We start from the raw sequence: 144,179 nt of genomic DNA, 5'->3' as shown, positions 1-144,179 counted from the left end.
ATACCTCAGGTAAGCATTCATTCTATTTGTGTGTACATTATGAGAAACTAAAGAGGTCATTGAAGTTGTAAAAATGTTCATGCTTTACTTCCAGCGCATATTCTGTATTAAGTCTTAATTTAGGTGACAAATAAAATTTCTTTCTCTTTCAAAGCATATATGACCATGTGCATGTATACATGTATGTAAGCTTCCTTTTAAGGTTAGGATGCTTAAATAAGTCTTTCAAAATGCTCCTGGGCCAAGAGTGCTCATCCTCTTCTGTTCCAAAGTTGGGTTTGAGATGCCTAGGTCTCTCTCTACAAACATTTGCTTAAGGGATTATTGCAAAACACTGACAGAAATTCTGCAAGTTCCTCTTACTATCTTTTGCCATGACTGATTACTATTCATCATCTTTTGAAATCAGGTCATTTTTACTGTGAGGTAGATGAATTTAAACTAAGTATCAAGCAACATTTGACTAAATCAACTTTCTTCAAGGTCGCATAAGAACTCTTTAAAGGGACCAGGTTCTTCTACTCTTGTTTTCCCTAATATTTCACTTTTTTCCTCTCTGGTTTATCACTACCAAAACAAAAATAAGAATATGCTGCCTTGCAGGTGTCCCCATTTTAAACTAATTTTCTTGTCATCTTGCCTCCCTAGTGCTCTTTTATGTGTTTGGCATCTAATACACTGCTACTTCTAGAGAAAAAATAAAGGAGTCACTAATGAGAACTGAGGGTCTATGATATCTTTAGTTTAAAATGTGATTTAGCACATGAAATCAAGAGTAATGTTTTCAGATAGTCTAGTGAATTACTCCAGGATTTGGCTGTAATTAAGTTACTGAGCTCATCTAAAGCTAATCTGTTCTTCTTTCAACTATTTAGTAAAACTGCTAGGACTTTTGAAGGGAATGATAGTCTGGATAGGCTCTTCCTACTACAGTTTAGTCAGACTCTCCACACAATGTGCACCCATGTTTGTTAAGGTCTTTCTGAGCTTCTGACCAAGTCCTGTCTAGCTTTGTGCTGTGCCTTGAAACCCTACAGCGAAGAGGAGGATTTAGAGATATGGAATGGAATTCTGCCTCCAGGGGCCTTCTGACTTTGGTTTGGTACCTTGCCACAGGCTTGGGTTAAGTTTTCTCCACTGAAAGTGATGCACTTCCCGAACTTTTATTTGTAATTCTCTTTATTTGATTTTCACAGAGTATTCTCTGTACCCAAGAGCAATGCCTTGTTAAACTGGATGTGCCATGGCTTGGAGACACTGAGTGATTTATGTGGCATGACTGATATGAAGTGCACAGAAAGAAATTCAAAAGGATGGGAATGGTAGTTCCATCTTCATTAAATTAGATAACAAAAGAAACTGGATATATTTGAAAGATACTTCTGTGTTTTTCAACCCATTGTTTTAAAAGTAAATTTTTTATAGTGACAGTGTCTCATGTTGTTGGATGAACAATTTCAAAGACACCAGCTCAGCTCTGTCTGTAAGTAGTTTTCTAAAGCCCATTTCTCTGTTTCCTATGCCTCAATGGGGCAGTTCAAAACTCCTCTTCCACCTCCGCAGAAGCAATGCAAAAGAGTATGTGGAGTACTCCCTTCTTCCCACACTTACCTGTTCCTTGTCCCAAACCCAGACCATGTCAGTGTTTGTGCACTTGTTGATGAGGGCACATGAGAGATGTTTGATTGTTTTGATGAGACATGCTGTAATAAACTCTACACATACAAAAAACTTTCTCTAGCAGTAGGATGGGCATGGCTGTTCAGTCTGAAAATGATCTATTTGTTACCGTAGATTCACTGAAGTTAGACGAGATGCAAGAGATTACCTAGCTCGATCCCCCTGCTCGGAGAAGACCCAAAGAATTATTTACTGATTTTAATGCAGTCTGTGCCTCCTGATTCTGTTTTAATCCTTGTAGTGTGTTCCCAGGGAATGTAATAAAATGTGTGTTCACTTGGAAGTTCCAAGGGCTTTTATCTTAGAAGAATAAAAAATCTGTTTCTTTTATCTGTGTCATATTTATGACCTAGATATGAGATTATTGATAAGGTATGCACTAGACAATCATGGCATAGAAAATGGTAGTTCCATATGTAAAGTTCTTTGGAATTCATGTTCATCCAGAATGGGGACACGATGATTAGGAGCCTTTTCCTATGGAGCAATAGGAGGAAGAAAGAAATAAAAACGTGACAAAAGCTTCCTGAGACTCAAGACTGATCAGGTTTTAGAAATTATTTGAGGTAAAGTTCTTTATTTCAGAAAAGTTATGGTTCCTTTTGGATTCTACTTGTTCCAAACTCCAATACTTCTCTGTGAAAGGAATAATGAAATGTGAGTCCTGAGAGAGTGAGGGCATGGCTCTCTCCGAGCCAGTTCAAGCTGGGTTTAAGGTAGACCCAGACTAGCTTGTAGATTTGCAGCTGTTACGGAGGAACATAGATCTTAAAGGTGGTTTCTGTCTGTTCTTCCTGCTTTTTAGAGGCTTTTTACAGCTGTACAGTGCCATTTACAGTCTATATATGTGAATGTAGTGGGAACAGTGGCTTCAGTAAGATTACTTGGAGACACTGCTCTTTTGTAGTTCCTCCCTGTGACATGGGCCGGGTCCAGCTTCTAGAAGCTGACCTCAATTTCTTGAAGCATTGACAGTTACAGGTAATATTGTTTGAATTAATAGATTGAAGAGAGCTCTTTCTTTTGCTTGTGGATATACTGAAGCAGTTGTTTCTAGACATGACAAGTTTTTAAATTAGTATCCCAGATGATTGTAGTTTTTTTAATTCTGAATTTTTTTTGTATAACGATGAAAAAATAGGATACATATGATTTTGTCGGGGATTGTTGAAGAAGAAATGGATTTGCTGCTAAGGTAGAGTTTGTTTTGCTAATCTTTTCTGCATTCATGTAGAGCTGTATCATGATTTCTTCTGATCGCCTCTGCACCTGCAGAGTTTGGAACAGTGCATCTTGGAAAACAATTCACAGGGAATCTTCAGGCTGGATTTTGACCTCTGCATAAAGACAAATCTTCCTCAGCTGCACTGGTGATTGTCTTGAGCACATGTCCTGACCTGAGGCTTCTGAGCAATTTCACGAAAAGCAGAGATGTTTAGAAATGCATCGATTACACTGTTTGATTGCACATGCTGTCAGGCAGATTTTTGCAGATGTCAATATCAAAATGTTTTAGTAATATTTAGGAAATCATATCTTTAGACTTATTTGGAAAAGAACTCTACTTGGTCCCTTTAAAATGCCAGTCTCCTTTAAACATATCCTAATTGTGTCATAATACTTGATGCTACATTGCCGTGCATGAAGCTGTGTAACAATTGACAAGATTTTACTGCTGCCTTAGTAGAAGCTGAGATTTCATCTGCATAGTGTAAGTGTAGATATATCTTTCTATATATTTTATGTATATTATGTAGTTTTCACCTTTATAAGAACAGCAGCAGGTGTTTTCTGTCTAAAGTAATACGGAACAACTAAATGCCTAATGATGCCTTGATTTCTGGTTTTTAGGCCACTACTGCCAAAATGACGTGCTTGCGGATTTGGTGGTGTTTAGCTCTTCAGAAAATTAAGTCATTTTCATTTTAGGTCTGAAAATTAGACTGAAAACCCTGATTTCAACAGTTAAGCTCCAGAGTTTTCAAAATGCAAATCCCAAAGCTTCAGTCATTTCAAAAGTGATACATAATTGTACTTACTATGAACACTCATAAAACGTTTGCTTTATTGCAGGCTGGAGTAAATTTCACTGGGATAAAGCCAAGGCTCTGTTGCAGAAAATCATGATGTAGGATGCAATAAAACAAATGGAATATTTCTGGTAAACTGCCAAGCAGCTTTTCATGGGAGTTTGCTCTATAAGATCTTGTAAAATGTTTAACCCAGCCAAGTATGTAATTTTCATTGGAGCATGTTTTCACAAAGTTAATGTCAGATCAGAACTGTGCTCTTGTAATTCTCACTTACAGTTTAGGATAAATGCAAAGATGCTCTATGATTTAAAAGTCACTATTTGCTCTACTGTTATGCAAAATGTAACCTACACTACAGTGGCCTTCAGAACACTCCCATTTTTTATGGCTTTTTGAGGTGTATCGCATTACATAGATGCGGTTCTTTTATGAAAGAATGAATGACAATCCACTGGATAGCTGTACACTTAGCCAGTTTTAAAGCCTGAGAGCTGAATCATAGAAAGGTCTACATAACATGTGGCCAGCCATCATTTTTTGCTGCATCTACTCTTCAACCACCACCAGGTGCTCATTCTTACAGCTCTCACTTTGCTTAGATATCCATAGTCTCTGATTTCTTTGTTATAATTTCATTGGTCTTCTACTTTTTTAATAGGTAGCAGTGATTCCGAAAGGGATGTCAGTATTCAAGCCATGGTGATAAAATTGTATGCCAAAAAAGATTGGTTTTGCGATTATATGGTTGCACAAACAACACATAATTACTGCCTTTCCAATTTTCAATAATTATCTTCTGCCTTTAATTTCAATTCTTAACTGTTATCTCCCGTAAGTTTTCTGTAGGTTTTGTGCTTTTGTTCATTCTTCTGAACCTCCAACCAATTCCAAACTCCCCAATTCCAAGCAGACTTCCTAAATACAATTAGAAAATTGTTTATTTTGTCCCCCAAATCACATATAGGAATTAGCAAATATTACTCATTTTAATTAGTTTTGCGACACCATGTTATTTAAAAATTGGATTAGTGCATTAAGCCAAAGTTAACAAGAGAACAAGCTGTTCACATGTGCTGGTTTTGGTTGGGATACAGTTAATTTTTGTCACAGTAACAAGTGACAGTGACACAGTAACAAGGCCTTTTTTGTCTCTCACACCATCCCACTGTACGTGAGCTGGGATGCACAAGGAATTGTGAGGAGACACAGCCAGGAGAGCTGATCCCAGCTAACCAAAGGGATGTCCCAAAACCCATGGCCTCAAGCTCAGCCAATCACAGCTGGGGGAGAGCGAGGGAGGACATTTGGTGTGATAGTGATGGTCCATCCAAGTCACCTTCACTTGGGATGGGGCCCTGCTGTCCTGGAGGTGGCTGGACACCGGCCTGCCCCTGGGAACTGGTGAATGAATTCCATGCTTTTCTTTCTTGTGTGTGTAGCTTTTGTTTCCCCTATTAGACTGTCTTTATCTCAACCCACAAGTGTTCCAGCTTTTACCCTTCTGATTCTCTCACCCAAACCCACCAAGGGGACAGTGACTGAGTGGCTGTGTGTGGTGCTTAGTTAACAGCTGGGGTTAAGTTGCAACAACTGTTTGTTTTTCAGGTATTTCTGCTCGTGTGAACTTCCATTTCCACTTAAACTCTCTGCTTTGTAAAACCTGTCTGGTCCCTGTGCTGCCAGATCTTGCCAATGAAAATACAAAGCAAAATAAAAAAGTATTTCCTTATAGAATCTTTCAGATAAAATATTTATGTTGTTTTTTTAAAAATATATTTGTGGATGTTGATTTTACACACTGATCGATTTGTCTTTAGTTATCTTCCTTTATGTTTCAAGACACACCTTATTTATGACTACATGAAATGGGATGAACTGTCATCACTGGAGGTACTTAAGAATATCAAGTTCCAACAAGTCATGACATATTGCAATTTTAGTCCTCATGTATAATGTGGTACATGTAAATACAAGCACTAAGCAAGTACGTATATCAAGTCTCAGGAATGGAAATGTAGGTTCTGAGGAAGCACAGAATAAACTCCAATCTTCCCTTGCTTTTAAAAACATGTGATGTTTTAAAATTCCAGAGAGGTAGTTGCAAAATAAATGATCATAAATAGACCTTTTCCAATGATAGCAGAAACCAGAAGTGGAAATCTCCAGTTAAATAAATTATCAAATAACAGAATGATTATGACAGAAAGGATAAATTGAAGTTTGCATTTTCTATTCTGGTGGATGAACTTTAAGTAATTCCCAACCAGAACCTCTTTGTTCTGTCTTAAATGTTAGTATTGGCAGAAGTGATGTGGATACAACACCTGATATATTTGAGAGTTGCAAGTAACAAGAACAGAGTAGCATTGACCTCACCCTTGCAAGGATAAAAAAAATTTACTACTCACTCAAGTGTAAATAGACCAGTTCAAATCGCCTCGGTATCTGCAATTCACTTTGTGGCAAATGTGACTGCAATTTTTAAAAAGGATTCAAGAGACATTCTTGGAAGCTACACAAGAGTCTTTGTTGAGTCTGAGAAAATTTGAAAAAACTATGAATCATAGAATCATAGAATTTACTACTCATTCTATGATTCATTCTATGGGTCAATTTATTCTCAGGAATGTCATCACCCATTTTTCCTATGAATGGATGAACAAGTACTCTTGGGAAGCATCACACAGCCAGGGAGCTCCATTTGTAAAGTGAAGTCAGGCCCCATGGATCAGTTGCAGGTCTTTGAAAGAATTAAAGGTGCAAACCAGTTGTCGTACTGGTAACACTCTTGGCATTCAAAGTACTCAGCAAAGTCACCAATGTAAGAGTAGGAGTGACTGTACTCGTTTAAACACAAAAACCAAACCCAGAGGAGAAAGCATCCATAATGGTGCAAACAATTAGCAAAAACCCATGAACCTCCTTGCTAAGATCACTTGTGTCCATTACGACTGCAACTGCCCTGTAAGTGGGGGTGATCAATGGAGTGGCATTATTGAAGATATACACAGAAGTAAAAACAAAAGCAAACTGAAGAGCTGCTGAAGAATCTCATGCAGTAAAATGAATAATGAAGTGGCAGATGTATAGATAAACTTTAAATAATGCATATGGGAAAAAAATCCTAGTTCTTCCTACAACACAATCTGAGGAGATTTGGCACACAGTCCTATGAAAACCTAAGAGCAGCAACCAGGAAAGGGCAAAAAAGTGGAAGGAAAGAAATGGAAAGGAGCACAGTTCTGTACTACACCTCTGTAAAAATCATGTTGATTCCACTGAGTCCTGTGTGCTATTCTGGTCATCCCCTGTCAAAAGCTGCATAAATAATAATTTAAAGAAAAATTAAAAAAAAAAAAAAGGTTAGAAAAGAGCATTAATCATCATCACAGATGTAAAACTTTGGGGCTTTTAATATGTTTTTTAGGTTTTTTTATGTGGAACAATTAAATAGACTAGTAACCTTCAACCTGGAAAAGAAGCTAATGAAAAAGAAATAACAGACGTTTATGTTAAGATCAATAGAGTGTAGGAAGGGAATAACAGTATACTTTAAAAGAGGAGGATGGGCATCAAATTAAGCCATTAGTTAGCAAATAAAAAAAAAAAAGATACTACTATATGAAATCTAGAGAGAAAGAAAACACTCCTAGATTAGGAAAGCATAAGCCCCCCACAAAGCAAGGTTACCTAGAAGAGGTTCTGAGAAATGAATATTCTATGATATCTCTGATTTTATACTCTCTCTCCATACTTCCTGAACTTGCTTACCTTTGCAACCCTCATCTTATTAATCAAGCTGCTGGCTCTCCTGCCTGGCCATCCTTTCTGCCTGTTAGGAAAGGTAACTGCTGCTTCAAAATGGGATATTATAATAGCTAAACAAGGCCATTAAATTGTAAAAGGATGTACTCAGTCAACTTTCAGCTAATTTATAGCATGGTTATGCCCATCTCTGCAAGACCATTTATTTTACATCTTTTTCTGCTCTAAATCTCTTCTTTCCCACATTCAAATGTTGCAAAATTTTAAAGCCACTTTTTATGTAATCAGCATGCTCATCTGACTAAAGCTAAAACCTATTGCAGATAAATCTATTTCATTCAGAAAATGGAAATCCAGTTTCCATGTTGCTAGAGTCCATCTGTTAACTTCACAGCACCATAAAAAAATGGAAAGAATATTTAAATATATAGTTACTGTTTCTTCTTTTAATTCTTATAGCTAATGATCCTGCAAAAGGACTTCATGCAGACAGATGGCCAGAATTCACACAAATGACAGCTACATTTTTTAAAAATATATCTTCTGAAAAATGCAGAGAAAAATATTTTTTTGCATTTGTAGGGCTTTTTCTTTTTTTCCTGATGCTGTTAGCCAGGTATGTCTGAAGGTACTGAAGCACATAGGAAGAGATAGTTATTAAAACAATTATTCTGCCTGTGGTATGTATTTAGGATTTTCTCTTTAAGGAGAGTTTCACAATTGTAATAGTATTTTCTGCAGATTTTATATAGTTACTATCTCAAAAGAAATCAGTGCAGTGTTTATTTCTCTACTATGAAGCATCTAATCAATCATATTAGTTGTGATTCTGCAGAAAAGTCTGCAAAAGTTTACTACTTAAAACTAACTTGTAAAATTACAAGGCAAAGGAAGAAAACACAAAAAGAAAAAGTAGTCTCTGTATTTCCAAGCAGTTCAATTAATAAACTATATATCTGAAGTATAAGGTCATAGACTGGGAGTGGACACATGGATATATATGCCTCCATTGTTAGTGTCTTTTCATCCTGATTTTTGGAAGTGTTTTTAAATAAAAATACTATTAATGTTCCTTTACTGATTTTGCAGTAAGCCAATATTTATCCCATTTTCCATTACAGCCAACAGTAGTTTACTTGTTACTAATGTTATACATTTTATTTAGCTTCATCTCAAAGTGGCAGGAATTTCTTTTTTATCAATTGTTGTAGATACAACTTCATGTTTCTTCAGTCATGCAAAGAAAACTTGCCGAGCTACGTGTTCTAAGACTACAATGCATATTAAAGAGCCATTGGTTTCAGCTTAAATCCTGTTCTCACAACATTTCCCATTATTTATCTCACTCTGTACTAAAGATTTCCAAAGCTGAGAGCAAAAATGAGTTTTTTGTTTATATTTTAAAATATTTTCTCGAGAAAATTGCTGCTGTAGCTTAAAAAAACCGCTTGCGTGACCATTTTCATTCATTACACTCAGAAAAAAATCTGGGAGAATCTGCGTGAAAAAAATATGCATCTGTAAAGAAAATCTCTTTGCAGATGTATATTTTTAATACAGATATATGTATATGTGTATGTATATGTGTATGTATATGTACATGTACATGTGTATGTGAATGTGTATGTATATGTGTATGTGTATGTGTATGTATATGTATATGTATATGTATATGTATAGGTATATTTTTTGTATATATGTATACATATACAAAATATATATATATATATATACAAAATGTACATATTTTGTTTTACAAAGGTGATTAGAAGTGGGGGAAAAAATATTTAAAATGATGGAAACTTGTTTCAGAGTCTAAACCAGGAGATCAACATTCAAGTAGAGATTAGAATTCAAAGGGCTGTTTAAGCAATTTTTCTAGGCTGAATTGACAGCTTCAGCTGTTCCAAGAACGAATGCAGTGGCAATCCAGAGGAGCTTTCCGGAGCGCTGGTGTTTCAGCCACAGCAGGCAGAGAGGTGGTCAGGTACACCTCAGTGTGCCCCAGGGGGCAAGGCGTGATCCGTGCTCTGGTCATTGCGCGTTTCCAGAACCGCACAAAACCCACTCCACACAAGGACACCCTGCGCTTTGCTTCAAACGCAGAGGGAGAGGAAAACACTCGCGTCTCTTGTTTGGAACATCTGTGGTGAGTTTAATGAGGGTGATATTTTCCTGGGGCCGCGGTTGGCGGGCACGCCGGGCCGTGGGCCGCCCTGCCTGGGATAACAAGCGCAGCAGTTGTACCGCGGCTGTCTGCTCCTGGCGCTCGCCCGGCAAGAGCAGCTCTGCAGAAGGCAGCTTATGTAACGTGGCCCAGAGCTGACACCACCGACTGGATGCCAGATGGAAGCTGTAAAGCGTTTGCAGAACCAAAAGATGTTTTTCTTGTTAATACAGCTTGTCATGGCAAACTAAAGGTAGGGTGAATGCTGGTTACTGACAGGCAGAAGTATTTTGCTTAATTGTGGCATAAAGCCAATAGGTCTATTCTCTGAGCTGTCTCTAGTATCCCTTACAAAAGCAAGGAGAAGGAGGTGAAGGAGGAAAAACACACACTGTGTAGACACAGCATATTCCATCTGTTTAACATGTTTATTCCATCTGGTTTAGATATTCTTCCTGATTTATTATGACCTTAGTGAGGTGCCCTTTTTGTTCCATTGACTGCGGAGGGTTCAAGATAGCAAGTTAAAAAAAATGCACTGTTCTTTCTGAAGGCTAAAATTAGGTGGGCTGAATTCCACACACTCTCTAAAACTGAAGCTTTCAGTGAAACAAAGGATATAGTAACTGAAGTCCAGGATGTGTGATCCCTACTGATCTCAGACTCAGATTAATGAGTCAAAACTGAGTGCCTTTGAAATATTCTTAATATTACTCAGAGGTTTTGATTTTTTAAACCTCTTTTGCTTTTTTTTTTCTCAAAAAGAAGAAGAACTTTCTAACTTAAAGACTCTACATATAGTCCTTATACCCAGAATAGTTAAATATTCTTACATGCTGCCTATCAAATCATAGGCAATCTTCTTGAAGTCTCCTATCCAAATATAAGTATAGAAAAAACCCCCAAATTTCCCATATTAACAGAGACCACTTACCTTTTCCAAGATGAAAAGCAAATTTCCAGTTTTTATCTTCTAAAACAAAATGCAATGTCTTTTCCTCACAGTAAAGAGCTTTCACATCTCACCATTTTCAGTCACAGTCACAGTCTTTGGCTTATGCAACTGCTTTACTGCTGTCCTCTTTGAACTCTACCATTATCTTGTCTGCTGAGTGCATTAGCCATTACCCAGCTGATTATCTCTTTCTTGCTTTCACAGAAAGAGCATCCACAGAGAGAGCCTTCATGCCTTTGCAGAGCAGGCAGCAGCTGAATGCTCTCACCCTCTGCAGCAGGAGCAACCCACCATTGCTTGACTTCATACCTTCATGACATTTGCAAAGAAATACTGTCTGCTTACTTTTATGCCTGAAGTTTTCCCTTCAAGGCTGACCAGGCATCTGTTCAATGTATTGAGGGAAACAGTGGACAGATTTAGACAATTTATTTCTGGTACCACAGGTTACTGAACAGGGCATTCACAACACTGCAGTGTTTTCTGCAAGGTTATTACAGTTTTTCACTCTTGCAAATACCTCTCTTACATTCTGCTCTAGAACTGGTGATGTATTACCCATTAGTCTTTATACCTGGTACTAAATTCAGGGTGCTTAAGACTGCATCATTACTGTCCCAACTTCTACTGGAGTCATAGCTTCCACCTATGATAACAACGATAGGGGAACCTAGGTAACCGTGTGTAGTATAACAGAGAAAAATGGCTGCAAAGATGAGGCAGAGCTTCTATAGAAACATCTCCTTTCTGGAGCTTCTATAGAAACATCTCCTTTCTGTTGAAATATAAAAGTGCTTTCTTTGCCCAATACCATATATTTTATATAGTCACCTTCCCCATGCACTAGAAGATACAAACATGCCCCAAAACTGGGCATACTGTCCTGAACTCTTTTGCAAAGCTTAAGTCAAAGACCCTTATATATTTGTTGAAATAAATTTTCAAGCATCCCTCCTAGGCAAAATCCATTTTGATCTGCAGAATGCAGCCCACCATGAGTTTCAAAAGATTTGTTTTTTGGCATAAGAAAGTAAGCGCTTGTTTAGGTTAAAGAATTGGTTTGGACTACAATAATGTAACCACAGAAATGTTTGGATTTGAATGGTCCTTAAAGATCATCTGTTTCCAACTCCCCCACCATGGGAAGGGACACCTTTCACAAGACCAGGTTACTCAAAGCATCATCCAACATGGCCTTAAACACTTCCGGTAATGGGCCACCTACTGCTTCTCTGGACCTTCCCCAGTGCTTCACCACCCTCACAGTAAATATTTCTACCATCTTTCTACCATAAAACTGACCCTCTTTCAGTTCAAAGCCATTCCCCCTTGTCCTGCCACTACGTGCCCTTGTAAAAAGTCCCTGTGCAGATCTCTAGTAGCCCCCTCCAGGTACTGGAATGTGCCCTAAGGTCCTCTGGATCCTTCTCTTTTCCAAACTGAACAACCCCTACTCTCTCAGCCTGTCTCTGTAGAAAAGGTGCTCCAGACCTCTGATCTACTTTGTGGATCTCCAATGGACTCATTCCAACAGGTCCATGTACTTCCTGTGTGGGGATCTCAGGATAGCTCTCTCCAGGCAGGATCACACTCAAACAGAATAATCTCCCTCCCACTGCTGCCCCCTTCCTCGCATGCAGCCCAGGATGAGGCTGGCTTTCTGTGCTGCAAGTGCACATCGCCAGGTCATGTCAAGATCCTTGTCCAACAACCTTCCCGAGTACTTCTCCTCAGGATTGCTTTCTATTCATTCCCCACTGACACTGATTTTGTACTTGGGATTGCCCCAACAAGGTGTAGGACCTTGCCCTTCATTAAACTCTATGAGCATTGCACAGACCCACCAGCCTGGAGAGTCAAGGTCTCTCTGTGTGACATCCCTTCCCTCCAGGGTGTTGACTGCCCCCCACAGCTCAGTTTCAGTGGCAGACTTGCTCTTGATCCCACCATCCATGGGGCAAAAAAGGTGTTGAACAGGGCCAGTCTCAGCCCTGAACCCTGAGGATGCCACTGGCCACTGCTTGGACACTGAGCCATTGACCACAGCCCTTTGACTGTGACATCCAGCCAATTCCTCATCCACCTAGTGCTCCATCTGGCAAACCCACATCTCTCCAGTTTGGAGACAAGGATGTTGTGTGGAACAGTGGCAAACACCTTGCACAAGTCCAGATAAGCTCAGTCACTTTCATCCACCAACTTTGTAACACTGCCATAAGCAGCCCTCACATTGCCTTTAAACTATATAAGAGAGTGCATATACATTAATATTTGATTATTCTAATGATTCTTGTGCAGAATTAATTGTGTCTATTCAAATATTTTTTCTTTGTTTCCTTTTATTTTCTTCCTTTCTCTTATGAAATATGAAAATGCAACTGTATTGCTGTGGTATTATGTAGCCCTGACTCCTAAAGTATTCTAGAGAAAAAATATTTTCTTTCTAGATTTTAAGCAAGGACTTCAAAGAAATGCGTCATTCATGAGAATATCAACTCTGATAATCTGGTTTTCCATAAATTGCCAGACCCTTAAAAATGGAAAAACTACCAATGACAGGGAAAAAAATGTGTGGAAACGTAAAACCACAAGGTAACTCAGAATTAGATTCTCAGCTATAGATGTATCAGTTGTTGAAGGCAAACGCTGTAAAACATCTCCATGTTCCACACAGACCATATAAGGATTTCTTTTTTTATTCTTCTTCTAGCAGTTGTCCTGAAACAAAAATTAATTCTATTACATTTAAAAGACACAGCATTTCTTAGCCTTCTCATATTCACTTTATTAACCTTACTTCTTGTTTACTGTATCACGATTATTTGCCCTTTGAGATAAAAGTCAGAGCATGTAATAATACCTGACATAATTTTTCTTGTTCCCTTGAGAATGTTTCTGCTTTTCATTTGACAAGCCAAATGAAAATGCATTTTGTGTTTTTCAGAGAGTCTCTTTGTGTGCCCATGTGTAATCAAACACATTGATTGGTACTGATACCAGTTTAGTTTTAGAAGGTTTGCATGTCTAGGAAGTTTCATTTATCTCTTACCAAGAAACTAGTATTTCCATATAGAATTAAAAACCCGTTCAATCATTATATGAAATTAAGACAAAAATAGTTCATGCAGGTAGATGATCCCACTAAAGATCATAATTTGAAGTTGCAGATGAAGAAATTGAATACAAGTGCTTGCTTTGCACATCAATTCTGTTTATGTAGGAAATTGTGCACATATACAAATAGATGACCCAAATTAGCTGTTGGTTCACATGGGTGATGAGGCAAAAAAAGGCCATAAAACATAAATATGCAGCTGCAACCATGACCACATTCAAATCAGGTATACAGTTGCTTATGTATGATGTCCAATAATCAACGTTTACATCATTTTTACTGCTTGACACATATGCTTTAAAGTACTACCAGTATTGCATTATACTTTGACAACTGAAAAGAACTGATTCTGATATGAGGGCACTTCCACTTTTGTGTACATGACAATAAAAAAAACCTCCTAGATCAGTCAGAATACTCAGAATATTTAGAAATATGAAATTATATTTCTTTGTGCATTTTTATGTTCAGCAGAAATCTGTCAATACTGCATCTGAAACTGCCTCAGTCTTATAAAGTCTTAAAGATACCTTTTTGCTGGCACATTGAAATACAACAAATATACAGAATCAGGTACATATATTTTGAGGAAATGATGAAAATATTTCAGTTATCTGACAATCTGAGTAGAATTATTTATTCAGACTCAGGTATTATATTTGTACTCCATGAATGTGAATAGTTGAGTGTTTTCCTACCTGTTTTATTTGATACAGAGAAGCAATAATCTTTATCCAAAATCAAGCTCACTCAATGCATTCAAGCAATATGCTAAAATTCAGTCATAGTCTTCACAGGTGTTGATATAGAAAACTGTTATTTTCTATGGTGAAATATTGCTGATTTCCCTCATTTCCAATAATATGCAAAGCCTTCTGATCAGCAGGCAGAGTTTCAGGGAAGCATTCTTGGCTTCCATTAGCAATATTTTATCTAGCATTAGATCTGGCACTAGCAATATTCTATCATAAATCTTGCTTGTAGATTATTTAAGCATTACTTTATTAGTATTATCTGTAAATACATAAACTGACCCAATGGTTTTATTTGATTCCTTCTTCTGTCAGAGAGCAGAAGAGCAACAAATAAACACTCTACCTTTCAGTGACCACCTTCAGGTGATTCATTTGGCTCACTTTAGCTGTGTGTTTTATTTTTCAATGCTCAAGCTTGAAACAGATCTTGAGATTTCTAAATCTTTTTTTGTTATCTGTGTGTTGTCTGCAGAACAGTTGGGGGTGTGTGTGACAAAGTGTCAACTTTCAGATTGTCCTCCACAGTCAAGACAGAGTATTCCAGAATAATATCTGGGCTTTTTAATGGGAGCAAACCCCTCAGTTTCAGGGTTCAACTTGAGGATATCAAAAGCTGATGCTGATCTGTCACACCTATGTAAAATTTGCCATCCTTGTCTTCACACTGATATTTTCTTATGGTGAATTACATATATCTTCAGATACTTAAAGGAAAATTCTTGGTTTATTTTGATAACATATGTATAGGTTGATTTTTAATTTTACCTATTTAATTAACAAGAAAATACTTTATATGGATGTCATAAATAAATGGATGTTTCTGCAACCAGAGTGCACTCTGCTCAGTGGGTGGCAATTGCTGAGACTTTAAAGAATACATTGAAACCCTCTTTTGAGTGTAGAGGCAGGATTCCTTAAAATGCCCAGAAATGCCAACCTAAAGTTTCAAGTTTGTGTATTTTTCTTAAATACATTTCTAAAATAGTTTTGTTAAATGAATTATACTTTGTAGATTAAAGGGTGAATTTGATTTAATGATCACAGTTTGTTAAGCAGAAATAATGAGAAATGGATGTATTACTTGTTAGATCTGGCTTTTCTTGCATAACAGAGGATTCTTGGATGTTCTCTTCAGCCCATTTCCTATCAACTCAGGTTTTAATAAATAACTTCTTAATATTTATACATTTTATGTTCTATACTAGCACATATCCATGGCTTTGTGCAAATCAATCACTTTTTGTGGGATAGTGGTTTTATACTTTCTGATTTCACAAAGGAACACTTTGAAGGAATACTAAAAAGCTATTCATACTCAAGTTCTCAACATTATATTTTTTAAATCCTATTCATTTTTCCTACGGGTACCCTAGTAATCCTCTAAAATCTTCTTAAGCAGGACATTTATAGCAGCTGAATCAAAGTAATATTATATGCTTAGAAACACACGGGATAAGAATTCTGAGACCTTAAAAACCAACTAATGGATGCATAAACAAGAAGGAAAAAAATTCTAGTTTGTGCTCAAGGTTTTTGGGTAGAATTGCAGGCATTTTGTATAATTCCTAATTGTACCACAGACCCCCTGGGTAAGTAATTTCACCTCTTTTTGTCTTTGTTCCTGCTAATCACAAGAGTTGATAAGATATGCTTTCTTCCTATACTTGTTGTATTTAATAATGACCACCCTTGACTTTAGAAACACTGTCGCATTCACCTTGTATCATTCTGAGTGACCTGAACTGTAAATCATAATTCTGCCATTTATCTGACAGTTTCTAGAGGATATCTTATTATTTAAATTCCTATTCTAAATCCATTAGGCAACAAAACACATACCAGTCCTTTCGGGAAGATGGTATCAGCTTCAGGTTTTAGAAGCAGTTTTTGAACCAAATCAATGTAGGGGTTTCATAGCTCTCTATTTGGGGGAAAAAAGCTCCAGTGTGTGTCCATAAAATAAAATTAGTTATACTCACTAGGTTTCTATAGCAATAATGTGAATTACTAGCAAAATAAAGGAGAACCCTTCCCATAGAAAATAGGAAAGATAAATAACACAATATTTAATAAACTTTGTTCCTATGGGCTTGCAACAAGGATTTAATAACATCTAGAACTAAGATAATGAAGCAAAATCATTAAAATTTTAACTCATTTCCTCATGTTTGAGGTCTCATTTAGTAATATATATAAGGAGTTTATTGGTCAAATTAGAAACATACTGAGAAGAATAAGCTTCTTTATGTAGAAATCAGTGAAAATTGTCTTTAGAATGATCAGCTTGAAGTATTAATAAACATTTTAATCTGATTGTAAGCATATCTTTTAAATTTAAATAGTATTCCTAGTCTCCAATTCAATGGACTAGAATGGTGTAGAATTAAAAAAATACACTATATTTCTGGGTATGAAGTTTAGGAAATGCATTTTTCCTGTGTAGGTATTCTTTTCCTAAATAGCTGAGAAAGTTGGTGCATAACTAGAAAGTTGGTGCAGAATACCAATATTAAATTCTGGAGTGAGCCATGTAAATGGGATAATAATCCCAAATATTCCATGGAAATGTGTCCTATGAACAAAGAAAAAAAGAAGAAAAGACAGGATGAGGCTTCTGAATAGTTCTCTGAAGGATGCCTGGTTTTTTCTTCTTTCTCTTCCCTCTACAGCATAAAGAGATAAATACTCTAATTGTAATAATGCTTGAGTTGCAGCCATAAACAAAAGCACAGAGATCAGGAAAAAACAGAGATGAAATTGTTCAAGCTTTGCTAGAACTATGTTGTCCAAATTTCCTGGTATGACAGCTTCACTTTCATCCTTATTGGTGCTGCTGTTCTATATTGTGAACATTCTTGACTGAAAAAAATGAAAACACTCAAGAAAATGTGAACATTCTTGACTCAAAAAAATGAGTTTTCTCTTCAATAAACTTACTCCTAACAAAAGTGCACTTAGGGTGATCCTGATCTTAATTAATGAAATAGTGCCTATATTATAGCATAAAAAGATAAAGCTTCTAATACTCCAAAGGTTTTTTTGCACTTTAAATGTTAAAAGGAGAAAAAATTTTAATCATAAATCATGGTTAATCCATGGAAGTTGTTGTATAAAGCATCATTGAGCATGAATTCTCATGTTTGCTTTGAACATCTTCACAAAGGCCTTTTGACTAGTGAATATAAAGCATCTATTATTATTACACTTTTTTCTTTTAAGCTAAACTGTTCTTTTGCTAAGTATAGACAGGTGCTACGCAGCATAAATATTGGTAGTTATAACTCAAGTGCTTAAATAAATAAGACCCCAAACAGTAATCATTGTTAAGAGTGATGCTAAAAAACATTCTCCAGGGACAAACTGCAGCGTTAGCAGCCTCTCACCAGGTGCCCCACCCTGGCCAGTGCTGCAAACCACTGCATCTGAAGAGATGTCAGAGCAGGTGGGTGGGATAAACCATTTAAACAAGTAGATTAAATCGTGCTGGCTCCTGCTGCCTTGCTGCCCTCGCAGGTGCAGCGTGGAACACTTTGTCACCAACAGATCACAGCTCAGAAAAGCAGCAGGACAGAATCACAGGTTGTGGTAATTTCAGCTGGCGAAACACCTACTTTTAGGATTTCCTCAGTTTCCCTAATCAGAAAATAAAACCTCTTGAACTTCAGAAAATGTTTCTTAGAAAAATGAAGTGCAGGAAGATTGAGTTCAACCTGGGTTCAGCTCCTCCTCTAGCTGAGCTCTGCTCATTTCTCCTGTTTTCTAGAAGCTACTGTTTGATGAGCCCACCAACTGTATGGGAACAGGGAAGGGGGACCTGACTCCTGGAGACAGAAGAAGCACTGGACATTCTGTGGAAAAATACTGAAGATCTCAGGGATGGATTCAGACAAGCCAGTGGAACTATTCTCACCAAGTTCACTGAGACTGGATGGAGACAAACACCAACTCTCTTCAATACATCAGTGTAAATCAAGGCAGGAAAACCTTTTCACTGGCCCCTCTTATGGGTAATCATATGTGAGATCTATGCAATTTAGGTGACGTGAGTGTTAAAGTTTTTTATCAGAAAATAAAATGTGATAAGATGTAAGGAATGTTAAATATAAGCTGTTCACCAGAAACATGGTATTCTCCCTAGTGGAACAAAAGTTGCATATTGTTGCTATGATACCTCATCAGGAAAATTTATTTGAGCAGTAGAGATGATTTTTCTAATCACTTAAGACTTCCAAATCCTTTTAGAAATACTGCTTTATGTTTCCAAATAGGCACTGCAGTAATATTGTGCATTTGATAGATAAGCAAGGCCAATACATTCACTCTCGTGTCATGTTTTTCTCAAAAATGCTTGCCCCTGTTTGCCTATAGGAATACTATTATTGGTTAGACCATAATTCTGAGGGCATTTAATTTTTTTCTGTTTTGTAGTATGTTTGAAAGGATGTTATCTAAACATTGTTTTCTGCATAGAACATGATGAAAAGCATTGTGACTAATAATTATTAGGCTGCATTATTCCCAGCTACCCTTAATCACACGGTTAATAATTTTCATTAAATCCTTGTGTTAGAAATGTTTACAACATTGTAGTGAAAATCTTAATTGCCCTGAAGTGTATTAAGTTTCTTTTCTTTAAGAAATGTCTCTGAATATTTAGGACATCTCTTATTATGGTGTGAAATAGCTGAAAAGCAAAACAGAAAGTGGAAGTTACTTTTGTATTACCCTGCTATTGCACAGATCTTTCTGTTGCTTACAACTTGAAATTATTGTCTTAGCAACTTATATGCCCATCATACACCAAGAGTTCTTTCACCCAGTCCACACAACAAGTGCAGGAAGAGTTCAATCTCCTGCCCTCATATTACACAAATCCTTTAGCTTGTACTTTGCAGTGAATCACCAAATGTTCCAAGTTAATTTTAGAAAGGTGAGCTTGCATCAAGTCCATAAGTTGTTGCTGAAAATGCAAGATCAGTGTTTCCATACACAACTATGAATGAGTCCCAGCATATTTTATGGAGGTCGAAGCACTTGCACCATTAGTTTATGTCTGTGAAAAGCAAAGGTTCTGAAGCTGACTCCAAACAATGACAATAGGCATTTAGATGCTGAGGTGTGAATATAGACACCTGACTCAAAGCTCTCAATCACCCTCCAGATGCCCTTGATAAAGGAAAGCAGGGATCCACATTTCACTAAAAATATGATTATGCTCTGGTAGCTAGACCCCAGTCTCAAAGCTACTTTAGCAAACCTGCTTGCAAGCAACAAAACCATCAGTATTTCATTACATCCATGCTATTGGTTAGAAGTGTAGAGAAGATATGCTGCAAAAGTTTCTTAAAATAGAGCAGTTCAGAATAAATTAATTGGTACTGAGAGCTTAAGCGTTCTTTCAGTCAGTAAACAAAAGTAACTTCACAGTTGTAGCCGTTTTACTAAAGCCAGATCTAACTAATTCTGCTTTGAGTATAGGCAGTGCAGTTTTGGGGGTTTTTTTGGTCAGTCAGTCTGTATCAGGCAGCTCTGGATCTGCCCGTCAGGAGGGATCCATCCCATCAAAGCTTCACAATGGGTCACTGCAGCAGACCCTACCAGAGTTCCCTTCTCTGTGCTAAGTACAAACAGAGCAGTGCACAGCTCCTGCACTGCAGTCAGAAAAGAATATACATGTTCTGTTTCTCTCTATGTTGTGGAGAGAATAACTCCCTGACATCTACCACTGGTGTTCACTAGCCTTGCTTCTGAGATATTTCATAAACTCAGAGAACATCTATAAAGGATGACTGAATGGAAGAACAGATTTAACTTCAGATAATCTCTTTTTAAACATATATATAATTTCTTACTGGATTTTCATATCAGAACACTTCTGTCTGTACTCCTGGGAACTTTTACAGATACTTAGTGATATTGATGTTGAGCTTGATTATGAATAAATTCTGACTTAGACAAGGGTGCTTGTCCCTCTTTTGATGGGTGCCATGTTTTATGAGCACAGTGAACCACTGCTAAATATTCAGTAGATGTGCCCTACACTTCAAATGTTCACTATGCAATGGATAAATACTCCTATGCCAGGTGTCAGCCACAATTTTATATCCAGCCTCCAGGTACCACAGGGCTCTGACTGGGATTTCCTCCTGATGCAAAGGAAAATGTTAGGAGCACACCAGGGATTCTTATTGTAAGGATGTTTATATATTGCACTTCTGTGAAGGGGCAATAAAATATTTGCCTTCTGTCTGTTAGAAGTGGTGAACACCATGGCAAAACTCTGCCTGTGTTAAAGACTAAACCCTGAATGGCTGTTTCTGCTACTGCACAAACCCCCTGTTTCCTTTGTCACATTTTTCTGTTAGGGAACTCCATGACACAGACTTCAGTTGTGCCACCTGGAAAACCCTGTCTCAGTGGAGAAGTACTCCACTGCCCGTCTGAGAGTAGAACTGATTGCCATCTTGCTAAGAAGGGACTACTAGAATGTGGTAGAAAATGTGATCCCTGAGCTACAAAAAGCTGGAACTATTTTTTGATGGTTGGTCAATGAGATAAAAGGAAAGCTCTTTTGTTGTGTACATGGGAATGACAAAAGCTACTATACTATAGTATTATTACATCAAAATCTGTCTAAAATGACATTCTTATTGCTGTCTAACCACAAACAGTGCCTCTGTTTTCGTCTATTAACAGCCATGGAAGAAGAGCATGGACACATGTGTGGTTTATTTTTTGCCTTATCCAGATTTGGAAGATCAGCTGGTCTTTATGTCAGATGGTCTTCATGCATCCCCAGGAACTGTGGAAAAGACACTTCTCCTTATGAACACGTCTCTTTCTCTCTCTCACCACTGAATTCTGACAATTTCATAGGAATCTTTAGTGTTTTGCAGATGCTTGTCATGCACACTTCCAAAAGCCCACATTTTCACTTGGCCATCTTGCCCATGGTATAAATCTGGCTGCTTTTTGCTATTGAAAAACTCCCACAAATACCAAAATATCAAAAGCTGAGATTGTTATATTGTTGAATACAAAGCATGGTATTATCCTGCGGAAGCAATCATTAAAAAAAAAAACAACTTGGAATAAGAGACAAGTGATCCAATTCTGATTTTGTGACAATGCTGTTAAGTCTTGTTTGTAGAATTCAGATGGAACTCTCAAAAAAGGTAATGCTGGGTTTTTTTGAGTATGTCAGAAGAAATGGAGAACATCTGTAGTAGTTTTTTAAGTAATGAGGTTTCTGCTCTGTCGGCCAATGCAACATATCCTCTGAAGCCTCAGGAATCTTTGTACAAGATTCACCTCAGGATAGCCATTCTAGATGGCACATACTAAACCTGACCTTTCTCAGCTTTAACTTGAAGACCTGTCCAGAGATACTAAAGAAAAAGCTGGCCCAAATTTTCTTTGTATTCCTTTCTCTGAAGGTAATTTGGAATTAAAATCTATAATTCACACAGCCGACTGAAAAGTCTGTAAGTCAAGTCTCTTCCTGGACATCTGGTTGCAATCTGCTGTTATTCTTCAAGACAGAGACTTCTGGGCAGTTGAGAGAAAATGCTGAAACACAGTCCTTGTGGAATATGTGATAGTCAGCACCTCCACAGCTTGAGCCTTCCAGGTCATTGCACTGGATCAGTCTCTGAGATAGGGTCATTCCCTTCATCTGTCTGATCTCTCTGGAGCTATTGTTTCCCATTCCACTTTGAATATTGTGTGCTTAATGCCATTTTCCCAGGTGTGTGGTCTAGAATGCTTCTGGCAGCAGTATTCCAATTAAGGCTAAGGACATCTTAACACAATTAGAGAGAGCTAAGTCTCTAGGTGTCCTCCTCATTACCACAAGCACTACTTGCCTTTAAAAAACTCCTGCTGAGAACCTGAATCTCTGGCAGTCTTTTCTGCTGACCTTAGAGCTGTTTGTGGAGAGTGTGCTGGGACACTTAATCCCAGGGCATGTTCATTTTAAATTCAGCAGCAGCAGGAATTTCGTGGAGAGGTTTGCTAGAGTGGTAGTGTTCAGTGGACACATCTTCAAAGAACACCCAAGGGACTTTAACAAACAGGGCATGGCAAATTTTATGTTTGGAGCTGAACTAGTGCTTGAGATTATGTATTTAGCACAGTCCTAAACCTTCAATTTCCCATGTTCAGAATGTTATGCACCCAATAACTAATGCAGAAGATTCTTTTTTTTGTCACTTCCATTTCCTTCTACTCATTATTGTATGCCTATGCTATGGAAGAATCACATAATTTTGCCGTGGGATTTTGGCATTTGATTGCACAGAATTATATAATTGTAAACTTTCTGAAGTAGCAAAAAACTGTTTCAGCTCTGACTTCCTTATGAAGTCAAGGTATCTCAGCATTCAGAGTGCTGAAAAAATGCATTATTTAAACACTCAGGTCATATGTGGAGATGTTCACATTAACCATAAATATGTTTTATATTGTCAGTTCTTCTCAACATATAATGTGTAGTCTTTTATTTCCTTGTTATCTGCAAAGCTGTAGAAACTAATTTCCATTTAGGAAGGCACAATCAGGTCATGGAAATTGCTGGTCCTCTTAGTTGGACACTGGACTAGAAGGACCTGTCATCACCACACTATGCATAATTTAATTGTGCTTCAGATGGGCTGAACTTAGCTATGAATTCCAAGTACAGTTTAAGTATGCAGTGTTAAAACTAGCAAATTACATTCAGTAAAATACTCTGACTTCGTAGTGTCATGGTCAAAAAAGTCACCAAGAGTCTTTCAGTTCCACACTTTTGCTTTTCCATTGGGATTTTTACAGGGTATAGAAACCTCACTAACAATCCAAAAGTAAAACCAAATCAAGACAACAATAAAAAGCAATGAAACAGCCAAGCAAAACCCCCACAACAACAGCAACAACATAACCTCCAAGCCAACTAAACAAAAAACAATGCTCTAAATGGAAATACATTTGTTTGCTACAGAGTTCCAGAACATGGATGCTAATTGTTCATATGTCAGGATGTCTCCCTTTTGTTTCCCCTAGATAAAAGGAAAAAGGGAGCTATGACCTGCAATTTTGGATAGTCCTCATAGCCTGAAAGACTCTACGGATATGCAAAGGTTACTTATGCAACACTCTACTACTAACCATAAAGCGAAAAATCTTGACTTTTTCTTAGCAGTAATTTTTCCTTATACAATCAAACTGACAGTGCTACCCAAATAAAAATGCCCTCTTAACTACTAATCATATGCCTTCTCATAAGATCATAAAAATAGTGAAAGTTTTTCATCAGAATTATTTCTAACTAAAATGAAATTCAGGATAATCTATTTTTAGAGTTCTCTGTGGCTTTGACCTTATCTCTTCCTTCATGAACTTCAATATTTTATGCTGAGTGGATTCTAGGTTTCTGGTTGGCTTTGCTTGTCTGTGACATTTTAATGATTGTTTTCACTTTTTGATGTTCTTTTCAGTGTCTGTGTCCTGAGGATATTCTATTGGTTTATGGAATGCTTTTGACTGCAAGTCCTTGGGATAATGACAGCACTATGTGCTGGTTTTGGATGGGGTAGGGTTAGTTTTCTTCAATCCATCAGGTATGGCGCCGTGTTTTGGATTTGTGCCGAATACAGGGCTGATAACATAGAAATGTTTTTGCTATTTCTGAGCAGGACTGACACAGAGCGAAGACCCTTTCTGCTTTATCCTACTGCCAAGCTGGTGAGGAACCTGGGAGTACATGGGAGGCTGGGGAGAGACCCAAGCTGACCAAAGGGACATTCCAGACCCTCTGACATGCTGCTCAGTATTTCACCTGTGTGCAAGAAGGAGGAAGGAGGGGGCATTTTGGGTGATGGCATTTGTCCTCACAAGTCCCTGTGAGGCCTGAAGGCGCCCTGCTGCCCTGGAGATGCAAAACACCTGCCTGCCAATGGGAAATGGTGAATGAGCTCTTTGGGGTTTTTTGCTTGTGTGTGTGGTTTCTGCATTCCCTATGCAACTGAATTATTCTCCACCTGTGAGTTTTCCAGCTTTTACCCCTCCAGTTCTCTGCCCAGTCCATCCTGCTGGTGGGACATTAGGCGAGAATGGCTGTGTGTGGTGCTGGGTTGCTGACTGGGGTTAAACCACAACTCACAGCCACCGAGGATTCCTCATCTACACAAATGATTCTATTGGTCCCAGAGACTTACTTGGAACTGCAGAGGAAATGTGAAGCTCATCTGCAAGTGTAACATTCAGCACTTCATAACCAGAGCAGGTACCTGCCAATGACAGATAAGGATTTCCTTGAAATTCCATTTTTCTTATCAAAACCTTAATTTGTTTGAGCTGGAAAGTGAACATTTGAATGCATGAAAGATGAAGTCTAAACTTTGCTGAGTGAAAGGTTTCATCAATGTGTACTGACATAGAATCATCAAACCACAGAATTATAGAATGATAGAATGTTTGGGGTTGGAAGGGACCTTAAAGGTCATCTAGTTCCAACCTCCCTGCAAGAGACCAGGTTGCTCAGAGCACCATCCGAACTGGCCTTGAACACTTTCAGGGATAGGACATCCACAAGTTCTCTGGGAAACCTGTTCCAGTGTCTCACCGCCCTTACAGCAAAGAATTTCTTTCTAACATCTAATTTAATCTCTTCTTGTAGTTTAAAACCCTTCCCCCTTTTTCTACCACAATCTGCCCCACTAAAATGGTGTATTTCATAGATTTCAGAAATCTTTACCTGAGATTTCTGTTCAGAAACACCATCAAGACTATTTTTTCTCCTCCACAATTTAAAAAACATTATAAGCAAGGCTTTTTGCATTTTGTTTTGCTTTTTATGCTTTTTTTCTCAATGAGAAAGGTTTTTCCATTCCTTTTTGACATGAAATTTCTGTGTAAAAATCCTCCCAGTCCTCTTTATTTGCAAAAATAGCGGAATGTACAGCTTTAACCTAGAGGGAGGCAGACAATTAGAGGATATTGAGATTTCTAAGGATGCCTTCCCATTTTTATGTTCTATCATTGAATGTTAATAATGAAAAGTTTTGGATTGCAACATCATGTGCCTGAAAGCTGAGAGTGCCACAGATATGATCTTTAAATTTATTTTTATTAGTACTCACTGTACCGTGTCATGTGTACTTCCCCTTTCTGGATGTTGTATATGTTGTATAACCATGCAAATTATTTCACCAAAAATAATTTTCTACAGAGGAAATGGATACTCCTAAAGGCACAGTACCCTATTCCTGTCATTGGTCTGGAATTTAAACCCTGTTTTCTCTCATAAATGGATGTAAAAATCCAAGAAGATATAGTGTCTGTAAGAGTTAAGTATGTGTTCTGAAAATCAAATTGTTGAATTTTCTCTTTTTTTCAATAATATCTCTTTCTAGAGTTTTCCATCATAATGAATGAATGTTTTTTTCCTGCATTCAGTTATTTTTTTCCTACATTCTAATTGTATTTGGGGTTTGGGGATTTTTTTTTTGTTTTTTGTTTTTTTGGGTTTTTTGTTTGTTTTTTTGGGTTTTTTGTTTGTTTGTTTGTTTGTTTGTTTTGTTTTGTTTTGTTGGGTTTTTTTGGTTCAACACATTTTTTCCTTCAGTCGGACAAGTCCGTCTGGTCTGTGTCAAACCTATGTTTTACTTGGTAAGGTCTTCATCAGTTCCTTCCATTAAATGAAAATTTACAGGGGCAGTGTGTTGACAGCCTGTGTAACAACTCAGAGGCTTCCATTCACAAAATAAATTCTCTATGTGTTGAAGAACTCGTAAACTTTCTTTTCCAAAATTGTGTCTGTTACATGATCATATTAAAATAACTGTGCCATGATTAGGACTTTGACTGCTAATAATGATCATGATTATCACCATAAAGATTCTTTTTATTCATACTTAATCAGCTAACAATCCTGACATTTTGCTTTGTCACATGAAAGGTGAGGTTTTCAAGTGATTGAGATGACTAGATTCATTTATATGTTAGATATTTACAAGGAGTAATAAATATGCCAATAATTTCTTAGGGAAACTGAATTCTCTGTTATTGGAAGTTAAGATTAGGCACCTTTTGAAAGCACTTGAGACACAGCCACTCTTAGTCCCATACTTGGACAGGAGAAAAATGGTGTGAATATTGGTGTGATTAATAGACTTGATAAGGAGTCAGAGATCTGAAGACTGTCCGAAGTGGTGTCAGGAAGCAATTGTGATGGAGTTTAGCTTTAGCAGCTGCAGCACCAAACAAACTCAAGATACTCTTCTACTGTGGCCAGTGCAGAGCCCTTTGTATTCTCTAGATCATTCAACAAGAGAGAAATGGAGCAGCATTCTGAGCATGTGCTTTCTTACCTACGTTGAAACTTGGATTTTCATATGTTGCATGTCCTTTCTCCCTTAGTCTCCTTGTCATCAAGAAAAGAAAAAAAAAACAAAAACAAAACTAGAAACCCTTGTTTAGCATCTAATTCCAAACTGGGTATGTAATTCTGGAAAGCCTTTCAGCAAGAGGATCACTGCTCAGCCCAATCCCTTAACCCAGATGTAACCTCACCAAGTGTTTAACAGAGTTCTAAATTTTTGTCCCAAATTCTGCCAAGAGGAGCCTCACAAAAGGGAAGGCATTTCAGCCTTCAAACCCTAAACGTTTTGCCTTTATTTACCTCTGTAGGGATTTCTCAGTATTTGGGGATTTCTCAATATTTAACATTCTTATTGTCTAAAATCCCAGATTAGTCCTGTTCTTCATTAACTTTTTTCTGATTTATAGCATCCTCTTTTCCTAGGCACTTGGTAATTCAGAAGAATGGATTTAGATCATGATCCCCTATTTCTTTATTGTCATCAATACTGAAAAGTTAATTTCAAATGAAAGATGTATGCAACCTTACTGTAATATAGAAATACTTGACATTCGCTGTTGGAAGCTACACAGCTGTATTTCTCATAGTGGTAGATAAATTAGAAAACTTGCAAGACAAAAATTGACTTCCAAAACCAAAGAAACCACAGACTTTCATGTGTGTATCTAGATATGCTAACTCATGAGTCAGAAGTAAAGATTATGTTTGATTATATGGATTGTTCTTTATGTTTGATAAATAAACCGGGAGAGATTCTCATTTTATTATGCTGAATAGCTTTTTTGCAGAAACCTATGGTGCCTTTTGGGAAATAGGGTGCTCCTCAGCAAGGTAAAGTGCACAATGACTTTTACTATCATGTTCTGTGTTATCAGGGGACAGTAAGGTCATCATTCCTTGTGTAAAATTTCTACAAGTGCTTAGATTTTGTGGGTTGGTTTCTTGTTGCCATTTAACTTGTGCAATCAATTTGGGATTTTTTCCTTCTCCTGGAAATAAATACACCACCACACAAACTGGTGATGCCATAAAGAGCTGTGAATCAATATGTCCCAATCTTTTGAGTGTACTATAATTCTCAGGAAAATCTTAGATTGGTTCACATTTTATTCTACAATGTTCTCAATGTACAGTAACCATTTTTCTGTGCTATTTTACATTGTTTTTTCTAAAACTTTGTGTAGCAACGCTATTGCCTTTCAGAAAGCCAAGGGATAAGTGGATAGCAAAAGGATCTGCCTCATATGCAATCTGAAAAAGTAATCAGCAAGTAGTTAAAGTCCAGTGTGAAGAGTTGTAAATTGCAATTTGAGTTTTAGGGCATGTCTATAAGGGATAATCTAACAGTACAAAGTCATGGCCTATAAATGGAATTTTTTTATTTCTATCAACTTTTACATATGAAAAAAAGTTATTTAAACTAATTTTTCACTGTTGTTTTCAGATAGTTTCCATCCTCATTCTCATCTTAAGGTCTATGCACCTAGTTAAAAATACTCTTATACAACAACTCATTTAATGTAAGGGAGAAATGCTTTGCATGAGAATGCTAAGTTATTTTGACTATGTGCTTTAATATTAGCTTTTGCCTTTTTTATCCTGTCACTGAAAATTACTGAAAAATGCTTTTCAAGCAAAAATATTAGTAGTCCTTGAATAAGTGCTCTAAAGTTCATTTAGCATCCTTTATCACAAGTTGCAGAAATAATGGGATATTTAGACTTTTAACTAAGAGAAAAATGAAATTAGTATTTCAGCTGCTGTCCAAGAGAAGAACCTGGTATAACTAACTCAAACCCCCAGAATGATTCTGCTCTTCACTGAGGTTTTTCTATTAGGAAAAACCTTCCTGAATGACATTCTATACCTCAGCAAGGACAATTTTGTAAGCAGAAGCAGCAAAATGCACAAGAGAAATCACCAGGTACTGACAGTTTTCTCTGCAGGCCTGGAAAGAGTTACTTAGAGCACAGTGCTCCTATCAAGAAGAAGAGATCTCTGAAATATGGATAGAATTAGCAGGGGATTTTACCATTGTTACCACTTGGAGCTGCACCTGGAGCTGAAGTAACCAGGAAAACTGTGTGAAATATAAAACAGGTCACTGTAGTCAGGACCTTCTTAGGCTGACCTCCTTAGGTGCTTTTTTGAACACAACTCCAAGAAGCATGATAAATCCATGGTTGTGATGATCTAATCTTACTGCTGCAGAGGATTAACATTCAAAACAGTGAAGTCTCCATTTAAAGCCAGGTATAACCACCTAATAAAAGCCATAGTGGAAAAGCTGAGGGACCTTTTCCTTTAAGAAATAGTAGCTTATTCAATCCACAGAACTACCAGCTTCAGCATCCATTTTAGATGGAAGTACTTCCTGTTGAGTAAAATCATGATCATACTCTTTCTCCAATGATGATGGTGGGAAGGATCCCATCATGCAGATAGGGGAAATCCTAATTTTTTACTAACCCTGAAAGAACAATAAGTTGAAAGTCAGCCAGAGAACAAAATAGATTGTTATTTTCTTCTAGTAAACATTCAGAAAAGTGTTGTGTTACTCCAAAGGGGAAAGGTGTCTACAACAGATCATGTTCTTTTGCAGCTCTGCTGTGATCAGCAGGGAAAATAAAATCATGCAAAAAAGGTGTCACTCCCATCTACAGTACTGGGTAGAAAAAAGCTGCTATTAAGAATAGCGCTTTTTTCCCCCCATATTCCAGGAAGTGGCATAATTCAACTATGTTTTATTAACATATAGACATTATATTAGAGAATATTTAAGGACAGAAATTTCATAATAAGCATTGATAGATTAAAATTGAGCAAAATAAAATTAGTATTTTATACACTCCTTTTAACAAAGCCTAGTGACCACATAGAAAGGAAACTGTACTAATAGAATTTTCAAAAAAATACTACTTCAGTGGTATAGACTGGATAGGAAATCTGAGCCAAATTAAATCTGTGGACCATTTCCTAGAAATTATGGAGCCACAAGATTCTGCCTTAATTGCACAGAGTTAGTTAGTGTTAGGTTGGCAACTGTGTTCCAAGAAAGCAGTGATATTTTAAACTAAGTAGACTTTCAAGATGACAGAAACAGTTAAGAAAGCATTGTAAATTACATAGATGATTGTCAACAAGGAGAAAGAAATTTCTTTCCAATGTCAAAACCAATATTTCCTAATTTAAATCTAAAAAATAACCCGAAGTGATTTTCTGGGAAATATACAGTCTTAACAAATTTACCAAGAAAGCATTCCAGTCATTGTGCTAGCTTGAGCTAATATGATGATGGTTTATTCTCATAAATACAATATACAGCATCATAAGACTGTGGAGATACATCTTCCAAATCTGAGAAGTGCATGTCACAGCCACACCAAACAATAATTATAAAACACAGATATACTGAAAACAATAAAATTATGCAAAAAATTATAGTCTTCAATGGTCATTTAAATTAACGATATCCAAAAGTTCACAAATTCAAAGTAACACATTGATACTAATGTTCACTTGTAATAAATATATTATAGTATTGTAATGTATTGAATTCTTGTCTATCACTTACCACGGATCATGACAAAATTACATGTGGCACTAGTCTATGAAATAAGTAACGGAGTTCAATACATTTACTATTCAGTAACTACAATCACTAACATCAGGAATAATTATGTCCTGAAATTATTTTAATCCCCTTCTGTGTATGTTAGTACATATAAGTACACTTCTCTATTTGAGTTAAATTATCTAGTAAAATTACTGGCAATATTCACTTTTTGATTATCATGCTCATCTTTGAAAACCTTATGCAAAATCCTTTGAAACAGCTTCTATAAAATTTGGAGCAGACATGAGTATTGTAAATGTGCAAATGATGGCAAAAAGGGTAAATGCAACCAGACATAATCTGTCTATGACAGCAGCTGCAAACTTCCATTCACTGCAGATCTCTTCACCCTCATCTTGTTTCCTGAACCGCATCGCTATGAACTGGACTTCCTCCAGGATCTTCACCATCACTGGAAGAGTGTCCATTAAAGCTTTCTTTTGCACAAGCTCAATATCTTCTGCTAAGGGGCAGGTCATCTTCCCACCTTTGCTGCCCAGGTCGTTCTGCTGTGGGCAGCACGGGCTCTCCATGGCGTGGTAGCTGTAGATGGTGTTGCCATTGCTGGACTGGTGCCCGGGAAGGACGCTCACTTCCATGCTGTTCACGCTCAGCTGCTGCTTGGAATAGCTGTACTTGCAAGAGAGGGGCTTTATGTTTTCCCCAGGTTTTTTCATTCGTAAAAACCAAGCACACCAATTCAGCAGGACGACACGGACCTGAAAGAGAGTTACCGTGGCAGAAATACAGGAGACTCTACATCATTTAAAAAGTTTTTGTGACTATTACAGTTAGTCTGCACAGTTTCTTAGAAATACTGATGGATTTCTGTGTTCTCCAGCTATCTGCTTTCAAAATGGGTATTTGAGGGTCTAGCCTTCTACTAAGGATAGCCCTTTTTTGGATCTGTCTTGAACATAGGGATTTTCAATGCCCACTTAGCTTATAAAGCAAAAGAGATGTAAAAATCTTACTTTACAAAATGGTCCTTGGAGACTCATCTTTATTAAACACTTTGAGATGTCTGCAATTGAGCAGACAGCCCAAAATTGGCTGCGTGGTTTTCAAACATTTCTCAGATGGTAAGGAAAGAGATACAGTTAAATATTTTTGGGTGTCAATGTTTAGATTTTGCTGAAAAAAATCACTGTATGACAGATTCTAGAACATTTCCCATCCCCATTGCTATTGTTTACATCTAAATAAAAGACCTTGGTTGGGTTTTCATGGATTTTTTGAAAGCTATTTTATATTTCTTTGAGGAGTTCAACTACAGCAGGCTTTTTTTTTCAAAAGAGTAAATCTATTATATTTAGCGGTTCAAAACCTAAGTGCCGCTATTAACTGCTGTCATTTTCCTGTGTGCTGGTGCATCACGAGATGCTCTAACGTGCACATGGCAGATTGTGCCTCATATGCTTCTTGTCAAGGTCATTAAGTGAGCTAACTCCAGAGAGTGCTTCCAGAAATTTTTTCCAGTGAACTGACCTTCAGATGTTTGGTCTGAGCCTGCGCCTGCTAGAATTCCTACTGGTAACATATAAGGCAGGAAAAAGGCTGTGGATTCAGTAATGTCTTGTGTGAAGAGCAGCAAACTAAATTAGCAAAATCTTGTAATTATAAGATCCTCCAGGTGTTATGCACTCAAAAAGGCCATTTACAATGCACTTGAGAGGAACTCTCCATGCATACAGGCCTCTTTGATGACTTTATTATCCTGGTTGCAAGCCAAACAATGTGACATCAAGAAGGAAACAGATGTGGCCTCTGGTTTTCCCTTTGAGCCTTGACTCCCAAGGACTCCATGTGTAATCCTGCTTACTTTGGTCATGTTTGACTTGGGACCACACTTTGACTGCAAAAATGTTTCAGATGCAGGAAAAATTGACTCCTGTGTTTGCACAATACAGATACAGGAATGGGAAAATTACAGCTAGCACTTGGAGGTACTGCTGTAATGACAAGCATAATTTCAGAAAGGAGGAAGCCTAAGTAATCACAGATAGGAATAATAATAATAATAGCCAAAACCAATGACCAGTAAAAGGCAGTTACACAATTTTTTAATTCTGCAATGTGAGCTCTTTTATGTCACAGTCCTGTACCATTTTCTGTGAGCCACTTTGCTTCTCTCCCTCTAGTCAATGTTTTGTTCTTCATCATTGTCATGTTTTGTCTGGAATAGACTTAATTTTTTACCTAGTAGCTGGTACAGCATGGTGTTTTAGATTCAGTATGAGAATAATGTTGATAAAATACTGATGTTTTGGTTGTTGGAAAGTAGTGCTTACCCTGAATCAAGGACTTTTCAATTTCCGGTACTCTACCAGTGAGCACGTGCACACAATGCCATGAGGAAGCATAGCCAGGACAGCTGACCTTAACTAGCCAGAGGGATCTTCCAAAAGGATATAAAGTGTGGGCAGTTGGTTGGAGGCTGTCAATTGCTTCTCAAAAACAGGCTGTGCATCAGTCAGCAGGTGGTGAGCAATTGTATAGTGCATCACCTGTTTCTCTTGCATTTTATTACTCTCTCTCATCATTGCAGTTATTATTTTTTATTATTGTTACTCATTATTATAATTAATATTATTCATATTATTCTATTGTATTCTGTTTCAATTATTAAACTGTTCTTCTCTCAACCCACAAAGTGTTGGAGTTTTATTCTCACCATCACAAGGGAAGGGAGCTGGGATGTGAGCAACTGGCTTTCTGGTACTTAAATGCCAGCTAGATTTAAACTATGAAAGTCCTGCAAGACTGTTTTCCATTATTCATATTATTTTGCTTTAAATATTTCATTATTTTCTCTATAGTCACCACAAACAAATAGTTACCCATAGTGTTGCAGCCTGAAAAACAGATTCTGCCTTTAATGGAACTTAATTATAATTAAGTGCTCAGACTGCTCATGGACACAAAATGGGACAACATGGAACAAAATAAAGGTCTTAATTTCTAGCAATGTGTCAACAGTGTCAGTTGCAAAGGGGAGAGAGAAGTTAATTCTATAGGAGTGTGAAATCCAAAACACTTAGACATACTTTCTTATTAGAAAATGTTAATACATCTGCCTTAACTCTGAAAGGATATATGAGGTGAAAAAGCACTTTTATATTGGAATGCTGCTTTTTCCTTCAAGACAGAGTTTTTCTTCCTTAGGGAAATTACTTTTATAACTACAGTCAAACCCATTTCCCATAGAAAAATAAATACCCAGAAGACAGTAACACAGCTTTTAATTAGCTTGGATTTCAAATGCCCTATTTCCTTGAAAACACAGACACTCAGGCATCAATCTGTTCTTGTCATAACAATTAATTCAAGAGACAGCTGCAGCATACAGGTTTTTGGATTACAGCTGAGTATGAAAATATGAATCTACACCTTCATCTGCATTGTCATATATAGAGTTTTATGAAGGAAGTACACAGGTACAGCTGTCTTTAGAGGTCAACAACCCCTCTGTGAGCCTCTCCTATCTACAATACAGCTATACTACTTACTTCCATCAGAGCCACCAGCCTGGCCTAGCCCAGAGCAGACAGTCTCCAGTTAAAGCTCTCTTGATAAGGGACATCTGCACCTAGGAGAACTGTGCATGTCCGAGTTTGAACCATATCAACAGAGAAGCCTAAAACACAACAAACCTGCTTTAAGCACAACAAAGAGACAGAGTTTTCTTGCCTTTTCCCACAAAACCCCTTCTTCCCTCAGTGCTTGGTCTCTCTATATCTCTTTACCATGAAACAGTCTTGGCTGTCATTAGAGAAAGGTCAGCTGAGCTGTAGTCCATACCTGATGTTATCCACTCCCAAACAGCTCCTTAGCTGGCCTTCTTTAGTGTTTTTTTTCCATGCTATCTCAGCAGACATTATCAAAAGTGTCCATCGGCCAGCAGCTCTCATTTCTCAACTGAGTAGCCAACAAATGCCCTGACTGAACACCCTGGATTTAAATTCCTCTCTTGGAAAAAGCTGGTTTGCAAGTCATCAAAGATTAATAGAAAGGAAGACACAATTCCAAGCAATGGTATAAGGAAAGTGAACACCTACAGAGAGGATAAACACTAACAGGCCCTCTCCTCCCTCTTCTATTGCAAAGTGCAAGCACAGACCCCTTGAGAGACAGGCAGGGAAAAAAACTGCTCAACTGTAAATGGTTTAGAAAGCAGCTGTGTTTAGGAAATGCATCCATTCAAATCTTCTGGGTCTGCAGAAGCTCCCACACATGCCAAATTGTCCAATGCCTCTCCCTGCAACTGACTCCAGCAGACAAATCCATTTAAGCAGGAGGTGAGAACAATCCTGCAACAATATCCAATTAATCAGGGCTAGAGCTTGCAATAAGCTGATGCCTGGCTCTGACATGAAGAGAACATTGTGGGAATAAGTAAATGGTAAGGGCAGCAGCTGGTACTGGAAATGCAGAAAAATGTAATGCAAAAAATTTTCGTCTTTCTTAAGCTACTTCTTCACTTCAGTTTTTTTTTTTTTACTGAGAAAAAGTCAGTCTCGGTGTCTGTAAGAAACACCTGACATAGGTGGACAGGCAAAACTGAAAAAAAAAAAAAAAAAAAAGAAAAACCCCAAAACAGCAACAAAAAGAATAGAGACTAACACAAATTCTAACAACTGAGCCTTGGCTATGGCTTGTAGAGTATAAGTGCTTACTTTTATGGGGTCAGCCTCTTCCCTACACACTTGGCATTCACATTTTTCCTCCTGAGATCCCTCAGCCCTGTAAACTTGTCTGGTCTACGCCTTTTAGAGTCTATCATCTGCACTTCCCAGTTATGCTTTCCTCAGCTTCCTGATGGCATGTTGTGTAATGTATGTCAGTTCAGCTGTCAGGCCACTGAACAAGGTTTCTCCTGAAGGACAATTTGTGTTTCCAGACAAGAAAACATGAGACTGGTAGAGAGCAAGAGCTGACTTGCAGGGCCTGGGAGGTGGACTAACATGAGGCATTGTGTCTGGGCTCCTCAAAAAGCAATAAAATGGGTTCTGTTACACCGCTGCAGAATCTGTCCATGACGATATCTGAAAAATGTTTCCCATATTTGTGCCCTCAGGTTTTGCCTACAAGATGGCTCATTCCAGCTGGTGCATTCAGAATGCACATTCTCTGCTGCCTTGAAAGTAAGAGGTTTTTTAATCATACAGCACTTTGGGAAATAATTGGGAAATGTCAGGATAATTGTGTAGCATGAAAAATGTGGTGAACAAGATATTCAGAGGATGTTGTACAACCAGTCTCCTACAAACAGGGTGGTAGATAGTTGACTGTGACTATCTGCTTCTGCTTTTGTCCTTTTTCATTCTCTGAACACAAGCATATCTTGGCTATTTTAAAATCTTTTAAATAGATGGAACATAATTTCCTTTTAACTTGAAAATCTAAGGGAAACATTCCATTTGAAAGCCAGCTGGCATTGGTGCCAGACCTCTCTGGGCTGACAAAGTCTGCTGCTGCAGAGAAAAGAGGGTTCACATGCTAATGCACTGGGAATAGATCAGATGGCAGCAGACAAACTGCCCAGTAGAGACTAGTGCTTGTTTAGCACATTCTGTCAGTTGGGTGGTGAATGAGATTACTTTGCAATGACTCAACCACTCCATCATAATGTTGAAAACAAAGGCCAAATAGGAGGAACTATTTTTAATGGAGAATAGGAGAAACTGGTTTTAGTGGAAAAGCACATTTAGTATACTTGATCTTTCCCTTCAATTGCAAACAAAAGCATCAACTATGTTGTTTGTAACTGACTCTTCAAATTAATGGAAAACTACTTCTGCCTCTCACCTATAACAAGTTAACAAGTTCACTGTAGCTTTTAGACAATTTTCTTTTCTTTCAGTAGTAACCTCCTGAATGTTTCTCACGAAAGCTGCTTACCCATTTGGGCATCTTTCCTGCTTGGGGGTCATGATGGTGAAACTGCAGAACCAGCACTGTTACCACCACAGACAGACCAACGATGACCATGATGCTAGCGAAATACTGAGCTGCAAGCAAAAGGAGGACTTGGTTACAGGGGGGGAAATACAAGGAGCACATAATATTATTCCTTGGCTATGCCTCAAGAGCTACATTTGAGAAGCACTGCATCACATCTGAACACCCTCTTCTCTGGTTTGCTGCACTGGAGCATTTGAGCTGTGTATCTGCTCAACTCCCTTCTCTCCTGTGAGGGAAGGCCCTGAACACACGGAAGGTGAAAACTGTTTGGGTTTTGTCCCTGAAAAGGAGTCTAGGGCCTCACAGTAAGAAGACCTTTGAGCCTGCTGCCAGGACAGTGAGAAGTTGAGCTGACAACATCCACTGAACACCAGCATTCCCAGTCCTAGGCCTTCCATGGTACCAGTAGAGGTGCTGGAGGGAGATGCTGTCCTCTTGGTGCCTCTGCATCCCTCCAAAAAGTGTCACCAGTTCCCCACCTTTGCAGCACTACTGCTCCCAGGTGACTAGGCATATTTCTCATTACTCTTCTTAGTACTCAAGACCACTTCTTCCAGTTCCTATGAAAGTACAATAAAACCTCCTTGAATGTTAAATTTTAATCTGCCGTGCAGGAAAGAAACCAAGATCTTGAAAGCCAAACTGAGGCTTAAAGCCACATCTCCTAAGTGGCAGTACAGTTTCCTCATGCCAGAAGTGAGGTTGATGCGCTGGAGTGTAAAGCAGAATTGCCCAAGGGGTAATGACATTTGAGGGCTTCAGTGGCAAAATACCAGGGAGCATTACTGTTGGCTGACATAATGGTGCAATGTGGGAGAGCACATCACACTGCCCCAGACTGCAGGCTCTTGCACCCCCCAACCCTCCCTCCTGCAGCCTGAAGGAAAAGTAAAGAAATCAATCAAAGCTCCAAAGCAAGTTTTGTTCTGCCTGTGTTTCTTAATACCAAATCCTACTGCTTTGGAAGCAAAAAGCTTGTCTACAATAATGAGGTTCTAAGGCCTTCCTGAAAACAACGCTGGAATTGCTTCAAGAGGTATGGCTTTTCATGACAAAATGAATTACATATCTAGATTAGAAGAATAGTCCCAAGGGTGAGATGAATTTAAAGGTCTCTATTGCACTTATTCATAGAGAGGAGAGTCAACAAGCAGGCAGAAGCAGAGCAAACCAGGTTTCATGGAAGTTGTTACATGTCCCATGTTAGAGAAACACAGCAGTGTTGATATTGTTGGTTTAATTACTACCATGAGTGAGTAAATAACTTCCTTAAACTCTACGTATTTTGATGCCACCAGACTTCAAAGGCCCGAAATAGTCCATTTAAAATGGCTTTAGCTAAGATTTTTCACATATCCTTGGAAAATTAGTCACCTGGTTAAACTTGGAAACAACCTGATAATATCTGACTCAAGATCCTAGCCAATGATTAGCAAAGGCATTGATGCTCCCAAGTGTTTTTGTGCTGTAAAGCCAGGAACAGATGTCAGGAAACTGCTGTATAGAACAGCTGTTAAATAGAAAACAGTTCTCTCCAGAACAGCCTGGGAACCAGAAGGGAGCCAGGGACCCATAAAGAAAGATATTTTATAGTTTTGCCTGGTGGTAGGCAAGGAAGAAGCTGGAGATGTGTCATCTGCATTTTGAGGGGAGCAGTGGGGTGCTCCCATTCAAGGTACACTGAAGTCTTCAGTTGGAAAGTAAGGATGGAGGACCTAGTGCATGGTACTTGAGCCCTATGTGTTAGTGTGAGGCAATCAAATGTGTACAAGACATCTCTAAAATCTGGCAGGTAGATCTATGCCCATCAGGTAGGTGCAGGTGCTGTATTCAGAGAGAAAGTCACAAAGTCCTGGAAATGCCCAGCACAGCTCTAAGGCTGGATTTTGGCAGTCCTAAAGAGACAACAGTGAAAGTGGAGGAAAAATATAGCAATAACTGGCACAGCTGCTGGTCTTTCACATCTCTAGCTGGAGATATGATTAGTTCTACCTTCTCCTGTCACACAAAAGGATGCACAGCCTCCTTTTGTGTGACAGGAGAAGGTAGAACTAATAGCCATTGATCACAAAGGAATTGCTAGATCACATGCCCATGCATCCCCTGGACTGAAAACCCTGACTGTCCTTACAATCTAGAACCAGGCATGGATGGCCAAGACCCTGGGTCCAGACTCATTGACCACTCCCCTGTAAGGGAAGGGAAGGAAAGCCCTCAGAACTCCATGGGTATGCCCACTAGGAAAAAAAAAAAAAAGGTATGGTTCTGAAATTATATCCTTTCTTACTCAGCATTTTCTGATTTTTCTTCCAGGGTTTAATCCTCCATCCTCTCTTTCCTGGCAGCAGAAAAACATAGTCTTACTGCATCAGGAGAACTGATGAAGAAGACTCCTGTGCTGTCCTCCATACACCTCCTTAAAAGCATGGCCTAATCTTCCAGTCTGCTCATTTCTGTTCCTGACAGAACAGAAAGTCTTTTGCCCTTGCACCAGCAAGGTAAAACCCATCACTTGGTGACAGCTACAAGGGCTGCTGTCCCTGTTCACCTGTGAGGAGCCAATTCAGTTTTGTTATGCCTTAACAATGGTTGTCAGAGGCACGCAGGGCAAGGGTTGCACGTGTGCCACATCCAGGAGGCAGCTAGGAGAAGATGGAGGAAAGCCTTGTCTCTGGGCAGACTTTGCCTGGCCACCAGTTCATGTCCCACATGGGACAGGCAGTCCCATGAGCAGGGGAACACTGAAAACACTGTACCCCAGTGTCCAGTGTCCAGTCAGATGGCAAAAGGTCTCTGCCGATGGACTGCTCTGGGACATCAGACTGGGACAATGGTCTCCTGTCAGCAGGCAGACTTTGGGAGGTGCTGGGGGCATAAAAGGTATCAGCATTATAAGCCCTGGGGTCTCTTTAGGGCCTGTTCTATCCTTTGCCTTTTGTCCTTTTGGGAACTTCTTGAGTCTTAAGCTTTTGCCCTGGCCCCAGCTGACCTTTGGGCTCTCCTGCCCTCACTGGCTCTTGCTCACCCGTGCGTCTGCCCTGCCTTCCTGTGTCCCTGAGCAGTGCCCTGCCTGCTTCATCTCTGCATCCCGGCCTGAGCCACCTGCGTCCAACCCTGCTCGCCTCCGAGTCTGCCCACCACCGTGATCCTCGCCGTGACCCTGTCCAGGGTCCTGCCCTCCGGCCTGATCCCTCTCCCCTCGTGTCTGGCCACAGCAAGATCTGCCCACAGGCAGGCAGTGTGCACAGCCTTGGGGCAGCGAGGGCGCTCCCCAACTTCTGGAGGTAGTGCCCTCTTTTTCCCTCTGTCTCCTCTCTCTCTCCCTCTCTCCCAGTTTTCTTCCTCTTGCTCCATCTTCCCTAGCTCTCTTTAGTAGAGTAAATCCTTTTTATTTTGTCTTTTCATTACCAGTAAATGGTTCTCAGATATAACATTTGCCTCGTTTGGCTTAATTTCGTTCCAGACCATCCATTATTAAAAGAACTCCTTGCAGTTCCCCACAGAGGAACTCAACATAACCTCTGGCACCCTCTCTGATTATGACTATGACTCAGCCTTCTCCAGCAACCCTGTGAGCAGAGAAGCCTTTCTGCTTAAAGGATCAAGCTACAATGCTCATGGATAACACTTCCGTTAGAGCCACAAGGCTTCAGTCTTCACTCATTCTACCCTAGCCCCACACTGCCCTGAATTAGCAAACTCTCTTTCTGGGTCTCCACTGATGTGGCTGAGCACAGAAATAGGATGTGGTCCGGTGAGGTGGGGCATGGTGGGGTACAAGAGACCAATGAGATTTGGTCTCCCAAGCAACAGCCTTGGCCTAGCCACCAGACCTTTCTAGCAGTATTTTAGGAACCATCCTAAATCCTTTTTATTCATTTAGGCCTTTGAAGCTGTTGCCCCCACAAAGTCCTGTGCCCATGTGTCTGTTGGCGGAGGCAAAAGTAAATTTGGTTTTACAAAGAAGCTCAGCCCCTTTTACTTAAACTGCAAGAGGAAAATGCTTAACAATTCCCACTAAACATCCCTCTGTGTCCTACTTGTAACTCCTAGTTATTAGATTAGCTTAGAATCTTTACCAATTCCCTTCACTGTGGGAAGTGTCAGGAACAGCAACCCCAGATCAGGGTGCATGTGAAAGACCCAGGATCTGGTTGCTGATAATTCACCTGATAATTGGAAGTGACTGCTCTGGGTAACTGCCACAAGCCAGAAAAATGCACCAGACAACCTGTTAGACAATGCATTCTTCAAAGCCATGTTCTTCCTGTGCTCAGGCTCTATCATTCACAGCCTAAATGGTGAACAAGACATCTGAAAAATAGGAGGACTCCAAAAGATGCTACCCACAACCACTGCATGCCTCACCATCGGCAACCTCGCCCTAATTGGAACACCATTCCTAGCAGGGTTCTACTCAAAAGACCAAATCATTGAAAGCCTAAACACATCCTACCTAAACACCTGAGCCCTACTTCTAACCCTTCTAGCCACATCATTCACCGCAGTGTACACGATCTGCATGACCATATTAGTACAGACCAGCTTCATTTGAATTCCACCCTGTGTTAGGAGCCCCTCAACAGGCCTCAGGGAAACTGAGGTCTGTACCAGTCACTTCTAAATGCTCTTCATAGGTTTTAAAACCAGTAGGATGCTTTCTTCAGCAGAGGTGAGTGAACAGAACAGCTGGTTTGGATGCTTGATTGATCTTCAAGAAGTATGAAATATTTGCTGTTGTATAAATGATATTCTTCCTTTTCTTTGCCAGAGGAATTATGTAACAATTTGGACAGCAGTTTTAAATCTAGGAGTTGTCATCATCTGTCCCAGGACAATCAGAAGATGATCAGGTGCTGTTATAATAACAAATATGGATCTAATAAAACCACAGATAGTCAGAAGATCTTCTAAAAAGTCAGTGAGAACAGCTATTTGTTCTTTGCAGGCAGCTATTTGTTCTTTGATGTCACCTACATCAAAAATATAGCAATAATTTGCAATTCATAATTTGAAGAGCATTCAGAACCATTTTTTGATGTTTTTTGTCATTATCTGATGTTAGAGAAGCACTTTAGCATTATTTTAGAGATGTTTTGGAAGACATACTGCTAAAGTGGAACTTGATTAACTTCAAGGACTGATTAGGGTAAACAAAACAGAATGCCTAAGATGAATGTTTTGTCTTGATTTTGTCATGGAACAGTGGTATCGTATCATATATCATATCATATCATATCAATTATATCATATCATGCCAGCAGTTATCATCTGACCCAGATTTGTTAACATAGTCAATCACAAGCAAGAGAGTGTATCTGCACTGTGACCAGTCACAGTCTTCTTGTTCCTGTGAAATACTAGCGGAAGGAGGAAAGTGTTGTGCTCAAATATTCACATTGATCAAGTTGTATGTTGGATGCCTCCCACTGGTGCTCCTGTTTCTATTCTATTTTTTCAGAAAACATCAGGTTTTGCACGTGAAATGAATAACTGGGTTAGAGCCATTCTAAGCCTGGTAATTTCAGTCATTCAGGCTGAACGCTTTGTGTTTCTTGTGAGCTCAGAATGAGATATTCACTGCTCCTACTTCTGAAATGGCCCAGGTGAGAGAACTAAAGCCTGTGTAGGTTAATGAAAACCTCAGACACTGGCAGAGGGGCTTCCAACCATCCTTCTTCTTTTCTCCTATGGTAGGGATGAGGCCTGGTGCTCGGCAGATACTGTGACAGTCCAAAAATGGTAATGGCAGAGTTACTGAGAGACCAAGAAATCAAAGATAGAGGAGAAAGCCTCTTTATGAATTACTGTTGTACACAGACAGCAAAGAAATACATAAGTGGACATACAATTAGGGTACTTGTGTTCTGAAACTCTTCTCCTTCCACATGCTTTTGAAGAATAGACATGGGAGTTTGAAAAGTAAAACTGTTCTCTAATTTCATTTGACTGTATTCTTCTGTAAAGAAAAAAACATCCAAGACTCTTGGCTTTGGAAAAGCATCACTGATCATGGAGATTAAACTCCAAGAGCTGCCATGAATGAGAATTTCTGTTTCATGAAAGAGATTGAATAGGGGCCTGATTCTGACAAGGTACCAGGCAGGACCATGAAAGGACAGGGGGGGAAAGGCACTCCAAAAACTCAAATAGGGACAGAATAAAGTGAGATGGCATCAGCTGAGAACATACTGTAAGATGACAAAAAATATAATACTGATTAATCTAATTTTCTCTCTAGAGAGAACAGCTAATGCCTTATGTTCCTAACTTAAAACAATCTGTAACTCCTGAAGGTGAGAAAGCACCACATTGCTTCCCTGCCCTAGTAATTTCCAGTCTCATTTGCTCTATGACTAAATGCAAGAAATCACCCCAAGCATCTGCTGCAAAGGTACTTAACTACAGTGCAAAGTGTTCATGCTTACTGAAATGGCGTAGGCATGGTAAGGAACAGCAAGGATGGGACACAGCTGGAAAGATATCATTATAATGGAGCTCTAAGCAGCAAGTAAATTGTGATTTTTTAAAAAGCAGAGGAGCTTAGCAAAATAAGACAGAGAAATTTGATTTTGCTAACTGAAGATGGAGATAACTTTATTGTGCTTTATTTGATACATCTAGCCAAAATGTCAAGCATCACATGAATATTAATCATAGGAAGTGCCAGTTCCTCGTATTTATGAACCTTTCAAACACTGTCTACATACCAGCTTCCTGGTGTTCCGACTTTCTGCTATAAACTCATTTTAAAGAAAAATACAGTGGTGTTATTTTGGAGAGAGCTGGTAGAAAATAAGGATTTGCAGCACTTTGCAATTTGTTTTGCATGGAAGACAATCAGATATTATTAACTACTTCTCCTGTGCAAGGGGAAGCCTCAAATTACAAGGTCTAAAAAGTGTTTACCGAAGAAACAAATCATCTGACCAGCCTGATACATCTGAATATCTCAGTTCAAGATTTGGCTGTTGGGTAGAAGCATGCTTTATCTGCTTTGACAAAGTACTTTGAAAATGATACTTCCTCAGAGCATGGGTTAGGATGGACAGAGAGCTGCTAAGTCAGAGCTTATTGCAGCTTTAGTCAAAAGCTGGAAGAGTCCAGCCGTGGGTGCTGCTGGCTGCTTTTTGTGTGACTGTACCTTCTGTGCTACCTGGGGCCTGAACTCGAAGCCTGCAGAGCTTCAACTCCATACAAGTGCAAAGAGCTGGGTGGAGTTTTCAAAGCAGGCATTTTAGGTTTGTCTCTGCACGGTGCCACCCTGTCCTCACAGTGGTGGGACTGCAGCACAGGAAAACAGAGGTGAATTGCAGGAATGGGGGGGAAGTGCAGACAGTGCCATGCGGCCCCAAAAGTTTTGCCCCTCTGGAGGTGATATTGCAGGCAGGAGAAAAGAATACTCAGGAAGGTGTACTGGTTAGGCTCCTCACAGGCTTGGCCTAAATTTTCCAGAGCAATGGCTTTTGACCATGTCTGACAACATGGGCTGTGGATTGATCAGTCTTTCTGAAAAACTGGCTGATTTTGGTAGAATTAAGTGTTACATTAGGAGATTAATTCTTTTAAGTCCATGAGCCCAAACTAGCAACTTATCCTGAAGCATTATTGAAGTGTTTCCTACAACAGTGCATGATAAATTTGATTCTGGTTACTGCTTTATTTGGTACCACTGGATGTGGGACCACATTACCACCAACTGTGTAATCTCAAGGAGACTCCAGCCAAAGGATAGCAATGAAATGTAAGAGTTGCAGTTTGGAATCTGTATTGACTTCGAGGAATTTGTTCCTTAGTAACTTCTTAATGCATGATTTCCTAATCTTAATTATAAGGTTGCTTTTGGATAGAAAACACTGTTTTATGAAACAGAACAGGGATATGAAGACTTTAAAGGAATTCAGACGTACATCTATTGCCTAAGGAAAGAACTCATCCTTTCCAGAGAAGTGGCCATATAACCATTACCAAAACCAGATCCTTGTCCACTATTATTTAGCTAGATTAATAGAATCATATAGGTTTGAAAATACCTCTAAAATAATTTGTTTCAACCATTCACTTAACATGGATCACAATATCTTTATTTTAAAAAATGGTCCTTACAGTGTGGAGCTAAATACCTCCAATGTAGTTTTGAGATTAATTACCTAGTCCTTTGACTTCAAGAGGCAGAGCCTGATCTTGTACAAAGGCTCTAATTAAAATAACAGTACTTGTTGATAGCAGTATTTGTTCAATTTTGATTTAGTTGCTGAAGCAGGAAATCAACACAGTCAGATATGGTTACATCTTCCTATGTAATGCACTGGATAAGTGCAATAATAGGGACTGGAAGGTGCATGAAATCCTCACAAAATTACTGGCATTTATAGTTCAGAACAAATCTGCATAATTACATATGTTTTTAAAAAGAGAAAAAAACCAATTGTCTTATACCTGAGCTGTATCATACAGGCTTTATGATTTTACCTAGTTATTAGCACAGTCAGACCAGTAATTTAGTTGTGTATCACATCTGGAGTTCTCTGCATTTCTGTACAAACTTTCCTCAAGTAATGAACTCCAGTTTTCTACTTATATGGACTCTTGGTAAAAGTAACTTTAAAGAGAAAATTAAAAGTAAGTAAAATCATGGCTGCAGCAAGACACACTTCCCGCAAGGCATGATTAAGCTACAGTAGAAAGGGTAAGTTTAGGACACAGTTGCTGCTGTATAGCCATGGTCTGAAAGGCTTTCAGGAGCTATACTCTAGAGGTTTTAAGTGCCAGGAGGGACTTCCAGTATTCTGTAGAGAAAGAATCTTTGTTCATAAAGTTGACATGTGCTGGATTCTAGCCAAACTGTTGTGTTTGTAGATATCATGGGCCTTCGACTCTTTTTATTGAAATGGTTGAGCTAATTGCTGAGCTATGGGTGACTAATGTTTTAAACAGAATCAGAGACATCATTCCCTGGTTTGGCCTTCTCCTTCCACTGGCATCTCTGTGGAAGGGCAGGATTCAAGTTTTGAAATATTTTGGTGCCCTTCTTTGCATAGATGTGTGTTGCTGAAAACTGGGCTTTGAAAGTAAATATTTTCCCCAAAAGGGAGGGTGTGCTAGAGAAGGATGGGAGTGAGAATGCTGCTGGGCAAGGAGGTACTGATGTGAATGCCCCAAGAAAGCAGAGTGAGAGCAGGAGGCAGCCTGTCCAACTGGAACATATGAAAGCTCTACCCTGCAGCAGGAGCAGTAGGGTTCTGGTGCTCTAAGGTGCTGAGCTGCCAGCTACTGATTTCTAGGTCAAGTCTTGTCACTTGCTCCTTACAGAAAAAGAAGTTGACCTGTTTTAGTATGTATTAACATGATAGTTGGTAGGCTGCTGAGAAATGGGAATCTCTCATCTGGGGAAATTGGATATGTGGACTAAGAGAGTCTCTGCTTTGGGTAGTTTTATAAACAGACAGAAAATGCAGAACACATACCAAGGAAGGGGTGACCCATTTTGCAAAATGGGTCACAAAAAAGCAGCTGTCTTGTCCCACTTGCATCCTTCTGATTATTTAATCTGATAGGTGCTTTGTTTGTTTAATTTGAAGTTCCCCTCAACTAAGAGGAACTAACTTATGATTTCCACATTACTCTGTAAATATCTTCCCGATCACAAAAGCTAGTAGTTTTCTTGGTGTCATATTAGACCAGTTCTCCTTTGCTACCTCAATAAAGACACTCCAACAGCAGCTGTGATATTTTTCCATATTATTAGAGATCAGTAGTTAAAGCCAAGGTCAGAAAAAGAAAGCACAGCATGTTAGGCATTAGTGGCTTTGAAATGGCAAAGGCTGTGAGGGTGCAGGCACATCCAGAGAGGCATGGATGCATGTTTGTTTCTAAAAACTCAGGTCCTAAAAATATAATGCAGATTTTTAAAGCATGTGGAGTCACGTTTTCAAAGTATCTCTGCACCCCAATGCATGAAGACCAATAACAGTGACTCTTCAGCAGATTAGCATGGGATCTTTCTACTTCAAATTATCTGCATGCTTCACAAACCACATGCTTTAGAAGACTTGTTTATTCCTGAAACCTGCTGCTAACCATGCTGATTATTCAAAACTGGAATGAGCTTTCCAAATATACTCGTCTTCCTTGTATTAATTCTGAGTACTTTAACTGAACTAGAGATCACACTGAGAAACTGAAAAACTATGAGCATGACCTGGCATATTCTATTTAGCAGCTAAAATATTCCCTGTGAGATCACCTGTAGGACCACTGTGAGGAAAAGATGCTATGTCACTCTGTTAGAGTAAGGATAAGGTTTTCAGAACTCAAGATAATGTAAAAGAGCACAGTCCAGCTTTGAGCACTTACTGAAAAAGAGCTGTTTGGGTGTAGAAGCCAAATGGATAAGCAGTCTCCCTGCAAATTTGGCATGGAGAAAGAAGATAAAGGCAGGCTTTAAAACCAGAAATACTGTGGAAGGGAGCTAACAACCCACATGTACATGCAGAAGTAGCAGACAAGGGTGGAAAAAAATAGTGTTGGGTAGTCAGAGCAAGACCTCAAGAATTGTGAAACAAGGTAGAAGATCTCACCATCAGAGTGAGAAAATGCATTAAGTCTGGGGAATATGCAAGATCAACTGAAACTCTGCACATATTTGTGAAGAAATAATGTTACTGGAAAACTGAGATGTTGAGGGACATTTCTCACTACCAGAAGCTCATCAGGAAAAGAAGTTATATGAAGGAGCCACTTGGGTGTGAATGGCTTCTGTCTGGGCGGATGAGAGCTGCTGGAGAACTTGTGGATCAGCTTCAGTGAAGAGGCCAAAAGGAGTGATTCTGTTGTGGGAGTGCATAATAGACCATCCCAAGACAGTGGACATGGGGACTTCTTAAAACAACTCATGGAAACTTCTGTCTCACAAACCCTCATTGCCACCAGGAGCTTGATCTACCCTGATGACTGCTCAAAAGGCAGCACATATATAATGTACAACCAGGGGTGGTGCACATTGTGCTTCACTAGCAATGAAGAACTGTTTGGGAACATAATAATCAGCGGCAACCTAGGCTGGAGTTATTGTGAAATAGTGAAGCTCAGGACCATTAATTGAGTGAGGACTAAGAACAGCAAAGCATAGACCTTGGACTTCAGGTGAACAGATTTGTCATTTTGGGGAACTAGTAGCTGGGATCCCACCAGGGAATGCTCTGAAAGATAAAGCAGCACAGGAAAACTGCGAGAGTTTAAGCACAGTGCCTCCAAATGCAAGAAATAAGTAAGCACACCAGTAGATGAGTGTGGCCAAACTGTGAACTCATGGTAGGGCTTCAGTGCAGAAGAGATGGGGGAAGCAGAGACAGGCTACAAAATGAAAATTTGGAAGCATTTGCTGGTCATTATGGTTGGTGTCAGAAATGTTAAAACTCATTAATTGAAGCTGGTGTGGGTATCAAAAGGCAACAGGAAGAGTTTCCATCACTACACAAAGACTACACAAACAGCTAAACAAGGCAAATATGGACTTGCCTTGTTTAGCAAGGCAAGTCCATATTTGTGACTTGAAAGAAGGGAATGATTCAGTGACAGTGAACAGTGATAAGATAACAGTGATAAGGCAGTGAGTACTTTGCCTTAGTTTGCACCATCAAGGTCTCTGATGTCTCTGTGTTTAGAGATGGTTCAAGGATGAGGAACACAACCAGCAATAGTAAGGAAGGACTCATGGATTGATTGTGAGATCTGAACCTGCCCAAATCCATGGGATCATCAAGAATCCTAATGGGACCATTGCAAGACTAAGGAGATGGAGAAAGACAGCTTTGCATCCACCTCTCAAAAGGACAATCCAGAGAACAAGAGCTTTGTCATTCTGACTCTCTCCCTGGGTACATCAGGCAGCAAGTCCTCAGGGAACATTTCTGGACAGTTGAGGAAGGGGGTGGGGATGGGAACAGCCATCCAAAATTTAATAAGAATAAATCATGTCTGACCAACATGATTGTCTGCAATAAAAAATTAAAATATTTGCAGAGAATGAGAGAGTAGTAGATAGCATTTACAGCAACTTTAGGAATTCTCTGATAAGCAGAAATTGCCTGTCATTGCAACATCAAAGTCCGTAAAAATACATAATTATTCATAGTTTTTCTCGGTACAAATCCTACCTTCTGTGATAGAAGATTGTATTAGTAGAAACTGTTCAGGTTAAAGCTAGTGGACTGGCAAGTGTACCTCTTTACAAATTCTAAATGGGATTTGTCGTGTATTATAAGCAGCCAAATTATGTCAACAGTGGTTCAAGATGGCTTGTGTCTCCTCCCTGCACACAAGTTTCTCTTAGAACTGTGTCTGTCTCTATTGTGTCCTAGGCACATGCTCAGAAAGTGGTTTTATTAGATTTTTGGAAGCTCCTGTATGACTCAAAGCTAAGAGTCCTGCTGACTTTCACTGAGATGAGTAAGTTTTTTGGAGGCTTTCAGAAACTCTTGCCTATGGGTGCCATTGTACCTACTGTTGCATGCTTATCTCCTTCCTCAGAGTCAGGCCTAGTCTTAAAGCCTTGAAGAGAGACCATGAAGCTGTCTGAGTAAATGTTGGGGTTTTTTTGTCCTAGTCATATAACTTTTTTGAGGCTTTCATTATACAAATGTGACGTGCATCTTACATCAGCGTCTAGATATATTGTTGACTATTTTGTTCATTTCTGCTGTCTAGAACATGTACTTTAGTCATGGTTTGTATCACAGGTCTTTTAGGTAGTGTTCATTTGTTACTTTGTAAAATAGGACAGGTTTATTTTGTCTACCCTGCAATAAAACCCCATGAGATCAAGGTAAAGGAGCAGTCCTATAAAAACAGAGGCTGTAACAATGTCTGTCTCACCCACAATCCCAAGATGATGATCTGCCCCGTAGTTTTCAGTATACATTAAAAATGCTTCAGTGATATACTTGAATTATGACTGTTGTATCCTGAATTGCTCTTCAGACTGAGGGAAGAGGGAAGGCAGGAAGGATTTGTGTAATTGCAGGGAGGTGGTGTGATGCAGAAGAAGAAAAATCAATTTTCTGCCATGTACAGTCTATGTCCTCTCAATCCCTGATTGCAGTTACCTGCTTATCTATGGTTTCCAGTGCCTTTCTGTAACCTCATGTAGGTCCTTTTCATACATGCACATGGTGAAATCCAGGTTGACATTCCTGACATTGCTGAATGCAAAACTGTAGTAACAGTCAGTCCTCAAATTGGCTTTGAACAGCTCTTGAGAGGTATCATACACAGTGCACAAAGCAGTGAAAATCAACTTACCTATTAGTGGGACAGAGTCAGAAGTTGCAGGCATGATCTCAGCCACGAGCAGCATGAATACAGTCAGGGAAAGAAGGACAGTGATACCTGGAGGGAGTGAACATATTTGGGAAGAATGAGGTAAATGAACTCTGCAGCTGCTCCTCTGATGTCTGTGCTGTTAAATAAAGCAGTGTCCTGATATACAGCTAAGGCAAACCCATGACTTCATATCTGTCAGTGACGATTAGAACTTCCACAAAGTGTGAGTGTTTTTAGATGCAACTCTATCTGCTCTCTTTTCCCTTTTCTCTAATACACACAAACCCTTGCTTCTCTCAAAGTAATGGAGAAATCTTTTTTGCTGAGTGAAACGAAGCTTGCAAAACTGGTGAACTACAGTGCTTTTCCGAAACATTGCACAAAGCCCAAATGATTGTTAAGGGCTAGGAGAGACTTGCACAGACAGCAGCCTAGGTTTTGCTATCACATATTATATAACATCCCTCAAAGACATGCAGTCTGTTATAAAAGAAGCTCTTTATTCTATGTGGAAAGGCTGTTGCTAAACTTAACCATCCTGATACTGAGAAATCAAAAGGTCAATGCATTAACATTAGCTCATATTTTTATGTCAACATTGTACTTCAGCTCAAATAGCTCTTTTCCTTATCCCCATCCCTTATTTCATAGACAGCAATTATACCCCTGATAGCCTGTGTTTTATTTTTTGTAAGGCAGGCTGCTCAGATACATTTTTTTTAACCAAAATAAGCCCCACTGAGGACAGTTCATATGATTTAGAAGTCTCTGTCCTGAGACAGAATCATTCGCAATTAACTCTTAAGATCTCAGCTGGCCCAGTCTGGTGTATTTACAGGTCTTGCCTATCTCCTCTTGGAAGGAGACCTTCCCATTTTTATCAACACACACAACAGTAAATCTCATTTAGCCCTTCCCATGGCTGTGTTCACAGGGGACACATGACTAGGCGTTTTGGGAGCTAATTTTTAAGGATTTTTAAGGTGAAAATCCAGTGCCCAGCTGCTGCTGTTCACAGCTCTTCCACTCTTTGCTTCCTAGTATATTTCATCTGAAAAAGAGAGTCAAGAGTCAATGAGCTGTGAAATGCATTGAGATGTACTAAAGTACATAACAACAGGCATGATAGAATATTATCACTGCCACCTTGCCAGCAACAAGTTCAGCTTCCTCCCAGGCCACAAGATATTATATGTAGCACAGAATGTGTGAATGCCATACAGAAAGCTGTTTCCTTGCTCCTGTAACCAAAAAAGTACTTCTATTGCTCTCTTCTAGTGAAATCTTTCTTCGTTGAGCAACATAGTGCCATGAGGTATTTCTTTTCCTATTTTATAGGGTGCTTATAAAACAAATGAATATTTTAGCACTTACCTAAAGAAATCTTCTCCCCAGAATCAGCTGGCAAAAGGAATACAAGCAGTGCTAAGCCAGATATGAGAACACAGGGAATGAGTAAGTTCAAGCCATAGTAGAGGGTGCGTCGACGCATGGTGATGGTGTATGTTACATCTGGGTATGGTTCTTTGCAGCATTCATAGTACATCTCATTCCTCTTCCCTGGGACACCTACAAACAGGATGATCAGAGCAGTGAGGAGAGAGGCAGGACTCCCAGTTACCTCCCTGGACTGGATCAAGAAGTGATGGTTTATGAGCCAATGTGTGTCACCTCTGCTATTCTTGGTCTATCTTCTGTGTTTTCTATGGTTTGCTTTCATGCCTTCTGAGTTATTCAAACCTAGCTTAGCTAATGAAGCTCATCTGAGCCAGAATAAAACAGTCCTGAGCATCACAACCTCAACAATGTGCATTCTGCCTTCCTACATTCTGTGAATGGTAACACATTGTTGATGTGATATTCACTAGCACATGCAGCAGATTTTCTGGGTGACAAGTGCTACTGCTTCTTACTATTCTGTGATCCTCTATACATTTTTGCTCTTTTTTTTGTCAGGAAAAACAGACAGGCTTATTTTTCAAAAAGCATGCCAAGTTAAGCTCAAAGTCTGTTATATATCTGAAGGTTAAGAGACATAGCTGTCCAATACAGCGGTACTGCAGGGTTGCCCATGGTGATCCTGCTGCAGCAGATTGCCTGACATGCTCCATGATGGGGACTGCAAGAGCACTGGAAATGTCAGGAGAGATGGAAGAAGTCAGTACCTTGTATCTTTCATGCCAAAATTGCTCACTTCTCTTTTGTTTCTGTGGACATAACAGATGATATGACAATGTGTGCATTTTGGCAGAGGCTTAGAAAAGTTTTTTTAAAGGATATAGACATGGCTTGCCTGAGGTGCTATTTAATGCTTTTGCTGTATGAGCTAAATAAGTCCCTGTTTTGTTCTCCCCCAGTCAGGGTTGAAGGCAGATAAACCACAAACTCTTAATCAGATATGCAAAGTTATTGGACAAAAATACCCACTGTAAAGGAGGACTGGAAGGAAGGATTGCTCTAAAATAGTTGGACTTTAGGAGGATTTCACTATGGAGTTTTCTGGCTTCTCATAAAACTGAATATAATTTCTCAGATGCCCTGCATGGTAAAAATACTGCATGCAGTTGGGTAGGGCACTTATTTCCTTGTCTGTATATCCGGACCAGAAGATAAACATATTTTTCGTAATTTCTCCTTGCAGTTGTCTAAGTTCCATCAATTTCTGTAACATTGCTTGTGACTTACAGCTACATAAATGAGCTCAAAATAACTTACTAGTTCTCTGAATAACTAGTTCCGGACATAAATTCTTTTGAAAATACAGGTACCTTCCAAAGCATAGAAGAGAGACATACTAATCTGTGCATTTTGTGAACTGGGAGACATTTTGATGCTTTTCTGGGTGAGAAAGATCCTTTTATGTAAAAGTGTGGCTGAAATAATTTTTACACCAATCATTTTTGCTGACGTATTTGAGTAAATGTGACAGTAGCGTTCCATGCACCTACAAGAGACACATCCAAGTTTAGTACTGACAAACTGCTCAGATGTGTCAGGACTAGTAGCTTTCATTTATGTACTCAGTGGCAGGCAATTGCTTCAGAACACAGTGTTTTCAGACACAGTTCAATGAACATTGCTGAAAGGCTGTCTCTGATATGTGATTTTTTTCCTATTTCTTTGCTTCTTCTTAGATCTGTATTTTCAATATCTGTATTCCATGTCCAATTGATTGATAATTTCTATATATTTGAGGTTTGCCTTTGAAAATTAGACTATTGAAAATTTGTACATTGGCCAATTTACCCACTAAATCCCATTCTCCATTTGAGATGTAGTTGGAAATATCAGCCTCGAGCATCTGCAGGTCAATCAACCAGCCACTGTGAGTCCAGGAGCCAAACTTCAAATCACACTTCTGCACATCAAAGGGGAACCAGCGGACATCAATGTAACATGTGCTCTTCAAAATGCCTGTAGATAGAAATCAGTCATGATCAAGCATGTGCAGGGTGCATTTCATCTTACCCTCATCTGTCTCTGATTGTGAACAAGTTTCCTCTTCAAAAATTCTGTGTGATACAGTCATGGGGTAACCAAACAAGTACTGCAGGTGGAAGATGCTGCCATGAGTGGAATAATGTCCCTTCCTCCACCAGTGAAGATCTCTCTCACTGCATCCTTGAGGTAGGTTGCCTGGGACACACATCCAGGAGCAGCCCAGCCTGTTTCCCAGTGCCAGCTGGCCCTAGCAGATTGCAGGCAGTGTTGCTTGGTCTGACAGGAACAAAGAGTACACCCCAGGGGTTTACTGTGCTGTGACCAGCTCTTTGAAAGGAGTTCCTGGACAGGCCAGGCCTCAGGCCCACAGCCCTTTTAAAATACATTGGTCTCCTAAACCTTGCTTGGTGATGGCCTTTATCATCTGTGTGGTAACCAAGCCTTGATTTTAACTATGGTTGTGTCTAGTTCATGTTCTGGGATGATTTAAGGGGTCTAATGGGTAGGGAACAACAGGGGAGCAGCCATCAGGGAATGATTGCTGATCCCTACTGGGCCTTGTGGACCTGCTTGGAGACAGTGCTATGCTATGACACAAAGTTTAGGAAATTTTTTGTCCACCACAGTGAGCAACTGCAGAATAGCCTCTCTGTCCACAGGTGAGTCCTGGATGCTGGAACACGCAGGCGGGGAGTCAGCAACAGAAACTAAAAGTGACTGAGACTTGGGCCCCACTGGCTGAGACCAATCCCAGATTGTCTTGTTACCTGGATTTTAGCCTCAGCCTGGCAAGCAGGGCTTCAATGCTGAGCAAGTGCTGCTCTTGGGGTCACCTCTGCTCACACACCTCTCCACACAACAGAGACCTAGCTAGAGTGCACATGAAACATGATGACATAGTGCACATCGCCTTACTTTGGATGACACCTTAGGGGTGCCTCTGGATGTTTTGAGCAAATTGGTCAGAGGAATATTTTACTGCTTAATAAAGTGTAAATGCCACTGATATTGGACTTAAATTTTTATAGTGGGTCTGTCTCATTATTAGACAGTCTAATAATGTTTGCAAGGTTGCAAACATTAGGTTGCAAAATTTCCACAGAGGGCTTTTAAACACCATTTGTCTCATTCATGAAGGAAACCTGCTTGAAATTACTTGATTAAAAGTAAATAAATACTCTCTGTGCCCTACCTGGAGGAATATATTGGCAGGATCCAGAGTAGTTCACCAGCACATTTGTGTGAAAAGTTGCATCAAATCTTTCATCTGCACTGTAACACAGTATAAACAGAACAAAATAAAGAAAAAGCAAGCTGATGTGCAAGTCAAGATGTAACTGTCAACATAAAAATAATCTTTTGGCTGAATTAAGCTCCTACATCTGGGTGAAGTGTCCCTTGATAAATATCTCAGTTCCTTGTTGTTACTCTCAGCCTGCACCTTGGCAGGCTGCTTGCATGCTGCAATGTCCTCAAAGAAGTGAGAGGCAGAGTGTTGCATGTTTCAGAAAAAAGGCAGAAGGAAAAGAAGCAAAAGTGCCACATTAGCTGTATCCCAAAACTGGACAGCTGGGACAATGAGGGTCTTCTAGGGCACTTTTCAAAATGAGTCCGCTCCCCACATAAATCACCTTATCTGCTATCTTACCCAGATATCTGTAGTAACAGACATATTGTAACAGCAATGGTGGCCTGACATAACAACTCTGTAGTCTCCTCAGATGCAGAGAGGACAAGAGTTTGCTTCCAGCATTGGAAGAAACCACTGGAGAGAAGTTATTTTAGGAGCTTGAAGGAGGAGATTCATTGAAACTCCAACAGCAGGAGGGACCAAGAATAAAGAATTTCTTTACTATTCCAAAATTCTGAGATAATTAAAGGAGTAATGAGCCAGACAAGGACACAATTCTTCAAAGAAGCAGGTCTGGGGGCTTGTTCCAGAGGGTCTTTTAGAAAGAGATTAGCCACAGAGGGATCCCCTAGCTTGTAGAGCCTTGCCTGTACTGGCTATGTGCAGGTTTGTGTTGCATGACTTCACCATCCTGCACACCCTGTCTTTCTACCAGATTTTAAAAATTCAGAGCCTCCATTACTCTTCTGGTCTGCTTTTTATTTATGTCTTGAGTCTTCAGTCCTCAATACAAAACAAAGGGGATGGCACTGAAAAGCCTAAGTCCAGAACAAGTGATATTTACCAAAGACATAAAAGACAACAGAAAGAGGTTTTGTAAGTACAAGGGGACAAGGAAGAGAGGAAAGGAAGGGAAAAAACAACAGGGTGCAGAGAGCTGCAGTTTCCTGCACCCTGTGTCCCTCACTTTTGCAACCCATTCTCACACAGCGGCAGGGGTCCATGGCAGAACAGGGGATGAACAGGTTAAGGAAATGTAGATAAGAGAGATTTTACTCAGCAGAGCTGATGAAATTTACTCTTGAGAACTGAAAGGACTGGCCGAAATACCCTCTGAAGCATTAACAATTATCTGTGAGAGCTTGTGGAGAAGAGGGAAGGGCATAGTGAATTAGGGGAGATCAAAGAGAATTCTGACTTCTTTTAAAGGTGAAATTATAGACATCAGCCTAACTTCAAAGAAAATGGGGTGAAACATCTGGCACAGATTTGTGAAGGGCCAACTGCCTCAAATCAATCTATTTTTTTTACTAAGAGCAGGCTGGTATCTATCTGAATTTCAGCCTGTTCTTATAAACTACAGTAATATGGACCAAGCTGTACACCTCCTTTTTAGAGAATGAAAAGGAATAAAGAGACAGTAAGAAGCAAAGCTGAGGTAAAGTAAAGCTCTTAAACAATCTAGGTGTCTCCAGGCCTCCTTTGGATATCTCGTAGTAAGGATTTGGAATGGAATATAGATCATGGTGAACTCTGGAAACTAACAAAATGAAATTTAATCTGGGTAATTAGAAAATATTACCCTGAAAACTGTCACAGAAAGACATAAGAGGGAAAATCTAGTAAGACAGCAGAGCTGAACAACAACAGCTGGGGTTTGCAATAGATAAAAAAATAAGTCCAGAATTAAGATATTATTAGAGAAACTCCAAATCCCCTTCTCCTGGAAAGCATTAAGGAAACAGCTGTCTAGAGAGTTTCCACTTCATTCAACACTGCGGCAATGCTGTCTAGAGAGCTAGATTCATCTCTGTAGAAGGAAAAACAGATTAGCGAATGTTCAGAGTAGAAGAAAGATGGAGAGGTTTATAAAATATGTGATAATGGAAGTGAGATGAAAATCTATTTGTTTACTTCAATCAGAAACACTATGACACATATAGGACAGTAGCTCTCCTGCAGATACAGTAATTTTGAAGAGACTATAATAGTTTCCTCTCTGTGTTCACTGAGAAAAAGTTAAAGAAGACATCTGCAGAACTACAGCAAGGAAGATCAGATGGGCTACTAGAAAAATGTGTTCGCTGATGCTTGCTTGTTTTTGTTACTCTTTAAGGATAAGGGGAAATCCATAGAAGGCAAAAGGCCCCTAGTATCAGTGAAGCATAGCTGACTTTCTGCACTTCTCGTTTCCTACCAGCCATTCCACATCTTGCTTACCTGTTATACAGAAGAATGTCTGGTACCCAAATCTGGTCAGCAGGAAATCTCAAGTTCTGCACTCCTGGGTATTCATACTGATCCCAAGACAAGTAAACATCAACCCAGGACTGTTGACAAACACATACATCAGATTATATGAGCTTTTAAAAGTCTTCTAAGTTCTTTGTACTATTATGGGAATAGGATAGATTTTGCCAATAGCAATAGCCTCAGTATGATAATAGTTTAATGCTTTTAATTATTAAGAAAGGTTGGCATATATAGAGGAAATAATAGTGTGACTACTGAAGACAGTCCTTAGCTTTTCATCTTGTGTCCAGGCATCCCAAACCTTTGCTGGATGGCTGGCAGATCCACTGGCAGTAGGCACTTCCATGAAGTCTGCTGGTTCTGAAGTAAAGTGGTTTTTGAGGTGGTTAGTGCTAGGTGGACCATGGTCTGAGTCTCCTCATTGGGTGGAAGTAATTTAATCTGTTAGAAAGGTTGGGTGGCTCTTTTACTAACCACCTTGCTATGAGAGGTAGGCAAGTGAATTTTAGTGACACCAAGGGACTGTTTCTGATCCCATCTCCTCCACCTCAACACAGTTAATTCGAGAAAGGTGCAGGAAAAGCTTTTGGGAAGAACCTTCTGACTTACAATGAAGCTCAGTGGGAGGCTTGCAAGCGAAACCTTAATCAGTGAAACATCTCTGCAGAACATCTGAATCTGTGGAACATCTCTGCAAAGGACAGGACACCTACAGGCTCTGACCTAACAATCCTGTAGTCATATAGGTTTGTCTCAGTTAATTTTTGCAATATGAAAACACTCATTTCTGCTGCAAATCCCAGCAGGTAGCTGAGGAAGAAACAGCCTGCTCAGCTGAACATATTAATATGAGATAGTGTTTGGCTGTGAAAATCAAAGTAGAATAAGTTTAATCATTCAAGTCTCCCACTGTTTTTTCCTTTAAGAACTGCTTCCTTCCTGACCACAGGCCCTTAAGGAGATCTGTTTATGCAGCAGAAGAAAACACTGTATCCCTCACCATAGGCAGCCAGGCAGACCTGATGGGAAATTCCGTCCTGTAAAGGAGGTCCCTTTCCTTAGTGAAGGTCAGTTTTGCTTATTCTGTGTGAGCATGCAGGTGAATACTCCACTGGAGCAGGTTGCAGAAGAGGGAGGAGGAATGTTTATGTAAGAGGTTTGTCAAGCATAAGGGAAGGCAATATCCCAGAGAGCTGCCTGGGTGCTGCCAGCAGCAAAGCAGCCCTGGGCCCTCTGTGGTCTCTGGACTACCCACCACCCCCTATGAGTAGTCTGCATGTGACCACTTCTGTGTTCAGGGACAGATGCCCTGGCTCCCAGTCTCGGGCCGAGGTGGAAATTTCCCAGAAGTGGTAAGTGCAGGTGCCTGTTTTACTGGGTGTTTGGCTTGCTCATAAGTCCCCATCACTGGTTATGGAGAGGGCCTTGAGCCCCTTGAAGATACTCTTCTCAGCTATGATGAGACTCTAACTCTGGACTCTGTTACTAGATCACTACATCCACTGGCAAAACAATGCAGTTGGTTTCTATGCTCAAAAGGTCAACAGGTCTGTCCAAACGATTAATGTAGTCTCCTGAAGTTAATTTTCAATTCTAAAAGGAGTACTAGAGAAATTTTAAAGGACTCAAAATGCCTGTATTGCATTATACATAATCTATAAGATAGCAGTCTTGCTTTTCTGCTAAGAAATCACATTCAGTAGGTTTCAATTAGAGTTTCTTTACTAATAGACGTTACTCACCATCTGCAGCCAAGCATTGGTGATCAACACCTGATTCTTCTCATCCTTTGAACAAAAGAGGGAAGGAAAGACAAGAGAAAAAGGGATGAAACAGTTTGATTAGAGATGTAAGAGTTTCTGTGTCTTCTAGAGAATCCACACTTTTGGGGTACATAAACCAAACTCCATGGAGTAGATTGTGAGCTCACTGGAACACCACTATTTGGCCCAGGCAATAGTGGCTCTTTTTCTTATCCTTTAAACCTACAGACTCCCTGTGTTTGTCATAACTGATCAACAATAGAAAGGAAAGTAATAGATGATTAACTTCTTTTTCTGGGGATGAATTCCTTACCAAGTTTTACCTTCTAGCTACCTGCTCAAAACAAGATGTTTTTCAGTACCACACTACATGTCATAGCCGGAGAGATTTTATGTTGTGTTTGCTACCACTACAATGCAATGGTGAAATAATGCCAGAAGTGCTGTTCTTTTCAAGTATCATTGCTATGTAAGTTAGCTCTGGCTAAAGGAAAGAAAGGGCTGACCTTAGGCTGAAGCTATCACTTGGCTAAAAGGACACATATGCTGCATGAGAGGGAGCTCACAAAACACCTTCACAGAGCAGGAGTCAGCAGGTTCATTCCTGCATGCAGAGACCATGGGGAAGAATCTATTATAACAGAAACAAAGATGTTCTCACCACCCAGTTGGTGCCTAAGTTCTGTGCCTGGCTTTCTGCAGTTACTCGGCAGGTCCAGGACCTGCACCGTGGGGATGAAGAAGCAGGACTGCAGAGTCACTGTGATGCCGATACACGGGTTCCCAAACAGCACAGCAGCCATGCCCTGCACCTCCCAGGAGCTGAGGCAATGCTGCTCAGGGGGCCTGGCTCACTGCATGCCCAGCTGTCCCTGTGTGTGTCCATGCCCTAGGAAGCTTATGTAGTTGTCTGCAGTGTCTCAGGTGGGAGACATTGCAATTGCAAGCTGCTTGGCACACATTTAAACCATACAGAGAGCTCCCTGGACATGCATGCCCTCTCTGGTCATGTCATTATTGCAGTACTTACTCTCCAACAAGGTAGAAAAACCCTGTTCACTTTGGAAGAATACCAGTCTGCCCACCTCATGCTACATTCATTCTGCCTTTCCTCCCTCCTCCCCTCCTGAGTCACCCTCACAGTACATATGCAAAGAAACTTTCCCAGAAGTGTCAGGGAAGGGCTGCTCAAAATCAAACTGCAACATCTCACTGCAACCCTAGGTGTGTCTGGTTATCTGTGTGTCCTCTGGAGTTACTTCTTCTGTGTCCCATGGAGGAGCTGCAGATTCCTAGCCTAAGGCATGAAGGAGAACTGCCCAGAGAAGTTTCCTAATTACCAATTCCCCAGCACAGCAGGCACTGGAGCAGTGGTACTGCTGAATTCTTAGCATGAACCTTGTCTGTAGCATCATCTCCTCTTTTTACATTTGGGTTGTTAGAGCTCCAGAAATACAACAACCTAGAAAGGGAGACATCATTGACTATTACAGAAACACTCCAGCAAGGAGTCCAGCTGTAACATCAACTTCTGGAGGATTCCTGATTTGGCACTGTGGCCAGAGTTAGGCTCTGCAGCAGGCCCCTTTTTACCAGGAAAGGTAAATTTCAGACAGGAAACAGGTCTTTGCCATAGTGATCCCCATAAAACTGTCTATCACAGTACCTCTTCTTGAGTCCCCTTGAGACCTGACTACACTGCTTCTGCTGCTGTGAGATGCCACACAAAAATCAGATGTGATTTTATATTGTTACACTGATCATACATTTCCCTTTCTCCTCTTTGCTGCTCCAGCAAACGTACTCCTCTCTATATGCAAACTACAACCCACCTCCAGAGGCCTGGTCCTTCTGCACCCCCTTTTGTTCCCTTGGTTGCTGTGGTTGAAGCAATTGTAAGAAAATCTGTAGAAAAATAAGAGAAGGACTGGGCTTGTTGAGACAAGTTTTTTAGATGCTGGAGGATTCAAACATCATCTTGAAAAATAAAATTCTAAAGTAAAGAATAACCCCAGAGCTGGTAATTGATAGAGTCATCAGAGCTATCTGTGTCCACTGACCTGGGAAATGAAAGCAACCCAGAAACACAGAGGTTGTGTCTCAGGGATCCTCAGAGGCTAACCACCAGCCCATCTGATTGATGCATTCCTGGCCACCAGTGACTCCTGAGGTGTCCTGTAGGGCTGGCAAGCATGATGGTCGTCTGAATTGCACATCAAGTACTAACAATATTTTGTGCACTTAGCCAAAGAATGCTTTATACTTGTACGCTGCACATGTCCTCCTAACAAAGACTTTCTGTGTACTGTTAAAAGAGCCTGAACAACATGATTAAAAATCTGGTCAGCAACAATCAGCCAATGCCATTGCTGTACAGAACTAAGGATTTTTCCCATCTACACTGAAACTTGCAGGGAAGGGGAAGAAGGGACATTCCTCATTTTGTCATCTACCTATGTAAACCTCACAGGAATGCATTAAAGTCCAATGTGAGGCTGGGGGTTTCCATCATGTGCAGATGCCTTCCATCAGGAGCCTTTCATAAGTGGCTCTGATTTACAAGGAAACTAATTTTTTTCTGGCACAGTAAGTTTATACTAGACAGCTTGCAAAGGAAGATATCTCAGGCTGACTTCTGTATTTCACAAAACAGTTTGCTGTCTTTACCTGTTTAACTGTGTGTCAAATACTAATAACTGGCTAATCAGCTTTGATTCAAAATAATTATTCAGACAGGTATTCCACGTAACATTAAATTTACTGTCTTGGGTCTGCTTTGCCTGCTTTTTCACAGGGCTACTGTGCTTAGATATGTTTCGTAGTCAACGGAAAACTTACCGTTTTGAGTTCTCAAATGCTTATCTAGAGAGCAATGATGGTCTTCCTTGTCAGGTGTTTAGATATCAGTAAAACCACAAGGTCTAACAAGGGCTTTGGGCTGCTTACGTTTCTCTTAGCTTGGGTGAAACAATAAAGTCACTTCAGGATGTTTTCTTGGCCATTCAGACGCTATTCCCATCCTTGTCTTCAGGCTGCTGAGCTCTTAAATGGTATCTGACATTTTGGCAAAACACAGAAAATGCTTACATATGTAGCGCTGGTCAACAGATGCAGCCTGATGGGTCCTTCTCGTTGCATGACAGAATAGAACATTTTTCAAACAAGCATCTGAGTTTTACAGAAGTGCCTGGTTTGCAGAAGCAGCAAAGCTGACTTCATACTGGGCAGAAATTTTTCCAGGTGTAGCTCTCCTGCTAAGTCCTTTCTGGAGGAGGACCCTGAGGGAACAAGGAAGAAGTGCCTGCTGGGGCTGCCAAGGAGAGGAGGGCCATGGGGACCTTGAGTCTGAGTTCACCCCCTGTTAGAGTGAGAGGCATTTTAGAGCTGAGGTGTCTATGGAGCTTTCTATCTTTGTGGTAGCTTTGCATTCTGTAAGGAAATACTTTGGCCTTTGCAGTAGGCTGATTGCCTGGCCTTTCCAGAGCTGCAGAAGAATTACAGCTCCTGCCATCTTCATCATGACCTGTGTGCTGTATGCACCCCTAAAATAGCTTAGCACAGAAGGGACTGTATCTTTCTGTTACACAGACACACACAAACAATTAACTTGGACAAAGTCTGTCCCAGGAGATCACTGGTTACTTATCTTTGCAGAAATTAAAAGGTAATTATTGAGCTTGGGAAGTGCTGGAGGCAGTTCCCTCATTCTGTGTCACTGGTTTATGCAGAGGGGTTTAAAGGTTAGTTGAGAGGATGCCTTTCCTCCCAGGAGAAAACTTGAATAATCTCTCACACTGCTTTTTCTGTTCAAGATTCCCATCTTGGCACTGTCAGCCTCGGGAATGACCTTCCCTCTGCATTGAGCCAGATCTCAGCTCCCATCTTTTTTTGAAGCAAAGCATTGAAAGCAGTCCTGCAAAGATTCTGGGTGAGGCTGAAAATTATCAGCTCCCAGAGGTGCTATTCCATCATTCCTCTGGCAGTTCTCCTGGTTTGCAAATGTTCAGCTCAGACAAATAATTTTGCTTCTAGAATTTAAAAATGCTAGAAAAGCTGTGGTCGCAAGTGAGTGCAACACTTGTTCTCTAAATCCTTCCTGTATTTATCTGGGTCATTTTCTTCCCTTTCTATCTCTAGCCTTACTCCAGTTAATCCTCTGCCCTGGATATCTGCTTATTCCTACCACCTTTGACCCATGTAAAGTGACAGTTTGGTTTGTTCTGGTGCACATGCTGTGACATGTGAATGTTTTAGTTTGGTTTTCTTTTCCCTGCCCTAAATTTAAAGCTTACAATGGACATACATCTGCCTACATTGTGCACCACTGCCTGTCAGATGCTCCCTTGCCAGGTCAACACCCTTAACTACCCATAACTACTTGGGTCACATCACCTGGACAAAAAAAACCCAAAGCCCTTGCTGGTTCAGTAGTCACATCATATGATTACATGTCATCTATGCAGCAAGGCATTTTTTACCACATGATCAGCAGGAGTCATTAATTCTTGCCCTCTCACAGAGCCACAGAAGTTGGAGTTGAATCAGCCACTGAACTATTTCAAGACAATGATCAGAAAAGTCCCTAATTGAGCAAGTAACTCTCAATGGTCATGTGTGACTACTTAGGTACCACTTCAGGTAATTGAAATTTTTTTCCCACTGTTTTTATACCTGAATATCTGAAGATGAGAACTGAAGCAGTCAAGTGACATGAAAACATTGACATGGAGACTTGTAAAGTTTTGTTAGCAGAGACACTGATCTTTGAGTGGGATCTTGTTCAAAATATCCAAAGGAATTGATCAAGCTTTCAAATGCTTGTATACTCAATCTGCAACTGTACAGGCACTCCTTTCCATTGCTGAACCACCAATCTACCCACAATTTTCAGCTGATTATCTAAAACTCAAATGCATTGAATGGTTGAAGGCTCACAGAGCCAGTAATTTTGAGGAGTGCCTAGGTTGCCCTGGCAACATTTAAGTAAGCATTGCTGGACAGCCTTTTTATTTCAGGGGTCTCATTAAGAAGCTGAAATAAACCTTGTCATGGTAACATCAACTAGGTAGGGATAACTTAAGTACTTCATCTCAATCTCTTCAAAAAAAAAAGCACCCTCAGGAGGAAGATGGAAATCCAACAGGAGGGTCCAGAGCTAAGGTGAAAGACTAGGGAGAAATACAAAAATACAAAGAAATAACAAAAGAACAAACACCTGCTGAGTATTTTGTTGCCCATCAAGATGAAGATACATCTGGGCAAGTGCTCATAGCTGGATATCTTTGTTGCTCAGGATTTCCTCCTATGAATGGCTGGAAGTGATTTCAAATAAGTGTTTTTTCATCTTGAATCACGCTCTCATCTGATGCCACTGGCTTCTCCTTGAGGTCATGCCTTTATTGGTTCCCTCCTGTCTTGTAGAGGAATGTGTTCTTTCGCTGTCAACAAGAAGTGCAATCTGCCTTTGGTCTTTCCACTGTGTAGCAGCTACTACAAAGGCAGCGTAGTAGGCTGTGTAGGCTGTGTTGTCCCACTATCTTTAACCAGCCGCATTCTTCTTCCCCCAGTTTGGGGGACTACCATTGCATCTCTATCTGCTGCTTTCAGCAGAATCTATCCACTTGCTTTTGAGACAGGAACTTTACATATTGGAGGTTTTGGCCCATGTCAGATTACACTCCTCCCCTTACAAGCCCCTGAGCCAGGAGCAATTGCTTGTGGTGACAGTGGAGAGTTTAAGAGAACCCAGTACTCGTAGAAGCACAGCATTGAAAGAGGGACTGTGCCAGAGAAGCCTGCAAACACATGGATGCCAGCCATATTCCTTAGGCTGTGTAATGGATGGTTATCAAAAGTCCTCAAGAGGTACTCCTTGTGAAAGCCTTGACTCCCTGTATGTCAGAGACCAACCAGACATGGATGTTAAATGCAAAGGCCTGGATACAAAAGCCACTGCAGCAAGTACTAAACCCACACATTCCCCAAAGCTAAGAGCAGAAGTAAGAAATAAGGGAAGAAATGCCAGTTTCTCTTGCCAGTCAGGGCCTCAGAGTAGGCAGCCCTCTCATTCATTGGCACAACTGGTGAGAGTCTCCCAAGCCTACTTGATTTGTGTCCTACTTTCCCCCCCCCTCAGCATCTCCCAACATTCCAATTTCCATTGTGGTGAAAAAAGGCAGTTTTGTTCTTGCTCTGCACATGCGAAATGACTTCCAACCACTGCCTGGGGCTGTGGGTACTTGACTTAGGAACTAATTTTCCCCGAAGATGAGGGAACTGATCTCATTCATTGGTGTGAATTGTGACACAATGTAGCTTCACTGGGCTTGAGACTGACTTCCAAGTTCCTCCACAAAGACCTTCAAATTGCAGGACTCCCTGCTCCAGAGCTCTCTGACATCCGGGGAAAAGTGAAGCCACCAGCTTTGTCCCTCTATTTCAAAGATAATTCTCATGGAAGCCCCAGAAGCTGGGTCAGAGGGCCTCACATGGCCTTGCAGCACAGTGCTGCTATCTTACTGCTTGGATAAACTGACATACGTGCTTAGTTCCTGAGGGAAAGGGTGTTATGTCACCATACAAAAGCTGTTCAGTCCACCATTAAAATCCCAAAATATCCACACATAGCATGTAGGTGGTTTTTAAATTCTCCAGGGTGGATACCTCCTCCTGAAATAGCCTCCATGTATTTTGTGCACAGTCGGCAGGTGCTTCAAACAAACAAGATTAGACACAAATCTTTATTCTAGGATATTAATTATTAATTGCCCTTTTCAGCATTTGAAATCACAAGGAAAACAGCAGAAGAATTGGTGAGAAAACCAACCCTGAGTACTTATCAGAGACCCACATTCAATCTATCTGCAAGGTTCCCTGTGTTTTCTTTTTATATTTCCATGCTGGTGTGACAGCACAGCAAAAAAAAAAGGGAATGTAGGTGTGTTCCAAAACTCAAGTGAGCTCTTAAAGCCTGTGATTAGGGATAGAAAATGGGAGGAAAGATTTTTACTCAAGAGCTGAACTCATTGTCTCTCAGGAGTTATCCTCAGAGAACTCTGAGAAACTAAGAAATACTAGGTTCAAGGCCACCCCAACAGCTTTGGCTTAACTGTTTTACTGCAAATCTTTGATGCCTCAGATTAGTTACCCAAAATTAAGGAATATACATGAGCTCAAGATCTAAATTCCTACATCTACGAACAATAGAGTACAGTCTTTTCACCAGTCAGACAGAAAATTGTTTAATTATCATGAGATGCCCAAGCTGGATAACCACAACCAAAATTCTCAGAAGGAAACCAGCCTTTCTTTTGTTAGAGCCACTGCCACTATGTGCAGCTTGGGAAACCATGCTGAAAGAAAACAAACCATGGCATTTCTTCCCACTAAGTGAGCTGCCTCCACTCTGAGCTGAGTGAGGCAGAAGTCATACAAAATAAAAAGATGCCAGTAAAGTTCAGGTAATTAAAACTCCATCATAATGTTTCATGCAGGCATGTGCAAGTAGTAATAGTCAGGAAGCCATACTACCCATGGTACTTAATTTCATTGTACTAGCAAAATCAGACGTTGTACGTTTAGCTGGTTTAGTGAGACTGGCATTTTGATAATGTCTGGCACATAGGGAACAGCCAAAATAATAATTCATTGCTCAATTAGCCTTGAATTCCCAATTTTCAATATCCTCCAATGCTAATGGAGAGGAATTTTATTTTTTCTTCCTGGAGTTGAAAATTGGTCACACCAAGTGAGTTCTGTGACCAAGAGAGAGATTTTGGGATTTAACTCCAATGAATCTGTTGGTCTAAAATCCTTTCTGTAATTTTTCTGTCTGGAATTTTAATGCTCTTGGTCACAAACTGATTTTCAGCTTTTATGATGGTGTCTAGTCTGTTTTTCTTCTCAGTTGCACCATTTTGTATCAGCCTTGCTGTTCTGGTCTCATTGAATTGTCTCTTGCAATGTAAGAGTGACAAAAACTTTCCAGAAAGATATGTGGTTTGGTAGAGCAGGTCTTTCAAGGAGATACAGAGTAAACATTGCTCACAAAAGCTATGCAGGAAGCCCAAAATAAATACAAAGGCATTATTAGGAGAAAAAAAAAAGATACTTTAATCTAGAAGGGCTGAAAGAGTCAGTTGAACGGTCAAGCTTACATAGTTGAAGATATCTATCTGTAAAAGATTTGTACAGGATGTACTATAGAGATTATAGTTTAATCTAGTAAATACTGATACTATATTGGGAATAACAAATGAATAGGTGCTTATGTGCACTGCATATTTTTATTTGTTTCCTTGAATTGCTTGTATGTTGATCTGGGTTTACAACATAACACACAGCATAGATTTTTGTATGTGTGAGAATGTAGAATGAAAGGTGGGAGGGAATGACCTAGATGCTGTAAGGTCAGTTTAACAAGGAAGAGGTGAATTAGAGCTAGAAAATAAACCTTGAACTTTCTGGTCTTTCAATACATCTGCAGAACCAGCCCTAGAAAGCTTATGAAACAAAATAATTTAAAAACAAGGATATCAGCTGCTAAAGGCATTCAGATCTGACAGAAATTTTGTAAAAAACCTAACAGTAGGAGAGCTGTGTCAGACAGGATGCACCCCAGGGCCAGGCATAGCATCCCCTCCTACCTTCTCACCTTTAACTTCTGGCACAGTATACTGACAGGCAGCCTCTAGTTCTGGCAACTCTCACTCACATAAAGAACTCGTCAGCAAAAAAGTCTGAGCTCCTGAGGACTGAGTTCAACAGTCCTGTTATTTGATGAGCAGATCACCTGAGAAATGAGCAGGCTGGTGAAGGGAGCTTCAATGTCAACAGATGCTTGCATTTAAAAGTTGGTCTCTTACCAAACTGTTTCTAAAAACACCCAACAAACCAACCCAAAATAACAAAAAACTCCAACTCCTTCAGGGTTGTATTCTTTGATTTAGAGGAAACCAGTGGAAGCTTAAGTTTGAATCCAACATTTTGATAAGGTCTGGGTACAGAAGGCAAAAATATCTATGCTGTAAGCTAGTATGCTGCTTATAGTGATAGTGACTGCACCTGAGAACTTGGTGAAGTATGTGAAGATCTTTTCTCTTGTCTTCTCTGAACAGCAAGGCACAGACCCGGTTTTCAGGGAAAAAATCCAAAGTGAATCTTTGTTTTTATTGTTCTGCTAAACTCCTACATTACCTAGTCTTGCTGCTTTCCAAAAATGTGGAGAGCTTTGATACACCATGGCAACAACCTCTGTAGTTTATAAGTGAGATTGTTTGCAACCTTGTGATATCGTAACCATGAGGTTGGAGATAACCCTACAGTCCCTAGAATGTACAATCATTTTACACACTGAAAAATCATTTTGCAACTGAATCAGAACAGTCCATAATAAATTTTTCCAGACACAGTATTTGTTTTGACCTTACAGCCCAAAATACATGAAAATTGTGTATGTTTTGGCTTCTGGAAGTGCATAATGACTCATGGATTGCTTGAGAATTTTTTCAGCACTTTTGTGGCTTCCCACTGGTTACTAGAAATTCCTTTTTTTATCATTATGACCTCTGACAGTGGCAGCTGGGAGGCTGAACATGGAGGAGAAAAGTACTACAGAACTCCACCATATGCAGGGACATCAACAGATGTTTGGGTTTTTTAATAATTTAACGGTGCAACCACATATACACCCCTTCAGATAAGGTCTCCTGCAGATGCCAACATGAGAAATTAAAACAATCATTCATGATGACAAATAGTTTTCACCTAGCAGCTTCCTTTCACATTGTGCCAAAAGAAAACGCTTGCATTTCCTCTGCTGTAGAAAATGCCATGCCTCATTTCTTTATTACTCTACCCTCATCAACTGACTGGGCTCTCAAACAAAATAAGATGAGAATTTTTGGTCCAAGTACTCTTGGATGTCTACCCGTGCTTGGGTTTGCAGAGCTTGGCAGTGTCTGACAGTGCTCTGTGAGAGAGATCACCAGCCAGTGCCCTCCTGATGCACAGGGAGTGCCTGGACGTCAGGCTCCAAACAAAAGTGACCCTCAGAAATGGCATACATGAGACAGCTCAGCATGAAGCTGGCCTTTCACACAGAGGACAAGGCAAACTGAACTGAACCCTGCTGTTAAACAGGGGATGTAGCTGTCCCTCTTTCTGCTCACTTGTTTCCTGAATGTAATGGGCCTGTCATGGCTGTAGTTATGAATTAATGTAATTTTGGGAAGAAGTCCGAACCCCAAGTCTTCATTTGCATTTGCCTACCCCAACTGTGACAAGTAGATAACATGTTCTTCTCAGCTTTGAGTACAATGGCTAGCTTTGAATCCTAAAAACCATACATATCCTGTGTAGGCAAATACATGCACAAATAAGCAGAAAACATAATCCAAAGCAGTCATGCTTTGACATTTTCTTTGATGGGTTTTAAGAAGAGGAGGTGAGATTTTAAGTAGTTACTTGTACTACTGCTTGGAAAACCACAGAGATCTCAGAGCAGTCTTTTCTCTCCGTGTAGCAGTGTGCAACTAGATTGTCACCAATGCTGTTCTCAGCAGTCTGTCAGCAGAAGTTGAATTTAGGATTCATTAGATTTTAATATAGTATGTGTAGGAAACAGACTTATGGAGGCATGTGATGGAACCTGTCCCAGATAGAAGTGCTTTAGATGTGATGACATGTCTTGGCATGGGTAAGGCACAAGGTTCTTTGACTGTCAGTGGCAGACCCCTTCTCATTTCCATGCAACAATGAAACAGATTTGTTTTCATCTTCTTCACATTGTTTTCTCCTGCAGGGAAACCGGAACAGGGTCCACTGTCTCATGCCCATTGCAGTGACTGCTTGCAAAGTATCTCAGTGAGTCCAGCAATGCTGTAGTATGTCTTGGCACATGACACTTCCCTGAGCATGGAGTGCTTTTTTCCCAGGGAGTATGATGTAAAAAATGCCTTCATGCTGGGGCCCTGCCTAGCATCCTGCTCTGTTACAGCAATGACAGACCAGCAATGTTACACCAGACACATAGGTCCTCAAAAAGAGCAGTTTTTCCCTTTGTTAATGCATACACCATTGCCAAAACTGTGATGCTGTCTTTCCTCTTCCCCAAGTGAAGAGCTATGCACCATGTGCTTTGTCTTCCACCAGGCAGAGCAGCTGAGAAGGCAGAGTCTACTCACCCCAGACTCCCATTTGATTGAACAGAGATGTCCACTTAGTTTGCCTCATGGTGTCTTAGCTGACAGAGGTTACCTCTTCCTTGTAGCTTGACTGCTTTTCTTTACATCACTGTGGCTATAACAAGCCTCCTTTTAAACAGACATTTACTTCAGCAGCTGGAGGAGACAGATACTGCCGTCTGTCCAGCCAGCAGTGGAGGATGAGGGGCTTACAAGTACAGTGCTTGTTGCTGGCATATTTCTGCATTGATTCCTGATTTAAGGACCCAGGGGACCAGTGTTTTGTGCACTTTCAGGCTGGTTGGTTTAGCCACATTGTTAATGCCACAATGACATTTTCAGTATAGGGATTCAACCTCCAAGTGATTTTTTTTGTCCTGCCCTGAGGAGACAGGCACCTTTTCACATCATCCAAGGTAAAAATTTCAGGTAAGTCTGGGTGTTTTTTAAAACACTTTGGGTACAGTTTGCAAGACCACAAGCCTGGAACAGGTTTTGATTAAAACAGATTAACATCTAGTGTCTGTACTGAATACAAAGATGTAGCGAAAAAAAGCTTCATTTCTGAAAGGTATGAACATCTAGCATACCTATTTCCTATTGTGGACAACCAAAAGGAAACACTGGAACTACATTTCTTATAATAGGCATTGACTTAATGTAGATAAAGCATTTTTAAAAAATACCAATTTCCTGAAAGGTTGGGTTTTATATATGAATGTGAAACACAGTTGAAAATTGTTTTATGTAACTCCTCCTGACTTTGAAAATGTACAGTTACAGCCCTATGGCCCTTTAGTACCCACAACCTTCAAATAAGGTTGAAAGAAAATGCCAAAATGAAATAAAGAAGGACTGAAGGAAGATCTTTGGAGCTGAGACACCTCTGCTAAACCTAGAATTGCTTGCTGAAATTTACTTGAAATTAGCTGCAGGAAATCTTTGCTCTTTCACTCATGTAGAGGCCTTTGGTTGATAGTACAGATTTCCTCTCTCTTCCAGTTCAATGCAGTTGGTAACATTTCAAAACAGAAAGATGCATACCCTATCTGAGTGGCTCCTGCCTGCCTCCAGGAATACCACAGCTGACTGGACTTGCCACTTGCATGCTGTGATGCTGGGGGGCTACACCTTCAGAGTCCTGCTTGCCTCTCCAGGGAGAGCACCTGGCATACTACACATTTTCAGAAAGATTGTGAGACTTTTAAAAAGCTTAAATATTTGAGGCTTCTGTTAAATTGCTTTGTGACTGCACATATATTTCCACATCTCTCTGTCTATTCCTCATTCCCTCCATAACAGTGACAGTGTATCAGAAACCAGCTCCAAATACTGCTTATGGAAAAGGCAGGATGAAGATAAGAGCACTAGTGTGTTCACCTGTTTGCTCTGCTGACAGGGTGAAGATGGTCAAAATTGCTTGTTTTTCTCATGTAGACGAAACAAATCCTGTCTATATATATCATGGTTTATCATACAGAATCCTCTTCATGATGAAAAAAAGGATTTGGATTATAATGTTAAAATTTTCCGTGGGTCAAATCTCCAATTCTGTAAAAGCATGTTGCAGTCAAGACAATTAGAGGGCTGTGCCTCCAGGTTTTACTTTTATGTATTTCTAAGCTCATCTCAGGGCACACTCATTCAGCACAGTGCACAGTAAAAATATGATGGGAGAAGAGGCCAATGCCATTATAATATCTAATGAAAAAGTGTAAGTGCAGTGATAATAGCTTTGAATGCGCACATGGTCTTGAGTTATTGCATCCCACACAGCCCTGAGAAGAATGTATCATTAATAATTTGTAGTAACACATGGCTTCTAATTGATTGAATTATTTTTTCTGTTTAAAACAAATGGAAAAAAAATACATAATTCATTTCCTTAAGGCTCATGCTGTGTCAGAACTAGCTGTGCTTTTAGGATGATATTCACTCTTCTAAAGTGTCAAAGCATGTACTCCAGCATTTTGGGAGGATGCTTAGCAAAAGACAGACTGCTTTCATCTCTGATAGCCTGATAAGAGGAAGAATATGTCTCCTAGATGAGAGATCAGATTTGTTATGCTGAATGGGTGCCATAGAGAAGAAAACAGCAAGTAACTTACCACATCAATTATCTGCAACAAGGAAAGCTGGAGCTCGACTACGAGCGGTTGGGAGTCATTCACTACGGGTCGTTCCAGACGATTGTAGTTCCGCAGCAGTTCTCTGTACAAGCGTCTCTGGCTTTCCCCCTGCTGAGAGACTAGAGGAAAAGAAAGAAGGTGTCTGTCATTCACACAGTCACACAGCCAGCATTGTTTGTCTGTTTTGTTGAAAACTCCCTCTTAGTAGGTTTGTAATTAGAAAGCAGTTCCTAAAGATATCACCCAAATTCTGCATATGGATGTGACACAGCTTTTCTGCATATGTGAATGATGAACTCTCAAAAAAATTAACTAACACTCTAACTCATTAGTAACATTCAGAAGCTACTGAACAGAATTGTGGCTCTGACTGAATATCCCCATTCCTTGGAGCCCCTCCTGCTGATGGATAGTAGGGTTGAGGCTCCAAAACTATCAGGCAGCTTCCTGGAAGGCAAGCAAATGAATTCATTGATTTGCTTGTTCTTATTTCCTAGACACTGGCTACTGTGAGCCAGCACTTACTTAGCCATATTGTGTTTATATCAAGCATGGGTAAGAGGTACCCTTATTTCTCCAAGCCGATGTATCAGGCTTTTTTCTATGCTCAAGAAAGAGTAACAACTGTTCTTCCTACCCTCTTCAGTTTTTCTAGGTTTTGGGTTACTTTCCTTGACTCTTTTCCATCTGATGGCAGCACACTTTGTTAACACCTACTGAGGTGGTGGTATGAAGTCTAGAGTATTTAACAGCTATTACAGAGACATTGAATTTCTGGTATTACACGCTTAACTCAGCTTGCACTGAGAACTGACTCCACACAAAGCTGTCATGCAAGCAGCTGAGCATGTTGAAGATTAGCAGAATTTCAGTCTATGGTTAATTTCCAAGATGCCCTAGTTCCCACCTTTGGGGTGGGTGTGGAGAGCATCCACCTAACCTACTCTGCCAGGTTCATGGATGTCACAGTTGATGACAACTATGGATGGTAAAGGTTTGGTGACTCCCAGCAAAGCAAGGAGGTTTCTGGGATACACTGCTCAGAACCCTAGTTTACTCAAAACTGTGTTGATCTTGGTGCTGTGGCTAGTGACAGCCTGAGCTCTACTTAAGAGCTGCACCTAAGAGAGGGAAGGTCATGGGCTGCAGGTTCCCTGAGGTCAATCAGTCCTGTCAACATGAGTGTGTATTCTCTGAACTGTATAAATTCAATCCCTGGGAGAGAATCTACACTCTAAATCATTATTACTTTGGACTGAAGCAATTTTTATCCACTGCAGTTGCCACTCTCTGTATATGACGGTTTTTACTTCTTGATCAGAGCTCTGCACGTTGAGATCAAAACTTCTCTCAGAGAGGTTGTGATGAATATTTTCTTGACAGTGCAAACAAACTATAACAACCCGTTCTGCCTTCCCAGCCTCTTACTATGCTTAGCAAACCCTTCAAGCCTGAGACAAGCTGCCCTACAACAAAGCAGCCATGCGTTTTAAAACTAATAATAAATTTAGTTTACAAACACTCCATAGGTCTGTTTAGCTTGTGTTCTTTTCATTTTTGCTGATACTCAAGGGAGATTGTGACTTTCTAGCACGGCAGTGCCTAGTAAACAAGAAAGAAGAGTATTTTGGTTCAGTTTGGTAAATTACACCATCACATCAATTTCATGAGTCCTTTTTCCTCTTGCGTAAGATTCTACATGATCACAGGCACCCAGAGGAGCAAATGCTGTAAGCAAGCCTTCAGTAGCCCTTGTTGACACCTCAGTATTGGTAGCTGTGCTTTCACCAATGTGCTTTCTGACCACAGTATCTCTCCTTCAGCATCTTAAGTAATCTTCCCTGCTTACTTAAGCAGAGATTTAAGTCCTCTGTTATAGCCTTAGTATTTTCCAGTACCTCAGCAGGACCAGACTCCATCATAAATGTCTTGTGTGTGAAGGAAACCCATGAAAATCCCGCATGTTGTCCTATGGAAAGATGCTCTGAGTTTGGAGCAGATTTTCTGTCCTTTCACTCACCTACCCACCCATGCTCCTGTGCTTTAGGGAAGAAATTACTTTCCGAACTATTGCTCTCATCTTGAGTATTACATAATCCTTGCCTTCAACCTTTCTTTTAAACTGGCTCCCTCAGCTTTTAAAAGGGGAAAAGCACCCTTCACCAGTTTCTGGACCCAACCGGGCTGCTAGACTGCCCTGGTACTACCATTGTCAGGGTGAGTTGAAGAGCCCCCAAGGGAGGGGGGGCTTGCAGAAATCTAAGCATAACCCTTTGCTTTGGAAAGCTATCTTTGCACTATGAGCTTCATCCATGCCGAAGTCAAGCCTCTTTCCCTGTTAAACTTTGTGAGGTGAAGTAACCAAGAACTGCATCTAGTTTTCCACCCTTTCTTCAACTCTCCTCTCTGAAATGTAATCCTGGTACTTTGCAATCTCTTGAATTCAAAACTGTTAACACAGTCATAGATGATCTATTCTTAGTCCGCCGAGTTGGCATTGGTGACCATATATTTTTGTGCTGCATGGTTTTGCTTACAAAATGACACATATTCAGAAGCAATGGAGCCCTGGGGTGTCCTGGCAAAGTGCCACAGCAGCTGTTGGTACCACAAAGAGCTGGCTAGCCTAATCACACTGCCATCTCTCTGCTACAGCTGCTTTGGAGAAGGGAACTTAGGTGGAAGTCTAGTCTGACTTACATGTTCACAGCCTTTTTCTTTAAATTGTAATTTTCAAATACTTAATGTTTCATACTCGAGACAGATTTCTGCTTTTTTTCTCCTATGTTTGTGCTAATGCATTTTGACACTACAACTCTGTGTGCTAAATGGAGTGCTTGCTGGTGATGGGGAAGCCTGAATCTCCCAGGACTAGTGGTAGAATAAGCTTTACCACTGACTACCCCTCAGTCACAGCAAGTTTAACCAAAAGCAGTGGCACTGGTTCATCTTTTAAACTAGGCTAGATGACGGATGTCAACATTCAAGGTTGCGAAGTCAGTCTCCCAAAACCAGTGCCAGACTTGCTTGCCTATGTTACTGGTAAGTAAAAGTAACTGGCAAAGGGCATGTTTTCTAAGGAAAGGATCTGAGAGTTTTTATGACCCACTGCCCATGATAGTGTCTCCCTTGTCTATGAAGTATCTTTGAAGCAGTAGGAAAACATACAGACTCATTAAAATTTGAGAAGAGCAGTGTAGGATGTTTACCTCAAGCTTTGCAAGAGTTTTGACACCATCTCTGAAAAATTCTCACACACATTTGTCTATGCCTTGCAGGCTAGATAAGTGAACACTGGGCAGAAAAGTGGCTGAACTGTCAGGCTCAGAGGATTGTAGTCAGCAGCAAAAAGTTCAGCTGAAGGCCAGCCAGTGGTGGAGTGCTCCAGGGATGGATACTGGGAACAATGATATTTAACACTGTTATGAATGATGGGACAGAGTGCACCCTTAGCAAGCTGGGTTTTTTTCAGATGGTGCAAAACTGGGAGGAGTGGCTGATACAGCACAAGGTTTTCTGCCACTCAGAAGGACCTTAAAGAACTGGAGAAATGACTGACAGGAAGCCCATGAAGTTCAATGAAAAAAAGCATAGAGTTGTCCTGCACCTGAGGAATAATCCCAGGTACCAGAAAAGGCTGGGGACTCGCTGTCTGGTGAGCAGCATAGCATAAAAGCCCCAAGGAACCTTATAGGCGCCGAGCTGACTATAAGCCAGCCATGCACCCTTGTAGCAAAGGTCACCAGCGTCCTGAGCTGCAACTGGAAGAACCACACAAGTAGATCAATAGAAGTGATTCTTTCTCTCTACTCAGCACTGGTGATACAGACCTGGAATGCTGGATCCAGTGCTGGGGCTTATCAGCAGAAAGCAAACATGGAATTACCAGATCAAGGGCTGGATTGTTCCTCAAGATTTATTGTTTAATACTCTGAAAATGTTCCCTAAACTGCTCCTGGAGTTTGCAGACAACTGGAAAGCACAAGGCAACCAATCCTTGGATTGGCAGTTAAGAGCTCTATGGAAAGCAGTTTTTTGTGCACTACGTTAAACTTTTAAACACCTCTCTGGAAATTCCTTCTGTGCTTCTGCATATGCAAAGAAGTCTGCAAGAAGCCCACTGATTGAATGATTCATATAGACTATAAACTGCTACCAATCTTTTGAGCATAGATGCTATAGTTGTATTTCATGTTTCTTTCCAGGATGTAATTGCTGAGAATTGCACAGCAAGGGAACCTGCAGTTAGGTCCGGCCAGACTATCCATATGGTGCCCCCAGGAAGGACAGATGCTCTCTCCTTTCCAGGAGCTGTGCTGTCATGCCTGGTCTTGGCTGGTTGATTTTCCTGCTCTGCTTTGCGTGCCAAGGTCCCCAAGCTATAAGGCAAGGGTCCAGCCCTTCCAGTTCCCCAGGTTTGTTCACAAAGTAGTCAGCTTCTTAACTGAGGATGCAGGTCTGAGACACATTCTGGGTGGTTGTGCACAGCAAAGAATAAATAATGAAATATTGACACGGTGATAGGTAGTAGAACATGGATTTCCACTAGTTTTTCAACAATGACACCTGTATTATCAACCATTTTACATCTGTTTCATAGTGTTCCCTGGTCTCAACTTTTGGGGAGGGGGAGCTTCTGTTTTCTAGCTGTTGCTCATTTCTTTAGGCAGACACTTGAGTCCAAATATACAAGTTATTACTTTATTCATCCAAGATTATTGGTACCTAACATGATGGCTTTCAGACAAAATATCGTAGTCTTTCCATATTACTTTATATAAACATATATGCATGCTAACATGCCTCTGAATTATAAAATGTCTCTCTGTTTTCTTCTTCTGTTTTCAAAGACAGTTCCTAAAATCACTTTCATTTATATAATCCTTTTGAAGAACATGATAAGTTACAATCAACAGTATGTTTCTGATCCATCACATTGTTGCTTTAATATATTTTGCTCCCCAATACTTCATGAAAGGTCTCAAAATTGAGTGATACTGTAGCTGTGACATTTATTCACTCCCCTTGTACCTTCCACAAGTATTTCACCACATCTATGTCACTTTTCTCTCTCTGTACTGCTACTTTGACATGTATCTTTTGTTTTGGTTTATTTGTTTGTTATTTGTTTTGTTTGTTACTTGTTTCATAAAAGAAAATGAGTAAAGCTCTGGCATTTATAAAAAACAAACACATCAGTGCCATTATACAGTGAAGTGTTGTTAGTTGGGTAATGATTGTAGTTAATTTTCTTATAGCTGGAATATTTACAGAGGAAAAATCCATTAAATACTATGGTTATCAGAGGTAAATCCTAGAACTTAAAACTGTTTTCCTAAAACCTTCCTGCCACAGCTCCTTCTATTATTTATTTTCATTTCAGTTTATCACTGTACTTTTGCAGGGATTTTTAGCTATTGCTTTCAGAATCCAAACAGAATGATCACAGGAAACATATACGCACACACACTACATGCAATAATGAATTATGGGGGAAGCAACATGAAAAGTATCAGGAAAAAAGCAGGTTGTTTCACAGACCATTTCATTCGCATAAAGAACTGCAATGGCAAGAGCATTTACAAAATGAGTCATGTTCTAATGATTTGGTAGCTATAAAAAACAACTTATTTTTGAATATTTTGCAGATTTTTGAGAATGTAAAGCATGTCATTGCCATATGTCACTTAATCTCCAGAGACACAGATGTGTCCCATCTGCTTTTGTTCTTATGTGCAGCATTGTTACTTTTATCTGTGGCTGCAAATGCACTATTTCTTTCAATGCCCTTTGATTTAAAATGCATGCCATCATGCCTTCAGGGAAGTGGATTCACATAAGAAACAATGGAATCACATCAGCTACCTCTACCCCCTGTGCGTCTGTGTGTGTGTGTTTATGTGTTGTGTATTTGAATATTTCTCTCATTTAAAACCTCTTTTTAATCTACTTCCCTTCTGGGTAATCTTTGACTCTAATCTTTGTCTCTCGCTATGCAGATTGTTTCTGCATCTTACACACAAAATTCATCAGCTATCCAGAGGAATGTGAGAAATTACTTGACTTCCTAAGCAAGAAGTGCCTAATATTCCTGATACAGGTCATTTTTGTTCTTTCATAGCAGATAAAGAGTTCCCAGCAGCGATGGGTATCAAAAAGGTATGCAAGGAAAGGTTTTTTCTTAAAGACTCTAGGCCCATGACAACATGCTAAAATGATATAATGAAAGGATGAACTTATATTTTTGGTCCTATTGGCTTGGTTGTGGGTGTTTTAAAGGCTGAATACTTTCAGGTATTAACAGTGGGATGCCCCTCAATCAATCAGTTATCAACATTATTTAAACTGTCTCATTACTCCAGGTCAGAAACCTAAGCAGCTACAGCCAGTAAAGGCAAAAAATGCACTTTTAGGTTAATGCTAGTTTGCATTAGCTCTATGCAATACAAGAGTCATTGCTATAATACTAGATGCATAGGGAGCACAGGAGGAGGAATCTGGAGCAGTCATGAAGAGAAGGACACCTCTTGTTACATATTACAGAGTGCTGTGGCTGTCTGGAAGAAACTCTTGCCAACTATCCTGGGATTTGTGGAGAGGAGTAGTAATGGAAGACAAAGGGAAGAAACAAAACCGTAAGATAAAAGCAAGACACCAGTGATATGGCCATCAGTATACTGGACTGGCCTTCTGCACTCCCTGATCCCACTGGCTTGCAGAGCATCTTGTCACATCCCTTCATCTCTATGGGTTTCAGCACCCAAACCAGTCAACCCAGGGAAAGCTCTTCTTAGGAAAGCACTATGAGCTTCACCCTTTAAGTGGCATCAATGTGGAAGCCATGGCATTATAGACAGCATTATCAGATGGCTCTGAAAAGGGTCAAGTCAGTCTGCACCTCCCCATCAAAAGTCCACTCTACACATGTGGAGAGCTCAGATCCAAGAAAGTCATAAGTTAACTGACAGGTGTAATAATGATTTCTGTGGAAACAGATAGGCAAGTCTGATTAAGCTAACAAAAACAGTAGGTAGGAGGAGTTCTTTTTCCTAAACCCAGTGCAGATAATAGCACTGAGGGAGCCTGCAATGATGTTGTGGTTTAACCCCACACTGCAACTGAGTGCCATGCAGTCACTCGCTTACAATCTCCCCTCCCTCCAGGGGATGAAGAATTAGAAAAAAATTACAATAACATTAATGAAACATATTAATAATAAAACATAATAAAACATAATAATGATGATGATGACGATGACGATGACGATGATGATGATGATGAAAAGGGAGACCACAAAAAGAGAGACAGAAATAAAACTCAAAGCAGAAAAATAATGCACAACACAATTGCTTGCCACCCACTGATCTGTGCCCAACCCACCCCTGCCTGAGCAGCAATCAGCCTTTTCTAGTCAGTTTTCCTCAGTTTATATACTGAGATATACTAACTTTCCACAAAGAGAAACATAATAATTTTGTCCCAAGATGTGAAGAGAGCAAAGATTCCAAGAGTTATTCCTTAGTCACAGGGATGTCCTTAACAGGAAAAAAAGCTTGTTGCCTTTTTTTATGGTTCAAAGATGAGGGAGAGATCTTGCTCTAAACCATTGACTCAGCGTGTTATTGGTGAAGCAGTGGTAATATGGTTAAACTACTCTGGGCAATGTAGAGGATAGGCTGGAGTGGAAATGATACAGACAATAACACTATGAAAAGGAACTGCCCAGTGTGCTCAGAGATGTTGCAGTGCTTCTTTCCATTTTTCCTTCTGCAGTGCTCATCAGCTGGTTATGATCCCAGAGACAGCTAGTTTCCCAAACTATGAACTGCTGCCTTGCCAGCCTGCCACCTGTACTTGCATAGCAAAGCTAAGCAGCAAAGTCATTGAGGATGCAATAGGCAAGGCTAGAGATGGCTTCTCCTGCCTTTTTCCCTCATCACTCAAGGTGCAGCTGTTGTCCATGAACAAAGTAAGAGCTCCACTGGCTGCAAGGCACAGGCAAGACACAAACATCCTTAGTGAACATGGATCTGAAAATGCAAAGAAAGTTCCAGGTTTGTCTTTACAACCAAAAGTTAAATGATGGATAATGAAAAACACAATGTAAGAGCCCTCTGAAAGGGATGGGGGTTAGTCAGATGAAAATTTTGACTGCACCTTGAATGACTCCGAATTTGTTCAGTGCTTAATATGTGAACTGGGAAATATGGAGAGACATTTTCTAAACGTTTCCTAAATCTGAAACCGTTTCACACTTGGGGAGCAGAACTTTCATAGCACACCTATAGATAAGACTCAGCCTTGTTTCAGGCAGCAGCCATTAGCTTTCACTAAGTCAGGTCAAACATGCTGCCTGTCTATATGAGATATTGTGCTGCCAATCAGCTGGTGACAGTTCGGAGGTCTTGGCAGCAGAAGTGGCTGTTATCAAGGGATTTTTCTAAGGGAAAGAAGTCTGAGGCTTTGGTGGTTGAGGTCTTCAAAGACAAAGGGAATTGTAAATAAGGGTTAGCAAGAAGTCTGAATTTATTTCACATTGAAGAGAAAAGCTGCTTCTAATACCTCTTGATGAAGTAAATTACTGGCTCTGAGGAAATTGGACTTGTGACCAATCAACCAAGGTTTGTGGAGATCTGACCTAATACACTTGAAACTGTATGTACTATGCTTTGGTTGACTCAGTCCAGATTTACTTATATGCATACAAAATGGCTTAAAAGCTTACATCAATTTTGTTGTTTGATTTTTTCCCCCAGACTTTAGAGGTATCAAGGTCTCAGTGACAGCTGAGTGTTGGTTAGCATTGATCTGTTTTCAGAACCCTAGATGCTATTGTCTTTTCCTTGGGTACGTGGCTCAGGTCCTGGTTTTGTTAGTGATTATATGAAATATTGGTCTCTCCCTGCTGCACCCTGCCAGCCAAACCTGCATTGGCTGAGTCACTCATCCTGGCTAAGAGCAAAAATGAATCACAGTGAAATTGAGGTACTTCTAGAGAATGACGATCTGGGGAGCGTGATTTTGTCCTGTCTTTACTCTGTTGCTTTTAATCTTTGGTAACTTCAGTCTACTGCTCCTGAATTATGTTGGTGCAGACAAAACAATATTAAAACAAAACTGGTGCCCTGTGCATCCAGAGGGAGCATGATTGTCATCCTGTAATACAGCAGCAATGTCACAGATGCAGGATGCTTGGTCTCTGAGCAAGACCAGAATGAGCCTGAAAATTAGAAAGTGATCCTGTACTGTCTGGGCTGCCCTCTTGTATTCCCCAGCAAAGAATTCCTGAGACTGCTAGAGCATTTTGACCCATAGGTGAAGTAATTTGTCCACTTGACAGAGACCTCCTCTGGAGAAGGATGTCTCTTCTCCTTACCCACAGACCGGTTTCCTTAGATCTACCTTCTCTTTCATATAATCTGGCAACACATAAGTAGATCAGATGGTGCCAGGAGTGCTGAAGTGCTGGAGCTGAGATACCAATCCAATAAATTTGTATTATAATTGGTGACCCTAACATCTTTGGAAATTACATTAGAAGTCTCAGACCTTGAACAAAATGCTACTGCAGAGAGTATGCTACAGGATAGCTGTTTGGTTATAAAAGAAAGGCAAAGCTTTTGCTTGGAGCTCCTGCAGCTGCCCAGTTGCCATTTATGGATTGTGTGTGAAGCCTGAACATGAACAGGTTTAATTCAAAGTTGCTGCCCATTTGCCACATGAAACAGTGGGAACTGCAAACTATCTGGCAACTTTTTATTTAAGTTTCGATCTCTTCTTCCCATTGTTATATTTGTTATAAAAGCTGGATTTCAGTTTGCTGACTACCTTTCTAAAATGACACAATATTAAAGGGAAAGCACTTCATCAAATCACTTTATCACTCCTGCAGGATCTTCAAAAAAACCCCACAAGATGGCTAAGAATTATGTAAAGTATTATCTGCATGATTATATGACTTTCTACTTTTGGTTTTTCCCAAATGCACCGACTCAAATGTGGTGAGAACATTAAGAGGCATCATTCTTTACAGCCAGCCTGCACTCAATGAGACCCACAACATGACACACAGTTAGTTCTGTGTCATGAAGCCTCTACAGGGCAGCACTGATCCCTTGGAGTGAGTGAAATGGAGGCCACAAACAACAGGCTGTAACCCAGCAGGTGGATTAGAGTTAAAGAGATATGCTTTTGATCCGCTTGGAGATGAGAAAACAAGGGGGAGTTATTTTGGCTGCCTTCAGCTTCCATGAGGAAGGGCTCCATCATGAAGAAGCCAGGCTCTCCTGGGGGTGCACAGGGACAGGACCGGTAAGATAAAGGTGCATGATGGGGCATTCCCACAGTACTAAGAGAGCCTTTTTTTAATCAAGTGTACTCTGCATAAGGAACACCACTGTCCTTGGAGATGTTTGCTGGCTGACTCCTCAGATAACAACCCAACAGAGAAGAAGGGTGGGACTAAACAACCTCTGGAGATCCCTTCCAGCCAAATTATTCTACCATTATATGAACCTGTATAGATCAGACCCTCCCTCACCTCAGCTGCCATAGACACATCTTTTCCAATTTACAACTTAATTTTCTCCTTTTGTATGGCGAAGATCTAAGTGACTAGTGATGTTTTTCCATGTAATCAAAGCTGAGCTTCAGTGAACACCACGTACTGTCTTAGTCCAGTCTGCAAACTGACTTCAGCCTCTTAGAGCTTTCAGTGAGAAATGAGACCTTCTCAAGCCTGCTTGTTTCTTCTAAGTAATTTTTCTGATCAAATCTATGTTGCATTAAGAATAGAAATGAGGACTGTGGTTTTCTCTTCAACCTTGTGGGATGCAAAAGTGTTGAAAATACCCATTTCTGAATGGTGATAAGGTTTGCAGGCATCTGTTTCAGCACTCCGTTAAGCACAGACTTTCTAATTGAGCAAAGCCAATTGACAGCAATGCAAGACGGAGACACATGCACCTCACTGTTTACATACCTAAGTACTCATGCTGACTACAGGTTCCTTTCCATTGCAATTTACTGACTTAATTGTAAGCCCTGGGTGGGGAGAGTCTTACTTCCAAACACTCCATCTAGTTCTGGTCTCAGCCTTCTCATCAGCTGTTTTGCTCAATGCAGAAAGTATTTGATTAGCAAAACTCTTTCTTTAAGCCATATTTTCTCAGGACTGTGTTCTAAAACAGCAATAAACTCCTGTCTGCCTTTCTCGTTTCCTGGTTGATACTGATTGCCAGTGCTAGTCCTACCTGTCACAGTCAGATTTGATCTCTTTCTTAATTAGTTTATGTAGGATCTCTAGTCAGTAGACATCTTCAAACAACCATGTCAGGACTGATGCAAAGGGTTTTCATCTACTTTAATCACACTTTAGAGCTGAAGAGACTATACCTCCCTCCTTGCTTGTCACATGCAAATGAAATTGTATGTGCTACCACCATAACTAACTCATGTTCTTTTCCACAGGCCTTTGAAAAATAAACCAGAGAGAAAGAAAAGTTCTGAAGCTGCCTTTAAGAGATAAAACCTCTACCTGGAACGAGAACTTCTGCTCTGAGGCCATCAGAAAACTCTACAAGCTGAAGCAAGGCTGAAGGTACCCAAGGTGCCATCTGGCATCATCCCAAAGACCAGATGGATGCTACTTTCTCATCCGCTTCTGGACCCTTCCCTACATGCAAGACTGCTATACCAATAGCTGCATGTAACAATAGGCACTGGTGATGTCATGACTCAGTTGCTTTTTCTGGACCTGCCCACTTTTTCCAGTTACATTTGAAAAGAACTAATACAAGATTTAGCTCAGATCCCTATCAGCAAATGCACATAGAAATACCTCCAACTCTCCTAGAGCCTGGCAACTTCTCAGAAGCTTGGGCCAGCTCCACTGTCACAGCTGTGCCCATGATAATACAGATCAGCCTTAGAGCTGTGCCAGTGAATGCGCATAGAAGATTACTGACTGAGCACAAGGTCTGGTTCATTGAACTATAAAGTGAACCTCAAGAAGCAAGCATGAACAGCAAGTTACTGTAGCAGACAGTAATGCAGAGGAAATAGGGGCTTCCTGAGGACCCTGTCTTAAATGTATTGACAGATATCAATAGCACCAGTGCTCCTGATAACAGAGTATATGTGCACGTGCCATGGACAAGTACATTTATTCCCTTGGCTCCATGCACATGCGATGCCTTAGCACGCTCTCAGCATTCAGAGTGATCAGCTCTGCTGTCTGTGCTATTAGATATTAAAGTAGTGGCAGGGATCTGACAGCAATTTGCCACGTCTGCAAGTTGCATGTGTGGCATCTTCTTATGCCATCAGTATGGAAGAAAAGAGCTACCAGTACAAGCCAAGACCTAGCTCATGTAGGTCAATGACAATACGGAGAGTTGAGGTGAATACAACCTTCAGACCTCTAATTAAGGTATGAAAGATTCTAAATGATTTAACTTTCACATATGGTTCTACTCTGATAACAGTTATGAGATGTAAAAATACAGCTACTTCACCAACCACCTAAATTACCAATGATATTACGCCATTCTCCCGTAAGGCACAGGAACCCTTTTATCTGTTCAACTGTGTCTCTTTGGAGTAAATAAGTTTGATTAAAACACATCATTGTAGTTCTATCAGGCTTAAACAGCTGAGGCCTGAAGTTTAGACTCCATATATAGGTATTTACAGAACATTATTTGTTCTTCCTACTACACAGATCTCTCAACTCGTGTCACCTCAGTCTAATTAGCTCACATTAGAGAAATTGTTGCCTGGCAGGGGAATCTGGCCTTCTGAGGCTATCTTGCCAATGCTTCTGCTGTTGCAGAAACAGCACCTGCTTGCATGGAAGTGAACCAAGAAATTTGTGAGGATTTGCTCCAAGAGATCATCAGTTCTCTTCTGATGTGATCACTAGACCCCATCGAAATAAGCAAAGGTGTGAAAAAGCATGAAATTGGGTGTAGCATTGCAATTCGAATCTGTCTTATGAGTGATCCAAAGAAAAGCTGCTTGCACCAGCTGGGTACACCAAGTCAGGCTGAATTACTTCATCATTTACATATTTGAGCTGGTTAGTTCACTTGCAGCATCCCCTGCCATAGGATTTGTCCCATACAGCTGAGCACTTATATTCCCACCAGACTGCAGAGAAAGGTTGTTGTCCTCAGCTTGCCTTTGCCTTTGCTGGGCTTTTCAAAGCCACTTGCCCAGATACGACCCTGATGGCAGTCTGTACAGAACAAAGAACCTGAGAGCTCTGACTCTGCTCTGTGCGGCATGTGGGCACTGTAATGGTCTCACTTGAGAAATAAAAAAGGATATAAAGACACAGTAATTAGAATACATGGTATGACTGGAGACTAGCCAAGTGTGAGTTTAACCTCCCTGGCTGTTCAAACCCTCTAGGTGACCATGCCCTGATATGAAGGTAACTCCTCAGAGAGGCTATGCATCTTTGTGATCACTGTGACATGTTTCTCAGAATGTACTTGCAGGGTTGTCTGCACCCTATCCCTCAGATTGCATCACACTCAAAAAAAAAGGAGCAGGAATGATCCCTCCTTTGCAATCAATCCTTAGACTAGGTTTTGCAAATTTCTCCACCCAAAGTTGTTAGGTAGCTGCTGAGACTCACTGGGTCCTTCTACATTCTGGGTGCTTCTTCAAGGATTGCCCCTGGCCTGGAAGGGATGTCTGACCCTGACAGTATTCACCTGGGATATAGGAAGGTTGAAAACCAGTTTCCTGATTTTTCCTTAGACCCATGTCTCAAAAAAAGCATCATCAGCCCTTTGAGAAGGAGGGCTGCAATGACCCAACTTAAATGACATGACTACTGGGGCTTCCAGCATTATTGCAAGTAAAGTCAGGTTGAGGCAGACAGTTGAGGAAAGAACTGGGAAAAAAAACTGAGTTCTTCATGTGTTGTTTGTGTTTGGTTTTTATCTAGTTCTTGTGACAACTTTCCTGTCAAACAGCCCTACAGGAGTTTTCAGTACTTGATAAATTGCTATGAACAATGTTGAAAAAACTCAGTGTTATGTGAGAGTGATTTTAGCTATGATTTGAATTTGGTGTGACTTCCTTGTGGGTGAACTAAGGAACCCAGGGGGAAGTTAATCTGGATTTACTGTTAAAAAACAAAAAACTCTGCTACTGATAACATGTTAATATCATCTTGACTTTTTTCTCTTCGGCCCCCACTGCTCAATTCCCAGGTCTTTCTGGGGTTTTTTCCCTTTTTTTCTTTTTTTTTTTCTTTTTTTTTTTTTTTACTTAAAAAAATCTGTAAAGCAGAAGTCAGTTACAGACCAACATTATCAGAGATTAATTTTATTCTGCTTTCGCATTTTTCTGTAAAAGTGCACACTTGTAAGCTGTTGGTAAGAGCACCTAACAAAAAATTCTCTGAATTATTTATAAAAGCAGTTTGTCTTCATGTGATGTTTAGATAAACTAGGCATCCCCTGATAAATTAGTGATTACTCATTATTTAAAAGGAAGGATTTACATGACACACAACTACTCAAAATGGGAATGTCCACAAAATTACTTATCTCATAACTAGATGCTATAACCCGCCGGTTAGTTCAGCTCCTACAGTAGCACAGAAATATCTTGAAGATGGCAAGGTTCTTAATTCAGCAAGGTGGGGAAATATTTTTCTGCAGTACCATTACTACATTAGGTAGATGAAATGTGGATCTGTAATAATGAAATGCCCAGATGTTTTACAGCTTCAGATGAATTAATGAGGAATTATCTATGTGGCATGAATAGTCCAGTGCAACATCCCATATATGCAAGTTTCCAGTGCCCTTGCACTTATGAAATAGATGGACAACTTTCTCTGCTTTAAAAAGACAATCCTTCTTTATACATAAATTGTGAGAAACAAAATATGGTCCTTCACACCTAGAATACTTAGTTTTAGAATTTTTGGTTGCGGCAGGTATTTATGTTGCAGCTGAAAGGGACCCATAAAAACACATTTTGTGTAGAATACTGAATATCTTTCATGACTGGGGCTATTTCAACATTCTCACTTAAAAACACTTTATTGTCAGCCTTGCTACCCTGAATGTTTTGAAATAATCACACAGCTCCTATTTTTTTAGCACCATGCTGAAACTTCTGAAGACAGCTTAGTCAGAGCTGACACCTCTTAGACTAACAGAATCCCATTATTTTTATTAGATATTTTCAGCTATATATCCATCTCTGTCTTAATGGTTTTTATTAAGCATACTAAGAGTATGTTTAATAAAAACAAACCAGAATTAATAAATTTATATATTTATACAGATTTAATATTTCTACATGATGCACAGAGAATAAACAGTTATGAATTTTCTTCTGCTTGTATTTCTCTGTAGAACACCATTGTACTCACACACCTACAGCGTTCCCAAATCATTCTGCTCAGCCTGAAGTTATAATTTCCTGTTGTCAAAAAACCATGGTAAGGTTACATTTTTCAGGAAAGCAAGAAAATATTTCTTTTGAAACACAACCATTTCAATTAATTTACGGAAGTTAAAATTACTCACTTTTAATTAAAAAAAGAAACAACAAAACCAAACTCACTCGCTTCTTCCTTCTCTAAAAAAATGTAAGATCCCAGCACTGTAAGATCCACAAACTTACCCAAACTGATTACAAAAGTCAGTTAAACCAGCATGGGACTCTAATGAAGTCCAAAATATAAGCAGATACAAGACTTACTGAGAAAAATATTTGGAGTTGGATGTAACTAGCATTTAGAAGATTAAAAAAAAAACACAAACCAAACAACAAATCAAAACAACAGCAACAATAAACCCAAACCACTACCAAAAAAATGAAAGCCCTGGACAAACAGAGATTAGCTTACCTTTAAAGAGTGAGAAGAACAAGGATGACCAGAGGTACAGTGCAGAATAAACAAATGCCAAGCACCTTTCTGTGAGCATTGTCAAAATAAGCTGGCTCTCCTTCCTGAGCAGAGGGTGAAAGAGGATGAAGTCTTGAAAACAGCCTGCAATGACTGATGGATTTGGCAATTACGGTAATAAGGCATCAAACCAGCTTCCCACCAGGGGAGAAAAGTGCATTTGCTCATGTGCTTCTCCAGTCCCCAGGAGCCAAGACAGCTCAGTGCTTGGTCAGTAAATCCAAACACAAAGGAACAGGTTACATTCCTTTGGACTCACATTGCTCAACACACTGAGCCTTTCCCTGGTCAGGAGCAAATGCAAGTGATCCTCGCACACAGCTGTCTGTGTACTGCAAGAAGGGGGAGTGTGCTGCCTCGGAGACGCTTTCCACATCTCCACATATTGTACCTAACTCGAGACAGCACGGCTGCAGTGTTTCCAGTGCTTGCACTCGAGTGCCTCTAGAGTTGTTTCCTGGTGAAATGAATTAGCGTGTGTCCCCCTCTGCTCCCTTCCAGCTGCCAGGGCAACTTGCAGCAAGCACCTGTGGCACACACCTGCCTTTTCTCCCAGCAGAGGTGGCAGGGGGATTCAATAGCGCAAAAGTTTGGAAATATGAAAATAGCCAATCTCCTGTCCATTTTTGGTGCACCCCTTCCTGTAATCGCTTCCACCAGATGCAGGGAGCTGCTCTGAGTGCCCTCTTCCCCAGCTGTCTACTGTGGGATTTTGCATTCACCTTGGCTCCCCTTCCTCTCCACAATTTTATCCACTAGCAAAAGAAAGGCAAGGTGAGGCAAAGTCTTGAATGAATTATATTCATCATTTCAGCCTGTCTTTGCTCATTTGCCTGTTCTGAACACTCACCCACTTCTCTTTCACTGCAAGCAGACACAGCACTTCATACTTCCCCTTGTTCAATTTCTTGGGGCTCCTGCCTTGACAGGGTACAAGCCTGGATTGACTCAGAGAGCAGCAGCAAGTCGTGACTCCGGGCAGGAGGAGGGATTTGGGCACTGCCGTAGTGAGGCTGCAGCGGGCAGTGCAAGCCGGCAGGAGAGCAGAGCCCTGGGATGTGGGGCACAGGGTGAGGAGGAGAACTTGCGAGGTTGAGTGGTGGGGCACGGGCTGGAAACATCTGCCCTGGGATCAACTGCAGAAATGCAAACTTATAATGCTCAGGAAACACATGAAAAATCAGTGGTCAAAGAACCAGGAAAGGGGAGGGAAACATTACAAGTGGGGAGAGCAATACCACCAGCGTTAGTTAATAACACAAAAACATGTTCTGCAGTTTTCATGCTTTCATTTTCTTTTAATAAATGCTAAATAAATTTGGAAGGCTAAGACCACAAGGGGCTGGCATATATCCCAGCTGCAGCCTGGAGTGATTTAGCTGTATCCTCAGGCCCTCTCAATCCTGTCACTGGATGGTGGGCTGTCTTCCTGAGGGTCTGGGAAGGGTCCTCAGAGCTGCTGGCCCTCCCTTTGCAGGCTTGCTGGGATGCCCCAGGTGAGCTTTCATTGACCAGCTGCACGTGGAACAACCAGGCACAGCCTCCTCTGGATTCTCCCAGGCTCCTTCTTGCTCCCCAGGCGTAGGAACGGGGACAGAATGGGAACTGCTGCTGGGACCCCATGAAGGCTGGCCTGGGAGACCCCCTGGAGTGGCATCAGGGACTGTAGAGGGGCTGTTCTGCCACTCTCCAGCTGCACTGCTGACCTCCGGGCCCATTTGATGTTGGACCTCCACACTGGGCCTGTGATGGTGTCAATAAACTGGTGGGCAAAGCTCCTTGTGTGCCTGTGCAGGGAAGCCCATAGAAGCTGGAACAAAGCCTCATTTGGGCTAAAGTAGTGCAGGCTGGATGGGACAAGGTACTGCATTGTTGCTGCTTCCTACCATCCTCAAACAGCCGCCTCTGCTCCCAATGCAACTGTGACAGCAGGTGGTGGAGAACAGCAAGGTAGAGGAGGGATGCTGAGACGTAGTGCAGGAGATGCTCACTGAGCCCAGGGCAGTGGCCACACGGCTGATGGCAGGACTATTGCAGTGCTGTGGGAACTAGGGGCAGCAGGAGTCCTAGTCTCAGGTCTGATACTGCTGCAGAGCAATGGGGATTGGGAGCAGCTAAGTGCTTAGGAGATCAGTGAGTTTGATACATGATCACAGCTTCCTGCAGGGGAGATCACTTGAGCAGAGCCTACTGCAGACTGTGGGAAATGGATTTGTAGAGTTCTCAAGGCCTGACAGAAAGCCCACATAGCATGCATCCACATGCAAGCTTTGAGACAAGAAATGCTGACTTAAAAATGTCATGGAATAGAACAGATATTGGTGAGAGAGAAATGGAGCTAGAAAAAAGTTTCACAGGATGGCCTTACAAATAAGACTAGATGCTTTGAAGAAATAGAACTATGAAAGATGCATTGTAATAGGACACATGAGGGGTAGTTCTAGATGATTGGCTTTAAGGCATATACAGCATGGTGTGGCAAAAAGCTGACAGGTCAAGAAATGCATATAGTGTATTGTAAATAGGAAATAGTCATCTTCTGATTGTGATGGCGTGGATTATAACATGTGTATTGTCACACCCTGTTCATGAGACTAAAAATGGAATTAAAGCTTTTAAAACACTTCTCAATTGTGGCATCTCTGGGTCAGGAAAAAGGTATTGTCCAGCAGCAGAAATGCCTGTTCTTCCAGACATTTGTGCTGACTGCAGGGCAGCTGCACCTAAACTTCTCCTTTTCTCCTTTTCTACTCCCCTCACATCCCCACAGTACAACAATGTGGGGCATAGTTTTGTCCATGATTATTGGTTTAGATTTGGGTTTTTCCTAAATTCCTGTAAAAATGAAAGCTTTCATCAATGAGTACAACTTCACACATATTGTAGCTCATTTGCTGTACCTTCAGCCACTGGAGGTGGCTGTCTTCCCATTGATGGCCAGAGTGTGGGGACTGGGAGCAGCTGGGTACCTGGGACCTCCTCCTCTGAGGTGGAACAGGTCCCATGGTGCTCTGTGGGCTGGAATGACATGGGCTCAAAGCTGCCATCCCCCACACCAAGTACAGGATGGAGGTCACTCTCCTCTTGCAGAGAGGGTCCTCAGGCTTGCTCCCAGCCCACTGCAGAAGGCACTCTTAGCAGAAGCAGAGAGGCAGTGTCATCCCAGCTGTCCAGGCAGATGGGACAGCAGTTGTCCAGCTCCATGGCCATGCTTGCCATGTGCAGTGGCGTCTGAAGACAGCTGGGGATGACAAACCACTTCACTGCCTGTCAGTGACACTGCAGCAGCAATTGTAGTGCTAGAAAAGTGAGGCCACAATTGCTGTCTGGCCCAAGGATGGATGGACGTAATACCCATGTCCCTCAGGAAGAAACCTTCCCTGCTCCCCAGATGGAGTTCTCTCCTCCAAGATAATTTCTGTTGCTGCAAGAGTGACTCCTGAGTGCCCTGGCTGCCTCAACTGAGAGCTCCATTTGCAAATTACTCACAGGGGCACAGGCTGAAAGCCACTGATCTCACGAGGATTGAAAATCCACCTATATTATGGCGCTCTGCAAGTAGGAGACTTGGTGCTGCAATATCCCACTTTGAGCATGCAAATGCAGACAGGCAGAATCCAGGGGCTTTGCAGTCTAGCTCCTTTCTGTGATTCTCAGCTCTTAATCACATTTCAAAATTAGGCTACAGGTGAATTCCTCTAAATGCTTGGGTTGCTTTGTTCCACAGACAGCCATTTAACCATGTCATCTGGCAGAAGTGAGCATGTCTAACAACCAAATCTACACTGTGGAGTCTACAAAACACAACTTATTGCACTACTGAGCTGCAACCAGGTTCTTTGTTGGGATTGCTGCTTACATAGGTTTCATCATCGGTGCGGGGGCCTGAAGGTGTGCTTCTCTCACAGGCTATAGTTAAGGAAGGATACAGTGAGGACAAAATTATTGTGCAAGTTGTGCTCCTCCTCTCTCATGTCCACCTGAAGTGTCCTGCCACTGGAAAAGGCTTTCCCAGAGAAGATAAAACCAGCCCTTCTGGCTGAGATCCTATAGTAAGGATGTACACCTGCCCCTCAGCTCTGGACATTTTCATTGCTCATCTCCTACAGAAGCAGATGGCATAAATACAGAAACCAGGATTTTTCACCAAAGACCGTAAAGGCGGACATTTTCTCTCACTGCCATTTTCCTGTGAAGCCTGGGATGGACTGCTGCAAACTGGGGCTTATAGACAAGGTCGATGTCAAAGCTCTACTTAGGGGTTCAGATTGTGTTCTGACCTTGTGAAGTTATGTGACTTGCTCCTCTTCTTGAGGTTTTGTCTCCTCTGGGTCACATTGGTACAACTCTGCAAGTTTGGAGCTGGGCATCCTTCCTCTGTGGATGGGTTTGTCTGCAGGTGAGACAGCTCTTCTTCTACCACCTTTAACCGTGCTTGGTGCTGAGTTTGCCCAGTCAGCCCTTCTAGCACTGACTTGACTTCCAAGCCAAACTCAGCACCTCATGCTGTGAGCGAACAGAGATAAAGGACAACTGGCCACAGTCACACCTTAACAGCTGCGCAGGAAGAAAGGAGGATGAGGAAAGCCCTCATAATGCAGGAAGTACTGGAAAGTGCTTTATCCCAGGAGTAGTTTGGATGAGTTATGAGTGATTTGGGGAATTCTGATAAAGGTGTCAAGTGCTGAAGGACACAGAGCATTGTTCAGAAGTCACATCACCAGGGTTTCACCATGCATGTCAAGCTGCAGAGACCACTCAATGGGTTCAGCTCCTCTCCAAGGAAGGCAGATGACACCAGGCCACACATACACAGGCCAAGTGACCTTGCTGGGGATGCTGGAGGACAGGAAAGTACTGCAGCTTGTGAATATACCTGGCTGGTTAAGCAGGGAGCTGGGCCAGGGTAATCCAAATTCTGCTGGGTGCTAGGATGAGGAAGCCAAGGAAATGAGCTATGGAGGGGTCCACTTCTTTTGCCGGTGCAAAGGGAGACAAATGGTTTCAGGAGGGTCTGCATGAACTAGGGATCTCATGGCTTCACAGTCTTGTTGGCAGCTGATGCCTAGTGGGTGAGCTGAGGTGACAAGGGAGCTGCCACCTGAACTTTGCATGCTCCAATGGCACATGGAAAGAGCTGCACAACAAAAGCAAGGCGCAAGGAGCTCCAGCCTTGTCAGGCAGGCCTGCAAGTAGCCCCTTAACCCCAAAGGCTCAGGCTCTGATTCTTCAGGCCCTGCTTTGTCCTTTCCCCACATAAGAGAAGCAGAGAGAAGAGAAAGAGAAGCATAGAGGTGAAGGGCACTGCACCAGAGCTCAGCCAGAGGGTGATTCCGCCTCCTCGGCTGCTGGAGTCTGCATCACCGGACATGGTGATGCTCAGCTGGTGAGGGAGCAATGCCAGCCTCTGGCCCTGCTGACAGGGACTCAGCCAAGAGGGGAGCTGTGCTCCTGGAGTCAGCCTGCATCCTTAAGGCCGGCAGAGCTTCTTATCTGTCCTATTTCCCACCTCTACATTTCTTTCCCCAAATCAGTGTCCACCTTTCTCCTTCCTGCTGTGCTTCCTTCCTGCTTCCCATGCCTCCTCTTTGTTTCTGCCCCACTTCCCGGTTTTTCCACTCTGCCCCTCTCTTTCCCAATTTCTCTTCCTCCTACTGCCAGGCCCTGTCTTGTTTCTGTAACCTTTTTGTGTATTTTCTTAGCCCTTCATTTCCCTATCTCCAGACTTCTTTCTTTATCCCTGTCTCCTTTTGCTCTCTCCCGCTTCTTCTCCTCCTCCTCCTCCATTCCTTGTCCCTATTTCATCCTCCCTACCCTCACTTCTTGACTCACCATCCCTTTTCCTCTCCCTTCCACTCTCGAACACATCCCCACTCCTCGGTCCCGGCCCTTCTCCTTCTCTCCCTCTCGCCGCGAGGCAGTGTCCCTCCACCGTCCCTGCCTCTGTCCGTGCCCGGCACACGGGCGCTGTCCCCTCGGAACCCGCGGAGCCGCGGGCACGCCGGAGCCATGACTGCGGCCTGCGGAGCCGCGGGCACACCGGGGCCATGAGTGCGGCCTGCGGAGCCCCGGGCACACCGGGGCCATGAGTGCGGCCTGCGGAGGCCCGGGCACACCGGGGCCGTGAGTGCGGCCCTGCGCGCTGCCCGCTGCGGCGGGGCCTCCGCCTCCCCGCGCTGTTCCCGGCACGGCCGCGCCGCTCCGCTGCTCCACCGCGGCGGCCGCCGGCGCCCCCTGAGGGTGGGCACGGCCTGAGGCAGCGTGGGGAGGCGGCGCTGCGGCGGAGGGAGCGCGCTGAGGGCTGAGGGACGGCGGCGAGATGTCCTCTACTGGCGGGAGCCGGGCAGCGGCAAAGACGGGCCCGGGGCGTGTCCCTGCTGCGTTGAGCCAGCCCGTGGCCACACCTGCACTCACTTTAAAAAGGCCCCCCCACACTAACTCGGGGCTCTTGGTTGTTGCTGGGCCCACGCAAACCCACTCGAGTGCCCCCAGGAAAGCCCGAACCAGCCCCACAGCCTCGAACAACAAGAGCTCCACTCGAGGCCTCCAAGACTCAGCCTCACATAATCACAGAAACACAAATGTTCTGAGTTGGAAGGGACCCACAAGGATCATCCAGCCGAGCTCCTGGCCCTGCACTGCGCTATCCCAGAGAATCACACCATGGGCCTGAAAGTGGTGTCCAAATTCTTCTTGAACTCTGTCAGGCTTGGTGCTGTGACTGCTTCCCTGAGGAGCCTGTTCCAGTGCCCAAACACCCTCTGGGTGAAGAACCATTTCCTGATGTCCTAAACATCCCCTGACACAAGTTCACCCTGTTCCCTCAGGTCCTGTCACTGATCAGCAGGGAGATGAATGCCTGCCCTCCAACTCCTCTCACGAGGAAGCTGAACAATGTGATGAGGTTTTTTCTCAGTCTTCTCCAAGCTGAATAGATCAAGTGCCTCAGGCACTCATATGGCCTCTCTTCAAGGCTCTTCAATCATCTTTGTAGCCTTCCTTTGGATGCAATAGCTTCAGGACCCCAAATCCCTGCCTGACTAAACCCAAGGATGCCTGAGTCATCCTAGAGCCCCCAAACATCCCAAACCCTGCTCTAGTCTCCTCCCTCTGAACCTTGCTCAGCAGTTTCCCCCCACCCTACCTAAATGTTCCCAAACACCCCCATCCCCATGCCAGCAGCTCAAAACCCTCTTAAGTCCGGTTCCAGGGTACCTCCACTTATCCCCACAGCCTACCTAAGTATCTCTGGTATTCTCCAATTCTGTCAGAGTACACTCCCAAAACTGCTTTCAAGGTGCCCAAATACGTCTGAATGGTCCTCTAAATGGGACCTGGAGAATGCCATCTAGGTGTCATGAATACCTGCAAACCCTACCCAAGTACCCTCAAAACTCCCCAAACCTGCCTCAGAGCCCCCAGTTTCCCAATCCCTGCTTCTGAACCACTGAAAGTCCTTCTTCAAAGACCCATAAACCATAATTTCCTATAAACACCCCATAAACCTTTTTTGTAGTCCACAAAACATCTGTAAGTCCCTTCCAGGAGCAGCCAAACAAACCACAAGCTTGACTATGACCCCCAAAAGTTCCTATACCCTGTGTCCAGGGCTGCAACCACTAAACACCCTGAAACCTTTTTTTTGAGCCAGGAATACATCTGAAATCACATCCAGCTGCCCCCAAAGACTCATCTAAAATGTCCAGTAACAACCTAAACCCTAAACCCTCTGAAGACTTTCTCAGACTTCTCCAGGGCCATGCCAAAGGTTCCATAGATGTCTCACCAAACCCCAGATATACTGTGATGTGCCATAGCTCCTGCTGCCTCTACAAGATTCCGTATCCTGCCCAATTCTACTCAATTCTTGGGTTCTTTTCTACAAGGGGGATTGTCTGAAAGGACTGCTTTAAACACGGAGGTGTGCTGCTTTCCTGCAAAATAGACTCACAATGGCCATAAAGTTTTACAACTACCCTGGCAGGTTCTTTGCAACTTTTCTGTAAGTAAGGTGCTAGCTTCGCACCAAAGGATTTTGCACAATGCCTGGTTTCTCCAGAACAGCTCCTCTGCCTCCCCACCCACTACAGTTTTATTCACCAGACAAAAAAAGGAAAAGTTAACAAAGGCTTGAATTAATTAAATTCATCATTTCAGCCTGTCTTTGTTCATTTGCCTGTTCTGAACACTCACCCACTTCTCTTTCACTGCAAGCAGACACAGCACTTCATACTTCCCCTTGTTCAATTTCTTGGGGCTCCTGCCTTGACAGGGTACAAGCCTGGATTGACTCAGAGAGCAGCAGCAAGTCGTGACTCCGGGCAGGAGGAGGGATTTGGGCACTGCCGTAGTGAGGCTGCAGCGGGCAGTGCAAGCCGGCAGGAGAGCAGAGCCCCGGGATGTGGGGCACAGGGTGAGGACGAGAACTTGCGAGGTTGAGTGGTGGGGCACGGGCTGACCGTGGAGTCACCCTGAAACACCTGCCCTGGGATCAACTGCAGAAATGCAAACCTGGAGCAGTCCATTATTTTTGTGTTAGATTTGTTTGGGATTTTTGTGGGTTTTGTTTGTTTGTTTTGCTGAGGTTTGTTGTTGTTGTTGTTCTTTGTTTGTTTGTCTGGTTGGTTGGTTAGTTTTGTTTTTCAAATTTCTCTTTAAATGAAGGCACTTGCCAATGAGTACAACTTCACACATATTGTAGTTCATTTGCTGTACTCACCTTCAGCCACTGGAGGTGGCTGTCTTCCCACTGATGGCCAGAGTGTTGCAGGGCTGTGCAGATGGGGGAGCAGCTGGGTACCTGGGACCTCCTCCTCTGAGGTGGAACATGTCCTGTGGTGCTCTGTGGGCTGGAATGACATGCTTCTCAAAGTTGTCATCCCTCCACACCGAGTACAGCATGGAGGTCACTCTCCTCTTGCAGAGGGGGCACTCAGGCTTGCTCCCAGCCCACTGCAGAAGGCACTCTTAGCAGAGCAGCCAGGCAGTGCATAACTGGCCTGCTCCCAGCTGTCCAGGCAGATGGGGCCAAGTGCTGAGAGCAATACCACTAACCAGCAACAGCTTTGCATGCCATTCCTTTCTGGCTATGGCAGCAATGCTGTTGGCTTAAGAAAAGCCTTTGGGACACTCTCTCTTGCCCACAGGCAACTACAAAAAGATCTTGAAATTACTGTGGAATGTCAAAGTGATAGACTTAGGCAAGGGATGCTTATGCTTCAACTATTTGATTTTTGGATGTGTAACTTTCTCAGTTCTATGTTCTTTTCTTTCTCCTCCAAGTGGAGGAGGAGCACTTATTTGGGGGGAGGCCAGGCCATGAATTCCTTGAGCTGCATTATCATCCCCCATTCCTTCCACATCTGGAGGATCAACAGGATTGTGCTGTGCATGCACAATCTGTGTTCCTGGTACAAGCAGTAAGCGCCAAGTCAGAACAGGTAGGAACTGCTGTCTTCCCTCACTGTGGGCAAGAAGGCTCCATGAGAGTGAAGACTGCTGGACAAGGAAGGGAGGGAAGAGACAAAGCAGTGTGCATACAAGGGCTACCCATCCATATGGAGGGGCTGCTGCTTTGGCCACAGGAGCTTTGACCATTGTGACAGCATGGGGGAACCCAGGGAAGTATTGGTGACTGTCAGCAGAGGAACAACTTCAGACTGACTCCCCAGCTCCTTTGCAGGCTTGCTGGTGGGACTAGTCAGGAAGTGTCCTGAGGACACCTTCAGGACATTTGTAAGCTCCTGAATCCATGCGCAGTTAGGACCTCAAAGATGAAGATGTCTTTGGAAAGCAGAGCCCCTCTTCCCTGTTGCAGGGTGGACAGCCCACTCATCCCAGATGACACTGGGAGAATGAAGCCTGCCTCTGTCAATACCCTAGCTGACCTAAGCAGCCTGAGTGCTTTTTGTCTTGTCCGTGCTGACTCCAAGCACTGCCCATGAGTGCTTCCTCAGCCCTTGCATGTCTCCCCTTTGCATACTGCATGCTTCCAGAAACAGCAGCCCCTGACTCGGACCTCACCTTATCCATTCACAACTTGCTTGACAAGGAAAAAGTGGGTTAAGATGAGGTTACATGATAAGTACAGCAGCATCTCTTATAACTTCTTTTCCTCTGTGTTTCCTCAATGCCAGACAAGGCTCAATGAAGGCTGACAGGTTTCTCAGACTTTTCTGAGAATCTGTCCTGCAGGAGCCTGCAAAGGGAAGTGGTACGGAGACCTGTGGAGGAAGGCTTGGAGTCAACAAAGCAATGCAAACCATGACTGATATCTAAATATATGTGTATTTATCTATCAGCTGGGGAATTGCAGATCTATTCTGTAACAACACAGTTCTTGCTAAAGATTCATTCTTGCATGCTGTTCATCATACCTTCATTTCCCACCCTGTGAGTATGTAGCTCAGTGCTCAGTAAGCTACGAGTACCACGTAGAAGATGCCACCTCCTCAGCATTGCTGCCTATGGTCCTGAATGGCTTCTAGTCATGCAGGGAATGGCGCTGAGTCACAAAAGCACTTTGAGGACAGAGGCTAAAGTAAGCTTGTCTTACGACTTCTGATTTTCCTCCATTGTGTCTAGCTTCTTTTATGCTCTTTCCCAAAATGAGGTGGAGGTCTCCCCTGTTCCTCACGCTGTTTATATTGGTTTGCTTTTGCTACTGTGTATTTAGAATGTTTCTTATTTCCAGGGTCTTGTGCTCACTTTCTAGCAACATTTAGCTACTCGAACACCTTTATTCTGAACCTGAATCCTACTTTGCCCCTTCACTGATTCCATGGTTCACTTACTTAATCACGAATTGTGTCTGGCTGTGCCATCAGAGTATTAAAAAGTTCTTGAACACTGCTTGCAGAACAGTAGTTGAGTATAGTTACACATGTATTTAAAATAATTTGATATTTCTTATGTCTTGATCAGTGTATTTATAATTCACGGGTAACTAAAACTTTTGCTTTGGTCACACAATTCCCGAACTGTGTTACAGATTTCTCAAAGTCAAGATGTTATGGAGAGTGTGAGACAGGAGGACTCTTGCAGAATGCAACTGGACCCAAAAGTGCCCAACCCCAACCTACCTAAAGATATTCTGTGAAGTTTCATACCTGATGGTGGGGAACATGCAACTAGATATCCTCCACAGAACATGTGGCATGTTTGAACTGCTTGACATCATTTGGAAACTGTAAATAGTGATCCTGGAAGTCTGGGTCCCCTGGGGCTTGATTACTAGAGGAGATTTGAGGTACATGAGGTACTACCCACTTGCTTTCTTCATCTCAGTGGGGACTTACAGCTGTGCTGATGGCAGGACATATTCAGTCCAGCCTCCTTCTCACATCAGGACCATCCCCAGCAATATGTCTGTCACCATGCCTTTGCCAATGCCAAAACAGGTGTTACTTGACAGTGACTGAGACAGCCTGGCTACAGTGTCTATACAGTATACCTATAGAATAATTTCTTGTTGCCCTTGTTGTCCCTGGCCAGATTTATGTCTATGAGGACTTGTCGTGGTTTGACACTGTGGGTGCCAAGTGCCAGGCACCCATGAAAGCCAATCACTCACCCTCTTCTGCTACAGCTGGGCAGAGGAGAGAAAAACTTAACGTAAGGTTCATGAGCTAAGAAGCGGAGAAAATACTCCAAGGGCAAAAAAAGCTCAGCTTAGAGATACAAAGTGAGTTTATTACTAACAAAATCAGAGGAAGATAATAAGTAATATAAGCCCTTAAAAACACATTTTCTTCTCCCAGCCGCTCCCTCCTTCCCATGGAGAGCATAGGGAGACAGGGCACAGGGGCTTTGGTCAGTTCATCACCTGAGGTTTTCTTCTGCTGCACAGGGAGAGGAATCCTTCCCCTGTGAGACCATGGGGTCCCTTCCCACAGGAGACAGTTCTCCATTAACTTCTCCAGCATGGCTCCGAATCTCAGGAGCAGCAGTCCTCCCAAAACTGCAACGTGACTCCCTCCCAGAACTGCTGGGCGTGGGTCACACTTCCACGGGGTGCAGTTCTCCAAGGACAGGCTGCTCCAGCCTGGAATCAGGGCCCCCTCTCTCCACTGGGTCTCCCTCAGCCTCCTCCAGGGATCCAGTCACTCTGGTATCGGCATCTCCCGTGGGCTGTGGGTGGATCTGTGCATCCCCCGTGGATCCCCATGGGCTGCAGGGGCACCGCTGCTCCACCGTGGTCTCCCCACGGCCTGCAGGGGAATCTCGGCTCCAGTGCCTGGAGCAGCTCCTGCCCCTCCTTCTCCACTGGCCTTGGTGCCTCACATATTCTCACTTCCTCCTCTTCTCAGGCTGGAATTAAAACTGTGCTCCCACCTTTGTTTTGGTTTCTTCTTAAAGATGTTATCACAGAGGCATTACCATCATCTCTAGCCTTGGCCAGTGACATGTTCATCTTCAGAGCCATAAGGGATTGGCTCTGCTGGACATGGTGGAAGTTCCAGCAGTTTCTCACAGAAGCCACCTCTGTGGTCTCCCCCACTACCAAAAACCAGGACAAAAACCAGCTTTCCTTACTTGTTCCCTGGTGGCTCAGACAATCTCTCTGCACTTCTCCCAGACTACTTGTGCTTGCTTCCATCCTCTGTGTGTTTGCTTGTTGTGTTTGAGTTTGTCCAGGGGTTCCTGGCATCTATGTAGGCCTCCTGGCATTTTTTGCCTGAGTTCCTCCTTGCTGGTGTGTATTGCCGAGCTTGAAGAAGGTGATTCCTAATTTCAACCAGCTTTCCTGGGCTGCTTTTCCCTCCGGGACTTTATCCCTAAACACCCCTGAAGAAGATAAGATCTGTTTTCCTGAAGTCCAGGGTAGTAAGCTTGCTGTGCATCTTTGTCACTGCCCTGAAGATCTCAAACTCCACCATTTCATGGTCACTACAGCCAAGACTGCTCCTGGGCTTTACATTCCCCACCAGCCTCTCCTTCTTGGTGAGAACAAGGTCCTGCCTAACACGTCTCCTTCTCTATCACTTGAAGAAGGAAATTGTCATTGTGTTCCAGGAATCTCCCGGATTGCTTATGTCCTGCTGTATTCTTCCTTGAACTGCTCTCAGGGTGATTCAAGTCCCCTCTGTGGACCTGGCTTGTGAATGTGAGGCTGCTCCTGTCTGTTTACAGAGGGACTCATCTGCTCAACGTTCCTGGTCAGGCAGCCTGTAGTGAGACTCTGCTATAATGCCACCTGTCTCTGCCCTGCCTTTAATCCATGAGCTAATCCTGCCAGATCCATGAGCTCTCAGCTGGCTCCTCATCCATCCCAGGGCAGAAATCCATCCACTTCAGCACGTTCTTGGCACAGACAGGAACAGTCTTTCCTCATCTCTCCTGCCTGTTTTCAAAAGGGTCTGTAACCTCTCATTCCAACGCTTCATAGAAGTGTTGGCTCGTAGGAGCCACCCCACCATATCTTTGTGGTTCCTCTTAGCCCATCTCTAACTCCTCTTGTTCATTCCCTGTGATGTCTCTGGCATAAATTCAGTCCCTGATGAAGCAGACTTACTGGCTGGAGTGTCAGGAATTCCTTTGTAACTTTTCATGTATTCTCCTCCTGACCCGCCCCAAGCTCTGGCCATCTCTTGCTGACTTCCCTTCAGACTGGAAGGACTAAGAGGGACTGAGGTTCCAATCCCCTGACACCTTGAATTCAAAGCCCTCTTCACCAGCCTGGCAAGCCTATGCCAGGATGCTCTTCCCCTTCCCTGGCAGACAGACCCCATGAGCCCCCAGTACACCCAGTTTCTCAAGGTGAGTTATGTGGTCCAAGAAACTGAAACCTGGACTGAGGTACCAGCCTGTAACCATTTGTTGATTTACCTGCCTGACTGGCCCTTTCAAACATCTTCCCTTTGAGAGGGTAATTAATGAAACAGCAGTGTGTAATAGTCAGTGGACTGTTCAAGGCTCAGCAGCCTATCAGTGACATCCCTGCTATGACTCCCCAGTAAGCAGCACCTCTCCAGAGACTGTGTCAGGTCTCTCAGTACCTCTGAACCTCTCAGAAGTCACCTACTGCTACCACCCCTTGCCTTTTCTTAGTTGTGCTGGCTGTGATGTGGGACCAGATGGGGCTGCCTTAGTGGTTGTTATGCAGGGAGCAGATGGGGTTGCCTTACTCAGCTCCAGTGCCTCTCATGATGTGACAAGTCTTTCCTCTTCAGTCCACAGGGAAAAAAAGTGGTTATGCAAGGCAAGGGCACTTCAGGCTTCAGGGAAGTCTCTTCCCCCTGTTGTCCTTGCAAGCTTCCATTCTTCTGCATTATTAGCCCCTCCCTTCCATATGTGCTAGTGAGAGAGTTTTTCTGGCTGTTAGGTCATTGGCTTGTGGGGCCACTGCAGGCTGAGCTTGGGACCAGCTATCTAACACCTTCTCAGTCTCCCTGATGTTATGCACCCTTCTTGCTGCCTTCTGCAGCTCAGCCACCTGCTGCAGGAGGTGCGCCACCTGAGCGTGTGTTCTGCACACAGGTTTGCTGCCTGTCCCTTCCCCAGGAGAAACATGTCTCTTCCTGCAATCTGAGACCTGTCCTATCTATCCTGGTGGTGTCTGCTGTCCCCACCCAGACAGAACTGCTGTGGGGAGAGGCAGAACTGCAGACCTCAGACTGCTGGGGTCATGGAAGGCCACTTCTTTGGCAGGGAAAGGACACGGGTCCCCAGCATACCTGGCCCATGCCTTAACATCAAAATCCCTCTGTTCTGCTAAGATTTCAGCTTCACATTTTCCATAGGTTTTCCAAGGAAAGGCACGTCTATAAGCGAGCTGTGAGACAGATCAGTTACAGAGTCTTGAAGAGAAGAGTACACAGCAGAAAGTCTCCTTCAGCTGTGGTGGTAATTACAGACTAGCATGGACACTCAAGCCTCTTTTGTTCTAAACACAAAATGTGAAGTTAGCTGAGCCAGCAGGAACAGCTAATGCTGCAAAGCAGGTACCTGTGTGAGCTGTCTGGCCTCACTGCTTGGCAGTGCCATCACACCTTTATGGCACACTGTCAGGGTATGACAAACCATAGAGTGAGGGAGCAACTACTCATCAGGAATCCAGTAAGAGCCTTACACACCTCTATGTCTCATGCATCAGTAGACAGAAAAGTGTCCCCTTTTTATCATCTCTTTTATGTGCTTGGATAGAGATAATAGTGTCTCAGCTGGTGCAAGGCAGACTCTCTCACCAGGGCAACAGCAGGTTTTGGAGACAGTTGCTAGCAGTATCTCCTTACTCCTTTAACCCATCCTTCAAAACAGAGCTAACCATAGTTTATCCTGCAGCTAACTTCACATGGTCATTTTAAGAATCTGAGATTAATCTGAGATTATACTTCACAGATTGTCAGTGTAAGCATATCTAGCAAATACAGGGGCCTGTGCTTTGTGCTGCAGATCGAACACACCCTTGCATTTATAAAATACTTTTTAAAAGATAATACAGTGAGAAGAGGTTAATGCTTTCTTAAACCACCCTTTATTAAAAAAACATAAACATTTGTAAATATATAAAATTATAAAGTATCAAGTGCTTCTTGCGTCCCAGTACAGTGGAATTCAGAAGTGGCAGGTAAATTTGGTGTTAATCTGTTTGGTGTGTTGTGTTAGTTCCAGGGCTGCAGAACTGGCCAGCTAGTTTTGCAAAAGACAGCTATCTCATTCCTCTGACAGGTTTAAACAATCTTGTTTCACTTGGGTTTCAGACTTCTTTCCTGCTCCTTTTGACAAACATCAGTGCTTACTAGTGAGAGCATAGCTGTAGCTGTAGGAACCAGCAGGCTCCTTAGAAGGATGCAAACGTGTTTTACAAAGGTTGAACCTTCCAGTTGCTAATGGGAGAGAGAATTCAGGCACTGATAGAGCTGCTTTGTACAGTATTCCTCTGGCACAGTGTGTCCTTGGCATTGGGACTGTCTTCTAGCTGGACTGGATGAACTTAGTCACAGGTTCAATTTGCATCAAGGTCCCTTAATCAGCAAGTACTCAGATTCCCTTGAATCTGAGCATGAAGCATCACAAAATAACAACTTTTTTTTTTTTTTTTTTTTTTTTACCACTTAAGTGTTATAAAGTAAGAATTTCTTAGGTACTACACCTAGACCTGAACTCAAAGCAGGACATCACACTGCCATGGAAGTACTGTAAAATGAAAAATCCAGTTGTGCCCATTTTAATTGTCAGTGTAACTGAACTCCAAATGGGATCTTTTGTGTCACTTCCCATCTCATCTAACACTAAAAAACAGATGCCAGTTGCAGAGAGAACAGTGTTTTTTGATGTTGTTTCTTATTTGGTCTCCTCCCCAAAGCCCCTGTCACCTGCAGAAACTTATGACAAGTCTCTGCACTAGTGTCACCATTGCCAGTTCTTCTGCCAGCTTCCATCATGCCAGGCACTACAGTGTCATTCCCCAAGGAGTGATGCTTTATAGGACATCATCACATTAGTCTAATACTAAACCAGCAATTTCATCTTCTTGTGAAAACTTAAACCACTGAAATTGTAAGAGAGGTGAAGAAACAGAATCCCAAGTGAAACAAGCTAATCCTGAATGTCTCAGCATTTTTCAGGGAAGCAGAAGGGTGAGAAATGCTGCTGTATTTAACTTCTGTTGTTTACTGATATTTTCTTTTATAGGCAGCACTACAAGCAAGGCTTTTCTTTTCTTGTAGAAGACAAAGTGACTTATTGTAACAGACTTCCATTACAGATCACATACTTACATATCCCCACTGGAATGGAAGGATGCTCTAGCTTCTACTGCCCTTTAGCTAAAAGGCACAATTAGTTCCAACATGAGTGGAAGAGTTGCTATGCTGTACTACAGTCCTTAAATAGAAGTTTTCCACTGGGTTTGTGGTAGGCACAGCTTCCATCTTTCTGAAACCTTCACCCTTGATCCACGTACATGAAAATTTAAAAATGTCTGAAATATGATGCTACCCTCCACTGTGGCATTTCTTTAGGTTGAATCAAGTCAGCTAAAAATTTTAGTTGCGAGCATAGTTGTCCATTGCCACTTTGACCTTTCTGGCAGGACAGCCCTTAACAGCCCAGATCCCCAAATAAACACAAGACTGAGAGATGTACAGCAAAGGTGCTATTTGCTCTAGTCCTTGCTTATTGTGCAACATGACACAGATATCCCAGCTGTCCCAGCTCAGGATTGGTCCATGCCCACTAGTCTGAGTCCTGGCCCTTGGCATCCCCTTTTGGCCTGTTTAGGATTCAGGAACATGTGCTGTCGCTGCATCTTCTGCCTTGACCAAATCAGCACTGATTGTCTCAGCATGGAGCCGCTTGTAGTCAGTGTGGAAGAAGATGACGTAGAAACAAGCCATAGCACTGCAGAGGCCAGCCAGCACCAGTACCGGAGCTGTGAGAGAGATACACTTTTAGGCAGTGAAGCCAAAACTCCCCATGGGTGGAGAAACAGACAGGCCAACTCCCCAAAATGACACATTCTGTCTGACCTCCTGCCAAAGGATACCCTTGAGGACAGTGGGACATGACCAGTTTGGTAACAGACAAGTCTTGCTTTACCTACCACTGGCATAGAAAGAGTATTTACTTAAAATGTGGAAGGCTTCCAGAACACTGTCCTGCATGACCCCCCAGGTTGGAGGTCTTACATCAGAGCAGACACTGTACTTGTAGGAGTGTGTGTCCCTCTGTAAGTGCACACGTTTGTGTCCTGGGGGTTAGTGAAAAACATTACAAAAAAGATTGAATCAAATCACTTGAGCTCCACAAGGGAACAGCTCCACAGACAGTGCTTGTAATATCATCTGAGAGCAATGTGTAGAAAAGTACACTTAACATGAACTTTTATTAATGACAAATTTGTGTTTAAAGAATCTTTTCTGAAGGGAAAGAAAAAGTATATCTAAAAGACTATGCAACAAAGCCTGGAAGTAGTTCTAATTTCACCAGTGTCCCAAATGAACATCTTCATCTCCTTCTCCACAGGTTTTTTTTCCTGTATCTATCAGACCACAAAAGGAATATGAATGGGTACCTAATCCCAAGATCCAGCTCTGATCTGATTAAATGGCAAATTGCAGACTTTCACAGGTGAAGCAGTCAAATTGCTTTTCAGGGACAGTTATTATGAAGCCTTGATCCCTTACAGCTAGCAGAACTTATTCTGGGGAGTTTCTGCTCAGCCAAGCAGGATATATTTAATAGGTGATGGTCAGCCTTTGCCTACGGTGTCCCCAGGTGGCATGAACCAGCTGAGAGATCAAGACTAGGGTTTAGCCCGCACTGAAAACACTTATGTGCTCCTGTTGATCTCAGTTGCTATCTCTTCCGACCAGCTAGGAAAGGAAGGGAAATCTGGAGTAAGTGAGAACAAAGCTCAAATACAGGCAGCTGTGTGTGCAGAATAAAGGGATGTAGCTTTCAGTCAAAGCATTTGTAACCTTGGCCTCCGATATGAAAACCTGCCCTGGTTATGCTACATGGACAGTGTCTTCCCCTTAGAACACCTGCTTTCTAGTTTTATGAAACTCAAGCCTCTGCAGGGTGACTGCAAGAGAAATTTTAACCCAGAGCCAGCAGTGGCATTCATGGCACCTTAGATTTCTTTCTATTTCAATCTTGCAGGATTGGTTTAGCAGGAGCAGCAAGGAGTGCACCATCACACTCAGAAAAGGGGTTAGAAGATATTCTACAATAGGAATCAGACTTGCAGGGTTCCTCACACTGAGACCTGGAGAAGAGTGGGGAGTACATGGGGTGCAACCAAGTGTCCAGCATAATTTCCCAAGGACATACTTACTTGTCCAGTCCAGGGCTCCATCCTGGTCAAGGGCACAGGTGGAAAATGGATCCTCAGAAACACGGACAGTGAGAGCTTGTAGAAGAATCATTAAAATCACACCCTCAATCTGGCTGTGGGGAGAAGACAACATGCAGTTATGTTACCTGCCTGAGGTACCAGTGCTGCAGACAGGACCACCTTCCCCAGCTGGAAGAGAATGATGTCTCTTTCTGCAGCATGGTCCTTCTAGCAGAGAAAGCTACTGCTGGATTCCTCTGGCCCAGGCATTTGGTTAACTGGTTCTGTCCCACAGGGTGTCCAGGTCAACTTCAGACACAGGGCTAGGGTGGCAGGATCACTATATACTCCCTCTGAAGGCGAGCAGGTGTTGAACTACACCTGTCAAAAACCTGAGGCATATTCACTGGGCAGAGACTTGGAAACACTTCTCGCTGCAGGACTGAGGATATAAAAAAGGCTGTGGCTTCAGCCTCTTCCTCATTCAGAGCTGGCTGGCAGCAGTCACTAAGTCCACAACCAGTAAGAGACAACAGCCTTCAAAGGCAGTGTCTGACTGCTGTGTTTCTTGCTGCTGTGCCTCCTCCTGATACAAACACATAGCATCATACCACTGGTGTCACTGCTTAGAGCTCCAGCAAGTCATTCCTGCTGAAATCCAGAGGCAGCCCTAGGCAGGTAAATTGATAACTGGAAGGACAGTCACTGTCCCTCAACAGAGCACTGGGAACTGACTCGTCCCTGTACTGCTCTGGGAATGGTGCCTCTATTAGCCATGCAGCCCCCATCTACTTCAGAGGCAGGTGGTGCTGGGCATGGTTAAATCATACTTTGTGCCAACCAAAGGAGACCTTCTTGCGCCTCTTCCACAGAGTCCTCCCTTTTTTAAAACGTTTAGCTCTTCAAGTCCATGGCTCAGCCAGCCAGCTCCCCTTGCCAGGGGCATGTGCACAGACACCAGAAAGACATTCAGCAGGACAGCAAGCACTGATGTGTCTATCTGCACCCATATCCCTGTGTGTGTGTGTGAGTGCTGGAACCCAAGCTCATTTTTCAATTGGATTTAATCTGCCTGCTTACCTTGCAACAAAAATCAGGCCTGTAGATGTGCCCTCTCCTACGGGATAGGAGCACTCCACAGCCAGCTCCATGGCAATGGGGTAGATAGCAAAACCAAAAAAACCAAAGAGCGAACTGGTGATGGCCAACGTGACGGCCTGATGTCTGAACCTAGAAGTCTGCAGGCAAAACAAAACAATACCAAAGTCTCAATGTCAGCACTGTTTTGCAGAGAAAGTCTCAGGGGGCGGCTCACCAGTATATTCCCTACCTTTTCCTGAAATCAATTTTTTACTTTCAGCCCTCTAAAGTCAACAGAAGGCTACAAAATGGAGAGTTGTCTGTTGAACTGAAGTAAGGAGAGGATCAGCAGAATTATCTGAAAAGCACTGGTATGGTTGTACTATAGTAACTTCACTGGTCAGGTCAGTAACTTACCAGTAGTATGTTCAACATCTCTCTAGCGCCAAGTGAAATACACACCTATGTCCCAAAGCAACATAACATTTTGGAAATTATGTTTGCATTAGATTACTTGTGAGAATTCTGGGTTGCTGCAGCTAAATGATACAGAAAATCAGACACACATTTGTAACACTAGGATTTTAATATCAAAGGATCCAAACAAAAATGCAAACAAAAAAAACACCTAAAATATTTACAAAACCTGGAGATTAGTTTTGTGCCTAGAACAGCCTGTCCCTAACTCTAGAGGGAAGAGCATGACCTTGTTCAGCCAATGCTACTAAAGACAAAGGACTTTGCAGCCATGCTGCCGGAACCTCCTTCCTTCACCATGTAATAAATTCCCACAGAGGAACACAAGGTGTCTGTCCTGGGACGGCAGCAAACCTGGCCCAGCTAAACTGGTTAAGTAAAGGAAAACTCTATGTGTCTGGAATCAGAGTTCAAAGCACAAAGGGATCAAACAGACTTGAATGGGTGATTTTTGTTCTACCACTTTGAATTAACAGTTCTTCTGGATGGGATGAAGGTGAGGAGGGAAGGGCAGGAGGAATAGGTTTGCTTGTTGCTCCTAACATAGCCTCTTACCTATTCAGTGCTTCACCTGAGTCCCCGCAAGCTGGATTATATTCAGATCATCCTCAAAACAAATGCCAGAAAATGAAAAGGGAAAATGCAAGGTGTGCTTTAGGCACCTTGTCCTGCATTGACAAAAGCATTGTATTTGTCTGTCTCTTCCAAATGGAACTACAATCTCTGGGGCCTTGGTCCCAGGGAAGGTGTGATCACCCTCTAGTCAAAGTCTGGACTTTTTATCACACAAGAGAAATGCACAGGATAAGACTGCTGGGAAAGCAGAAACCTGCACCATTCTGGGTCCTCTGTGGTGCTATGTGCTGTGATCAGATTCGTGCTGTGTGATGGCTCCCATTGGCAATGGCTGTGCCTGAGTGCAGTACTTGTAACTTGGCCTCGTGGGTGTAAAGTCTCCAGGTTGTGCATTCCTCTCCTGGCTGAATTCAAGTGTTTTCCGCTTCTGCCTCTCTTGTCTCTCTCAAGGAACTACTTCAGAAGTAGAATATAACTAGGTCCTTCCCACTAATGTTACAACCCTAATACTCACCACTGTTAAAGGCAGGAGTTGGAAAAACATTACATTCTTGTTCATTTTTGTGATATAAATACTTAGTCATTCCTTTTCTTTTTTTGTTTAAAAGAATGGTCTCAGGAGTCAGTAAGCAAACATGGTGATCCAGTATGGAGAAGTAAAATTATGTCTATTTATCTCTATCCCAATTCAGTCTGTCTCAGGCTCCACAGTCAAATCCTCAGTAAAATGTTTTTCTTTAAAACAAGAAATTCTTAGCCCAAAGAGATAATCCCAAAGCATAACACAGGGCTTAATAAACACTATGACATCAAATGACCTTGATTTAAGTTGATGATTAATCAGATAGCAACAGAAATAAGCCCACGAGAATGGCACAACACAAGGGAGAACTCACCACGGCAAACATGATGCTGGCAAGTGCACTCAGACAGAAACTGATCTTGGTGGACTCTATGAACTTCCTTGTCCGGTCAACATACAAGCCCAGCAGGAAAGCACCCAACAAGCCACAGACCGTGAACAGTGCACCATTCAGGCCAGCAAAATCCTGGAGGGCAGAAGAACAAGTAATGAGAAACTAGAGCAGTTAGGAAAGACATTTTAATGTCACTGACCCATCTGCCAGCTACCAGTGGTTCACTTACTGAGGTAGGAAAAGCTTCCTTGCCCATTGCAGCAGCTGAGGCCATCAGAGGGCTATGAGTAGCAAGTGACAGAGTCCAGGTGCTTTTACAAGTGTGTGGGGTCAGCACGGTGACAGCACTCCCAAAGGATGACAAGTCTCTGTACACCTGTCAAGGGAGGCTGGATGCAGAGCCATAGCAGGTCTCTGGCATTAAATATTCCAGCCTGGAGCCACAGGGCTCTTCCAGGGGCAGTCAGGTGATTTGTCCATACTGGTGACAACAGGCCCAACTGCCTTGGTACCTGCTGATGTCTATAATTACCCTCCTGGCACTTTTCTAACCAGGGACCTGCACTGGCACACCCAAAGCACGTTAGAGGAGACATCAGCTGAGTCAAAGTCTAACTAGAGAGGCAGTGAGCAGTGGCTGGGATAGGGTACAAGCTCTGTTGCCTGCACTGATTGCCCTTTGCTTGTGGCACTTCTTGAACTCCATAAGAACTCAAACACAGACAGCAATCCTGAAAGCAGAGAAGCTTTTAACAAACTTGGAAAAACATTTTTGGGACCCTGAGTGGCACTGGAAGGAAAGGGTATATGGAATAGCTTCTCTGGGCTAAAGGGCCAGGACAAGCCAGTCACACAGAGACAAAATCAGGATGCATATAAAGCAAGGCTGCAAAGTTTGAGGTTTCCAGTTAAAAGCCAATGGAGTGTGCAAAATGCGACCTGGCCATAGAGCCCTGAGCCAGATATCAGATCTGGGAGCTGAAGAGGGGGTGAACAGAAGCCAGACATGTTAATGTGCATATGTAACAGCTGGAGAGGTGTTTTAAGAGGACCCCCATGGCAATACATATACCAGGACTGAAGTGCAGCCTGCTGAGAGAAAATGCCTGAACTGGGGGGGCCTCCTAATAAGCAGGAGGAGGAGAGCAACAGGAACCAGCTGTGCACATACTGTGCTGAACTGTAAAAGCAGTACCTGCTGATGTAATGAGAAGGATGAAAAAACAGTTGTTACAGTACTACTGACCTCTTCTACTGCCCTGGCTTCATGTAAATCTGCCCAAAGAGGAAAAGGTGCTTGCATCAGCTGGTCTTCGGCTTCACTCTAGGGCCTGCCTGGGCCCCATTCTACTGCGGAGTAGGTGACCGAAGGCTGCACTCCAAGCAGTGCTCTGGAGTGACTTAGAAAAATCACAATATTCTTTTTTCCTGAACAAATTTTTGTTTGCAAATGGGAGCCTGGCCATGGGCAGTAATGAAAATGCAGGTCATCTATTATACTAAGAGTCTGACTGTGTTCTGGATTAATCTGCTGCTTGATCTATATTAGATAACATGAGCAAATAAGATAAGAGACTGCAGCATATTCAATTGTCTTCATTTTGCTCTGAGTCCTTTATGAGGGAATATCAATCTGATTGTATCATAGACAATGTGGACAGTGGTGAGAAAAGGAAGAAGACTCACATTTGAATACCCCTTTTCACAAAGGATCTGTTCCAGCAGAGCTGAAAAACAGGTGAACATCCCAATTCCTCCTCCAAAACACACTGCCAGGATGATGTATGGCTTGTTTCTCAGGAGCTAAAAAAAGAAATTAATTTAAATAAGTGGAGGAGGAAAAAGGCCTGTCTGTGACAGCAGACTTGAGGGTCAGTGGCCCTGACTCCTCAGTTGAAATTGCTAACAAGGTAACCCCATGACCATTGACAAAGGTGTGGCTTTGTCCTGGCAATTCAGCCAGACGACATGTTACAATGGGGACCATGTTAGGGAGGGAGGAAGTCTTCAGTGCTCAAATTCTTCTTTGCTTTGCCATGTGCAATCCTAACTGTTACCACATCTGTTTAGAAGATTCAGGTTGTATGCTCCTCTTGGATAAGCCCAAGTCCGCTTGTTTGAGCTATCTGAACGGCTGCCAGCTCACAGTTGAATGATCAGACAGCGTCTCTTGCAGCTTTGCTGTGAGCAGCTTCCACTCCGGGAGGAAGGAAGGAATACTGAGGAATCTCCTTTAAGGGGCTTCCATGGCAGGTTTGGAGGAGGGGCATTCAGAGTCTGTTTCCTAGGCAGATTGTTCAGCATATCCCCGCCTTGCAGGGCTGCATCCCTCACGCCAGCATGGCAGTCCCTAGGTTGCAACACTTACCATTTTGAGCCCTGTGAAGAATGGCTGTGAGTTGGAGTTGGTGGCACTAGCTGATGGAGGCGTTGGCGGGACCTTCTCATGAATCCCCAGAGTTGCTAGAGCACAGGCTGTTACTGCTGGGACAGCATAAATACCCAGCTATGCAACAAAAAGACAAGACAAGTTACCAGTCTTTCCAGCTCCACCATGTCCAAACAAATAAATCAGCTGGACCCAAATCAGCCCAGCTGACTGATTAAAGCAGTTCTCATTTACCATCAATGGAATGTGCTTTCCTTCAGGAACTAGTGCAGGGGACAACAAGTTTGCTACAAGAATGCCCAAGGGATTGGCTGGAAGGAAATAGAAGAGAAATATTTTTTTCATGCAAGCAGTCAGAATCATGTATCTACCCCTACTGCCTGCCAGCATCACAGCTGCAGTGTGCAGCACTGTAATGAACAAGGCCAAAACAAGGCATATATAGGGAGAACCAGGAGGGGAACATTTGGAGAAGTTGACTGTGTGGTCTTACTCTTGCCACATCTGTTGTCTCACTCGCATGAAATCCATTCTATAAAACCATCTCCCTTCAACTCCCTTCCTAACTCCTGTATAACCTGTTTTTCAACTATGGACTAGAATGTCCTCACTCTCACAAGGCTGCCTCAGTAAATGTCAAGCTAAAGGGACAAAATTAAAATGGGCGAATCCACGTCATGTGTCCTGGTGTTACAAAGCAAGAGTTACAAAGGTGTTTTTCTTTCTGTATTCCCCTATACCATTAGGCATGCATACATTGTGTAGAGGATTCCTCTGCTCCAGGGTGAACAGCCACAGCTCTCTTAGCCTCTGCTGCCATGACAGATGCTCCTTTCCCTTAATTGTCTTAGTGGCTTCTTAACTGCACTTAAACTAATACGTCCATATCCTTCTTATATATAGGAATCTACAACCAGACACAGTTCTTCAGACGTAGACAGGCAACCTCCCTCAAGCTGCTGGCAATGCTCTTCAGGAGGGTCACCAGGATGCCATTACTTTTCTTTGTCAAAAGGCCATGAACAAAAAAGTCACACTAGGTTCATTCCTGAGACCTTTCAAGCCTTTACATTTCCTTTGCAAAGGCCAGGCAGGTATACAATATGATCTCTGCTACTTATCCAGTACAAAAATTACATGGCAGCAGAGAATCTTGCAGATTTTGTACAGGAGGAGGCAGTTGCATTATTATGGGGCCGGAGCTGAGCAGTGTGTGAAGCAGCACTCCTGGGACTCAGGTTGGGAACATTCAAAATTACAGGCAACAATTTTTTAATGTTAAGGCAACATTCTGGAAATAGTCAAACAAGAAAATCTGCTTTTCTACTAGCGTGCAGGGATGGGGTTAAGAAAGCCAAAGCCAGCCTAGTAAGCCTGGTGAAGGGCAACGAGAAAGGTACCCTTAAGCATTTTGCAGCAGAAGGAAAGAGAAATGTGGGCCTTTTGCTGGATGAGCAGAAGACTCAGTGATAAAGGACACAGAAAACATAAATGTATTCAATGCCTTCTTCACCTCTTCAGCCCTGGGATCAGAGGTAAAGTTTGAAGCAATAAAGATTTACTCTTAATGGAGAAACAGTAGGTTGGAGAACATTAAGCCAGCCAGACACACAAATCCATGGGACTGATAGGATACATCCGTGCTGAAGTAACAGATTGTTTCCATTGCAAGGCCATTTTTGGTTACCTTTACAAGCAATTCCAAGAGGCTCCTGAGGACTGGAAGAGAGCAAATGTCACTCCCATCTTCAAGGAGAACAAGAAAAAGAATCCAGGGAATTTCAGGCTTTTCAGTTTTACTTTGTTCCCTGGGAAGGTCATGGAATAATCAATCCTTGCCACCATTTCCAGGCACATGAGGGATGAAACTGTGAAAAGGAAAAATGCTTAACTAACCTGATAGCTTTAATACAGTGAAATGACTGCTGGATGGATGAGGAAAGAGCAATTGACACTGTCTCCATAACAACCTCACAGACAAGCTGAGGAAGTACTGTCTAGACAACGAAGCAGTGAGATGAACTGAAATCCTGCCAAGTGGCCGGGCCCAGAGGATTGTGATCACTGACACAAAGACCAGCTGGAGCCTTGTCATCAGTGATGCACCACAGGGGTTGATACTAGGGCCATACAGTTTACCTGGATGATAGGACAGAGTGCACCCACAGCTGGTTTGCAAATGATGTGACGATGGGAGGAGTGACTTGCTGAAGAGATGGCTGTACCACCACTCAGAGGCACTGCAATAGACTGGGGAAATAGGCAGAAGGAAACCTTGTGAAGTTTGACTAAAGGAAATACAATATGCTGCACCTTGGGAAGAAAAATAACTCATTCACCAGTACCCCTTCAGACTCACCAACTGGAAAGCACCTCTGCAAAGAAGGACCAGAGGAGAAGTGGGCAGGGAGTCCTGGTACACACTAACTTGACCATAAACTAGCAACATGGCCTTCTGATAAAGAAAGTCACCACAATCCTGGGCTCAGCATTAGGCAGTGTTGTCAGCAGGAGCTGGTCTTTACCCTCTACTCTGCACTAGCAAGTCCACATCTGAAGAACTGTGAGCAGTTCTCAGGTTCCCAGTGTGGGAGAGACATGAATTTACTGGTCCAGAAAAGAGAAAAGATGATTAGAGGACTGGAGCTGCTGTCATGTGAGAAGCCACTAAAGAGGTGGGACCGATCAGCTGGAGAAGCTGCTGGAAAGCAGTTTTGCAGAGACGGATGTGGAGTCTTGGTGGATTGCAAGGTGACTATAAGCTAGCAATGAATCCTTGCAGAAAGGTGTCCAACAGCACGCTGGGCTGCACTAGGAAGAGCAGGTGGAAGATCATGATCCTCCTCCTCTGCTAAGTCCTGGTGAGAAACATACAGAGTGCCAAGTCCAATGCTGGGCTCCTTGATACAAGGTACCAAGTTAGTGGAGCAAGTTCAGTCAAAGGCCAAAGACATGATTAAAGGTCTGGAACAGCTCTCATCCCTAAGGACACTGGGACAGCTGGGACTAGTTAGCCTGGAGAAAAGAACATTGATCAGCAATTATAAAGATGGAACCAGACTTTTCTCAGTGGCGTACAAAGTGTAACACAGGAAACTCTACCTGAATATAAACTTCTTTCCTGTGATAGCTGTTCAGCACTGAAACAAGATGCTCAGATAAGCTCCTATGCCTCCATCCATGAAGATAATTAAAACCTGACTCAACATAAACCTGGGCAACCTGGTCTTGACAACTGTGGTTGAGCAGGGGGGTGGACAAGATGATCCCAAGAGGTGACTTCCACCCCTGTCTGCTCTATAATGATGCTGAGGCATCATTAATAATCCTGTAGCACACAACTGTAGTTTTTCTACTCTGTGCTTGGGAAAGTACTAGCTTATGATGCCGGTGAAATATTACCTGCTTCTAAGTACATGGAAACAATTAAACAGAGTTTCCAAGGAGAATGGATTACATCTTCTCTGTTGGGGTAAAATGCAACTGGGCATTGTAGGGGACTGCCTGTAAACTAGTCAGCTGTTTCCATGAGCTATCAGCATGTTGAAGAAGTTCCAGAAAGTGTAGATGAGCGCTGGAAAGGTATAGGCGAGCATTGGGCTAAATTTGAAAAGACTGAGACCACTTGAGTAATTACATGATTTCAGTTGCTGGGAAGAGCTGGCAAGAGCTATTGCATGGCCTAGATTATGAATGGAAAGGAGGCCACTGAGTTAATCAACTATACATTATGATTGAGAGATCCTGGTGGACTAGCTTGCAGTACTCTGCAGTGGGGCTTTGTGTTTTGTGGTCAGTGATCCTGATGCACTGGAACTCTTCAGGGTGAAGAAAGTGATATACCAACAAACTTCAGTAAATGAACACTCCTATGAATGAAGCAGAGGTCACTTTAGTGCACTCAGACAACTCCTTCTCTTTCTGACACAGGAGAATTTCTTGTGATCTTTACAGGGGATGAGTTCTTGGCCCTGCACTGCTTCTCTCTGAGTAAGTCTCTACAAGTGATGGGCAGAACAAACACTTGAGCTGAGTCACTAATCATTATGACAGCTGAGTCATAGTAATTTCAGCTGCTCAGCAGGATCCTGGGTGCAAGGTTCATATTTATCACAAAAGCCCATGGAAGCCTATCCATAGGCATTAACAGCAGAAGGCTGTAGAGCCAGTTTCTGTATGCAGCACTGATACTGACGGAACTGGAATTCTGAGTGCTACTCAGCATTAATTACACAGGAAGCGGGCACTGATAAATTGGAGCAAGATGACACAAAAAGCTCACATCAGCAACAGGAAGAATGGAGACAAGTGCGAAGAAGCAAAGGGAAATTTGGCTGTAAAGTGCCTGGGTGGGAGCCATTCAGTCTTTAAAGACAAAGTAGAGAAGAGACATTCAAGTCTTTCAAGACAAAGTAGAGAAGAGCTGATAACTATCTGACAGACAGGTGCAACAAGACTGAATACACAGGGCATAAAGAGCATTGAGATAATGACATTTGCCATGAGTTAATTAAAAACTGGATTAAAAGACTGGGGCTGCAGCAGATCCTCCTTCCAGAAAGCATTTAAATTTTCTTGAAATTAAATCCTGATACTGTACAGCAGACATTATGGATGTAACCAGGCATTATTAATGGAAGCCTTCCATAGAGCAACATGCAGGTGCTGCAGCAGACAATAATCACCACTCAGCCTGCACTCTGACATCCCAACATGCCAGACACTGAACAGCTTCAGGTCTTGGGATTCCACTGTTCCTTGCTCTTCAGGTTTGTTCTTTGTCATAGTTAGATTCATTTGGTTCTGTAAAGACTGAGGATGCTGTGTGAATAAAATGCTCTTTGGTCCTTGGTAATGCCTGTATCGTGCCACACTGACAACAGAGCTCCTTCTCCAACAGCGAAGGTGAAGGTCTGTCTCAGCACTAGGAAAAGCAGTGCAAAAATAATTCATTCGTTCTGACACCATAGATCCATTCTTGCTAAACAAGACTGCCCATGCTCTAGTCCAGTAGCAGCATTAGAAAAGCTGCATAGGGTTGCTCTTCATTCTCCATGCCTAACCCTTCCTTACAGCTTCAAGGCAATGGGGAGGGAAGGCAGCTGCTGCTGTTTTGAGGGAAGGACAGATGGGGCTGCCACACACATAGAGGTACTATGAGACTCCACAGCTGGAGCCAGTGAACCAGCCCAGTTTCTGGAGCTCCTCTCAAGTCCTTGGAGAAAAGAGGAAGAGATTTCTTTGGCTGCTGAGTAAAGCATCACATGAAGAGAGGAAACAGGTCCATCAAGTGTGGTATCCTGTCTCTATCTGTGCCCAAAGGAGCCAAGAGAGGAATGTGATTAGAGCAAGCTTATCTGCTTATCCAGTTTCCCAGATTCCAGGCACTTAGCAAGGCAAGTGTGCTTTCTGCATGGATAGTCCTGCCATTTAGCATCCCCAACATGTTTGTGCAGACAGACAAGTATATTTTGTTTGTGTGCGCATACATACCAATTAGGAATATGTGCTCAGCCTTCCTACTGGATGAAACTGGTGGGCAAAATTGCCACAGCAGCCTCACCTCCCCTCCATCCAGTTACAGAACTTGGCAACTGTGACCACTGGCACTACAATGCAATTTAAGACACCTTCCTAAGAAACTGCAAAATTAAGGCCACTAAGGACTTAGTAACATTAAGGGCTGTTGTCACCCTATGTGATATTTAGGCAAAGATGACAACCTGGTCCTGGAAGAGAGAAAGAAGGTTAGGAGTCTGGGTGGTGAGCACTGCACCTGGATGTGGCTTATATCCACTTCTTGTTCATCTGTGTTGTTGCACATGACTAGAAGACTTTTGGGTGAAGCTGTATCTGCAAGGGCAAATGGCTGAAGTACAAAGGACTTCTTCTGCCTGCTGCCTCTGAAAGGCAAACAAATTGCTAGCAAGTTCTGTGAGGCAGCAATGTTACTTTGCAGCTATCACTTACACATTGATGCAATCATATTTGCTGTTGCTCTCTGGTGGTCTGGGAACCATAGCGCTGCCAGCTTTGTTGGTGAAAAGATGATAAGAGGCTGTGCTAATGCAGAGAAGCACTGTCCAACAAACAGGTACCAGTAACTCTGGGAACCCAAGCTCAGGAACTTCAGAACGCTGAACATCCGGGTGATGCTACCAACCATGTTCAGCCATGCACTCAGGACCACCTGCAGTGAGCAGAAACAAACAGGGTTTGCGTGCTGAAGCCTGAAGGGAAGAACTTAATACAATGGATTAGCATGAGCAAGGTCTCAAACACACTACAGGAGACACTGGGTGCTAGTAATCACTGCCCGCAGACCCTGCCCACCCCTCTGGGCCACTGTGAGATGCTCCTGATCCTACCCGCCTCCTTAGGGAGTGTCTTGGGTGACAGGGAGCAAGGTCTCAGCCCCATATAAGAACCACATTGATGAGAAATCTGAAGTTTGCTAATTACACCTTGCTATCAAGTTTGCGCCATCACCCATATTTTGCTGTGACAACCCAAAGATAATGGCAACGAATCATCCAGCTTATGGATCCTGCAAATGTTCTTCTATTCTATTAGCATGCTAGTGTTTCACTGCTGCATTCCACAACACAATTCTGGGATTGTGCACAGATCGCAAGCTGGCTTAGCAGAGACCAAGCTCTACCCTGATAGGGGTCTCTTGCTTGCACTCTGTCCTGCTATTCCTTAAACTGGCCCAGACAACAAAATTGTGGCGCTAAGACTTTTCCATAGCAAATCTGACCCAATTACAGAAAGCACTTCACAGAGTCAGCTCACAATATCTGTCCCTGTCAGTTGGCTAAGACAATGAAAACTAAAGCTGGAAAAGGCAAGCATACAACTTTATTCTGATTTTTCCCACTGCTCTCTCCACCATCGCCACAGAGGTGATGTTACTGAACTAGGATAGAGCTTCCAACGTGCTAATTCTCTGCAGCATTTGGGAAGACTCCTATTCAAAGCATGTACATTACTGATTTGTGCTTCTACTGCTACCTCTAGGTGAAACTTCCTCAGGGAAGCAGAACACTTCAACTCACAGCACAGCGGAGCCCCACGCTGTCAAGGACCCATGTTGCCACCAGACCAAATGGGATTGAGATGAGGAGGTACACCATTGAGAGCCAGTTGACTGTCTCCAGGGAAATGTGGAAGTAAGCAGCTGTCTTATCAGCCACAGGAGCAAACGTCAGCCAGAGCTGCCGAACAAAGACCGAAAATCAGTAAGCATGAACACTCCCAGCAGAACAGTAATTCAGCATGCCCTCAAACTGAGTCTTGAGGAGGCTTGTTGTCTTAGTCTCTCCTTGAAACTGTGATGTTAAGGCTGGTAATAAAATTTCAAATCTTCAGTGTCTGCAGTTACTTGGCCCAGAGCACCCCTTACATTTCACTGCTTCATCCCCAGTCCCCTAGTCCTGATGCTGGAGGCTGGCAAAAGTAGAAATCAGTACCTTTCCTGTCCCCATGTTGAACAGGCTGGCTCTGATGCATTTACTTACCTGATGGAAACCACATGGACTCATTCTGTGTTAGCATAAACAAATAGAATCTGCCACCTCCTCTCTACAGCTAAGATCCCTTAAACTTGGACTGGTATTTTCAGTTCCATTTTAACACCTGGATGAGGCCTTGTAAGAAGAACTTTACTATGTGTCAGCCAAGAGATACATTATTCCCTGCCTTCTTAGACACACTCAACAGATATAAAATTACCTAGAGATTGCATTATTTAATGTATTAGAACACCTAACAGGGAGGTACACACAAAAGAGGTACTTCAACAACTGTCCACATTTCTTCCAGCGCCATATCTGAACACAGCTCCCTGAACTTTGTTGTAGACACTGATTTCATTGTTCCTGTCTGCTTCTGGTTTCTTATGAGAATGACAAGAACTGCTTGATCCTAAAATCAGGTTCTGAGATCACATCCATGAGAAAGAAAATGAGGTACTGCAAGTTAGAGGATGTTTCTGTAGATTCTTTGCCAAGATGCATCCTAGTGCTTTTCAAAAAGACTGGTTTAACCTATCAAATGGCCTAACCATTCAATGATGTCGATTACAGGCTGCCTCACTGTTACAGGATGATCTTGCTGCTGCTGAATACTCAAGGTTATAAAGTCTGCAGAAATGTGAGCAAAAACTTCAGTTATAGCTTTCCACAAAAGAACTACAGCCACAGTTGCTTTCCAGGTACTCCCTTTTGTCATCACAAGCTTCCTCCTCACAGCCTGCATCCCGCACCCAGCATCAGATGTGGCATTTACACTTAACTGAAAAAGACTTGGAAAATCTCAGAGAAAGGTGTGCTCCTACAAACTGTTTCTTGTTATTTCCAGGGTTCTTGGGGTTTTTTTCTTACATGATAGGGACCATAAAAACTGTCACATTATATAGGAGCAGAGGGGAGATGGGCTTTTCTTCTCCCTAGAGCCACCGTGTGACAACAGCCACACACAAATGATTCTTTAGCTAGGCTTTTCCCCTGGCAGGGAGGCAATGAGTAAATGGTAGTAACAGAGAAGCCCTGAATATATTCTCAGCAGCCTTGCAAGGACTGCTAGCATCAGCCCTTTCTTCTTTTCCGAAAGAAGCTGCCATGCTGTACCTCCTGTATTCAATTCAGAGCTCCTATCAGCATGCTGGGCTCAGACACACCTATGTGATATCCTTTAAAGGTCTGGTAGGAGATGGATTTGGTGTTTACTCAGCTTCTACAACCTGGTGAAGGAAGACGCTAGGTGCAGAAGCAGACTGTACTCTTAGATAACAAGGAGATTAATCCAGGTCACTTTCCAGACTTCCATCAGACAGGGATGGGAGTTTAATTGTTTAATGCTAATGTAACTGTTTAGATGTTACAAGCATGACTAAGACATGAGCATTAGTTTGCTTATGGGATGCTAAACTGCTGCTAAACAAATCCCAGCTGTGTATTTCCAACAACAGCACTTCTGCGTTCCTCAACGCCTTCTACGCAGGGGTGGTGGTGATGAAACACTCTACCAGGAAACAATTAAAGAGAGGATATATTTTGTAAGCCAGCTTCAGGTACATTTTCATCCCCTTGCTCCTCTACACAACATGATCAACCACGCATTACATCATTAGGAAAGTGATGCCACAAGCCAAAGCACAGCATTTTCTGTTCAGTGACTGTATGCATCTAGGTGATCTGGGACCAAGCACTGGCACAATTTCATTATATCTAGTAAAACCATTTCATGCAGAAAACCAAGCATAGGGGCTGCCCCATATTCCTATCCTGAGCAAGAGCTCCAGTCCTAGCATATCCATGTGAAAGCATGGAGGGTGGAAAGTTGCAGCTTGTCCCTCAAAATAGGAAGTGGGTCTATTTATGGGTCTGGACAGAAAAAGTATGTTTCATTGTTTACCATGTGTTGTTCTAACACAGAAATTCAGAACTGGGCAATGGAGCTCAAGATGTAACTGTAGTCAAAGAGGCCACCAAACGCCCCTACAACAAAGAGGTGGCATTGTGGGGTTTTGCCTACTCAGGGAAATACACAGTCAGTATGCCTTCTGCTTTTGGTTTTCCCAGTTATGGTAACTTCACCCACAGCAGTTAATAAGCTCTTCTGCTGGAAGCTAGAGCCCTTATCCAACATGCTTTTCTGAAACTTTGCATTGCCAAGGCTGGCACCTACATAGGGGCTGCCCTGAGGTAAGCCCCCTCAGAGCACTTAAAGAAGATGCAGCTCTCTCTTGGTGAGATCAAAGTCCTGTAAGCTCCAAGGATGCAGAACAGAGACAGAGAGAGGTTCTGGCCTCCAGCACTCTCCAAGGGCCATTTTCTTCACTCATCTTTGGCACACCAAAACCACAGAATCACAGAATGATGGAATATTCTGAGCTGGAAGCGTGCCACAAGGACCATCAAGTCCAAGTCTTAATTGAATGGCCTGTATCAAAGCTTACCACTGCAGATCACAGTGACAGATACAAGGGGAGAGACAATGTGTGGGGTTATGCGATGTCAGACCCCAGAAGCTTGTTGTCTTCTGGAACAGATAAAGAAAGTAGAAACAGAGAGATACCTCTTGCAGGGTTGTTCAGTCATTGCAATTTTCAGTCCCTGCACAAGCTTCACTATGTGGAAATACACCTTTGTGGTCTGGTCAAGCTGCATGCAGCTCCATTGCCCGAGAGGCCACACAAAACCAGAGCCTCAGTGCGAGTTGCAGAAGGCATCAAGATGAGTCCTTGCTATGCACTGCACTGCTTCATCTGTGCTCACATGAGCTTCTCCAAATGCAGCTCAATAGATGCCACAAGGTCAACTCCTGACTGCAATGCTGGCAAGCAATTTTCACTCACCTACCACAGCTTATATTCCTTCAAAGCCCTGCTAGTACTACAATTATTGAAACCTTTTGGCAAACTTTGAAAAAATTCTCAATTTGGCACAAGTTAGAATAGATAATGATGAAAGGCAGCAGCAGTTCACTTTCTGGACCACGGCAAGTTAAACAAAAGATTTACATGGAAGCCCATGTCTCAGGATCTTTAGCTTGTCAGAGTGACCCCGAGAAGAGTTTGAAAGTCTCTTCTCCCAGACTGGTGCTTGAAGAAGAAGTCAGGGCTCTTCATTTCCTCAGTCTCAAGGTTTTTTATTGCATCTTATCTACAAAATTCTTTCTACTGTCCTGCCAAGATTCGCTTAGCAAGACAGTCCAGGCACTCTGCCTGCCCCCAGGGCGGTGTTATGTCTTTATACTAAAAACTACGTACACAATGTTTACAATTACTTTCCAATACCTATCACCTATGTTAGACAGTGAGCTTCTACTCTAAACCAGTCTAAAAGTGCCAACATCACAGCAGAAGATGGAGGCTGAAGAAGGAGAAAGGCTGGACATGCCCAGATCCCTCCATCTTGCCCCCTGAACCCCTATTCCAGAAACCCCAAAATCTACTTTTCCACCCCATGATAATTTCACTATTATTCTATTTAAACTGTTGTGGCTTGCTGATCTTCATATAAGGTTGGTAATTTGCTCCACAGGTCACAATCAAAACCACAGGTGTTTTAGGCTCTGTGCCAGGGCTTCTGGGCCCCCTGGCAGGGATCTTGGCCATTCTGGACAGCCAGAGGGATGTCCTGGGTTCCCACACCCATGCAGAGCCACTAAATCACAGGGACTCTTACCTTTGCTAGCCAAAAAGCCACAATGAGTTTGTGAGCTCAATCCCCTGACACCTGTCAAAACTCACTTCCCCAGCAATCTCTGATAGATTTTGCATTAGTTGTTTTCAAATTGCAGCTCCTCCTGTAGTATAATCCAAAATCAATCATTATTTCACTGATGTTTTAGATCATGGCATTTGCTCCTTCAGCATTTAGTTATGGACTTTTCTCTCCTTTCTCTCCTCAGATATGCACCTAGAGAGTCTAATAATGGACGCTTATTGGAGTTTATTCTCCAATAATTGGACGTTTCTTCTCCAGGAAGAAGGCAGGAACTTTAGCTCCTACACTCCTCTTCTGAGCTCAGGCCTTAGAAACACCTTCATCTCACTGTGGTTTTAGGTTTAAAGATAGCAAAAGCTCCAGTGCTTGCTAGTCTGGTCTGGAAGACTTATCTCAGCATACACTCTTCACTATAAACACTTGTGTTCAGCAGCTGAGGAAGAGAACACAAGGGCCCCTGATGAACCCCAAGCCTGTCCCAGCTGACACTGGAGTACAGCTGTAACTCCCCCTGCACACAGCTGTCTGGCTGGGGAGCCATGCCCCAACACTAGAAGAAAAGGACAGAAATGTTTTCTACCCACAGTCAACTCATATCCTCAGCTACAGGAGGGCCCTTCCTCATCTTCTTTGACAATGAGGCTTGCACCAGGGCCAGGGCACTGACATTCAAACTTTCTGACTAATACTGACGTTGGGAATGGTTCTGGCTCCACTTTCAGCTCTCTTGCCCTCCGCTTTAATCTTCTTCTAGCTGACACTTTAATTCTCCTGCACCAGCCAGAGACTGCTTGGTCCCTTCTCCATTAACTGAAATTTAATCTTTATTAAAGGTGACTGAAAGGAAGGATGGAGAGGGACTTTTCATGAGGCATACAGTGGTAGAACCACCAGGAATGGCCTTAAATTAAGGGAGGGTAGATTTAGATTAGATATTAGGAAATTTACTTTAAGGTTGGCGAGGCACAGGAACAGGTTACACAGAGAGGTTATGGACTCTCCATGTCTACAGGTGGCCAAGGTCAGGCTGGATGAACAACTTGGTCTAATGGAAGGTGTCTCTGCTCATGGCAGAGGGATGGAACTAGGTGATCTTTAATGTCCCTTCTAACCTACACCATTCTATGAGTCTATGATCATGATCTTATGACAACTGCAGGCCTGCATGGGCATTCCTGTAATCAAAACAGGTTACAGCTGTTCTCATGCTGATTCCATTTTTAAGTTTTTATGTTGTCCTTTCTGATATCCTTGTAGACCCTTAGCTGACAGGTAAGGGTTTACAGGTGTCCTACTCTCTTCCTCCCAGAATCAGACCAAGGTCTGCACTCATTCCCCTTACAACTCCATCAGAACTCCTGGTTCAGTTCTTCTACCCTACTGCCTTCACTGTTCCCACTCCCACACAGACTCTGCAGGACCAATTTCACCTGCAGGATCTGGTTTCCCTCCACCCATTTGAAGGGAGCCCAATGTTTGTCCTTCCTCCCATTTCTGCAGGAGGTAGGCTGTGAGACACCAGCTCTCTGTCTGCAGTGGTGCCTGAAGGTGGGACTGCACACAGGCTCTACACTTTGGTTACCAACAGCTGTGAGCTGTCACGTATGCTGTAAACAGCATACATGATGGATGCAAGATTTTTGGGTCTCAAAGTGCAGCAATATTGATGCACCACACATATAACCAGGTACAACCCTGACAAAAGCAGTGCCAGACATGTTCTTCACAAAAGGCAAGCTGGTAATCAATGCCTGCTTTCCTCATGAACAAATCAAGATTCTAAAAGTGGAAAGTATTTGCAGAAAGCAAGCATATGCAATCAGGCAGGGTGGGAATCAGGCCACTTTGCCATGTCAGTGGCAGTATCAGCTAGCGAGGGTTGCTATAAGGAGCATTTTTCATTGCCTAGCATACTGTATAGCTGACTATAGAATGAGACTGTAGAAATGCCTGCAGTAATGTACAGTTTTATGTACAGTTTTAAAAGAAGGAGCCAAGGGGGTTGTGAAATGGGAATGAAATGGGAATGAAATGGGAATTTCTGCTTCGAAACAGGCACCAGCACAGCTCGCCAGTCCCCACACAGGCTTCACCTACAGCAATTCTGCCAACTCTAGCATACATTCTTTCATGTGCTTGAAGACAGCTTAGAAGGTGATGTAAGAGGTCTTTCTGTGACATGGATGCTGCCTCCTTCTCCCCTGAAACTGGATGATGAAGCCCTTACACCAGAGTCCTCATCTTTAAGGTTAAAAGGGACACACAGCTTGTAAGCAAACAGCCCCTGTGCTCAGCTGAAAGAACCCATGCTGACACAGGAGTTTAGGACATTAGGACAGAGGTGTGATCTTCAGAAAAGGCCAGATCCTTGCCAAGATGTCTCTTTTAGTCTCTACAGCTCTCAAGAGAAGTAGCAGGAAAAAAGAGCAGCAGCTGTGTGCGCACGCGTATCAACAGGGGCACTGCTGGAGCAGACAGGTGTGGGTGAGGAGCGTGTGCACCCTGCCCTGGAGCACGCCAGGCTCCACTTGTGCAGCTCTCCTTCCTCTCCCAGGTACACTGAGTGGTAGTGTAAGTCCTCCACTTAGTGAGTCAGGAGCCACTTTGCCAAGTGTGAGCTAGCGCCAACCATCTCCTCCCCTGCTCCTTCCCAGCTTGCTCATGCTGGTGAGCACAGCACTGGGCAGTAAACACTCTTGGTTTCATTCTTCTGTCTTTTTCTGTGTCTCCAGTGCTAAAGCAAGAGAAAGTCCCTCCTGTGAAACACAAAGTTCCCACCTGTTCAGCTTCACAGGAAGGAGGAAAAAGGGGAGGAGCTATGTGCTACAGCAGCTGCAAGCACAGCATGAATACTCTTAAACATTAAGCCTTCGGATGAAAAAAATCATACTCAAAACCACAGTGTAAGTTTGGCAAAACAAATCTGGGGAGAAACCACAGAGAGAGGTATGTCAACCCCCCCATCAGGAGTGCTGCAAGAGACAGCTGGGGATAAATCATCTAAGCTTAGCTGTGGTCACAACATCCTCTCTGCACACGACTTCAGGCAGCAAGTATATTATGCTGATGTCTGCTTACGGCTTTCCTAAGATAAAGCAGCAGTTTTTTAGACTATATTGTCAGCTAGGAATTCCCTGAACAGCCCTATTTAGGAAATGACAACAAATTCCTGATAAGGTAGTACCCACTTTGTACAGCAGGGAGAGACAGAGGCTTTTAAACTCAAGTCAGTAACAGAAGCACAAGTAAGGTGCTATATTTATCGTTGGCGTAAAAGCCTCTATATCATATTAACTCCACTCTGCTCCAGTTAATGCAAGGATTTCACACAATGAAACAGCAGGAGGATATAGGGAAGAGTGCCTCTTTCATCACCACATGGTCTGCTCTGGCTTTGCTCAATCACACTCTAAACCAGACTAAGAAATACTCCTTTCTCAGCCTGTACTTGCTGCATGACGAAATGTGCTGTCCTGCAGTTAAGTTGCTTCTACCTTGTCTCCTTGACACTGAAAGTCTCCCCCACTCAGTACTTAATAGAAAACTGCATGTCAATGGACAAGAATGAGGAATACAAGGCATCATTCTGGAAGCTTGATCCAGCAAATGTGGTTCAAGCCAGACAATTCAAAAGTCCTGTCCTCACTACATGCATTTGCAGATAGCCTGACATAGATGTACATAAAACAAAGTGCTGCACGCAACATCTGCATGGGAATTGATGACACAACTTGCAGGGCAATTTTTCACATTACAGAACTGGTTAATTAATCTTTTCGTCTGTAACTTTTAAATAGCAACCAACCACTTTGATTTCATGGACTCAACTACTACGTCGATTTTAATGTGATTTTTATCAGGAACATTTAGAAGAGACGTTAGCATCAGGAAATGTTTGCTTACAACTTTATATGTTAGCATAGTTGCCATTCCAGATCGTTGCAATGGCTTAGAAACAGTAATTCCACTCTAGGATACTTACTAGGCACCCAGCTTTGAAGTTGTAAAGTTCTCGCCTAATTTCATACCATGGAAAAATAGTATTATGGGCAGTCAGGAAATTGTCAAGATACAAAGGAGACAGAACAGGTCAATCTTCCAGAGCTACAAAGTTTTCAGCAACACACTGAGGACACAGTAATACTTGCAGATATACTGAAAAGATCTGTTTCTTAAAGTTTCACCTTTAAGATTTCAGCAAAGTCAAAATCTGACAAGACATCATGAAAAAGGCTTGGTACAGTTTCCTTCACCCATGCTGTCACCATCCACTTCCAGGGTTTATTTCGTGTCACATAATGTTCTTCGGCTGTGCCAACTTAACCGCAAGCAAGCAGCGGGGCTTTTCTGCAGAACACTTTTTTACACTCTTAAAGGATACACTGATTTTCCACTGAGAAGGTGCATTAATTTTTTTCCCCATATACAGCCAAATTCTCACTATGTTTTTTCCATTTCTCTACTCCAGCACTCTTGCATCACGGAATACCTAATCATCCTTCAAAGCATTTACATGTTTGCAGGTTGCAGTGCCTGATCTTGTCTGCCAGACAGCCCGCATTCACAGCATGGTAATCCTCAAGAACATGAATAATTCTACATCAGTCTGATAATTATCAACAATGTCCTCAAAGACTTGATGAACAAAGATCTGGGCTTCTTTTTCATACACTAAGCCTTGATAAGAGGAAGTTTTATGGGTTTATCTCTATAACTACTGAATTTAAATCAGTTCAACAGGTGGGATATGACCTGGCATCCAAATTTTTCAAGTCTCTCAGAACAAGGCAGAGTAGGCCAAAAGAAGTTCATACAACCATCCGTTTAGTGCATAATCACTCCTATAGTGTTCTGCATATGCAACAGACCCTGAAAGGAAGCTTGCTTCTTTTCCTGACCAGATAAATCTGCTGTCACAGGCAAGCAATGCAGCAGTTAACTCCTGCTCCTCTTCCATGGCGTTTCAACACTGCTCTGCTATTCTTAGGCTAGAAACATGTGACCCTCAGAGACGATGAATACTTTCTCTGTCTCCTCATGGCACACGAAGTGTACTCGGCAGCAATTTTTGCTGTGCTGCAGGACACATTTTGCTTCATCCCAGGCTGACTTGACGCTGCGGTACTTCCTGCTGTGCTCTTGGAGATCCCACACACCCTCCCGCCCCATCCTGCCCTTCCCCCGTCACACCCCTCGGTGTCCCGGATCCCACCGGTCAGAAAGGAAAGCGTGAAGGCCTAAGTCATAACCAGAACGACAAAGTTCAAAAGTAAAACCCGGTTATTCCGTCCGTCAGGCACGGCCAGGCTGACGCTTCTCCGAACTGTGCGCGAACTGTGCGCGTACAACCGATTCCGGTGCTCCAAGGATGAGGGGGTGGATCTGAGACAGGGCACTGGGGCAGAGCCCTGAGGATTGCCTGGCTGCTTCTAGGAAGAAACAGGAGGTGCTTTTGGCTCTGGCGAGCCATGTCAGCCCGTCTTCCCTCCGCAACAGCAGCCGCAGCAGCAGCAGCGGCCAGACCTGCTCTCCAGATCTGCTGCACAGCGAGGCGGCAGGGAAGGGCTGTGTGCCCTGCCTGCTCCGCGCCTCCGCCCGCTGCTCGGGCACCCGGGGCTGCCGGCGGCCGCCCCCTTCCCCAGCACTTCGGAGGAGCGTCCCAGCCCAGGCCGGCTGCGGGGAGCGGCTGCCCGCGCCGGGAGAGGCGGCCGCACTCACCATGGCGTTGGAGCAGTTCAGCAGGCACACGACGGCCAACAGGAACCACCGCCGCCGGTACGTCCTGAAGCGGGCCGGCGGCCCCAGGCTGCGCTCCCCCAGCAGGCTGGCCGTCTCGGCGCCCTCCATCGCAGCTCGGCGCGCTTCGCTCGGCTCGGCTCGGCTCGGCTCGGCACTGCCCCGTCCGGCCCCGCCCCGCCGCCCTTCCCGGCCTCCCGGGGCGGCCCCGGCCGCGCCGCCGCCCGGCTCGGCGCGCTGGGCTGCGCTGCGGGCGTGCCCTCGCTGCGGAGCCGCCCCGGGCTGGGCGCCAGCCCTTCCCCACGGAGCGGGGTCTGGCCAGCCGCGCTCCTCGGCGGGGGAAAGCCCGGCGCGCCGCATCGGGGCTGCTGAGGTGCGCGGAAGGGGGCTGTCCTGCCTCTCCTGCTCGTGTGTCGCCAAAAAAAACAACATCAGCGTCGCCTCCATCACTAATGCCCGCTGACGGCTCCGCGTTCCCGTGGGAGTCCCCGTTAGCTGTCGCCTCCGGCAGCAGCCGAGCGGGATCTGCCGCAGCTGGGGGTGCTGGTGGTGGCATGAGCCGCGAGAAGCCTTGCGGGAGCAGCCCTGTCCGAGGGGTGATCGCTTAGTGGAGTCGAAAAAGGACTAGAGGAGAATAAGGGGAGAAGTAAGACCCACAGGGGTCTATCCGCCGAAGTATATCTAGTTCGGTTATGGATTTTTATGACTGGTTTTGCTGCTGTCTTTCCTCGATGTAGAGACACGCTACTAGATGTTATCTCCTACCCAAAAACTCACCAAGGGAAAAAAAATGCAAAGGAATGCAAAAGAAAAGTCTCCGCTGGTTTCAAACAAGACCTGTGACCAGATCAGATGAACACTGGTAGTGCCTCAGCATCTTTATGTCAACTCTGAGATGTAATCACCCTCACACACCCACTGCACACCAACACTCGGCCTCAGCAGTACTGAGACATCAGGCTGATGGATTCCAGAAATGGCCCTAAAATACTAACATCCACCATGTCACCTCTTGCTCAGGCCTTTGACATCCTTGTGCCATTCCTCACCACAACCTGCTAAAACCATATCACCCTCTCAGTAAGAGGCTGAGGTCACTTACTGTTAGAACGACTTTATGCTAAATGCATTGAGCATATTTGGAAGAGTGGGCAAGGAAAATTATCCTGCATGCCAGTATTCTCTCATGAACAATTTTAGCTGAAATTTTCTGGGATCAGAGAGGAGTAGGCAATAGAGAGAGGAAAATGAAGAAGAAGAAACCATTTCTAGCCCATGTCAAGCCTGTTGTTTCAAGGTAGAGGGAAGCATGGGTTATTTGTGCTAGTGAGCAAGCTAGTCAGCTTTACTGACTGATAGATTGTGCCTTCTAGTCTCTCTTAGCTGGAATGAGGGGTTGACATTTAGTAATACCAGCTGACATTTTGTAATAGCAAGTGGAAATATTAAGGTAATATTATTGATTGACATGTTCGTCTATCTACAAATGCCTGACCTGGTTTCCCAGGTGTGTGAGATGCTGACAAATGTGCACTGTTGTTTGTATGTTGTAGGCTGATGCACAGCAGCTTCTGCCCTGCTCTGGAAAGACAGATGATGCAGTGATCTGAGTTGTGTGCATGAGTGAACTGCCCTCCTGACTCAGCAGTGCTGTCATATGCAGAGAAACTTATCCACCAACATGCTAGGAAGAGCGCAGATGTGTGGGACAGCAGAAAGGCACAGTGGCCAGTGCTCACCACGAGAACCATCATTCCCTCCTCTCCCTTGTCTTTCCTGGCAGAAAAACCCCTGTGGGAAAATCAGCTTCACTAAGACTCTGTGTAGATGAGCAACTCTGTGTAGATGCTCACACCGTTTTCTGCTTAAAATCTCTATTATCATTAAAGATGTCTGAACAATGCTGTCAGAAACTAAGATCCCATGTGAAATTTCCTTACTGATTTATTTTGTGAGTAAAATACGTCAAAAGCTCAAATATTTGTAGGACAGATCAGAATCAAGTCTGCCCTGTTTAGCCTCTTTTGATATTATTTATGTCAAGATAACCTGTGCTGTTTACTTGAAATAGGGTCCCAGAAAAAATTGGAGCTGGGTGGTGAGGGAGATTGTGTGACAGCTGTGCCACTTGGGTGCAGACATCAGAAATCCAGTGTCAAACTGGGCTACAGAAAGGGAAAAGGACAATGCAGCAGAAGAGAACTGCTTTGATGTTTGGAGCAGAACAATTTACTCCCACACCTGGGAATAAAATTAATCCTTTTCTCCACTTGTCCTTCTAGAGGTATTGTTTTGTTGTGTGCACCCTGTAAGGACCGGTCTGGAGCTGCAGAAACATAGAGGTATTTCGAGCAGCTCTTTGTGATCTCATTCCTCTGCTCTACACCACATCCCTCATGAACAGAGGCACCATTTCTATTGGCAGCAATAGGATAAGTGTTGAAGGAGAATGGCTTCGTCTGCCCTGCATCTTCTCATTCTTTCCTAGTCCTTTGTTTGTTCCTAATGTATTTCTATCAGTCTCTTTCTCCCCAGTGTCACCCTCTCTTTCCCATCCTGTCCCTATTTTCATCCTTGTTCTTGTTTCTATGATCTGGAAGGATAAGCCAGATTTCTCCTTCTTAGTTAAGCAGTTTCTTGTTTCATAGGTACTTGTACTGGGATACCTGTAGTCTGTGATGTGTGAGTATATCTAAGATATACTGAACAGATCCAACTATGCAATTGATACAGTAAGTAAGGGAAAGAAAGTTTTCAGCAGTGGAGTAGTTGAAATCTCTGTACCTTGGTTGAAAAATGGATGTGAAATAACTTTGTGTCAGAAGAGAATTCTGCACCCATAGCACTTTTCAAGTATTAAGCCCTCATGATGGTAATTACAGGATCATCCAGGTTCCAAGCAGGGTCAGAAATTGTGGCTTAAGGGGGAGGGAAGTACCCAAGATTTGTATATGCTCATGGTTGAAAGAAATTACAAATCAGAGGGGCTGCAAAATTTTACCAAGTTTTATTACTAAATGACACTCTTGGTGTGTAAATTGGTGTAAGCACATGGCACTGGGTTTGGGTAATGGGGTTCGTTGAATGAGAACAGAGGCATGAATTGTAGAGGAGGAGACAGAGTGAAAGGAAAAAAAGTCCTGGCTCCAGCACTGATCCAGCTGATGGTATGTTCAGGGTTCTGGGAGCATCTGTGCACCCAGGCTTTATGGTGGTACCTTCTACAGATAAATCTCCTCATACTGGAGATAAGTTTCTCACTTTCTATGCAAATTAGCAACCCTGTGCAGTCCATGCCTCTAGACTTTTCTGGAAATGTGTTGGGGATGACTTTGGGGATCTTTGGTGGTCTCAATCCCCTCTTACAGTCCATGCCCACTTCTCAGCCTCATCCCTGCACTTGTGCTGTGTTGTGCTCATCTCCAGGAACCAGAACTAGGATGTTTGTCCCAGAAATGTGCTGCTCTACCTCCTTATGGCCTCTTCTCCAGCCATATCCTGTTCTTGCTCAGTGTATTATTACCAATAATTCCTGGCTGTTATCACCAACAATCCATGGCTGGCTCCACAGCTATCTGGATATCGGTGTTTGAGACATATACATTAGCCTTCGTCTCCTAAGACTCTGCAGAAATGAAGTCCAACCAGTTTGCTTAGGACTCAGTCTGGTCTTGAAAACCCTCAGCAATGGAGACTGCACAATCTCTTTGGGCAGCTGATTCTCCTGCTGGATCAGTCCTAGGATAGATGCCACAACGCAGCCCTCAGATAGAGTACAACTCATTAAGCACAACCCTCTGACCTCATTCAAAGTTGGATCAGTTGGCTAAACATCCAGACCGTAATATCTTAGTTTAAATACAAGAACGCCGGTAGACAGAGTTGAAAATGTTGCTACATTCAAGGTAAATATCATGCATTGCTTTCACCCATCCACAAATCCCATTCTTTTATGAAAAAAGGGCAATCAGGCATGTTCACTGTCATGATTTATCCTTGGTGAATCTGTGCTGATTATTCACAATTGCCTATTTCTCCTTCACGTGTTCAGAAATATAATGCGAGAACTTTTTTTATGGTCTTTTTTTGCCAGGGATTGAAGCATGATTGGACAGTCTGCAGTTGCTTGGGCTGTTCTTTGAGTTCTTTTTAAGTGTAAATGCAACATTTCTACTGTTGGCAGGGATATCCATGGCTCCTCAAAGATGATTGAAACCTTGTGCTGGAATCAGATGTCTCTCAGCATCCTTGGACAGGGCCTTTGTATTTCCATGGACTTGTACAAGCCAAGTTTTCTCCATCAACTCCTAATTCACCCACTCATGGTGATCTCTCCCCTCCATGAATACCTGGCCTGAAGCCCTAGGAGACCTTGCTGTGTAAAGAAGGCATTGAGTTCCTCAGGTTTGATTGTGTCCACTTAAGAGTAAAACACCCTGCTCAGTGACCACATGCAATTTTCCTTGTTCAGCTGCTTACCATTTAGCAGCTGAAGCTCTTTTTGTTACTATTGACATGAAAGTTAAAATTCCAGCTGAGCTTTTACTTTCCTGACACCATTCCTACATGCCCAGGCAATGTTTGTAAATTCCTCCTGCATAGCCCATCCCTGCTTCCATCTTCTGTATATTCTTTTTCTGCACTGGAGTTCTGCCACAATTCCGTATTTACCCAAGCCGGTCTGCTTATTTATCTCCTTTTTTCTTGAACACTGAGATGGCCTGTTCTTACACTTGGTGGAAGCTTCAGAGATCTTCTCACTGCTGGAAAGAGTGACAGAGTGAAAAGGAGCTGTGCAAGAGGTGAGGAACAAGATGTCCTGAGTTGCAGAACTAAGGAGTCAGATATCTTGGGGCTGCACCTTTGGGTTGACTAGCACTGAGAAAGTTGCAACCCTGTCATCATGGTTGGGGCATTGGTAATATCCTCCTGCATGGATCATCTGCTTGCTGCTGACACTGCAGGTTTCTGTGCTGCCGTGCTAATAGGTTCTTTCCTTAGCCACAGGTTTTCAGGAAACTGTAGGGACTTTTGTTACCTTAGGAATGCTGCCTCTCTGCTATGTATCATTAAAACTTGGTAACATTAAAAAAAAAATAAAGAGAGAAAGGAGAAGGAGATAGGCAAACTTACTAGTTTTGTGCATTCTGTACTATCTAAGGAGCCCGCATGGTACCTGAAAGTGTAATTAAAGGCCACGCAAGCTCATGAAATACAGAATGTGTGTATGGGGGTGGAGGTGGAATTAGGATTGCTCAAGCAGTTTTTATTCTGGCATTTCCTAATGTTTCAATGTTTAAATTAGCAATGAAAATTAATTAATTTTCATTACACAAAGATCTGGTGAAAAGTGCTGTTGTTAAAAAAATGGATCCACTTTCCATTGCTTTTTTCTTGCTAGATGTCAGAAGCAAAAGGAGGTTTCCCCAGGGAATCCTGAATTTTTTAAAATCTGGATGCTTTAATGCTAATAAAGTATGTATTTGTTTGGTTTTTAGCAGAGAGGCCTCTGAAGACTCATTCTGCAGACCTGGAGGCCAGCAGTCATACTGTGTGTTTCCACAGTGCACAGTGTGGAAGGTGAATTGAAAGAAACTATTTAAATCTTTATGTCAAAGACTGCTGTGATACAAGTCTAAGACCCTTCATGGAGCAGATCATAAATTAAAAACAACAGAAACAGCAAAAGATTTCAGAAGAGAGAGCAATTATTGATTGCACAGGGCAAAACAGCAGCAAAGTATCTCCCAGACTGCAAGAGAGTATTGCATATGCAAGTTCTGCGTTACTGGCAGGTATGGAGAGGAAACAGGAATGCAGAAGTCACTGCGCTGGCATGTTTGCAGACTGCTGAACCAGACTCTTTCCTCTGGACATAGATTAGCTGCTTGCTTCGACAAACAGAGCAAAACAAGCCAGTCAAATCACAAAAAATATAGGAGACAGCAAAACGCATGTCCCACACTCTGGGTAGCAAACCAGTCGTCCAGTGTCTGAATCTCTCCACAGTGAGGCAGGTCCTGGGAATGATTCCTTGTGTTGCCATCACTGGCAGTTGTGAGCCTGGAAAACCAGCTGTAAGGGAACTGTGAGCAGCTGCCAAAAGCATGGGAAGCTGTGTCACCTCTGCTGCTCTAAGTGCCAGTGAAAGACAAGTACATTATGCAGTCTCATCTCGGAATAATTTTCTGCAGGGTAAGTTTAAAGACTTGTCTACACTTTGTCTCGCTCCTCCTTGTGGAGATGTTCCTTCTCCCAAGGCTGAGTACCAGTTTGTCTTCATAGCTAGAACTATTACTTCAGATGGTGAGATCCAGTCTCACAACAGTTTTTTTTGGCAAAAAGAATTACACATGCCTTAGAAAAGGGATCCTATGAATGTGAAGTAAACACACTCCTGACTGCTGTATTTCTGCTGCCAGTCTTTTCTGAAGCCTAAGACTACTCAATGAAAGATGTAAAAATTTCCTATCTATTTCAAAGTATTTTCTTATTTTGTATTTAGTTCTCCTTGAGTTATTTTGTTTCCATTTATACTTGTGCCAATTTTTCCCACTTATACAAGACAAGCAAGTAGAATTATAGTTTATCTAAAGATCTGTCCTTTGTGAACTCACAGCTTCCTTAACACCTTGTAGAATAAATTTTTCAAGAACAGAAATGGAAATAATACTTTAGTTCACTATTTTATTGTATTTTATGTGTAAAAAGACGTAATAATTTTAATTTTAATGGCTTTGCAAACATGCATAGCTGAAAGTGTTTCAGAGTCATTATATCAGACCATATTTCATGCTCCATTTAAAATAAGCGAATGCAGAATCCAAACAAAATAGGTCCAATTTACAATTTGAAGTAAAAAGAAATTTTAACAATTAGCTTTCCTGAGGCAGCAATGTCTCTGCTCTTCTTTTTTCTTTTTTTCTTTCTTATTTCTTTGTCAGCACAAAGGTGTCTTACTGGGTCAGCAGTGTCTGGGTCTTGTCCCCCAGGTATGGGCAAGACAAGACAGCCTTTTTCTCAGAAACATTCCCAGATTTGTCCTTTGCTCTCTGCACAAAGAAATATGTTAAATGGGAGCTACTGAGTGAAGTAAAGATCTGCAGAAAGATCCACATATTGCCAACACAATTAGATGCCTGATGGTCCCAGAAAGCAACAGCTACAATTCCAGGTCCACTGCAACAAAGGTGAAGATGAGAAGAGATGGTTGGTGATATCCAGGTAGAGCACACAAGGGACTTAGTTAAATCTGCTTTAAGGATACTGTGCAAAGGCCATACCATTATCGTTTTTAAATACCTCAAGACATTATTGCTCATCTTCCCAGAAAGCAGTGACACCTGTAGACAGTAGCTTCGTGTTCTGCCTTTCTATCTTCTTTTCTCTCTCTTCTCCTCCTCTTTCCTTTTCCTTCTCGCTGAAAAACAAAAAAGTTGGGTGATTTATCTAGGCCTTTTCTGCATATTGGTCATCTCAGTTCAATTTCTATTGTTTGGAAGACCTATTTTGTGGTATTTTCAGTTTCTCTTCAGAGGACTTTACCATGTCATTGGATGCACATTCTGTTATATGCCCCTTCAGCTGGACATTTTTATGGAATGGAATTCCCTTCCTAAACCTAATTCAAAACGACAAAGAGGATGTTGTCATTTTTGACTGCTAGTAACTACAGAGTTCTTAAAAACCTTTTTTAGTTTTGCCTTTCAGTAGTTAAATGCACTAATGCATTCCTTCTGCTTTAAACACACTTTCAGATGTAGAGCGCAGCTCAATTATACAGGCTGGCCGAGGTGTATATAGGCTGGCAGAGGATTTTGGACAACAAAGTCCAAAGGTGTACAAGGTTACTTCCCTCCTCTTCTGTTTTGTCTGTATCTGTGCATGCCAGAAATCCCCAGCAGGGGACTTCTTAATCTCTCTGCAGGAGGACACGCAGTGTGTTCTCACACCCACAGCACACGGAGGCTTGCGTGCTTGCTTTGCTCCTGGTCTTCTGCTGTCAGCTTGTGTAATTGGAAAAGAGCAATTCAATATTTCTATTACACAGTGGTGGCAGAAAGTGGCATGTGGAAGCTTCATTGAAGTCCAGAATTAACCAGGTAATCTCAGTCCTTCTTTTGTTTCTGATATAGCTGCTGACCAGTAAATACAAAACAAACCAACTGGGCCTAAACCAGCCCAGAAGGATGAGAAATGGAAAAGTAATTTTGTTTGTCAAGCATGTAGTCAGTGTTACTGAAAATGAGAGCTAGCAAGTATTTGTGAAAGAAGTACAATTTGCTTAATGCTGCACTAGAAGACCCCTCCTCTTGCCAAGGGAAAAGTCTGTGATCTGTATAAGTAACTTTTTGTGTGTGTTGACCTGTTTCAGTCATGCTGGAAATCCCAATGGCTTTGATGTCATATAAATTTTGTAAAAATTGGTTTCTAGGAAGACAAGAAGGAAGACACAGCACTGTGCATAAGGAAAGGCAGAGAAGGGTCAGGTATTCTGTCTTCTGGTGAGCTCCCCAAAAGCTCAGGAGCAGAGTTAAGCTGGGCAGTTGGCACCCTGTGTCCTGTTCCAAGCCAGCCAAGGCACACTTGCCCTTTGCCTGCTGTCCAATCAACCAAAAAGAGACACTCTACGTCTTGAAGACCGGAAGAAAAGATTCATGTGATAGAGTGGACATGGGGAAGAAACGCATGAAAACTACACGTTTTCTGCAGAAAGACCAATTTGTTTAGTTTTTTATTACACCAGGCCAGAAAGTAAAAACTAGCCAGTTAAAAATCATGCCTATTTTCTTGATACTTTTTTCAGTTTTAATGATTTTTTTTTTTACAGTATCACGGAGTTGTTAGGAAAATACATAGGGTATAGTTCAGGTCTGTCTTCAAATTTGTTAGAATAGGATAGTGTTTCACAAAGAACTTCTTCTGTGTTCTTGTGCTGAATTTCACAGTTGCTTCCCACCTTGAGCAAATACCCAGTTCTTGTTTCCATGTATAACAAACAGATATGAAGACAGAAGTATTTAACACAGATCCCAATTGTTATGATTTTAAATTCTCTTCATGATCCTGCAGAATTACTGAAATGCTTTAAAGCTCAACTCCTGTTAGAACTTTATCCACCAGAGGCTGATTTGTTCTCTCTTGTGCTGTCACATGTGCTAATATATCTGAAAATGCAATTACACAATTTAAATATTCTCAGCAGCACAAATTTTTAAAATCAAAATTGTTACAGAAAATTTTAAATACTTTTAGGGAATAATTAGCCTCTGTGTAAGTGATGGGGTTTACATCCTGTGGCTTAAGACTATGAAGCTGGAATTATCATTTGCTTTTGAAAAACTCATAGACTGCATGGATGGTAAAGCTTCCATGTGACAGACCTGAACAGTTTTTATTCCAGCAGAAATAATGAGATTGGTATTTGATTGTCATTGTGGCCTTTGCACATGCTGAAGAGAGACACTGTAATGTGTTACCCAGAGGAGCTGTTCATACAAAGAGCATGGGATAAATTAGATACTACAGAGGCCAGTGAAGGTAACCTGTGTAGAACTGGTTGCTTGTAAAACAAAGGTCAACTGTGATAGCAGAGCCAATGCAGTCAGCCATTCAGGCTGGTGCTGCAGTATACTGTGCTGGCTCATCACTAATGTAAAGGAAAACAACTACACAAAACCAACTTATTTTACTATATTAATGCTCTAAAATCCAGCTGTTCATTTCCACATTGAACACATCATCAGCTGCATGATCTTCCTTGTAGACTGAAAGCTTTAATGTAAGAGGGGAAGTGTGCGCACTCATTTCAAAAAGGTGAGGTTGCTTACTTTTCACCTATGCACTCAGAAAATAACACCAATGTGAAAAAAGCATGCCCTTACCTTTCTCACATCAGAAGTACTGTGAATTGCATCAGGAGCTACGTTGTCTCCTCAGACACCACATTCCCTCACTGGAAAAAGCAACCTCCTGCTGACAATAAATCAAGCTGCTCTCCTCTGCTTTGTCTCCAAGTACAGTCAGCATGAGTTCAACTGTTTAGTCTGCCTAGTTAACAGTCAACATGGTACAAGGAAATTTTATTTGTCGAGGTAAGCTTCTGATTTGGCACTGAAATCTAGAAAGAGGACCAACAAAAAAAGTTGAGTGGAGAAAGCTGTGTCTTAAAATGAAATCTCTCTTACATGACTTCTTTGGCAGAGGAGCTGTCTGAAATGGGCTGTGAACTACAAGAGACTCAGAGACTACCGGGCTGTTGTGCTTCACCATGGTATGCTCCCAAACTTTCCTTGCAGTCAGCTGCTATACACTCATCACTTCTCACAGTGGTGCAATTTATTTATATTCCTGAATTCCCCTTGGGTTGGGGATAAGACTGTAGCTCTGATAGACATTCTTAAAAACGTATAGGCCAGGTTTTCTCCTCTAACCCATCTAAACCTTTGGCAGTCTGCATTTTATTTAAAAGATAAGGCTTCCCTCTATATTGGAATAAGTATTTCAAACACTTTTGAGAAAGCAAAAAGTCATCTCTGCAATTTAGCCATACAACTTTTCTCCCACACTTTCATTTTCTTAAGGAGAAGTATTTTGCATAAGACTTATTCATAACATTCTTAAAAACAAAGCCATTCATACATTCAAACTTAACTAATTTTATTTTTTGGCCTCTAACTACTTTATTGAAGTCTTGGCAGACTCAAAGGTTGACCTATTAGGATAATTATATTGTAAAAAGTATATATAGTTTCCTTTATTTAGGTCCGACATGTAGGTTCATTGCAATAAAAGACGTTAAAAAATAAAATAATCACTGAAGATCTCAGGAAGCTTTTCAAGCATGTATTTAGGTCCTGTATTAATAGTTAATGTTCTGTTCTTTAATCTGGTTTTAACTGGGTGAAGTACCACCATTTCAAGTAACAGCATATTAACTAATTAAGGAAATAACAAACTTAGTTGAATTATGTCACTGAACAATAACTATGCTAGATAATGTCCAGGGTTTAAACTAGGGTAAGTATTTGCAAGCCAATAGTGGAGAAACTGTGATTGGAGACACCTATTATAATTGGTAGGGGAAGGAAGAGAAATCATAACAGCATGGACATCCTCTTGCTGAGAATGTGCATGTGGAACAAACACCACTCAAACCAAAGCTTCTTGAGCTCTATGACACTGGCGAACTGTTTGCCTTTCTTTTTTGAAGGCCTTCTCCCGCTGTGGATTGTTCTGGATCACAGGGTCAAATTGTCTGCCTTGGAAACATGGTTGAAGAGCTGTGGAATAAGAGCCAGTCATGTACTGGCTGTCAATGCCCCTTTGACCTGTAGCTCAAAGGCACATCAGAAATGCAATTTAACTAATCTCATTAATAACATGATGAAACCCATACCACACACATTAGAGGGCAACTGTTAAGTTAAAACTAATTTGCATGAAATTGCAGGAGTTTTCAATAGTCCGAATGGAGAAAGAAGTATTATTTTAGCATGTTTGTCATATGTTGCTGTTTTAAAATATCTGGAAAAAATATTTGGTGTAATGTGCCCAATTTTCAAGATGAAAACATCTGACACAGGTGTGTTGGTTGTAATTAAGCCATAGAGGGTCCTGATGTGAAGTTGCCTCCCTCTTTGCAGGATTAGTTTCCAACTATCTGTCTACACAGATATATTGTCTCTTGAGCATGTGTGAAGGCTACAATCAAAGTAAAATCTCAGTGAGATTTCTGCTGGAAGAAAGTAATTCAGATCTATTTCTTAGAAGTCTGCACAGGCAGACTTCTAAGAAATAGAAACAAACTAAGGTCTCTAGGCTGCTGAAGCATTACTGCTTGAGAAAATGAAGAAAAGCTTTCAAAATCTGCCGCTGCATCCCCTCTGAAGAGCATGCAGAAAGCCTGGCTTGCATTTAAAACAAGCAGCAAAGGCATGTCATAGTTATGAATTCTTTTGTACAGCAAAGTACCTATCTCCACTAAATCCACCTAAAAAAGGCTTCTAACAAGATAATTTACAGGCCTGGCCTAAGTGGGAAAATGCCTATTATAAAAGTCTGCTCTGTTCTGAGTAAATTGGGAAAAGAGCAACTTTTGGGCAATAGCATATCTGGTATGGCAATGTGGTTTATAATTTCCTTCTTCAGATAACGCCTTAATAGCAAAACATGAACATGTCTGTGGTTAGCCCCACATCTACCTGACCTAAACATTCAGTAACAAAGATAATCCCTATGGTTTCCATTTTCCCCAATGCTACTCAGATGGTAAATCATTCATTTAAGATAAATAAAATGTGAACTTTATAATTGTCTCCTGGTCATCAAGCTTTTAGGATGTCTCATTTGATTTTGACAATATTTCCAGTAGTCTAGAATTTTACTTATGCATTCAAGAGGTCTTTCTGGTCAAAATTTTACATTCACATGCAGTCATACATACCATGAGAACTAGTTCTCACTGCAGAGAGATCTGGACAGGGTGAGGAAACCCCAGTGCCCATTCACAGCAATATCTGCATTGTCCAGTGTGTTTTCCCTTGTGGGTGTTATTACTTGGACTCATGCTTGGCATAAAATTTGGCAATGTATTGTTGCCATACCGGCATCTCTAAATCATTCCAAGTTCAGGAATTTTTTCTCTTGCTTCTATTTAATGAGTCAGCAGTTGAATTATATTTTTTTAATTTATGTCCAGCAAGAATGACTTGTTAGGCTATTTTTTAGCATCCTTTTGAACAGGGTTCAATGTACAGAGGAGAATGACAAGATTGTTTTTGTTAAAAGAACATTAAAGAACTTTAAAGAACTTAAAAGAACATTAAAGAAGATCAGCCACGCCCAGGTAATTTCTGCATATAATCTGTAAAGTTGCTCTTTAAAGTAATTTCAGGGCAGGAATGTATTTGTTCAGGTTAACAATGTCTTAAAGGGTATGGAAAATGAACTCATGTCAGCTCCTCCTATCCCAACAGATGTTCTACCTCTGATGTGCAGCCTGTTTTTCCTGCTGGTAGTTTGCTGTGGGTGGGTATGGGAGGATGTTTGGAGCATGGAAAAGTTATTACAAAGGCAAGTCAGGACTAAAGAAGCCAGGGCTCCTAAAATCTATGATGTTTGTGAGGGTTTCTCATGTTTATCACTCTGGCTGCACTTGGGTCTCCTGTTCATGACCCTGCCAGCACAGTGCCGCTCTGACCCTTGAATCATGCTGCCTGTGAGCCTATGGACTTCTGTTTTCACTGTCTCGCTACTATGTCCCACGGACTGATCATAGCTTTTTCATTGAGGACAGATGGTGGCTCAGTCTCTGCAAAGGGGTTCCTCCCACAGGCAAGGACAGCAAACAAGGAATTCCTCAAGATTTGCCCCATCATCACCCAGCAGTTTCTGTTCTTCCATAGCAATGTAAAGCTATCCTCAGCACCAGCATCGGCCTCCAGAGAAGCAGCCTGTGTCACCTGAAAGAAACCTTTGTACATTTCAGCTGTGAGTCTATGCTTTCTGGGCTTTTAAGCTTTGGGGTGTCCTTGATGCCTCAGGTCAGGCCAGGAAATGCATGGGGCTTCATCTCTGGTGGAGCAGCTCTGCTCTGCAGCTGGGCATTCCATGCTGAGGTAAGCACCTCACCATTATCATCCCCCTTCATCTTTCTTCTGAGTGTGAGCTCCTACCAAGTGACTCCAGCCTGTCAGGAAATGCTTCATCTTGCCCTCACTCTGCCATTGCAGCTGGCAGGGGTCTTGCTGGGCTCTGGCATAGGGCAGGAATAAGGAGCTGAGGCCTCCTGACCTGGGCTTTGACTGGGGCACTGCTCGGCACGGGGAGGAGGGCTGTCTTGGGGTGGCTGCTGACCACACCTCCTCATTGCTCCGGTGGGGATCACAGCCTCAAAGGGCTGAAAAACAGCTGAGGGTGGCAGGGGTCTCTGGTCCAGTCCAACCCCCCTGCTCCAGCAGGGTCACTGGGGGTCAGTTGCCCAGATGAGATGTGAGTGGGCTGGATTTAATTGCAGAGAGAGTTTACATTAGACAGAGTCTGCAAACTCTCTGCAATTAAAGGCAGCCAGTGGCTCCAAGACTGCAGACAGTAATTATATGTGGTTTCTCACTTCCCCATCATATGAGAACAGACACTGTGGGTTTGCACCAATAAGCTCTTGCCACTCCAAGAAAAGAACTGATCTTGTTTTGTCCACTCCTAGGGTTGTTGTAAGTGTTTTTTATCTAAATTGATTACAGAAGATCTGAGTTTGAACCATGGGATTTACTCTGCTTAAGTGATGGATTTTAGTTTCTCAAATTAACATCTTAGTCAAGCTACTTAGAATATAAAAATAACTGATCATTTCTGAAGTCCAGCTCCAAATTCAACAGTTTATTTAAAGAATATAAAATTATTTCTATGGATTTTTGTCTCTGAAATGAATTCTGTCTTTTTGAGAAAAGAAGTTTCAGAGAAAATTTTAGATTAATTCTTTTGTCCTGAAAATAATTTGTTTCAATGGAACTGGATAGCATTTAGATGATTGTACAAAGACAAGTGTTTGAGGAGTTTCTGAAAGGTGCTTACAAAAATTTTAATTAAAATACTTTTATCAATGTTTAAGTACTAGTATGGAGTATGTAGATATTCCACATAAAGGTTAGGGAACCTTTCAGTGGTTTTCTCATGGACAAGAAATCCCTCTGCCCTGGGCAGACAGGCAGTGGGACAGTATTCATTTTATTGTGCTAGACTCTGGATCACTGTTTCCCACATCAGCATCTGCCAGAAATGAAAACCAAAATTACTAAGTACTTAATAGTACCTATAGTACTAATAGTAATTTAAAATTAATTATTATTCAAAGGGTCTCATGGCATAAAATAGATTACAATCTAAAACCTGTCACTTTTTTACCTCTTATGAGGCCAAAGAAAATCAGGTACAAGTGCCGGGGGATGGGTAGATATAAGTCTAATTGTGTCAGGAACTCATGCTTTAAAAAAGGAACCCACTAGGCTGCGGCAAAATGTCCAGTATGGACAACATTGTAACTAGACTAGTGAAGAGATTTTTGCTTTTATTTCCAGCACATCAGTCTCATAATACAAAATGGAGACATGACAGCTCACTGATCTACCCCAAAATGTCTTCTTTAGGAGGGCTCATAAAGCAATACATAAAATCATCTCAGTCTACATTTTCAGCTAA

General features: G+C 42.3%; 2 protein-coding genes across 2 annotated transcripts; both read right to left on the bottom strand.

Annotated features, from left to right (window-relative positions):
* Positions 1–30,119: 30,119 nt before the first annotated feature.
* On the bottom strand, positions 30,120–88,107 carry LOC128940474 (neuronal acetylcholine receptor subunit alpha-7-like). The gene is made up of 10 exons (XM_054281907.1): positions 87,732–88,107; positions 71,831–71,970; positions 58,519–58,563; positions 56,744–56,853; positions 54,365–54,444; positions 52,978–53,145; positions 51,106–51,300; positions 49,711–49,797; positions 36,346–36,455; positions 30,120–31,163 (listed from the first exon to the last, which is right to left on the bottom strand). The coding sequence occupies exons 1-10, from the start codon at positions 87,808–87,810 to the stop codon at positions 30,642–30,644; spliced, it is 1,536 nt and encodes a 511-aa protein (XP_054137882.1). The 5' UTR covers positions 87,811–88,107; the 3' UTR covers positions 30,120–30,641.
* Positions 88,108–103,247: 15,140 nt separating this feature from the next.
* SLC49A3 (solute carrier family 49 member 3) lies at positions 103,248–129,116 on the bottom strand. The gene is made up of 10 exons (XM_054281931.1): positions 128,964–129,116; positions 119,070–119,228; positions 117,982–118,201; positions 112,246–112,322; positions 111,991–112,128; positions 111,309–111,425; positions 109,602–109,754; positions 107,653–107,810; positions 106,573–106,685; positions 103,248–105,165 (listed from the first exon to the last, which is right to left on the bottom strand). The coding sequence occupies exons 1-10, from the start codon at positions 129,090–129,092 to the stop codon at positions 105,011–105,013; spliced, it is 1,419 nt and encodes a 472-aa protein (XP_054137906.1). The 5' UTR covers positions 129,093–129,116; the 3' UTR covers positions 103,248–105,010.
* Between the last annotated feature and the right edge of the window lie 15,063 nt (positions 129,117–144,179).

This window comes from Melozone crissalis, unplaced genomic scaffold (genome assembly GCF_028551555.1).
Source record: "Melozone crissalis strain CALT ecotype California unplaced genomic scaffold, PUWL_Pcris_2 ptg000005l_1, whole genome shotgun sequence".
NCBI lineage: Eukaryota > Metazoa > Chordata > Aves > Passeriformes > Passerellidae > Melozone > Melozone crissalis.
This window is presented reverse-complemented; position numbering and strand designations above follow the sequence as displayed.

Bases quoted from the DNA above. Each gene is read 5' to 3' on its own strand.
- LOC128940474 (XM_054281907.1), bottom strand. From the start codon at position 87,810: ATGCTCACAGAAAGGTGCTTGGCATTTGTTTATTCTGCACTGTACCTC. The intron at 53,146-54,364 runs GTAGGGCACAGA...TTCTATCTACAG, and splicing joins CTGCCAATATATTCCTCCAG to GCATTTTGAAGAGCACATGT. The intron at 36,456-49,710 runs GTAAGTTGATTT...TTTTGCTTGCAG, and splicing joins TGACTCTGTCCCACTAATAG to CTCAGTATTTCGCTAGCATC.
- SLC49A3 (XM_054281931.1), bottom strand. From the start codon at position 129,092: ATGGAGGGCGCCGAGACGGCCAGCCTGCTGGGGGAGCGCAGCCTGGGG. The intron at 119,229-128,963 runs GTGAGTGCGGCC...TTTGTTCGGCAG, and splicing joins TGAACTGCTCCAACGCCATG to CTCTGGCTGACGTTTGCTCC. The intron at 118,202-119,069 runs GTGAGTTGAAGT...TGCTCACTGCAG, and splicing joins GCGTGGGGCTCCGCTGTGCT to GTGGTCCTGAGTGCATGGCT.